Genomic DNA, 144,179 nt, shown 5'->3' on the forward strand with positions numbered 1-144,179 from the left:
ACATTCGAGAGTCTCAAATTTAGGGACCGTCTCTAAAGTTACATGTGATATTGTTATACACTTTTCTAACGTCAGTAGCATTTGAAGAGAATGACTTACAGTCATAAAAACAACTGTAATTGTTCATCTAGGTGACAGCTATAATGCACCATTAAATTGAATGTTTGATATTTATTAAAACAAACTGTAAGTCATATGTAAATTATGCTACTTTTTCACATGGGCTCAAAAGCAAATTTGAAGCTCAATAGCATTTGAGGAGAAAGACTTGCAGTCATAAACCAATTGTAATGTGTTCATTTAGGTGTCAGCTACGATGCACAACTTATACATTTTTTATATATATTAAAATACTGCCATATCCCTTAAAATTTGATTGCCAGAGGGTTACTGTAAATGCTTATGCCTTCTGGGCACAGTTTTCCCGATGCCACCGGGGTGGTGTTGCACTGATGGCTTGAGCCCGCCATCGCTGCTTGCAGCTATATTTCTTATTATTTTTTTTATTTTTTATTTAACCTTCCGGGGGTTTTTAGGGGCCTTAACATGCTCAAAAACTCTTGAAAATTGGCACACACATTGGAATCTGCGGCCATCAGGACGCCGCAGAGGCTGGGACCCGGGCGTGGCACAGGGACTCTACAGCGCCCCCTGGAACACCTTCAGAAATCTTGAACCATAGCTCACACAGACTTGCATGTATTTATATGAAACTCGGTACACTTATAGATCTCATTGAGCCGAACAACTTTCACACTTTATGTCATAGGCTCCGCCCAACAGGAAGTCAGCTATTCAGAGCTGTTTAAAAAAAGCATGCTCTGGAATTTGAAATACTCCTCTGAGGTTTTCAACCCGTTCGCCACGAAACTCGGTGAACATGATCTCAAGACATTGGGGACGAAAAATTGCGAGGGGATTTTTGATATCTTGAACGGTTTGCCCGTAGCGAGGCGTGGAAATTATGGCGAGAAATGAGAAACAGGAAATGTCTAATAACATCCACATACATTTCCTGAATTTGATCAAACTTCATTGGTTTGTTCGTTGTATGATACCGATCGTATATATGTGACTATTAAGAGTCAACGTTATAGCGCCACCAACTGGCAGCAGGAAGTGAGTCATTTTCAAAATGTTTTGAATTCAGCATCTTATTTTTACTCGATTTACTTAAAACTTCATCAGAATAATGACAAAACACGGCCGATGTAAATCTGTTGTGGGGATATTGATATCTGATATGGTGTTGCCATGGCAACGTGTCAAACTTGAATGTTCTGTTATGATGAGTTTGAGGCAGACACCAACCTCAGATTTACATGAAACTAAAAACACATATCAGTATTAGTGATAGCTAGACAATGGGAAAAGCTTTTAAAAGGGCGTGAAGGAGGCATGCTATAGCGCCACCTTTTGTCAAAAGTGGGGGGTTTAGTTTTAGCTACAGACACCAAACTTGGTACATAAATTGTTCCTATCAAGACGGACAACTTTCTAATTCACAGTCATCAGCTACGACCAACAGGAAGTCGGCTATTTTTATTTGAATATTTAAATTGAGCTCTGATTTAATGCATTCTCCTCAGAGGAAATGTTCACTATACTCACCAAACTTTGTCTACATGTTGAAAAAACATTGAGGAACTTAAATTGCGAACGGATTTTGGTTAGCTTGAACCGTTTTGTCGTGGTGATTTTTTGAAATGACAGTAAAAAGGGAATCATTAATTGTCTTGTATTTTTAAATTGCAGCTTCCAAACACTTTAAAAAAAAATCATACAGAGATCAAATCATTCTGAGGACATATGCATAGTTTCATGACCTTACAACACTGTATGATTAAAAGAAAATTAAAAAAAAAACTGTCAGACATCTCAACTCACTCTGTCCCTCTGTTTGAGCAATGTATGTGTGCTGACTGAGTGTGTGTGTGTGTGTGTCTGTGAGTGGGGGATGGGCATGAGCTGAGTGGCAGACACAATGAGAGAGAGAGAGAGAGAGAGAGAGAGAGAGACTTAATCATCTCTTTAATCACCAGAAAAAAAAATGTATTTTAAATTGTTATTTTTTGTTGCTGTTGCTAACATTGCTGTTTTCATTACAGCTTAAGAAATCTCTTAGGCCTTATCCTTTTCTGACAGTTTCAGGAATTAAAAACAAAATTCTAAAAATACTTATTTGTGCTGCAAATAATAATTTCAACTCATTTGATACTGACCTATTCCATCCTGTGACATGACATTTATCTTAATTTACATAATCTCATGGATGTAACAGTAAAACTGTTCAGTTCACAGATGAAGACTAAGCTTCTTTCACAAATGCTTATAAGTCATTAAAGGATTTAATAACACTGTAAAATAATGTCTAATTTGTTAACATTAGTAAATGCATTGGTAACACTTTATAATAACTGCACTCATTAGTAAATAGTCAGTTTATGCTTTATAAAGCCTTGTCCCAATATTAATAGTCAGTAGTAAGCAGTTTATAAATACAGCTATAAATAGCTTGTTCTTGGTTTATAAGCACATTTATTAAAAAGGAGAGTAATCTTTTCAGTTATCTTCCTATGAAAAATAAAAAAAATAAAAATAAACAAACAACAACACAGATTGATACAGAACTCAGAAATTTTATTGTGGATTTATGATAAAATCAGCATGTAAAAATGAATTCATACTCCTCCGAGAAGACATAAGTAGTTCACACCAAACTTTTTCAACATGATGCTAATATACTGAAGATGTTAAATTGCGAATGGGTTTAGGATACCTTAAATGGTGTGGCCATAGCGATTTATTAAAGTAACATAAAAAAATACAATAGTTATTTTACGATATCTTTAAAATTTTTCATTTCAACTCTTCATAATTTTTTATATATGTAGAAGTCATCATTTGAAGGAAGCAAAGTAAGTTTCATAGCTTTAACATTTTCAAGAGCCAGCATAAAATTAAAACTATCATAACTTATAAATCAAGCTTGCAATTCTTAGTACCAATAATGGCCACCAGATGGAGCTATAGGATTACTTTTAAATAATTATTGTAGAAACGAGTATGATTTAAATCATTTATAGAAATCTTTCAAAGAAAAATAATATGAATTTTATGTATTTACTGATAAAATGACCCTCACTTAATTAGAATAACAAGCTGAAGTATTGTGAACTGTATATTAAGAAATAATTCTTTATAGGCTTTATGGACAGATAAGTTTTGAGTGACTCTTGAAGGTTCAGCCCCACATCCTCTTTTACCACTGTTTAAAGAATTTATCTTACAGAACAGGTGCGAATGAATTTTGGATAGCTTGAATGGTTTTGTCGTGGTGATTTATTGAAATAACAGTAAAAAAGTAACCAGTAAATGTCTTTTTATTTTTTTAAAGTGCAGCTTCTAAACACTTCAAAAAAAATGTACACATAGAAGACAAGTCATTCTGAGGAAATATGCATAGTTTCATGACTATACAACACTATATGGATGATAGAAAATTAAAAGACTATCAAACATCTGATGTAACTCTGTCCCTCTGTCACTGTGGGTAATGTGTGTGTGTGTGTGTGTAAGTGAATTAGGTGTGAAACTATCAGGGAGCATTTAGTCTCCAGCGCCAACATTTTACAGAACTGCCACTTTCCTGGAGTCTCCAGAATTACTCTGTGTCAGGTTCTGAGAGATCTAAGATTCCAAAAAATTATTTAATTAGAATACCATGAAGTATTGTGAAATACTATATATTAAGACTTTATATATAGGCTTTATGAACAGATTAGAGTGACTCGTGAAGGACCAGCACCACCTTCTCTTGTCCAATGGTTTGAGGAATATATCTTCCAGAATCCGGGATTAAGATTTAGGAGCTCTTTTTTATTCCACCCCCTTTCCTGAAAGTCTGTCTTGCAGAATTGACTAAAAATTAATCTTCACATTAATTCCTAATTATTTTGCAATTCTTTTTGTCAGTTCTTCTTGACCTGTTTTTTTCTTCTTCTTTTCTGACCTCATGACCCAGTCAGCATTTTTTGTACAATGGCCAAGTCTTAACTTATCAATTTCTGTATTGCATTTGTGTTTGATATTTCTCACAGGCTTTACAGAGTTAAAACTCTTTTTTTAGCGCATTTCATCTGTAAAAGAAAACATGCCCAATAATTCTGCACACATGAATATAAGGAGTTTTTCTCTTCAAGCTTTCCTGGACTATTGTATAGCACTCATAAATGATTAAATAAAAAATAATGGTAGTTATTAAGATTGATATGGTTTGGAATTGGTAAAATGTGCTTGGAAAAAAATCACAATAAAACAATGTTTTAATGTTTAAGTTTGGAATATTAACTGACATGAATGAATGCTATATAAATATTGTTTGTGTTAACATAATGTTTAGAAATGAAATATTATTGTAAAGTGTCACTAAAGTTATATATATTGTTCTGTGAATGTGATTTTAAAGTCTTGATGATTCGGATTAACCCTTTAACTGCCATATCCTTTAAAACCTCACTGCCAGAGGGATATTGTGAATGCATGTGCCCGCTGGGCACAGTTTACCTGATGCCACCGGGGTGGCGATGGCATTGGTGGCTTGAGCCCGCCATCGCTGCTTGCAGCTATATTTCTTATTATTTTTTTTATTTTTTATTTAACCTTCCGGGGGTTTTTAGGGGCCTTAACATGCTCAAAAACTCTTGAAAATTGGCACACACATTGGTATCTGCGGCCATCAGGACGCCGCAGAGGCTGGGACCCGGGCGTGGCACAGGGACTCTACAGCGCCCCCTGGAACACCTTCAGAAATCTTGAACCATAGCTCACACAGACTTGCATGTATTTATATGAAACTCGGTACACTTATAGATCTCATTGAGCCGAACAACTTTCACACTTTATGTCATAGGCTCCGCCCAACAGGAAGTCAGCTATTCAGAGCCGTTTAAAAAAAGCATGCTCTGGAATTTGAAATACTCCTCTGAGGTTTTCAACCCGTTTGCCACGAAACTCGGTGAACATGATCTCAAGACATTGGGGACGAAAAATTGCGAGGGGATTTTTGATATCTTGAACGGTTTGCCCGTAGCGAGGCGTGGAAATTATGGCGAGAAATGAGAAACAGGAAATGTCTAATAACATCCACATACATTTCCTGAATTTGATCAAACTTCATTGGTTTGTTCGTTGTATGATACTGATCGTATATATGTGACTATTAAGAGTCAACATTATAGCGCCACCAACTGGCAGCAGGAAGTGAGTCATTTTCAAAATGTTTTGAATTCAGCATCTTATTTTTACTCGATTTACTTAAAACTTCATCAGAATAATGACAAAACACGGCCGATGTAAATCTGTTGTGGGGATATTGCTATCTGATATGGCGTTGCCATGGCAACGTGTCAAACTTGAATGTTCTGTTATGATGAGTTTGAGGCAGACACCAACCTCAGATTTACATGAAACTAAAAACACATATCAGTATTAGTGATAGCTAGACAATGGGAAAAGCTTTTAAAAGGGCGTGAAGGAGGCATGCTATAGCGCCACCTTTTGTCAAAAGTGGGGGGTTTAGTTTTAGCTACAGACACCAAACTTGGTACATAAATTGTTCTTATCAAGACGGACAACTTTCTAATTCACAGTTATCAGCTACGACCAACAGGAAGTCGGCTATTTTTATTTGAATATTTAAATTGAGCTCTGATTTAATGCATTCTCCTCAGAGGAAATGTTCACTATACTCACCAAACTTTGTCTACATGTTGAAAAAACATTGAGGAACTTAAATTGCGAACGGATTTTGGTTAGCTTGAACCGTTTTGTCGTGGTGATTTTTTGAAATGACAGTAAAAAGGGAATCATTAATTGTCTTGTATTTTTAAATTGCAGCTTCCAAACACTTTAAAAAAAAATCATACAGAGATCAAATCATTCTGAGGACATATGCATAGTTTCATGACCTTACAACACTGTATGATTAAAAGAAAATTAAAAAAAACTGTCAGACATCTCAACTCACTCTGTCCCTCTGTTTGAGCAATGTATGTGTGCTGACTGAGTGCATGTGTGTGTGTGAGTGTGTGTGTGAGCGGGGGATGGGCATGAGCTGAGTGGCAGACACAATGAGAGAGAGAGAGAGAGAGACTTAATCATCTCTTTAATCACCAGAAAAAAAAATGTATTTTAAATTGTTATTTTTTGTTGCTGTTGCTAACATTGCTGTTTTCATTACAGCTTAAGAAATCTCTTAGGCCTTATCCTTTTCTGACAGTTTCAGGAATTAAAAACAAAATTCTAAAAATACTTATTTGTGCTGCAAATAATAATTTCAACTCATTTGATACTGACCTATTCCATCCTGTGACATGACATTTATCTTAATTTACATAATCTCATGGATGTAACAGTAAAACTGTTCAGTTCACAGATCAAGACTAAGCTTCTTTCACAAATGCTTATAAGTCATTAAAGGATTTAATAACACTGTAAAATAATGTCTAATTTGTTAACATTAGTAAATGCATTGGTAACACTTTATAATAACTGCACTCATTAGTAAATAGTCAGTTTATGCTTTATAAAGCCTTGTCCCAATATTAATAGTCAGTAGTAAGCAGTTTATAAATACAGCTATAAATAGCTTGTTCTTGGTTTATAAGCACATTTATTAAAAAGGAGAGTAATCTTTTCAGTTATCTTCCTATGAAAAAAAATAAAAATAAAAATAAACAAACAACAACACAGATGGATACAGAACTCAGAAATTTTATTGTGGATTTATGATAAAATCAGCATGTAAAAATGAATTCATACTCCTCCGAGAAGACATAAGTAGTTCACACCAAACTTTTTCAACATGATGCTAATATACTGAAGATGTTAAATTGCGAATGGGTTTAGGATACCTTAAATGGTGTGGCCATAGCGATTTATTAAAGTAACATAAAAAAATACAATAGTTATTTTACGATATCTTTAAAATTTTTCATTTCAACTCTTCATAATTTTTTATATATGTAGAAGTCATCATTTGAAGGAAGCAAAGTAAGTTTCATAGCTTTAACATTTTCAAGAGCCAGCATAAAATTAAAACTATCATAACTTATAAATCTAGCTTGCAATTCTTAGTACCAATAATGGCCACCAGATGGAGCTATAGGATTACTTTTAAATAATTATTGTAGAAACGAGTATGATTTAAATCATTTATAGAAATCTTTCAAAGAAAAATAATATGAATTTTATGTATTTACTGATAAAATGACCCTCACTTAATTAGAATAACAAGCTGAAGTATTGTGAACTGTATATTAAGAAATAATTCTTTATAGGCTTTATGGACAGATAAGTTTTGAGTGACTCTTGAAGGTTCAGCCCCACATCCTCTTTTACCACTGTTTAAAGAATTTATCTTACAGAACAGGTGCGAATGAATTTTGGATAGCTTGAATGGTTTTGTCGTGGTGATTTATTGAAATAACAGTAAAAAGTAACCAGTAAATGTCTTTTTATTTTTTTAAGTGCAGCTTCTAAACACTTCAAAAAAATGTACACATAGAAGACAAGTCATTCTGAGGAAATATGCATAGTTTCATGACTATACAACACTATATGGATGATAGAAAATTAAAAAACTATCAAACATCTGATGTAACTCTGTCCCTCTGTCACTGTGGGTAATGTGTGTGTGTGTGTGTGTAAGTGAATTAGGTGTGAAACTATCAGGGAGCATTTAGTCTCCAGCGCCAACATTTTACAGAACTGACACTTTCCTGGAGTCTCCAGAATTACTCTGTGTCAGGTTCTGAGAGATCTAAGATTCCAAAAAATGATTTAATTAGAATACCATGAAGTATTGTGAAATACTATATATTAAGACTTTATATATAGGCTTTATGAACAGATTAGAGTGACTCGTGAAGGACCAGCACCACCTTCTCTTGTCCAATGGTTTGAGGAATATATCTTCCAGAATCCGGGATTAAGATTTAGGAGCTCTTTTTTATTCCACCCCCTTTCCTGAAAGTCTGTCTTGCAGAATTGACTAAAAATTAATCTTCACATTAATTCCTAATTATTTAGCAATTCTTTTTGTCAGTTCTTCTTGACCTGTTTTTTTCTTCTTCTTTTCTGACCTCATGACCCAGTCAGCATTTTTTGTACAATGGCCAAGTCTTAACTTATCAATTTCTGTATTGCATTTGTGTTTGATATTTCTCACAGGCTTTACAGAGTTAAAACTCTTTTTTTAGCGCATTTCATCTGTAAAAGAAAACATGCCCAATAATTCTGCACACATGAATATAAGGAGTTTTTCTCTTCCAGCTTTCCTGGACTATTGTATAGCACTCATAAATGATTAAATAAAAAATAATGGTAGTTATTAAGATTGATATGGTTTGGAATTGGTAAAATGTGCTTGGAAAAAAATCACAATAAAACAATGTTTTAATGTTTAAGTTTGGAATATTAACTGACATGAATGAATGCTATATAAATATTGTTTGTGTTAACATAATGTTTAGAAATGAAATATTATTGTAAAGTGTCACTAAAGTTATATATATTGTTCTGTGAATGTGATTTTAAAGTCTTGATGATTCGGATTAACCCTTTAACTGCCATATCCTTTAAAACCTCACTGCCAGAGGGATATTGTGAATGCATGTGCCCGCTGGGCACAGTTTACCTGATGCCACCGGGGTGGCGATGGCATTGGTGGCTTGAGCCCGCCATCGCTGCTTGCAGCTATATTTCTTCTTATTATTATTTTTTTTATTTTTTATTAAACCTTCCGGGGGTTTTTAGGGGCCTTAACATGCTCAAAAACTCTTAAAAATTGGCACACACATTGGAATCTGCGGCCATCAGGATGCTGCAGAGGCTGGGACCCGGGCGTGGCACAGGGACTCTACAGCGCCCCCTGGAACACCTTCAGAAATCTTGAACCATAGCTCACACACACTTGCATGTATTTATATGAAACTCGGTACACTTATAGATCTCATTAAGCCGAACAACTTTCACACTTTATGTCTTAGGCTCCGCCCAACAGGAAGTCAACTATTCAGGGCTGTTTAAAAAAAGCATGCTCTGGAATTTGAAATACTCCTCTGAGGTTTTCAACCCGTTCGTCACGAAACTCGGTGAACATGATCTCAAGACATTGGGGATGAAAAATTGCGAGGGGATTTTTGATATCTCGAACGGTTTGCCCGTGGTGAGGCGTTGAAATTATGGCGAGAAATGAGAAACAGGAAATGTCTAATAACGTCCACATACATTTCCTGAATTTGATCAAACTTCATTGGTTTGTTCGTTGTATGATACCGATCGTATATATGTGACTATTAAGAGTCAACGTTATAGCGCCACCAACTGGCAGCAGGAAGTGAGTCATTTTCAAAATGTTTTGAATTTAGCATCTTATTTTTACTCGATTTCCTTAAAACTTCATCAGAATAATGACAAAACACGGCCGGTGTAAATCTGTTGTGGGGATATTGATATCTAATATGGCGTTGCCATGGCAACGTGTCAAACTTGAATGTTCTGTTATGGTGAGTTTGAGGCAGACAACAAGCTCAGACTTACATGAAACTCAAAATACATATCGGTATTATTGATAGCTAGACAATGGCAAAAGCTTTTAAAAGGGCGTGAAGGAGGCACGCTATAGCGCCACCTTTTGTCAAAAGTGGGGGGGTTAGTTTTAGCTACAGACACAAAACTTGGTACATAAATTGTTCTAATCAAGACGGACAACTTTCTAATTCACAGTCATAAGCTACGATCAACAGGAAGTCGGCTATTTTGATTTGAATGTGTATTTTTGAGATTTTACAGTTGTGAATTAATGCATACTCCTCACAGGGGAAGTACACTATACACACCAAACTTTGTCTACATTAAGAAAAACCATTGAGGAACTTAAATTGCGAACGGATTTTGGTTAGCTTGAACGGTTTTGTCGTGGTGAATTTTTGAAATGACAGTAAAAAGGGAAACATTAATTGTCTTGTATGTTTAAATTGCAGCTTCCAAACACTTCAAAGCATTTTTTTATACAAAGATCAAATCATTCTGAGGAAATATGCATAGTTTCACGACTTTACAACACTGTATGGATAAAAGAAAATTAAAAAACTGTCAGACTTCTCAACTGACATGATCTCACTCTGGCCACCCTGTCTGTGTGAGGGAAGGGAGGGGGAGAGGGAGGGGGAGTGTGAGGGGGTTGGTGACTGTGACAGTGTGTGTGGACTGTAGGGAGGGGCTGTCTGGCAGAGAGAGAGAGAGAGAGACCTAATCATCCCTTTAATAATCAGGGAAAAAAAATTGTATTTTAAATTGTTATTGTTTTTGTTGTTGCTAATGGTGGTGTTTTTTCCTTACATTACAGGTTAAGAAATCTCTTAGGCCTTATCCTTTTCTGACAGTTTTAGGGATTTAAAAACATCCTAAGAACCCTAATTTGTGCTGCAAATAATAATTTCAAACTCATTTGATACTGACCTATGACAACCTGTGACGTGACATGACATTTATTAATCTCATGGATGTAACAGTAAAACTCTTCAACTGACAGATAAAGCTGCAATGCAAGCAAAACTATTTCACAAATGCTTATAGGTCATTAAAATCATTACAAAACACTAATACATTATTTAAGGATTTGGTAACACTGTAAAATAATGTCTAATTTGTTAACATTATGCAGTATAACATAGTATGCAGTCTTCGTAGGGCACCAACTCCCAGAGGGGGCACCATCCCAGTTGCTCAAAAAAAAACAAAAAAAAAAAAAACATGCGCCATTCTCCCATCCGCGCTCGCGACCGCTCACACCTCATGTTTGCGGCTGAATGTTCGTAATTGATGGATGGACATCTATGCCTGGGTATAGGACATCAGCAATCCGGCACAGAGAAAAGAAAACTAAAGAAAATAAAACAGGCATAAAGTTGTCTTGACATTGGACTTTCTAGAGTCTCAAATTTAGGGCCGGTCTCTAAAGTTACATGTGATATTGTTGTACACTTTTCTAACGTCAGTAGCATTTGAAGAGAATGACTTACAGTCATAAAAACAACTGTAATTGTTCATCTAGGTGACAGCTATAATGCACAATTAAATTGAATGTTTGATATTTATTACAACAAACTGTAAGTCATATGTAAATTATGCTACTTTTTCACATGGGCTCAAATGCAAATTTGAAGCTCAATAGCATTTGAGAAGAAAGACTTGCAGTCACAAAGCGATTGTAATGTGTTCATATAGGTGTCAGCTACAATGCACACCTTATACATTTTTTATAAATATTAAAATAAAGTGTTACTAAAGTTATATATATTGTTCTGTGTATGTGATTTCAAAGTCTAGATTGGTCGGATTAACCCTTTAACTGCCGCATCCCTTAAAACTGATTGTCAGAGGGTTACTGTAAATGCTTATGCCCGCTGGGCACAGTTATCCTGATGCCACCGGGGTGGGGTTGCACTGATGGCTTGAGCCCGACATCGCTGCTTGCAGCTATATTTTATATTGATCTCATAATAATAATAATATTAATAAATGTAAATTATTTTGCTGAATTAGAAAAATAGCATATAGTGGGTTCCATGCCATTTACACAAATGTTATAATAATAATTATACCCATTATAATTCATTTGGTTGCTGAAAAAAGTTGCAAAAAATGTATTGAACTCTCATTTCAGTATGCTGGTAAGTAGTATTTTATTGCTTCAGACAAAGTACAACCAATAATAAATCCCATCGGAAAACAGTGTGTTAAAGGGTGTTAAATCATAAAACCGTTGTGACAATTTTATTATTATAAAGATTTAAAACCATAATAGTGACATGAAGTTTAAAAGTAAATCATTTTAAAAGTTACATCATTCAGTGCCAAGACCTTCATTATCAGTACATAAACATGACTATATTGTAAATTGTAATGAACTGTACATCTTTAAACATTCAACTGATGATTATGGAGAAGTACTACAAGATATTATAACAACACTATTATCACCCCTTCTTTCAGTAACACATTGTGTGATGGCTTGTGTTGTGGTAGCTGGTGGTGTTGTTGTTGTCTTGCCAGCAGTCAATGGACTTGTTGTGCTAGCTGGAGGGAATGTGCTTGACACAACGCTGATAACTTCCTCCGAAGATTCAGAATCACTTGATTTACACCCGTTTGATTCAGAATTCTCATCAGACTGTGAATCATTTCCCTCTGAACTGAATCTAGATCGCACAGAGTCCGATGAATCAAATCTTCTGCGCAAACCAAACTGAGGATTTAAACAGTTATAATTACAATTATTAATAGATAATTTCATTAATAATAGTACTGCATGCTATATGTGATCAACAGTAACAGTATTTAAAAAAAAAAAAAACGTACTGGTTTTGAAAAGACTGATGCAACAAACAGCATCAGTAGCATTGCACGTAATGTCTTCATCCTGAAAAAAAAGAACCTAATGTAAAATTATTATTCTCTGGTTAACTGAAATTATGTTTACCATAGATTAAAACTGTATTTAGAAGCTTGCTTTTATTAATTGATTATTAAGTTACCTCTAATAAAGATACAGATACAAAGAGATACAAAGTCATAAAAATAACATAACATAATATAAAACGGAGATGAATGGTTTACCTTGAATAGATGTCTTGTCCAGTTATTACAATGTCACAGTCTGTATTTACTAAGGCATCTGTGGTACCGTCTCTTAAATACTGGATGGATGTGAGTAAACCGGCTTGGTCCAGTAAATTCCCATGATGACGATGTGACAAGTAAACATTTATGCAACTTCCTGAATCTACCAAACCTTGCACAATGCCTAGCAAATTCCCTACTACAATCAGTGCATAGTAATCCAAACAAGAGTTTAAATCACGCAATACAACTGTCTCACTGTATTATTTAGACAAACCACACTGCTATTTGTTTAGTTTGGTAACAGTGAAAGGCTCAGAACTTAAACATAATCTATGCATACTTATTTACAGGATTTACTATATTGTACTTGACAGATCTGTGACTGTATTTATTTATAAAAAAATTTTTGGACACGCTCCAGTGCTCTAAAAACAGCTTTAGGGAACTTGATGGACCACTGTTTTTTAAGCTGGTTAGGGTTAGGGGAAGGGGACAGAAAATACTGTTCGTACATTGTAAAAACTATTACGTTTATGGAATGTCCCCAGAAAATCTGGAAACCCAACCTGAGTATCTGTGTTTTCAAAGTAAAAAAAATAAATAAAAATAATACAGATACTATGAATTGCATTATCCATTGCATTTTTTAGAAGTTGTACCTTTATAACATTTTGTAACAGTATACAACCTGAATCTTGTCTTGTCATAAAATGCATAAACACTTATAAGATTCACAAAGGCCTATGAAATCATTTACCAAAGTTAAAGACATGCTCATGGATTTTAGACATATACTTCTTTCCCCCTTGATTTTGTCTTGCAACAAAATCAGTATAAATCACATGACCATCGGTGTGTATCACATACTTAAATGGAAACAAATGTGAACAGAATTTCATTGTTCTTTATTGTTGATTGCAAATCTGATGATGAATACGCACATTTTTCTGTGAGATTTCCTGTTTTTGATGTCGGGTAACAGCTCATATGCCCAGAGCAAACAAGATTAGCTGCTCAGACAGACATTTCACCAACCCCAAAGACGTCAGTGATGACTGAGGATGTGAAACAGTCAGAATTGTAATTTTCCAAATGGATGATATAATCTGACATCATCCTATATACTGTCCTCTACATGAATGGCAGAAGTTATTAATGCATAACAATTAACTATAAGCTCCGTTTATAATGTAAAGTTTTATAGATACAAAATTCATGCTTATTTAAGAATAAAAAAGGCCACTCATAATAATACATTTCACATCCAACATACAGGCAAATAAAACACATAGTAGTACATATATGCTATGTATTACAGATGCTAATTATGGCAGATTAAATGCGCATTCATTAGTTGTTGAGCTAATGATAGCTTCTCTGTTCTTTACTGTACATTAGTAGCACAATGACTATTATGATTATAGTATTCATTTGATGAATTGTATACGATTTAGATGACTGTTCACAAAAAAACTATTTTCCCCCAGTTTGTAAACTTTTCTCCTGAATGCACATTTGAGGAAAAATTAATTCAAATTTACAGCTCTAGGACCATTGACTGTACTGTCAGCTCAATTCGTCTAACCAAATAAGGTTTGACTTTGTATGTTATCTCTCCCCTCTTGCCATGAGAGATTTAAGCCAAAACGTATGACAAATATGTGGCAGTTTTTGTCTGCTTGCCAGGTTTGGCATGAACTTTGAATAGTTACTAGCCCTAGGAATGATCTCAGCTGGCTTACGTTCTTTGGAAATGGTGCATCCACAATAGTGTTTACCTTTGATGGTGCTTTGTGGAGACCAGCACTTTCAATTACATGTCCAAGATATTCAGTAGTGGGTTGGAAGAATTCACATTTGTCTTTCTTTACCCGAAAGCCAAACTCTTTTAGCCACTGCATTGTTGCATTAAGATTCCTGAGATGATCCTCATCATCTTTTCCTGTGATTAACAGGTCATTGAGATAACACTGTGCTCCATTCAAGCCACTCAGGATCTTGTCCACTGCATGCTGGAACAATGCTGGAGCCTAAATTATTTCGAAAGGTAGCCACTGATATCTACAGTATATACTGGAGGCCCTTGTGTGTCATGATGTTCAACAGCTCTTGGGCAACAGGATCAGCTAGTATTTAGAGGTAAGTTTGATGTAAATCTATTTTGTTGAATTTCCGTCCTCTGGTTAATCCAACAAAAAGATTTAAATAACAGAAAGAGGTACTATTCCACAGTTAAAATGGCATTGACTATAACATTTAAACTGCAGAATGTTGGTACTAACAGTTTATTTTTTGCTTCATTATTTTTGACAAAATAATTAAGACACTCATTATACAAGCACCAATGCTGAACGGTTGATTTGACCTGCTATTTTGGTCTGTTTCTACTCTTTTACTGTTTATACTAGTTGTCTCTTTCCTCCCACAGTGTTTTGTTTCATCTTCTGTCAGGAATCATATGACAGAATCCAGTAGCGAGTAGTAATTAGGTTTAATGAAACAGTCAGTAGACCAAATAGAATTGCTGGCAGACAACTGGCACCAAGCAGGTCCTAGGAAATACGACAACTGCAGTGTAGACTCCAAGCAGGGCAGACGAGAAATGTGATGTGTTGCGACGATCCTCAAACATAGGCAGACCACAGTTCAAGCAGACATACAAGCTGGATCTCTGTGTAAACCAAGAGCAGGACCAGAACTGCACAGAGATCAGAACAGAGACAGCAAACCAAACGATCTGACACTGAACCTGACTGACACAGCCCTACATACAGTATAGGGCTAATAAATGAGACACACCTGCGACTGATCTAATTGCTCGTTAGCGCAGCTGGCGCTGATAGGCAATCAGATCAGTGCAGTACACACAAAATGAGCAAGCAAACCTGCGAACCATGACATTACCCAACCCTCTAGGAGCGTCACCTGACGCTCTCAGAGGGTCCTACCTGGCGATTGTAAGCATCGATAAGGGAATGATCCAATATGTCCCGGGCAGGAACCCAACTCCTCTCCTCCGGACCGTAACCCTCCCAGTCCACCAAGTACTGGAATCCACGTCCCCTCCACCTTGAGTCCAGGATATGATTAACCGAATAGGCTGGTTCCCCATCTATGATTCGCGGCGGTGGGGGAATTGGGACAGGCGGATTAATAGTCAAACGAAAAACTTGCTTGATTTTAGATACATGTAAGGCGGGGTGAATCCTCCGGAAAGCCGGAGAGAGTTTAAGGCGGACCGTCACCGGACTAAGCATCTTGGTGATGGCAAACAGGCCAATTAATTTAGGAGCTAATTTTCTACAAAAGGAGCGGAGAGGAATATCAGCAGATGAAAGCCACACTTTTTGACCAGCAATGTAGACGGGAGGTTTCGACCGGTGGCGATCGGCCTGGACCTTAGTGCGCAAACCCACCTGGAGAAAGGTCTCCCTGGCCATTCTCCAGATGTCTTTGCACCCCTGGTCAAATTCGTGAGCAGAGGGAACCGTGACTTCAGATGCCAGACTAGGAAAAATTGGTGGCTGGTACCCTAAACTACACTCAAACAGAGAAAGGCCCGTGGACAACACTGGTAATGAGTTATGCGCATACTCAACCCATGAGATATGCTGACTCCAAGAGGATGGATTCTGTGATGCTAAACATCGCAACCCTTGTTCCAAATCTTGGTTGGCCCGCTCTGTCTGACCGTTGCTCTGGGGATGAAACCCAGAAGAAAGACTGACATTCTCCCCCAGCAATCGACAAAACTCTCTCCAAAATTTGGATATAATTTGGGTCCCTGTCAGAGACCACGTCTGTCGGGAGGCCATGGATACGAAACACATGGTCTATGACAGCAACTGCTGTCTCTCTGGCTGATGATAATTTGGGCAGAGAGATAAAACTGTGCAGTCTTTGAGAACCTGTCCACCACAGTTAAAACCACTGTGTTACCCTGTGAGGCAGGGAGGCCCTGTAATGAAATCTAGCACAATATGTGACCATGGTCTCGAGGGAACTGACAACGGTTGAAGGAGCCCAGCAGGAAAGCAAGTGGAAGACTTACAACTAGCACAGACCGATCAGGCCAATACAAAACAACGAGTGTCGCGAGCCATAGTTTGCCATCAGAACAGTTGCTTAATAAGAAAAATGGTACGATTGACTCCTGGATGACACGCCACCTTGGAACAATGACCCCACCGAATGACATTGGACCTCAATTTCTCTGGCACAAATAAACGACCCGGTGGACATCCGGGCAGAGGCACTAACCCATCTAAGGCCATGCAGACCTTCAACTCGATCTCCCAGGTCAACATTGAAACCACACAATTATGTGGAACGATGGACTCGGGAGAAACCGGGCATTCAGATTGGTAAAAAATGCGGGGCAATGCATCAGGTTTGAAGTTCTTGGAACCTGGACGAAAGGAAATGAAAAAAAAAAAATCGAACCAACCGAAAAAAAGTGCCCACCCAGCCTGCCTAGAGTTAAGTCGTTTTGCGGATCTGATGTATTCAAGGTTCTTGTGGTCAGTACAAACAATGAAAGGTACCCCCGAACCCTCCAACCAATGACGCCATTCCTCCAAGGCTTACTTGACTGCCAACAACTCTCTATTACCAATGTCGTAATTATGTTCAGTGGAAGACAAACGATGAGAATAATAAGCGCACGGATGAACCTTGCCATCCACAGAGGAGCGCTGGGAGAGAACCGCACCTACCCCCACCTCTGAAGCGTTGACCTCCACCACAAACTGACGAGAGGAATCAGGAGCAACAAGAATGGGGGGTGAAACAAAGCAGTTCTTAAGTTTAGAGAGTGCAACATCAGCTGCACTAGACCACCTGAAAGTAGTCATGGTGGAGGTCAAGGCTGTCAGAGGCGTGGCTAGTTGGCTATAGTTGCCAATAAAACGCTGGTAAAAATTGGCAAAGGCCAGAAACCTCTGCAGTGCCTTGCGGGAATCTGGAGTTGGCCAATTATCCAGAAGGACCGAAAGGCAAAACCAAGTATTCAATGTGCCCCCTCTGGGAATTAAAAGTATTCTTTACCGTGATCCTGTTCAACCCTCGGTAATCAATACAAGGATGCAGGGAACCGTCCTTCTTGCCCACAAAGAAGAATCCCACCCCTGCAGGAGAAGAGGAAGGACGGATGAGTTTGGCTGCAAGAGAATCAGAAATATATTTCTCCATGGCCTCCCTCTCCGAAGTGGAAAGAGAATATAATCTGCCCTTAGGCAGAGACGTACCTGGCAATAAGTCTATAGCACAGTCATAAGGACGGTGCGGAGGAAGAGAAGCAGCCCGGGACTTACTGAACACTTCCTTCAGGTCGAGGTACTCGCCGGGCACGTTAGACGGATCCACCTGCTCCTCCTGCAACACAGAACAAGACACAGAAGAATACGCAGACACCAAACAAAATGCATGACAGTTCTCACTCCAAGACATGACAGAGTTCTGACGCCAGTTTATGTGAGGGTTGTGCAGTGTGAGCTAGGGGTGTCCTAACACCACAGGAGTCAATGCAGAGTCAATGAGGAGAAAGTGAATCTCCTCAACGTGGTTACCAGATGTGATCAGACTCACCGGTCTGGTGAAATGTGGGTGACCGATGACAGGAGTTGTCCACCCAGTGCGTTAACTGAGATGGGGTGAGTGACGGGTATTATAAGTACTCCCAGATGAAGTGCCAGGTCACGGTCCATAAAACTCCCCTCAGCACTGGAGTCCACCAGAGCCTCACATCGATGATAAGAGGAGGCCCACTGCAGTATTACTGGAAGGAGTGTCGCTTCACGAGAGGGTTCATCCCAGGATATGCGACCCGTCAGTAACCTTCGTTCTATTGATGGGTGCTGGCTTTTACCAGGCACTTAGACGCAAAGTGACCCCGGCTCCACAGTATAGGCACAGTCCTTGCTCTCTTTTGCGCTCCTTCTCCTCCTGGGAGAGATGAGCTCTGCCCACCTGCATGGGTTCTGGATTGAATGAGTCACCAACCGCATCACCTGAAGGAAAGACCGGATGGACCTCCATGTCTGGAACTCGACCTCGCTGCACCAGAAGACTACGACGTTGTAACCTTGTGTCTACTCTGATAGCTAGATCAATCAACTTATCCAAAGTTGCAGGTAACTTAAAGGGTGTATATCTCATTTTAGATGCGGTCGGCCAACCCATGCAAAAACATGTCCCACTGTACCTCGCTGTTCCACTTACACTCTGCAGCTAGTGTCCGGAATTCAATGGAATAGTCAGTAACCGATCTGTGGTTCTGACGTAAATCTGCCACCACTCGGGCTGCTTCCCTGCCTGCAACTGCCCGATCAAAAACTTTCTTGAGCTCAGTGCTGAAAGTCTGGAAAGACTCTAAACGATCAAATCGCGCATTATTATTGCGAAGGGCTTCTCTCAGTTTGTTTACACATGCACATGCGTTTTGCCTATTTGCCTCTGATGAACTTTCTAGGAAGATATGAGAATGCTTATCCTTGTTGCCAGTTTTGTTATATCTTCATGAGATGACTGTGTTCTGTTTTAAACACTGACATTACAATTTTCTTCTTAATCACTTGTATACACTTAAAATAAGCTTATTGCGCATGTGCCATAATACAGAAAAATAATACAGAGTGTCGTAAGGACAAAATGTGCAACTCTTGGAATGCAATACACAACACTTAAATTGACTTGATGTTACTGCCTCAATTCGGCGTGGCATAGAGGTGATCAGTTTGTGGCAGTTTGTGGCAGTTCGTTGGCAGTGGCCTTCAGCTCATCTGCATTTTTTGGTCTCTTGTTTCTCAATTTCCTTTTGACAATACCCCGTAGATTCTGTATGGGGTTCAGGTCTGGTTAGTTTGCTGGCCAGTCAAGTACATCAACACTATGGTCTTTTAACCAACTTTTGGTGCTTTTGGCAGTGTGGGCAGGAGCCAAATCCTGCTGGAAAATGAAATCATCATCTTCAAAAAGCTGGTCAGCAGAAGGTGCTCCAGAATTTCTTGGTAAATGTGTGCAGTGACTTTGGTTTTCAAAAACACAAAGGACAAACACCAGCAGATGACATTGCACCCCAAATCATCACAGACTGTGGAAACCTAACACTGGACTTCAAGCAACTTAGCTATGAGCTTCTCCTCCCTTCCTCCAGACTCTAGGACTTTGGTTTCCAAATTAAATACAAAACTTGCTCTCATATGAAAAGAGGAATTTGGACGACTGGACAACAGTCCAGTTCTTCTTCTCTTTAGCCCAGGTAAGATGCCTCTGACATTGTCTGTGGTTCGGCAAATTCCTTGAAACATCTGTGTGTGGTGGCACTTAATGCCTTGACCCCAGCCTCAGTCCATTCCTTGTGAAGTTCACTCAAAATCTTAAATCGATTTTGCTTGACAATCCTCATAAGGCTGTGGTTCTCTCAGTTGGTTGTCCATCTTTTTCTTCCACACTTTTTCCTTCCACTCAACTTTCAGTTAACATGTTTGGATACAACACTCTGTGAACAGCCAGCTTTTTGGCAATTAATGTTTGTGGCTTACCCTTCTTGTGAAGGGTGTCAGTGATTGTCTTCTGGACAACTGTCAGATCAGCAGTCTTCGTCATGATCGTGTAGCCTAGTGAACCAAACTGAGAGACCTTTTTGAAGGCACAGGAAACCTTGTGTTTTGAGTTGATTAGCTGATTGGCATGTCACCATATTCTAATTTGTTGAGATAGGGAATTTGTCTGATAGGGTTTTTGCTAAATGGTAGCCAAAATCATCACAATTAAAATAACAAAATACTTAAACTACTTCAGTCTGTGTGCATTGAATTTATTTAATACACAAGTTTCACAATTTGAGTTGAATAACTGAAATAAACTAACTTTTCCCAACATCATAATTGATTGAGATGCACCTGTACACCTGAATTTTTTTTTTACAATTATTATGAATTTTTATTTAAGAAATACATTGTATTTTGAGAAGTTGTATCACATGATATTTTAGAACTTGAACCTCATTTATCCAGCCTCATTAACCAACAGCCACAAGTGTCTATGACAACATTTAACAAAATTAAAGACATTTCCTTTGTATAACTAGTTTTGCAGTGAAACAAACTTAATCCTATATGTCAATCGGCTTGTATCATTCACTTAAATGGAAAACAACTGTGAACAGAATTTCATTGTTGTAAGATCATTCTGGCTGCAAACATGATGATGGATATGCAGATTTTTCTGTGAGATTTCCTGTTTTTGGTATCATGCAAACAGCTCAAACAAGTTTAGCTGCTCAAGATGGATACTTCACCAACCACAAAAACATCAGTGATGTATGAGGATGTCAAAGTCATAATTGTAATTGTCCAAAGGGGATGATATATATATATTAGGATCCTAATACACAGATGACAGGGACACTATACTGTCAACAAGCACCGTCTTTCGGATGAGATGTTAAACTTAGGTCCTGACACTCTGTGGTCATTAAAAAAAATTCCATGGCACTTCATGTAAAAGAGTAGGGTTGTAACCACAGTGTCCTGGCTAAATTGCCCTCCTGGCCTTAATCAGACATGGCCTCCTAATAATCCCTACCACTTGACTGGCTCTATGACTCTCTCTGCTTTCTTGTAGCTGGTGTGTGGTGAGCACACTGGCACTGTTGTCCTGTGGCTGCCATCGCACCATCCAAGTGGATGCTGCACACTGCTGGTGGTTGAGGAGAGACCCCCTACATGATTGTTAGTCTCTTTGGGTGTACAACAATACACAATAAAGCGCTAAATAAATGCATAATTTATTCATTCATTCATCATAAATATATCATCCCATAATAAAACTACATCTTTTGCAAGAATTCACATGTTCAACATATTTAGCTAGCTTGATATGGATGGATCACTCAAATCAGAAAGAATGTGAAGGTTATGATGATGGCAATGGATAAATTATAGCTCTCAAGGAATTTGTTTGTTTGTTCAAGATACTGAATATTCTCAAGTGAAAGCATCATTTAAACAGCTACAACACTTATTCACACACAGTCACTCTCTTAATAATGCATTAAAACAAATGCAATCTCAAAGTGCTACTTCTTCTGTAATACTTGTCCGATTTTGAATGAGCAGAAATCAGCGCTCCCTAGATGAAATAGCTGACAAAAACATAGTTATTTTCATCCTTCAAACTAAATTTCCTCAGAGAGCGAAGGTGGAGTGTTGCTTCTGATATCAGTGAGCGAGGAGTGGAGCAGGAGTGGGAAATGTTGAACCCGGAGCGGAGCTGGAGTGGAGTGATTATTGAATGCTTGAAGCACAAAGGGGAAACTGTTGCCACTCCGCTCAGATACTCTGGAGTGCTTGAGTGATGTAAGGGTGGTCCAGGATTCATCAGATGGAAATGAACTGGACTGGAGTAAGAGTTGGTTGAAACTCTGGTTGAACCCTGACAGGCCATGGGGATCTCATCTACAATACAATGGGAGATCCTTTGTTTGGAGACAGCATTCCACTTCTGCTGACCTCCAAAGCAGACAAAGAGCTGTTCAGTCATTCTGAAAGTCTGTGTGTGTTTAAATAGATGTGTAGGGCTCACCCTGGGCACAGCAGAGACAGGTTAGGGTCCCCCTTCTGTAAAAGGATAGCTTGCAAGGTTACCACCTTATTTCTGCAGGGCACATTTCCAGGCCGGGGTCTCAGAACAATGTGAGAGTTTGCCTGTGCGAATTCAAGGTATCATTCGCTAATGGAGAGGGTTTGGAGCTCACCAACCTCTTGATAGAAGTGAGCAAAGTGAGGAAGGCCTTCTTCATAAAGAGGGCACTTAGTTCAACTGACTGAATGGGCTCAACTGAATCTCTCTGCAAGGCCTAAAAGACCACAAAGAAATCCAAGATGGGATGAGGTGCAGCCTTAGAGGATGCATCCTTTGGGTGCCTATAAGCCATCAACCAACTACTGGTCTGTCACCATATCAGCTACATAGACCTAAGGTATGGAGGCAGACAGATGCCTGTCCAGACACTCTTGGAGGAAAGATAGCACAGATCCGATTCCACATCTCTGAGGATTTTTACCCTGGGAAGAACACCAATTCATGAAAATGCACGAGCTGCAAGAACAAAGTCTGTAGCCTTATTGACTAGTGTTAGTATCTCTGTTCTTACTTTAAGTACAGATACCATAATGATGATGGTTGGATGCTGCACTGTCATCACTTACACAGATTTGTGAGTTTTACTGAGTGGCTTAAACTATAATGAAGCCACTTGGTGATCTCTACACTAGATTTTCTCTGTCACCAAGTCTTCTCAACTTATGTAAGACTTACCATAGTTTATGCTCATTTTGTCTTTGTTGTCCTTTTTCTCTTCTGCCTTGAGAGCTTTTCTGTTTCTTTGGTCACACATGTACTGATTCTCATACTGCCTCTGCTGGTAATGAACAATAATAAATCTGTTTCATTGTAATAATTTTCGCTTAACACTTTTAACAAGCAATACTATGCTTCTAGCTTATTTTCAGATGTGGCAGCCAACAGGACCGGGAACATGACGGGTCATGTTTTTTTTTTTTTTTTTTTTCACTGTGGTAAATACATTGACATGAGTGATCCGCAAAATGCACCATTAAGGAAAATATAAATTAATATTGAATGTGAAGTTCCTTTTCCGGAACTCCATGGGAGGATGCTTTGGGAATGCCCTTCAGCGAAACCAGCTCTGAACCGCATGTGTAATCAGTCCAATGGATGGGCGAGACATCATTGGCGGGCTTATGTAGCGACCAGGAAGCTTAAAAGCATGTGTGTGTGTGTCAATCACTATCTGTTTGTAGAGTTGGGTCCGAGTCCACCTTTGTCGAGTACGAGTCAAGACCAAGTCCACAAACATCGAGTCCAAGTCCGAGTCCGAGTCCAAAAGGGGCCGAGTTGGACTCAAGTCCAAGTTCTTAAAGGCCGAGTCCGAGTCGAGTCCGCCCGAGTCCAGAAAGTAATTAAATTAAAAAAGATTATAAATTGGTATTGTACATTTTTACATTCTATTAATATTTTAACCTTTCAACACATTAAACCAATGGCAATATAAAAATGTAATAAAAAAAATACCACTGTTACATCTAGTCATTGCCATTGAACATTTTTATTTTGTCAACAGAACTAGTTTCCTATCAAAAAAGGTTTCAAAGGTTTTATTGTATTACAAGTGCATGAAAATACAAATGAACCTATTTTATTATTGTATCACACTATATTGTCCTCCAGTTAAAGATGACTGTGCTGGACTTTAAACTTTGGTTTCAACAAGGACTTTTATTTTGATACTTATTTTGGGGTTTTCCAATGGTTTCCTGTTTTAAAGAGGAAGTAGGCCATATTCCTTCAGTGGTTTAGTTGTGCAAGGTACTCCATGTGGTTGCAGACATCCATCTTCATCTCGTTTACCAAAGCCTTTTGAAATGCAATATCTGTAAGTGACTGTTTGATTTTGTTAAGTGAGCATTGAGTTTTTCTTGTGCTATGCAATGTAGCATTTAATTCAGCATGTTTGTTATCTTTTTCTACTCAAGCTTGCAAAGTATTAATCTATCCTGTTGATTCAACTGTATTGTTGTTGGTTCTTTGCCTTGTGTGTTTGTGAATGCTCATTTATTTAATGATTTATCTATTTTTGTGAAATTCATGTTTGTGTATTTTTCTTTTTGTAGTTTCACACTTTTCATGATTAAACTTCATAAATTGCACCTTCGTGGAGTTTATTGTGGAAGTGTTTAGCGGCTGGATAACTGGATCCATTAAAACAGTGAGGCCAGTGACAGTGAAAAGATAAGCAGCAAATTGGAAAGATGGAGGGGATGCCTGTCTAACAACTGCATCTATTAGAGAGATAAAGGAATATCTCTGTGTGTTAGTCTACACAAAGATCATGTCTTCAAGAGAATCTAAATCATCACTGCGCCATCGCATGCACAAAGAAAGTGATGATGCTTGCTCAAGTTCTCAAGCTTCCACCTCATCAAGAAGCTCTACAGCCAGTTTAGCGGTTACGAAAGCTCGTGCGAGGGCAGAGGCAGCCAAGGCAAGAGCGGCTCATGCAAAGAAAGAAATTGAGATTAAAGTGGAACAAGCCCGACTTCAAGCAACACTAGAGGCACTGCAAGAAGAGAAAGAAAAAGATGCGGCCATAGCAGAAGCAGAAATTCTAGCAGCAGCCTTCACAGAAGTTGACCATGTATCAGCATCAGAGTTTTCCAAAGAGATCAGCCTCCAACGCACTGCAGACTATGCAAGAGACCAAGCTTCTAGCCGTAGCTTACAGTGTAGTCCTGAGCACATGTCAGACACTTACAGCCTGGCCAAATTCATTGCACGCAGTCAGTTGGTAACTTCTGGACTGAATTATTTTGATGATAAACCTGTAAATTATTGGGCTTGGCGATCATCTTTCAAAAGTACTATTGCAGACCTTGACCTTAAGCCAGAGGAAGAGATGGATCTGCTCATCAAATATCTCGGTAGAGAATCATCTGAACAGGTACGAAGACTAAAATCAGTTAATATTAGGCACCCTTTTGAAGGTCTACAAATGGCTTGGGAGAGGCTAGAGGAAATGTATGGTTCGTCAGAGGCAATTGAAAGAGCTCTCTTCTCTAAATTGGAAAGCTTCCCTAAGATATCTAGTAAAGATCTGTATAGGCTGCGTGATCTTGGAGACCTGCTTGCAGAACTGGAGGCAGCCAAGCTGGATGGCTATCTTCCTGGGTTGTCTTATCTTGACACCGCTCATGGAGTGAGCCCGATTGTAGGAAAACTCCCTTATAATATCCAAGAAAAATGGATATCATATGGATCGAAGTATAAGAGAGAACATTTTGTGGCCTTCACACCATTTTCTGTGTTTGCTGACTTTATTCGTTCAGAAGCTAAAACAAGAACGGATCCCAGCTTTGCCATTTTTCCTTCAGAACCACAACAAGAAAATCGAGATAGATCAGATAAATTCAGGCAAGCTTCTATAGCTGTTCATAAAACCCAAGTCAACATGTCTGAAACAAGAAATGCTACGGACAGGATACGGACTGTTGATCCTCAACTATATTGTATCATCCATGACAAGCCACATCCATTAAAAAGATGCAGAGGCTTTAGAGCAAAAAGTCTTGAAGATCGTAAACAGTTTCTTAAGGAACATTCAGTATGCTTCAGGTGCTGCTCTTCAATAGAGCATATGGCAAAAAAACTGCAAAGCTGAAATCCACTGCACTGAATGTGATCGTGATCGTCATGTGTCCGCTTTACATCCTGGTCCAGCACCCTGGAGGAAAACCGTCTCTCCTGTCTTAGAAGATGGCGGGGAGGAAAGTGAATTAACCAATCAAGAGGTAACATCAAAATGTACTGAAGTGTGTGGAGTTGGAAAGAGTGCTAGAGCATGTTCCAAGATTTGTCTGGTTAATATCTATCCTGTGGGTAACAAATCAGAATCCAGAAGAATGTATGCAATTCTGGATGATCAGAGCAACCGCTCATTGGCAAGAACAGAATTTTTTGAAGAGTTTCAAATTGAAGGATCTTCTTTTCCATATTCACTCAAGACATGTGCTGGATTAACAGAGACAACAGGAAGGAGAGCTAGTGGCTACATTGTGGAATCATTGGATAAGAGTGTAAGCCTTCATCTTCCTACACTGCTAGAGTGCAATCAGATTCCTAACATTCGTTCTGAAATTCCTACCCCAGATGCAGCGCGTCATTTCAGTCACCTCAGGGATATTGCTGATGAAATACCAGCCCTAGATCCAGATGCTAACATCCTCCTCCTCCTTGGTAGGGACCTCATTAGGGTCCACAAGGTCCGTCAACAGATTAATGGTCCACACAACGCTCCATTTGCTCAAAAGTTAGATCTGGGATGGGTAGTTATTGGAGATGTGTGTCTTGGAGGTGCTCATCGACCTGTTCATGTAGATGTTTTTAAGACCTCCATACTTGAAAGTGGCCGCCCCAGCTTCTTCTGGCCCTGTGAAAGTCAGTTCCACATAAAAGAGCAGTATGGCACCAAGCTTCAGTTTCAAAAGCATCTTACATCAAAAGGTGTAGGTGCTTTAGCAACATGTGCAAGCGAGGAGCTAGGCCAATCAATCTTTGTCCGTACATCCAGAGATCACAAGCTTGCACTGTCAGTGGACGATGACAGGTTTCTACGCTTAATGGACAAAGAGTTCTATCAGGATGAATCCAATGGCTGGGTGGCTCCTTTGCCATTTCAAGTTCCCAGAAGGCGGCTTCCAAATAACAGAAACCGCCTATCCTCACTTCGTCATACTTTGGACAAACGTCCTCAGATGAAAGCCCATTTTCTTAGTTTCACACTTTTCATGATTAAACTTCATAAATTGCACCTTCGTGGAGTTTATTGTGGAAGTGTTTAGCAGCTGGATAACTGGATCCATTAAAACAGTGAGGCCAGTGACAATGACATTTCAGTTATTTAATGCCTCTCCCCCACATTTGACAGAGGTAAAGTGCAGCCACTGAGGAGATCCTTAATGATGACATTATGAATTTCTTGTTGTCTAGGAGAATTTGCATCATAAAGTTGCATTGCTTGTTTGGTCAGTTCTGGTCTTGCAAATCCTGCAATGCTGAGCTGTGCAGCATCTGTTGGTTGCTGCTGCTGTCTTTGGTAGTCGGTTGCATCGGTTTTCGGATCACCAGTACACTGAACCGAAAAACCGTTTCTTTCGGAGGCGTCCGATTTGAGAACCAATGAACTGATGATACTGCGCATGCGTGTAATTTTTCAAGTATTGTGTTAAACATCGGAAAGTGTGATAAAACTATATATATATATATATATATATATATATATATATGTATATATATATATATATATATGTATATGTGTGTGTGTGTGTGTGTGTGTGTGTGTGTGTATATATACGTTTTTTTTTTTTTTTTAAGATAGGGGCTACATGTTTCTAATCTGTATATTGTAGATTATGTATTGGCCAAAGGGGTTTTCAGGGAAGTTGGACAATAATTAAGACTCTAAAGACTCCATGTTTAATATGAGATGATTTATGAAATATCTGTACTGTATTTATAGTTAATGATGACAGATTCACAAACTGAGTTTGTAGTAAACAGAACATGAACACGAGTAGAGCAGCTGATGATACTGAACTGCAGCACGTGCCGGTGTCCTGACATTTTATCCTACCCTGTCAGATTTTCCTACCCGGGTTTTGAGCGATTCTCGTTCTCGAGTCAAGAACCGGTTGTATCAGTTTTCAGATCATCAGTAAACTGAACCGAAAACCGTTTCTTTCGGACGTGTCCGATTCGAGAACCGAGGAGCTGATGATACTGCGCATTCGTGATTCAGCATGAAGCCGACTGACTCACAGCGCGTCTGAACCGAACTGATTCTTTTGGTGATTGATTCTGAACTGATTTTGTGCTAATGTAATGAGTGCGGGTAAACCGAGGGCTTGAATGAAGGGCAATCTGACGAAACGTAAGTTCATTTAATAACAAATACATCGCAATGGATTATGTATCCGGTGAACTGTTTTTTTTTCAACCGGTTTATTGAATCAAACCGTCCGAAAGAACCGGTTCGCGGAAAAGAATCGAACTTCCCATCACTAATCCACATTGATATCCAGTGAGTTGTGCGTGTGTTTCGTCTGCTAGCATGAGACTTCTGCCTGCCGGTGTGATACTGCGGTGCAGTAAAATGACAGAAGGGGAGACATTCATTAACTTATCATTTCAATTTTATGCTGGTTTTATTGTTACACATGACGTGGACTCGACTGTACTCAGAATATTTTCCGAGTCCAAAATGTTCAAGTCCGTGTCAAGTCCGAGTACAAATTCACCCGAGTGCGTGACAAGTCCGAGTTCATTCAAAATTGGACTCGAGTCCGAGTCCAAGTTCGAGTACCCCAACTCTATCTGTTTGTGAGTCTTATTTAGTTTTGTGTGTCCACTGATAAGCTCCATTATGTCAAAGCTTCAGTCAAGAGAAGTTTTGGGTGAGAACAGGCAGCGTTAAGGCTGTGTGTTTTTCCCTGCCCGGGAAAGAAAAAGATATTGGGATAGGGACACACATAGTTTGTGTGTTGTCTGCTTGAGAGTGAAGCACGCAGAATCAACACTCGAGGGAGTTGACGGCCAGCGATGCAAGCATTTGGTACTGCTTTGCTTCACTTTCAGAAGGCTCTCTTTGAGGAGGGAGTCTTCACTGGTGGAGTGGTGGCTGTGTTCGCAGATTTAGCTTCCAGGTCCTGTGGAAGGAATGTAGATGAGCGAGTCGATCCTTACTGCAGTCACGAGAGTCAGAGAAGGCCAGTCACTCTCTGTAAAGCAGTTCCAGAGCACGTTGCTATGCCTGTCTTTCACTGAGGATATGGAGGGTGCTGATGAGCTCACAAGTTGCACAAGCATATTATGCTATATATTATAATGAGCAGCATTAATGGAGAGTGGAGCTCACACAGTCGACTCTCGGGGGGCTGATTGTGCTTTTTCCGCTGTTAAGTGCTCTGCTCTCGTTGGGCACGCTCCGAGGTAGTGTCTGTGCATGTGATCTTGTGATTGCGGTCCCGCTGATGCTGAGGCACGGCGGCGACCAAGATGGATGGGATCACACATGATCTGGTGGACAGGTTGGAGATGGCTCTTCCTATCTCCAACTTTGCCCATGCTGCAGTTTCTTCCCTCTCTGAGTGAGGGCTTGCTGCAGCGGCCATCTTTCTCTGAGGAGACTGATGTTGTTTGTGTGACTGAGCGTTCGTGTGCTGCAGAGGCATGTGTAAATTACATCATTTTGGTTTTTAAATAAAAATAAATAAATTTATGCATTTAGCAGACGCTTTTATCCAAAGCGACTTACATTGCTGTAATAATAAAACCTTCATATTCATCCGGAAGAATGAGGCGGGAACCGCCAGACAATCAAAACAAGACTTTAATAATCAAAATAAATACAAAACAGCGCATCAGCCCCTCACAGACAACTGATGCGCACAAATAAAAACCAAACACAACTAAAAGCCCAGGCCTTGTCCTCTATCATCCTTCACTGTCGTTGCTCCAGTTTTATATCCTTCCATCTCCTCCGTGGGACTCGAGACCGGTGGGTTGAGCAGGTATCGCTCATCTCCAATCACTCCACCGGCCTCGCCCGTTCCCACGGCCCTCGGCCCCGCCACACTCGTCACAATTGCATTGCATTCAGGCTAACAATTTTTCCTAACATGTGTTCCCTGGGATTAGGTATACATGGGCTCTTGGGATAAAAATTCTCAAGTGAGAGCATTTGTTTACCTGTCTTCCTGGTCAGCAAGGCCTGCTGGGCGGGAGCAGTTCCAAACCTACCGTGTTCCAGCCCCATTCTGGGGGTGTCTCTTCTCATACTCTGTAGAGTCTAGAGTCAGAGGCAAAAAGGCTTCTAGTGGAAGTCGGTTCTGCGGACCGTAATTCTCGCTGGATAGCTCCCTCTGGGGAGCGCGGTGTACATCACATTACACGGTGCCCATCTCTTCTCAGTGCCCTCTGGAGATTGATCTGTGGTACTAAGAGGCTAGCTACCTCTACGGAGACCTCTAGAATATTTGGCAGCATGAAAACTACTGCAAAACGTGTCTCAGTGGGTCCTGCACACTGTAGTGAGAGGCCACAGAATCCAGTTCGGTTCTCTTCCGCCTCAATTCAGTGGGGCCTTTCACACACTGGTTGCCCCTGAGCAGGCTCTGGTAATGAAAAAGAATTAGACACTCTCTGAGGATGGAGGAAAATGTACGCTTTGAGCTTTGAGGTGGAAACTTTTCACCTCCTGGTGCGGAGACAGCCAGCTCGACCCAGTAAACAGCCTGGTATGTACAGTTCTGGAGTTCCTGCAAGCTGTTCTCTCCACAGGGTTGACCAACTCCACCCTGAAGCTCTACATGGGGGCCATTGCGGCCTACTGTGCCCCTCTCGGTAGCCAGTCAGTGGGCAGACACCCTCTGGTTACATGTTTCCTGTGCAATGCGCTAAGGTTGAGGGTGAGGCCTCCGGCTGGAAAAAGCTTATGCTAAGCGGTGGATCAGGATGTTATCCTAAAGCATTGAGTCCTGTGATCTCCCCTCTCTTGGGGGTCAAGACTCACTCCTTCTGAAGTTTGGCCATGGGGCGGGATGTCCCCAATTACTTGTCAGTCTCCTGGCTCTTTCTCTAACTTTAGCTGTGCTCTTCCACACCAGGCAGAGATTTTAAAGTCTGGCGTCGAGGGCATAGTCATTCCCAAAGCATCCTCTGACACAGCTTGAGTTCCTGAAAGGAACATCTCAGGTTACGTGTGTAACCATGATTCCTCGAGGGAATGAGACACTGTGTCTCGGGGCCATACTTTCAGAATCCCTGCTGGTGCTTTCTTCATTCCTATAGAGTAATGCCAGTTTCACTGCACATGCTTGTAAGCTTCCTGGTCGCTAAGTTATCCCAACCGTGACGTCTTGCCCATTCATTGGACATATTACTTACGTGGTTCAGAGCTGGTCATGCTGAAGGGCATTCCCAAAGCATCATCTGATGCAGCGGTCTCATTCCCTCGAGGGACCATAGTTACAAGCATAACCTGAGACGTTTTCCTACTGTGAATAGAAAGCAGCAACTCTCTGGTTACCAGCTCTGAGCTTTCTGACATCATGTCAAACCATAAAGGCTTAATCAGTCTGAGTCACACAAGAAGCCAAGGATTCAAGTCAAGAATAATCACTTCAAGAGGACAAAAACACTCCAACCCAGATACACGTGTTGACTGTGCTTACAAAAGCACAATTAATCAATAACTAATGTGATAAGAATGGACTATTTCATACCTGTGTTTGTCACATAAACAACATGGAGTTTAAGGAGAGTTTCTTGAAACTGCTCACACAGTCTCATTATTGTCTTAAAGAAAAAGTTAACCCAAAATGATAATATTAAAACACTCTATTTGACTTTCAGCTTCGATGCAACAATATTTATTAATTTTTTTCTTCAGAAATTGTACTGCTCTCTCTATTCTAGGGATTGATAAAAGTTTCACTTTATTTTAAGGACCAATATTCACTTTTAACTAACTAACAAAACCAGTCTAGGAGACCAGTGGAAATGATCATCAGTAAATAAGAATTTCAGTCTTTACAAAGTGCTACTGAATGCCCTGAAAAGACCTTCCATGCAGTGTGTAACATGGCTCTAACTGAATGAAAACATGCAAAGTTTTGAATCTGAATGTGCACCGTGTATAAAGACATTGTCTCTCAAAAGAAAGTCAACATTGAACCACTGAAACAAGTTGTTTTTAAAAAGCCGTTTCATGTTGAAATCAATTAAAAATATTAGCATATTGCCTTCGCACTTTGTTGGCCTTATCACATTAGGCTGAATGAAAATGCAAATTAATTCTTTGCCACTAGGTGCTGCTTTTGGAGTGGTAAAAAATAGCTGTCATTTTCTAGGTAACGCTGTACACAAAGCAGCACAGCTGCTCACAGACAGTGCTTTATCATGCATTACAGACATGATCCAATCAGACCAATCACTGCAGATTAGCATCACACAAAGGAGCAGTTTGGAAAAATGTATCGTTGAGCGAATCGATTGGGAGTCGTTGAGCAAGTAAAGTAGAAATAAATGCATATGATAAGAAAATGAAAGTGTTTTTGACCTTGCATGCATACCAACCTGTTGTTGGGGACTCCCAAAACCAAAATATGAACCTTTCATAATCCATAAAAGGGGCACTTCAAAATAAACTCAACCAGTCATTTTTTGATGTGCTGTTCCTTTAAAGAGTTCATACATTTTCTCAGCTGTTTCAAAAACTGAACATCTTTACAAACAGTAAATGAAACATTTTAAAGAAAAGTGAAAAGTTTCTGTCATCTAACATTCGGCTGGTACATTTCCTCATTGGTGTGAACTTGATTTTACACTATAAGTTTTATTAACTTTAAAGTGAAGATCAAAATTCACCAGGTACCATTTCATTATTTTATTTTCAAAAATATTTGGAAACTAAAGACACACCTAAAACTGTAAATGTCTTTGTCTTACATAACCACCAAGTGTCATTTGTTTTAAAGTCAGATGTTTTAAAGCAAAGTATTTCACCATGTTTGAAGTCATGAAACAATAGAAATACTGTTGAAAATTAAGACAAAGGGTAATGTGACATTTTCTGGATGTCAAACGTCTAGTGGAAAACTACACCTGTGGTTGCTGCCTGAAAACTTGAAACTTTATACATCCACTAAAACAAAATCATCTAGAGACCAGCGGGTTAAACGTAACTGCTTGGCTGAGAAAAGTCAATCTCTTGCAGCAAGCTTAGATAATGTACTATTTTGTTACCTAATATTAAAATCTTAAGTAACCACAACATTTTTTTTCTCAAACAATATCTGGCAAAGACATGCACACTTTATATAAGTAAGTGGTTAAATGGATCAAAGACTGAAAAAAATTAACTTGATATCCTCACTGTTAGCACTTACACTGTACACTGTAAAGTCATGAGATAAAGGTTTACCTCAATGTTGTTGCACATTACCAGCTCAGATCAGCAGAAACAAATGCACTGTATAAGCACACATATATCAACATCATAAATGGGCTTTTAATTACTACATTGTGTACATATTCGCCCCACTTTATATTAGGTGGCCTTAACTACTATGTAGTTACATGAAAAAATAAATACAATGTACTTATTGTGTTCATATTGTATTGTAAAACACTTTTGCTGCTATTGAGGTGGGATAGGGGTAAGGTTAGGGAGAGGGTTGGAGGTATGGGTAAGTTTAAGGGTGGGTTAAGGTGTAAAGTATAGGTCAACAGTGTAATTATAAATTTAATTACAGAAATTAAATAGAGATGTAATTACATGTAGTTTTTTAAAAAATATAAGTACAATGTAAAAACATGTATGTACACAATAAGTACATTGTACTAAATTATTAATTAAAATGTAAGTACATAGTAGTGAAGGCCACTTAATATAAAGTGGGTCAAATTATTCTATATTAAATTTGAAGGCCTAGCTGTGAACATCACTTGTTCTGTTTGTTTGTGTAAAGATTCCAGGTCCTAAATAAAAAAAGGCTGAAATGCCTGTGGTTTCAGATCACCACAAACCACATTGAAAAAGAAACACTGTATTTAAAAAAAAGGCATGTAAGTGTTCAGCACCATTTATTTTAAATGATCTTGAGAGATCATGAGTGAATTTTGTAGCATGTTACACAACTATTTTCTGTACAAGAATACCTATTTTTACATGAGATTTCATTACAGGTGCAGATTATATGTTAGAATCTCAAATTATTGATTGAGGAATGTCTATATTCAAGTTTCAAGGCAAAGTTTAATCCACATACTAGAAAAATCCATTAATTAACCACTACTTGTAGAAAACACCTGGTTAGTTACAGCACCACCACCCATTATTACAGTACCTGCAGCACCAGTGAAAGTATGCAGTGACTAGAATGAACAGTAGGAGGCAGTAAAGAGTCTTAGAGAAGTGTGATAGTGTGTACTGGTCATGGTGTCGATGGACCGTTGAGCCAAAGGATGCCAGATGAATCTGAAACTCTGTCATGTACAGAATTTTTTTTTCTTTGTGCTATGCAGTGCTGTCTTTTCCTTTTCCTTTCACAATGAGATGGTCTGTCAACAAATTACAGTACAAACAGTAAAAGCGTAAATGTGAATCTTGTGCAGTCTCTTGCAAACAAACTCCCACATACACTAACTTGTAACCTACAATTTACAATAATTGTCATCAAAACTGTTGAGGTTTCTGCATACAATAAGTCTTTTCAGCCTAAACTCTTTCTTGTTTTAGTTTAATTTGAGTCCTGAATGTATGAATGAATGATCGAACGAATGAATGAAAGGATGAAAAAATATATAGAGAGATGGATAGATAAATGGTGTTAAATTAGAAAACTCCCAAAGAGAGAGATGCTGACCTCTATTGGTACAAAAAAAAAAAAAAAAAAAAAAAAAAACACACACACACAGGACGGTCTCTCTCTCTCTCTCTCTCTCTCTCTCTCTCTCTCTCTCTCTCTCTCTCTCTCTCTCTATATATATATATATATATGTGTATGCCCCACGACGAGGGACAAACTATATTACAAGTATAAAATTATGTTTATCTGAAAATGTCTGCAAACAGAGGTAGGTTTAGGGTTGGGTTAGAGGATAGAAAATATAATTTGTTCTGTATAAAAGTAATTCAAGTCTACGGAAAGTCCCCACAATGTACAGAAACAAACGTGTGTGTTTGTGTGTGTGTTATTGTAGGTATAAACTGAAGTATAGACAAAAATGTATATCTTCATCAAGTGAATTAAACATGTTACATAAGAGCTTTGGAATGCAAAGATCCTGTATTACAGGGCAGCAGTGTTTTCCATAATTACTGAGGAAAGTCTTGACAAATACACCTGCAGTTTTATAGAGACATTAACAAGACAGTAATGATGTCTAGACTTGACAATTTAAAACTTTCTTATTTCTTATTCATCTTAAGATGTAAATTCAATAAACAAAATGATATGAACCATGTCAGTTTTCATTATACAACATTCAAGACCTACAGTAATAAACTGGTGTTGAAATTTAATCAGTCCTGAGATTGCTTCATTGTTGTCTCATGTATTGTGTAATCTGATTGGACAGATTTTTGATGTACTACTGCATTTAAATGTACCTACTGCAACATTTGTTCTGAACACGGTTTTTGACACAGTTTTTTACTCATTTATAATTGACAGATAGAGGCAATGCATCAGAATAATTGGAGTGGCAACATTTTCTGTCAAACCAAAAATTTGTGGTAGTTATAAATCCCAAAACCATTCAAGCTGGCGGTTATCAAGCCTCTTATTAAGAAACCAAAACTAGATCCTAGTGTACTGGCAAATTATAGGCCTATTTCAAATCTTCCATTTATGTCTAAAATTTTAGAGAAAGTTGTGTCTGCTCAATTGAGCACCTTCCTGCATAAAAATGATCTGTATGAAGAATTTCAGTCAGGTTTCAGGCCCCACCATAGCACAGAAACTGCACTTGTTAAAATTACAAATGACCTGCTCCTTGCGTCAGACCAAGGCTGCATCTCATTTCTAGTCTTACTTGATCTTAGTGCTGCGTTCGACACCATAGATCATGACATACTCATAGATCGATTACAAAACTATACAGGTATTCAAGGGCAGGCTCTAAGATGGTTTAGATCCTACCTGTCCGATCGCTACCATTTTGTTTACTTAAATGGGGAGTCATCTCATTTATCATCAGTAAAATATGGAGTGCCACAAGGATCCGTCCTAGGTCCCCTTCTATTTTCAATATATATGTTGCCCCTTGGTAATATTATTAGAAAATACGGAATTAGCTTCCACTGTTATGCTGATGATACTCAGATATATATCTCAACGAGACCAGATGAAACTTCCCAATTATCTAAGCTAACAGAGTTTGTTAAAAATGTAAAAGATTGGATGACACACAATTTTCTCCAATTAAATTCGGATAAGACAGAGATACTAATTATTGGACCAAAAAACACTACACAGAATCTTGTAGATTACAATCTGCAACTAGACGGATGTACTGTTACTTCCTCTACAGTCAGAAATCTGGGTGTTATATTAGACAGCAATTTGTCTTTTGAAAATCATATTTCCAATGTTACAAAAACTGCATTCTTCCATCTTAGAAACATTGCCAAGCTACGAAACATGTTATCTGTTTCTGATGCAGAAAAGCTAGTTCATGCATTCATGACCTCTAGACTGGACTATTGTAATGCACTTCTAGGTGGTTGTCCTGCTTCGTCAATAAACAAGCTACAGGTCGTCCAAAATGCAGCAGCTAGAGTCCTTACCAGGTCAAGAAAATATGATCATATTACCCCAATTCTACAGTCTCTGCACTGGCTACCTACTAAGTTCCGTATCAGTTACAAATTATCATTACTTACCTATAAGGCCCTAAATGGTTTAGCTCCAGCGTACCTAACTAGCCTTCTACCACGTTACAACCCATCACGCACCCTAAGGTCACAAAACGCTGGACTTTTGGTCGTTCCTAGGATAGCAAAATCCACTAAAGGAGGTAGAGCTTTCTCACATTTGGCTCCCAAACTCTGGAATAGCCTTCCTGATAATGTTTGGGGTTCAGACACACTCTCTCTGTTTAAATCTAGATTAAAAACACATCTCTTTCGCCAAGCATTCGAATAATGTATCTTTTTAACTGTGAGTGTAGTTGCATCTGTTCAAAGGTGCATTTTTATTCATTAACTTGGGTTAAACTAATTTTACTTTGTTGGATCAGCAGCTATGCTAATGATGTCTGTATTTTGTTTCTATGTTTCGCCACGGGATTTACATCCCGTGGTAACTAAGATTTACACAAGCTCCAGTCTGGATCCAGAACACCTGAGATGAGATGATGCTGACCCTCAGAGGACCCCAGATGATGCTACCTTGAATCAACAAACAGAACTAACAATTATTGCTAAATGTGTCACTGAATCATATAATAACTTAATTAATAATATTGATAGTTCATCGTCTAGCTGACTACGTCTTATATTATTATTATTTTTATTTTTTCTAAAATCCTGTCAAATGTGCACAAACTACTAGCTACTACTAAATATTGTAGAAACATAATTTTCTGTAAAGTTGCTTTGTAACGATTTATTTTGTAAAAAGCGCTATACAAATAAACTTATAAATGATCAAGTGTCTTCATTAATCATTTGGTGTTCCCCAGAGCTTAGAATTGGGGCCACTACTGTTTTTACAAATATAAATTTCAGCAGGTAAACACAAATAAAACAGATATTGTTTAAATTGTTAACATCATCAACATATATGCAGGTATCTTTAGACAGCCTTAGGCCATGTGATTAATATATGTTTATTTATTTGTTTATTTATTTGGATCCCCATTAGCTATGTCCTAAAGCATTGCTGGTCTTCCTGGGATCCACACAACACTTAACATTCATACATTATTACATACATTACAAATAAGGAAAAAAGAAGAAAATAAACTTTTCCACATTACAAAGCATCTCTATAAACATTTCTTCCACACTTTTTAATATCTAGAGCACCGGCTATAAAAAAAACGTATTGCTCATTCATTTAATTCCTATACCTCAAACTCCTGTAAGTACAGAATTCCAATGTGTGCCTTTACTTGCCTTTTAAAATCATTTTTGTGTGTTTGTGTTTGTAATCCTAATTAATGACAATGGTAAAAGATTCCACGATTTCATTGCCCTAAATGTTACTGTACATTTAAGAAAATATGCTTTATTGTTAGGGGGTATAAATCTAGCCTCTGTTGCTCATCTAGCATATTCATGTGACTGAACGTTAGATTGTAATTGATTATACTCATCCATTGTTTTTATGTTGAAAACAATACTGAAGCAATCATCTTATCTTCCACTCTTAGCCATATAAGATAAAGTGCATACTTTTAATGTTTGTATCACACGGACATTGGAGGATTTATCTTGTTGCCTTATTTTGTACCAACTGGAGTTTCCGCAAATCCTTTTTTGTAGCATTAGCCCATATACAGTCCAGCTGTGAGAAGAAGAAATTTCTGGATAAGTGTTTTATTTATATATAATTTCAGTTCCAGTTTGGACCGTAGAGAATAATTAGACCCAAATACCATGCTCTTTGTTTTAGATGTATTTAGTATCAACTTGTTTTCTAAAACCCACTTTTCTATACTCTCCAGCTCCTCATTCAAAACAGCCATCAATTCAACCGACATTTGTGCAGATGCATAAACTGCTGTATTGTCTGCATGCATGGTTAATTTGGCACTTTTTAATACCAGATATAAATCATTTTAAAAATGGAATACAAAAGTGGTCCTAAACAGCACTCTTGTTGAACTCCACATTCAGTTCGCCTTCTATACCAATAACTTCCTTTAAAAAAAAAAACTCTATGGGTCTATTATCCAAATAGCTTTCCATCCAAGCAATTACTGATAGTCTAAATCTATAATTCTCCAATTTACAAAAGGAAGCTTATGATCAATAAGGTCAAATACAGCTGTAAAATCTAATAAGACATTATCTTTTTTTTTTTTTATCCAACCCTCGATCCAATCATCTATCATTTGTGCCAAATCTGTACATGTGGAGTGGAGCTTTTTCTAAAAGCATGCTGATAATTTGATGTCAGATTATTCTGTGATACATAATCATGTATTTGATCAAATACTGCCTTCTCAAGGACCTTACTGAACAATATCCTTACCAGTATCCCTGAATAAAAGCTTCCTGGGTAAATCATCTATATGACATTTTATACAAAATTCTTTGCTTTGCTTTGGATATTTCCCCAAAAAACACAAGGTAGCCCCATAGGCGCCACCGTCCTTTACTTCACTCCGCTGCGCTTCAAAGTGATACAAATTAAATGTCTATACCTTGATGTAAAATGTCTGTAACTTTTAAGTTAATATAACTGATGACACCATATCCCCATATCAGACAGCTTTGAGTTAGGAATATAGTCGTTTGAAGTAAAGAACATAGGCCTTTGACCAATTTCTTTCTTTATTTTATGCTTTGTTAATTACTTTGCAAGGATATTATTATTATTTTTTTTATTATTTAAAATGTGCTTTATGATAATAGCAAGTGCTCTGTGCATTTTAGGGTAGATTTGAAGACAGCCATTGTAGTGTTATCCTTGGTCTTTGTCTCAGTTCTCCAGTAAAAAAAAAAAAAAAGAAAAAAGAAAAAATGGAATATATTAAACTTTCATGAAACATAATAATTCTGAACAAAGTTCTCTTCCTCCATTCAGTTCTAAGTGAACTTTTAAAATTCAGCAAAACCAGAGGATTACTTTACAGCAGCAACAAATGCACATACTCAGCTATCGATGAAAGGTGACCACAACTTTTTTTTTTTTGTATCTCACAATTCTGACTTTTCTTCTCAGAATTGCAAGTTTATATCCAGCTATCTCTCCACTGTAATTTCGAGATTGGCATATTTACAACAGTGAAATACACTCACCTAACTGCAGGGGGCTCCAAAATAAAAATACAGAAAATGACATACAGTTGATACAGTACAGAAATAAACGCCTGTGATTGTGAAAATAAATGTTTAAAAGTTGAAAAAGTCAAACAGGCAAAAACATTTTAAAATATTTCAACCTTGTTTTTAAATGAAAATGACATTATGAGGCATTGTTAAAGCTCAAATAAACTCAGGGTTAGGAGGTGTTGAAGTGGAGTGAATGCTGGGGCTTTGCTAGCACAGTTTGATGCTCGATCATGACAGCAATTAGCTCTCAGCTGTGTGTTAATGACAGGCCCACTCATTATCAGCCTATTACAAGAGCACACTGAAAAACACTCCATGCTCGTCACACCACCATCTGAGTAAGAACAGCATGAGAACAACCTGTCTGCTCAGCCCTGCTGTTTTACACCAACAGACAATCAGATAATGAAATAATGAAACTGCTGAAATGGAGGAGAAATTAGGTATAAATGTGATTTAGCTTATAATGTTAAAAATGCTAGACAATTGATCTGAAAATGGGAAGCATTCAATTTCACTTCAATTATTAGCTGGAATCACTGTTTTATGCATTATATATAAGAAGCAGTCAAGAACACACAGGTCTGTCAGATTTTAGCTTCATTTCTTGAGATTTAGATTTAGTTACTGTATGTGAACGTTGAATGTTTAATATGTGATTTAAAATTTAGTAGAAAATTATGGTTTGTCCTGTATTAAAATGAGGTCAGGTTTCTGATAATCAAGGTCACAGCTATATTTGGGAGGGCACAAACTACACAGTCTTTGCATAAAATGTTCAAATTGAAATTTTCAGAACAAAATAGGGAATCGTTAAAGGTATAGTCCACAAAAAATGTATTTAAAAAAATCCTCATAAAGATGTTAACTGATTGACTGGAGTGGTCCTTGTGGATTATTGTGATGTGTTTTTCAGCTCTTTGGGCTCTCATTCTGACGGCACCCATTCACTGCAGAGGATCCACTGCTGAGCAAGTGATTGAATGCTACATCTCTCCAAATATGTTCAGATGAAGAAACAAACTCATCTACATCTTAAGTGGCCTGAGAGTGAGTACATTTTGAGCAGATTTTCATTTTTGGGTGACAAAATGGAAATCAAATGGCCTGAGAGATCAAGTGCATCAAAAAATGACAACTGTCGACCTCAGAAGGTCAAATTCAGTTTTATATGAGCCGTTTTATTCTCCACTCATTTATTCATATGAGTTTTGCCATTTTTGCAACTAAAATTTGGGACACCATCTAAATATAGTTTTCTAAAACATCTTCATGGAAAGTGGCATGAAACATTAATCACACAGGAAAAAGTACAACACACAGGAACTCCTCTGATTTTAAACAAATGTTCTGTCCAATAAAGTACTCGTGAAATAAGAAGAAAAAAAATCTATTATATGATATATTAGTGATTTTTAATACTTGCACATAGACATTGACCTTTTTTACAATCAGTTGCTGCAGCTTTAGACCAGAGATTTAGGCAGTGCTCCTGTGGTTTATACCATTCTTGAAACTAGAGCATTTGCAAAAACAGGAAACAGTGGTTTCTGTTAAACAGGTAGCAAAAAACTAGGAGAGGAAACTACAGAAAAGGGTTTAAACATTCAAAAACGCATATCTGGACGTGGCAAACTGCTGTAGCACGACTAACTAAACCCCATCTCAAACAGCCAAGAACCCCAGATGTTTCGGTAATGTGCCTCAATTTGCTTGATGGCTTATTTTTATGTCTCTAATAACAGTCTTGACGGTTTAAATGCTTAATTGCATGCTGCTTGTGAGTCCCTGCCATTATAATGACAAGGGGAAAAATCTGTTATTGTTGAGGTTACAGAAATGTTAAACGGTCTTCACTTTTAAAACAGAGACTGTCTTTGGATGAATAGTGGGAGGCCACAGCTGAGGCCAGAGCTGTAATTATGGTATATGATAAGGTCACTCTTTGAGACGAATAATGATTGCATTTTGGCCTGTTTGAGAGATGAGGCTTCGATAAAAAATAAAATAAAAATCATCATCATGAGACAAACAGAGCAAGCAATATGAGGAAGTTAAACAATATACCCAAGATGATACATTACACAAACATTAAATTTCTAGGACATCACTTAACATTTTCTTTTAACTGGACCAAAATGCCCCGTAACCTGCCTTCATACTAATACTCACAGGAAGTGTTGCCTACACTCTGAAACGTCCTGATGATTCTGGTCAGTGCATCTTATTTTAGATCCAAAATACTGAATCTGATGTTACCATAAATTGCAAGAGACGTGTAGGATGTTTCCTTTAGAAAAAAAAATGTTTCTTCATGAACACTTCCCCATTTAGCCATCAAACACTGGGTTAAGAAAATTCCCCAAAGAGCTGTGTTCACTATCATCCAAGAGACGTCCGTAAGTAGAGCGTCTGCAACAAACAAACAAATCATAAGTTACTGACAATAATCAGCAAAATGAACACTCTCTCTGTTATACCTCAGTATTTAATTTAACGTTAAGGAGGCACAAACTCAGTGCTGTCAAATAATTTATCATGATTAATCGCATCCATATATATATATATTTTTTTTTTTTTGTGTGTGTATATAACAAATATACACACATATATTATGTAAACAATAGGGTCACCATACTTGGCTGTATGTCATGTCACTCTTTTAAAGTCATACATTTTTATAATAATAATAATAATAATAATAACAATAATAATAAAATGCAATAGTCCTAGATCAGACTATATTTGTAATTTATTTGATCAACATTGTGAAATTCACCATAAGATACTTTGGAAGTAAAAAAGGGAAGGAAACTGCTTGACTCACCGCATTTTGAAGTAGTATGCACCACCAAGTAAAATTAGTACAATGGCAATAAAGCAAATTACAATGGCAGCAACACTTCCTAGAAAAGAATAAGGAAAATATGTAATTTGATGTGTCATACACGACATATACAGAAGTCAGTCATGAAAGCCATTTCAGATATATGACTAGTAAAATTACATGCTTGTATGCAAAATATCAATTATTCAGTTTAATGAATATATTTATCAAACTGCAGCTGAGCGAAAAAGCTGTTCTTTTCACATACAGCGGCCAAAAATTGTACAAGACATGCTTAAAGATGTCAATGCCACCGCATTAACAAAATATAAGACAAGGTGTAATTAATTTTGAGAAAAGATAACAGAAACCTTTCAAGTTCACAAAAAAATTCACGAAAAGAAATCTGTCAGATTTGAAATGAAAAACAAAATATATTTTTATATAAGCTAGTGTTCAAATTGAAGACAAACACCAGTTTTAACTAAACTTCACTGAGCAAAAATGAGTTCTTCTGAGAAAAGCTCTAACATATTGTTTGCAGATGACACTTGTTATTCAGTGCTAAGACATTCAGACAGTCTTAAGAAGTGTCCAGCCACTGCTTTTCCAGTAAGTTCTCATTCAAACTCCAAAACATCTCAGTGACACTTAGCTGTCACCAAACATAAGTCATCAACGCAGCACAAAGTGCAAACATCATAGATGCCAATGAAAAGGGCGAGGAACAGTTTAACCTAGTGAACTGTTAATGATTCAGTCACTCAGTTACTGTATTAAATATTAACACTCCTAAAGTGTTTGGGAATCAGTGCTTTGGATGTGTACAGAATAACAAATCCAGTTGTTGAAAACACTAACCTGTTGTGACCAATCTCTGACATTGATTGATACCCAAGAACTTTGCATTTGACAATATCGTTTTATTACAGGCTTTAGGGTTGTCATTTTATAATTTTCTAATGAATTTCATGCTAGATATTTCATCCTAAACCTATTTTAGGGACGCATGGTTACACATTTCAGCTTAAAGCAGTTACGCTTTGGAAAATACTGAAGTGCCTTAAATAAAAAAGGTTGTATAAAGTGGCCAAATTTCCCAGAATTGACCCCGTTTATATAACCATATACGCAACAATATATAAAGCCTAAATAACATACATACTCCTTGACCTGCTTAAGATCTGGAGCAGAAGGTCAAATAACCATCAAAAGGTTATGCTTATTTAACCTATATGTAAACAGGCCAAAACTTGCATGAAACACACTCTATTAAAATATGAATATTCTTTGAAATAAATGAAATATTTACACGCATTTCCAAAAAAATGCATACCTGAGCTCAGGGCCTCTGGATGCTTCTTGTCTTGGTCAGAAGCAGCTGGGGTTTTGGTTGTGACCGGTTTTGAGGTTGTTGCTGCTGTTTGTGTTTGTGTTTTATTTTTTGTTGTTGCTGCTGTTGTTTTTGTTGGTGGTGTTAACACAGAAGTAGTGGGCACCGTTTTAGTCGTAAAAATGATTGTTGAAGAGTTAGTTGTGTTTGTGGCAGTAGTAATCGCCGGTTTTGTGCTTCCCAGAGTTGTCTTCTCTGAGGTATGGTTCTCTGAGGAGGGTGTTGTCAGCGTTTTAGTCGCCAAACCCGAAGTGACTGTGGGCGACGCGTTGGTCGACGCGTTGGTCGCGTTGCTGGTCGCGTTGCTGAGCTCAGTCGCTGGAGAGGTAGCGTTATAGTAAGAGGTTGTGTTTGATGTTTTCTGGACAGGTGTGGAGCTGTTCGTAGTGCTCATGCTCACATTATGTGGGGACTCAGTGCTTGTCTGACTTGTATTGTGGACGGTGGACACGGATCCATTCGTTGACTGAGTCTGAGAGGAATCTGCCGGTGCTGTGTGCGTTAGTGAAGGAGATGTCGCTACATCTGAGGTAAATGTAGTCGCAACTGTAGTTCGTGTTGTTACAGTGCTCTCTGTGCAGCCTCCAAACATCACCCAACCTGCCACACACACACACACACACACACACACAAGCCACGAGAAGCCTGTATTAACTCACGCACAACATACTGACAGGCTAGTGAATGCATTTCTGAACCAGTGTCGACAAAACACACCTGCAGAATAAAACTGAAACTGTTCTGTAATACAGGAAACGCTTTTGTAAATGTTTAGTAGTTAGTTACACGTTAGTTCATTCATTTATAGCTTTTACCTTTATTACGCTTTACAAAAACTAAAGTAACACGCAGTTACACATACTTTACAGTTTCGTCAAATGATTTTAGTCGCACAAGTGTTTTGAATTAATTAGTGTAGGCTACTTTTTAACATTACACATTATTACACGTCACATATAAATATAACTACAACAGCAGAAGCAGTGTAATTTAAATTTAAAGGCCTGTTAAATAACTTGGATGGATATGAGCAGGCTATTCGTTGCCTATAAATAATAAACAGCTATAATAGAAAATACATAGGCTATACTATAAAAATGAACACTTGAATTTGTGTCTAAAATCCATTTTAAACATACCTGCTAATATGACCAGCGTCGAAAAGTGCATCATTTTCCTTCCTCTTTCTGCGTGCACCGCTGCGACTGTTGAACAGTTTCTCTATCGCACTCGTATGAGTGACGAGGACATCCTCACGCGCAGGTGCACTGTGACCATCTATAATGGGTCAATATAAGATGAGCAAATAAAGAGACGGCAAGTGTGCTTTCTAGGCAGACAGTGTTATTAATATACACAAATGTTGGGAGGGAACCAAATATAAACATTAAGGAAGTATATGCAAACATATGAGACTAGGTGCAAAGTGTGTTATGACTAAAACTAACCACTAGGTGGAAGCAAATCTAAGCGAATTCACCGAAGAGACAATTCAGAGAAACATTCTGATAAATACAATGACATTTATTAATTTCGAAGATCTGAAATGACTGGTGGATAACAAGATCATAGATAAATACAACAGAGAGTCACAAAAAAGTACAGCCTATTTGTGTAGCAGCCCAATTTCAGAGAAAATTATCATAGGTCTTAAATGGAAATGTTGTTTTTTTTCTTTCTCAATGAATCCTAACATTAGACCAGACTATATCATCGAAATTATCATAAGAATTAATATCAGTCACTGGGTATAGCCTAATTATACCATCGTGATTAATGTTCATTGTCAGGATTAGGCACAGTTGCTAGACATATCAAGACTTACAGGCTAAAACGACATGCTGTCTTTTCGTCGTATCATTATTACATTTGCTGAGACTACTTAGTCAGGTTTATCATCATTCCAAACCACAATCTGTGATGATCTGTCAAAACATGTCACAACATGTGTCGAGAGTCATATAGGTGGAGCACAATAGGAACAAAGGCCCTGCTGACTTTGTTTTGCAACTCACAAATGCATTATGGCAGAACAAGTTGGTCAGAAAGTAAGAAAGTAGCCTTCTGAAAAGACCAGCATGAGATGGTTTCTGGCCTAAGCTGTAAAATATGTTTCCTCTGCTATTGCCTTTCAGTTTAATCAGTTAAACGCCGGTTGGCTAGGCTGGGTAACCAGATAAACTATCTTAAACAAGCCAGGAACAACAAACCAACGTAGACTGGTTTAAGCCAGTATTTTGGGCAGGGAAAGAAATGCATTTAGGCTATTCTGTCAGCAGATAAGCTGTTAACTGTGATGAAACAGGAAGGAATAAACATAAAGCACTGTACATTTATTCATGATTTAGACGCGTGTTCAGGGAACGCCTGTAGTTTCAGAGTGACTGTTACTGAATGCCAGGATGTTATTTCAAACATGCTTTCATGGTTTCGAGTGTGCATCCGCATTTCTTTCTCCAAAATGATGCAACAACCTGTACAGAAAATGACAACGTGCCAGCACATTCAGAATGCAGCACGTAAAGCATTCTAGAGCACCTTTATTTTAGTATCATTACTCTAATATTTTCTGATTAGATTTGAAACTAGTTTTATCTTGTTGTGTGTATTTTTAACCCACTAAATATGTTCTGATAGTTTTTATATACTTAATTATTATTAGCGCTGTCAAATGGTTAATCGCGATTAATCGCATCTAAAATAAAGTTTTTGTTTACATATTATATGTATGCGTATTGGGTATATTTCCTATGTATATGTAAATATACACATGCATGTATATATTGTATATTATGTATTTACATGCATATACTGTATGCATATTCATAATTAATATTATTTATAAATATATTTAAAATATAAAATAACATATTTTTCTTAAATATATGCATGCATGTAAATTTACATATACATAATAAATATAAACAGTACACACACATATTCTGTAAACAAAAAAGTTTATTTTGAATGCGATTAATTGTTTGACAGCACTAATTATTAATTAACACGTTGAATTAAATGCGATAAATAAAGACTGTTAGTATTTTCTTGTCAAAATTACTGCAATATTTTCTAAATAATAGTTTTATTTAATAGTTTTACTTTGATTATTATGCTAGATCAGGTTTAACTAAATGATAAAGAGACAATAATTTAAATAAACGATAATGATAAATGTTGTCTTTGCAACTAGCTGAAATAAAATATGTTTATTTATTCTATATATTTTTATTCCATTTTAAAGTTTATTTCATTTTAATGTTTGGATTGGTTTTAATGCATCATAAATTGTGAAAACAATGCACTCGAAAAATGTTGATTACAGAGCAAAGCAGACAAGCTTGACAAGCACTGGCTGACAATGACAGTCATATCACTAAACCTTTTAGATAACAGAAACTCAGAAAAGAGATTTAAAAAAAGATAAAAGAGATTAAAAATAACCCAAAGAACCCAGCCTAACATAGTAATGTTAAAGTCGTTTAAACTGAACTAATATAATATAATTCTTTCCATTTCCATTTTCTTTTCTTTTATTTACTTTTATTCTCAAAAATGTACAAAATGTTCAAAACAATAACATATTCTAATAATTAAAACTATAGTTTTCCTCAAAAAACAAAAAAAAATAGATTATGTGTTAAAATAAATGACATAAATTAAACAAACAAAAACAAAAAAATATGGGGGGCAAAATTACTCAAAATTAAATCATTAAATCAGTGTTGAAATATGTAAATAAATTGTTAAATACATAATTAAATAATTAAATACATATTTAAGTAAATAAAAAAAAATCCATTCATTCATTTCCTTCACATTTCATTTTCAGGATTAAGGTTGTCGGCACATAACTCTGTAAATTAAATAAAAATTAATTATTTAAAATAAATAAATGGTTTATACAATGAATGAATTAATATTGATTTATTTATGCATTTATGTATTTAATTATTTAATTATGTACTTAACGATTTATTTATATATTTCAGCATTTCTTTAATGATTTAATTTTGAGTAATTTGGCCCTCCATACAACAATATATATATAATATGAAATTGAAAGCATATTAAAGCATTTTCCAATTACTAGTACTTAATGAACAAATGATCATCATCAGCACCAGTCTCTCCTGAATCTTTCGTGTCGCGCGTGATGTAACACTCAGTGGGCGGGGCTCCACAGGTGAGTCTAGGACAGGTTGTCGAAACCTGGAGCGATTATGATGTTGACAAGCGTAGACAGTCACGTGACGTTCAACAATAGTCAGATTATACGGGATCCTCCCGCGAGAAGTTTCTGCCGCCCAGCTACTTTTTAAACAACCGGAAACAAATCCATCTATTGCCAGCAAGTCTATTTTAGTGACCTGAAGCCATCACCATGCGAACTCCCGGGATTTTTATTTTCGGGATGGTGCTGGCGCCCTGCGGCTGGGTCCTGGAGCTGACCAGCACCGTGGCACCAGCCTGGCGCACGATCAACAACATCCCGGGAGAACCCAGCGACTTGGTCCTCCAGCAAGGATTATGGGACATCTGCAGGACTTCCACATCGTCCCGGGACATTCAGTGCAACCAGCAGGACACGCAGTACTTCAGCGCGCAGATCATCCAGATCGCGCGAGCTCTGATGCTGTCCTCGCTCATTCTCAATCTCATTGGCATCGGCGTGGCGTCAGCTGGAGTGCGGTGCTGGACTGACAAACCGCACTGGACGGTCGCTGGGGTCGGAGGTCTCCTCATCTTCATCTCAGGGGTCCTCACCATCATCCCAGTGTCGTGGTACACTCACATCATGAACTCCATCTTCTCCACATCCACGGATGTCCGTGTGGGATACTGCCTGGTGCTGGGCTTCATCGGCGGGATCATGGAGGTCCTCGGTGGGCTGGTGATGTCCCTCGGTTTGTGCCGGCGCTGCGGCGGTCAGAAGCGCGTTCCCTCTCCAGCGCGCGTGGACGCGGTGCCCAGCGTCAGCAGCGTCAGCAGCGTCCCCTATTACTCCAAACAAAGCGAGATGGACTTCACACGGGCCAAGAGACAACAGGACAGCAGACCGGCGACTAGCACTTCTACAGCACGACCTTGCGACACAGATTTGTGAAAGAGTTAACTTTTATTCTCGTGAACAAACTGCGAACTTCACTATGATAACCATCGCATCGCTTCCCGCGTAAAACTCGAGATTGTCTATCAGATGAAATCAGTTAGTTTATCTTTTTAATAGCAGTTCTGTTTAGTGGTTATCCCGTCAATATAGGCTATATTAGATGTATTAAGACATTTAACCTCTCAACTGTCGCCTGTTCCCTCAGAGGAAGCCTAAGTTTACTTTATTAAAGGATTTTACAAATAAATCCTCCTAATCATGACAAACTAGCCTCTATATTGTTGGAAAAGTGTACTTAATAGATATTTTGCCATTGTTTATGGTTACAAATGATGTAGGAACATAGATTAATTTTTTGCTCCTCAAAAATCTAAACCATGACTTGAGTTTTGAACTTTGTCACAATTATTATTATTATCATCATCATAAAGTATATATCAATTGAAAGACTAATACCTCCAAATTCTTCATGCGAGAACCATTTTAAAATCTGACACTGCTTTACCAAGAAAAGTCATATTAAAATGTATTTGTTCATGAATTAGTTTGGATAGTGCACTTTCACATCTGTATTCAAAAAACAAGTGTGAGAGTTAAGAGGTTCATGTAAAATATTTTGGGAAAATATATATTTTGTACACTCTAAATCTTAATTTTTTAACCTAGAAAGACTTGTTGCTTCAGAAAATAAGTTTACTATGTATGTAAAAGTTTTCGAGCAACTCGATTTTTCGGAGACAATAAGGAAGATTTATTTATTTATTTATTCAGGTTGACTAGCGTTAACATTGAAATTTATAATGTAAGTGCCTTATATTTGAGTAAATCTTAACAGTCCCTATAAAATTTTCAGTGAAAATTGTAAAAGGAAGTGGCCTAGATTTTTCATAGTTGTTTACACATATTTTTTATTACGAGTCATGTGATTACATTACATTTTAGGATGTTTAGTTCATGTTAAACATTATTTTAGTGTGTGTGTGTGTTTATTAGCTGTGGTTCACTGAAAGGCTATTTTGATGAACTGTAATTCATCATGTGACCTCTTGTTTTACCTCCTGTGTTATCATGGATGTTATCAAGTCATGTCAGCTAGTATTTTAGCAGAAACGATGGATACCATCATAAATACTGAACGTGGTAAGGTTTTGAAGTTCTATTGAAGAGCACTAACACCATTAGTTTGGTTTTGCACATTGTACTTTATATTGTGAGGCCCTCATCACTGCAGTGGCATCAGGCCTTCCCTCCATGTCTTTTTGTAGAAGCCTACTAATGTGTAAATACATAACTTATCAGGAAGCTCTAGAGTTTGTACAGTTATTCCAAGTACAAAAAGCAAATCAATTCTTCTGAAGGAAGCTAATCTTAGCACAAGCACTGCTCACATAGGCTTTGAATGTTTGCAGAAATGTGTGTCACTGGTGTTTACGACGGACAAAATGATATGCAGAATGTCTCTGGAAGTTTTTGTGAACGGTAATTGTTGTAATTGACGTCCACCCATCAAATTTTGGGCAAATGATTGAAGGCTGTGTATTTTTCTGTATGTATTATGATTGTGATAGATGAACAATATACTTATATATATTAAGCTGCATTAATATAATAAAAATAAGTTTACGAACTGTTCATTTTGAATACAATAATAATATGCGTAGCAATAATGAATGTTATCATCTTTTTGCTGTATTTAAATGTGATTTTACATATTTTAAAATTGCTTTCTATATTTATGGAGCTATATTTGAATGTACAATAACTTGTCAGCATTATAAAATGTATTATTATTATGAAATCTATAATTTCTGATCACGTGTTAGCTTTCAGCATAATGTTAACTGTAAAGCAGTTGAGAAACATTATTGTAACATTATTTGGCCCAATTATCAACCAAATGAATAAACTGAAATTAAAAGGCATGTGTTTGTGTGAGACATTTTATTTTAAGGCAATTTTAGATTTGGGGATTGAAACTAACAAAGACAACTTGCTATTAAACAAAACTTAATGCAGATAAACTTTTGACATGAAATCTCATAGTCTCTCCAGTATAAACAACTTTTCTTTGAGACAACTTTCCCCAGTCTCTTCTATCGATCCCCTAGCCCTGCATCCTGGTGTTCAAGGTTCGGCTGAAACACGGCATGCATCCAAAACCAGTTTTGTCTGTATTTGAACCAGGCATTCAACACCACGCCCTTCAGATGCTTATCATACAGATCTACCTCCTCCAAGTTTCAGTATGTTTCTTCTTAAGCAGCTGACACACTCATCTCTCTTCAGAAGCGGACAGTAGCTCGACCCTCAACCATGCGGACTCCGGGGATCCTGATATTCGGCATGGTCCTGGCCCCCTGCGGGTGGATCCTGGACCTTACCAGCACGGTCGCACCCAACTGGCGCACCATCAACAACCTCGCAAACCAGTCTCCGGATCTGGTGGTGGAACAGGGAATCTGGGACATCTGCACGGTCTCCACAACGTCTCGGGCCCAGCAGTGCAACCTGCAAGGCAACGACCAAATTTATTTTAGCAACCAGATCATTCCGATCGCTAAAGGGATGATGGTCGCGTCACTGATTGTGACACTGCTGGGCCTTGCATTGGCAACACCTGGAGTCAGATGCTGGAAGGAAAGACCCAGGTGGATACTGGCGTCTTTGGGTGGCCTCCTTATCTTCTGCTCCGGAGTCCTGACCATTATTCCCATCGCGTGGTACACTTATCTCCTCAACAGCCTCAATTCCACCTCTGTCAAAAGAGATCCGACCAGAGCAGATGACATTCGCGTTGGCTACTGCATCATTTTGGGCTTCATCGGAGGCATCATGGAGGTCCTCGGGGGTTTCGTGATGTTCCTCGGGATTTTCTCCTGCTGCGGTGGATGCATCCGCGGAGAAAAGTCTCGAACCTACACAACACAGCGGCCAAAAACGGACAGGCCAACTCCTCTGCCGAGAATGAACATACCAAGAAGCACCAGCAGGAGCACCGATAGCAGCGTGCCGTACTCGCAGAAGTCACTAGACGATGAACTGGACTTCCCAAGAGCCAAAACCCGAGACAGAGGATCCGTCAACACATCCGGAAGACCGTACGATGCTGACCTGTGAAATTGCTAACCTAGTCAGTACATACTGTGAATGTTTTGTAAGATGTAACACCTGTTAAAGACCTGAGAGATGTTTGAACCACTGCACTAAATTGAGGTTCTTTGTTGTCACTTATGGTTCCATTTAGAACCTTTAACATCCTTTGACTGCACAAAAGTTCTTTATTCTTAGGGTAATTTAGAAGAAATGTTTTGCTTTCACTGAAAGGCTCCCAAAAAGGACTAAACCAAAAAAAGAAACGCTTTATTTTTAAGAGTGTAGATGACCATACACCTTTTCTTGCTTTTACAAGTATTTTACATGTTTACAACAGTTACTGATTGTGCTTGCCAGTTGCACTCTTATTCTAAGCAACGTGAAGGTTGTAAATAGACCAAATGTAAAATTCCTGCCGAAAGATGATGTTTGTAATGCAGGTTGAAATCAACTCATGCATCTTAGTGGAAGACGTAAGCTAATGATATATCACTATATATACTGCAAGATTGTATAAAAACAAGCTCATTTGAACAATGAATTGTGCAATATTTTCCTTTGCTGTGGAAAAACAGCCTAAGGTTTTACCCCAAAGAGGTCTGTGATGCAGTGTAACTAGTAATACTGGTTGTGTCAGTTTTATCTCTATTGGGTCATGTTTGAATTGTCGGCTGATCCGTGAGTCATGTGAACAATGAAGTGATTGACATGAAGTACATTGCTCCACAACGTCAAGTTTGTTGTTTTAAATACGTAGTTTTTGTGTTGTTAACCGTTTTTACATTTAAACCTGTGGCTGTACATTAATATCACATATATACTTTCTGCCATTGCATAATAAATGATCAGCTGCTTCTTGTATGACAGCATGACAGTAAGCAGACAGTGTATATCTTCAGTCCGGAAGTACAAAACAAACTTGCCTGTTACACAACAAAAGAGAAATGTATTATTAATAAAGTTAATCATTAACTATAAAACAAATACATATAAGTGCAGCAGTGCAAATGAGGTAGAATGGTCTTACGCCATGCATCCAGATAAAGAAAGATGGGGGTAAATCAGATTATAATGACTTTATTTGACTGTAATTTCCCATTGGGGTCAAGGTTTGTGTATTAAAGTACTATTTATTAAAAGCAAACACTGTTGTACATGTGCATTGATTATAATAAAAACCAGGGGCATTAAAATAAAAGTATATAGCAAACTAATGTGACATTAATTAATTTACATGGATAAAGATATTTAGGAAATAAATCAGCCTTCCATTGATGTATGGTTTGTTAGGATCAGACAATATTTGGCTGAGATACAACTATTTGAAAATCTGGAAACTGAGGGTGCAAAAAAAAACTAAATATTGAGAAAATCGCCTTTAAAGTTGTCCAAAGAAGTTCTTAGAAATGCATATTACTAATAAAAAATGAAGTGTTGTTATATTAATGCTAAGAAATGTACATAATATCTTCATGGAACATGATCTTTACTCAAAGTCATAATGATTTTTGGCATAAAAGAAAGATTGATAATTTTGAGCCATACAATGGTTTTTTTTTTGGCCACTGCTACAAATATACTCCAGAAACATCAGACTGTTTTTTTGGCTCCAGAATCACATATAGCAAATATTGTTGAAGTGCACTGAATCAGATATTCAGACTGAGAAATAGAAGCAGACAAAAACAAACAAAAACAAAGATCTTTATTCAAAAAAGAACAAGAAAGAAACCTGTACAGACAGTCATGTTAACAGTTGAATGAGGCCTCAACTAAACTAAATTAAAAAGGCTGAATGCAGAGTTGTTGTGAAACTCCAAAAGTAAAAGTAAACACAACCAAAACCCATACAAAAATGGCGTGACTGTTCTCCATGAAAGATACTTGTCTGTGGGTTATCAGTTCATGAAACTAGTCTGCTTTCAGGACTGAGCTAAATATAACAGCAGAAAAACAGCACTGAAATACCGGGCATGTTTCAGGAACCAGTCAATGCATGTTTAACATTATTCACATTCATCTGCCTTGCAGGTATACACCAACCCAAGTCATGTTCTACAATCATTCAAATGTGCTGCGGACTTCACGTTTTCCATATACAAGAATTTTCAGTTAATGCTGAGTGCATTCAGTGCTACGTCAAGACATATGTACACCAGTATAACATGAGATTAATATATGTATTATGTGTGAATATATATATATGAAATTGTATTTAAAAGATACAGTTTAAAAAGACACACAAAGAGAGAGAGAAAAGAGTTACCATCATAATAGAGTTCATTTGAGACATTGTGTTGTAGAACCACGAACCTATTTTTTGGCATTAAAACATGTTAAAGATGTGCTCCGTTTCTTAACAGGGCTTCTTCAGCTGCCTTTTCTCTGTTGACAAAATGACAAATTTGGTTTACAGACTATTCCATCACTGCAAATCATGTAACACTGAAATCATGCTATTAATTTCCTTAAAAGGGTTAGTTCACCCAAATATTAAAATTATGTCATTAATAACTCACCCTCATGTTGATCCAAACCTGTGAGACCTCCGTTCATCTTGGGAACACAGTTTAAGATATTTTAGATTTAGTCCGAGAGCTCTCAGTCCCTCCATTGAAGCTGTGTGTACGGTCTACTGTCCATGTCCAGAAAGGTAAGAAAAACATCATCAAAGTAGTCCATGTGACATCAGAGGGTCAGTTAGAATTTTTTGAAGCATTGGAAATACATTTTGGTCCAAAAATATCAAAAACTACGACTTTATTCAGCATTGTCTTCTCTTCAGATCTGTTGTGAGCACGTTCACAGCACTGCAGTTTAGTGATATCCGGTTTGCGAACGAATCATTCGACTTAACCGAATCTTGAACCAGTTCAACAAATCGAACTGAATCGTTTGAAACAGTTTGCATCTCCAATACGCATTAATCCACAAATGACTTAAACTGTTAACTTGTTTAATGTGGCTGACACTCCCTCTGAGTTCAAACAAACCAATATCCCGGAGTAATTCATTGACTCAAACAGTACACTGACTGAACTGCTGTGAAGAGAGAACTGAAGATGAACACCGAGCTGAGCCAGATAACGAACAACAGACTGATTCGTTCTCGAGTCAAGATCCGGTTGCATCAGTTTTCGGATCACCAGTTGTGATGGGAAGTTTGGTTCTTTTCCGTGAACAGGTTCTTTCGGACAGTTCGATTCAATAAACCGGTTGAAGAAAACGGTTCAACGGTTCTTTTGCGCTCAACGTAATGAAGTCATTGGCGATGATTGCCCTTGATTCAAGCCTTCGGTTTACCCGCGTTCATAACATTAGCAGAGAATCAGTTCAGAATCAATCACCAAAAGAATCAGTTCAGTTCAGAAGCTCTGTGTGTCGGTCTGTTTCACGCTGAATCACACATGCGCAGTATCATCAGCTCTTCGGTTCACGAATCGGACGCGTCTGACAGAAACGGTTCTTGACTTGAGAAAGAGTCAGTCTTTTGTTCATTATCTGGCTCAGCTCGGTGTTCATCTTCAGTTCTCTCTTCACAGCAGTTCAGTCAGTCACTGTTTGAGTAAATGAATTACTCCAGGATATTGGCTTGTTTTACTAAGAGGGAGTGTCAGCCACATTAAAAAAAGTTAACAACTTAAGTAATTTGTGGATTAATGCATATTGGAGACGAGAACCGTTTAAAACGATTCAGTTTGTTTTGGTGAACTGTTTCAAAAAGATCCGGTTACATCCAATGATTCGTTCGCGAACCGGATATAACAAACTGCTTTGTTTTGAACTCTCTCTCACAAGAGACACGGAAGAGAAGACAATGTTGAATAAAGTCGTAGTTTTTGCTATTTTTGGACCAAAATGTATTTTCGATGCTTCAACAAATTCTAAATGATCCTCTGATGTTACATGGACTACTTTGATGATGTTTTTCTTACCTTTCTGGACGTGGACAGTATACCGTACACACAGCTTCAATGGAGGGATTGAGAGCTCTCGGACTAAATCTAAAATATCTTAAACTGTGCAGAAGATGAACAGAGGTCATACGGGTTTGGAACGACATGAGGGTGAGTTATTACTGACATAATTTTCATTTTTGGTTGAACGATCACTCAACAAACTAAAAACATCAGGTGTATTCATTCCACAGTATGCATGTACAGCATTTTTAATGCAATCCTGAATTAAATGAAAAAAAAAAAAAAGATCTCAGTCTCACCTCTTCTTCGCCTTTTGCCTTTGCCGGAAAAAAGCCATCCCAAAGAACATGATGATAAAGCCAATGATGGAAGCCAGGAAACCGAGGGTGAGCGGCACAGACAGAGAGTTATTAATTGTTTCATTACAGGTGTCTCCGATGTAGCCCAGCATACACTCACAGGTGGGCTTCCCATCCATCAGCACACATCTACCATATTTGCATATAATATCAGCACAGGCCATTAGATGGCGAGACACAGCACCATCATCACTGGCAGGAGCAGACATGCTGAAGCTCTGGAGTACAAGAAAACACACGCAAACTACATAAACAAGCGCTGTTGGAAGAACAGAGAACCTGAGCAAATCAGGCAACAAGGTTGTGGAGAGTGGGGTAAGATGTGCCACTCTTACCAAATCTGGGTCAAAATAAAATTAGAAGAAAGCAGAAATATTGTAAGTCTGTAGAAATAATACTTTTGGTGCAGTGGTGCAGTGGCAACATTCCTCAGTTTAGAGGTAATGCATAAACTGAATTAATAGACATCAATGATTTACAATCACTTATAGGGTTTTTCATGTTTCCAAAAGACTTCTGATAAAACAGAATAAAAACAGAAATATTGTGAATTAATCTAGTATTTCTGTGATATAATGTGTTATTTTAGAAAAATCTTTCGTTTGAAAAATCTTTGTGACCATAAAAGAATGCACTGTATGCATAAAGTATATTGTTTACACAATTTTAGATGTAAATAAATTCTAAAAATCTTATTTCATTCACCAGTTTTTAGCATAAAAATGTGCCACTTTCACATTCAAACAGTTTGACTGATGGACCACAAATATAGCCTGATTTCAATGGACAGTTTACCAAATGACACGTGTTTCAAGGGAAAAAAATCTCTCATAAAATGAAATGCAACAAATTCTTTAAACAAACAACAAACAATGAAATGCAAACCAATTCATTATAAATACTAAAAGAACAAACTTAATCACTTAACACAGGCAAATGTATATTTGTGTAAGCATGTTCTTCAAGCAAATGAATGTACGGTAAAACTAACACATGAAGACATCTGAAATAAACATGCCCCAACAAAACAGTTAGCCTAACTGGCACTGAAAGCGTTCATACACCATGTGAGTTTGATGCCAGCTTACAGCCTCAAGGTGCACCCTTAAAATACCAAGACAAATACCTCCCCAAGGCAAAAAGACAACTGAAATAGCGCAGTACACGTTTATATCTAGGCTACTCACCGTTTTCCACGTGAAAACTGGCAAACATACATTCAGAACTATGACTGGAATGCAAAGCTGTAGGGTTTACCTGTGTTCAAATGAGGAAAAGATGGCGACAGAGACGGCTTAAGACAGATGAATGCATTGAGAAAGAAAGAATAAAGCAGTTCCCAAGCAGAAAAGAGACACACCCACTGAGCACAACACACGGTGAAACTAACTCCTGTCAGGTAACACATGGCGAAGGAGGAGTGTACTCTCAGTTTACAGGAAGAATAAGGCCAGATGAGCGCCAGAGTAACAGTTTTACGACATTTAAATCAGTGTAAGATGTGCCAAAGTGTGCCGTGACGCCCGATAAACAACCAATTCCGCGAGCTTCCCGAAACACGTTCTCCACCCTCGATAAACCGATGAGTAGGATGCGGTTACTTTATGTAATCCTTAAAACATATTTATTTTAATGGCGGTATGTTTTATAGTTAAACTAAATGAAGTCTACCTTTGAGAAAGAGACAGCCTTATACTCTCTTAATCGTTCGACTGCGACTGGATCACCGACTCGTTCCCTCACGAATCATTCAAGCAATGTTTGTTACCGAGATCTAGATTGAAAAGAAAGAGCTAGTTAACTCGATTTTTATGCCGAGTTTTTAACACTATACTGCAATAATATGGCACAAACTTCTCAAAACGTGTTTAAAATGTATTTGTTTTTACGGAGTAGCCTAAAATGTACAGACATGGGTTAATTGATTTTAACAACCATAAAAGTTATGGAGGGCCAAGAGTGTCACTTAAAAAATAAAACGAAGAATCAATTTATTGATTTGATAATTCAAACATAAAAATGTATATTAAGAAATTACTTTTTAAATTGACAATTTACTACACATTTAAAGATGTTTATTTAATTATTTAAAAAAAAGTTGTTTAATAAAACAATATTTTAATGTATAAATAAATAGACAAATGTAAAAATGTTTAATTCATGTTTTAAATTTAAAACGTGGATTAATAAAACAATAAAAAAGTACATTGATAAATCTTTTTACATGCACATTTTAAATCGCTTTTTAAAAATGCATTTGCCAATTGCATTTCTTTATCCATTCGAGTTAGTGTTGCCAGACGTACGATAATTTATCGTATTTTTTTACAATAATTTTGACCTCTGTACGATCAATAATGAAAAAAATCCTACTATATACGATAGTTTCAGAATTTTATGGCACTTCTAATGATTTCCATCTTATTGATCTAGCCGTGCATCATTCCTACTGTCTGTGAGGAGAACGTGGTGTTTACGCACATTTTCTATCATGTCTCGCGTTACGTCTTCTCAGCCAATCAACGTGGAGAATGACTCTTTCTCTCTCACGTGCACAAGTTAACGTTCCTGTCGTGGCCGCGCTTAGGTCAGTCAGTTGTTTCCAATTGGAGGTCGATAGTTTAAGCAATAAAGTAAAAAAGAATAGTGCTGAAAAGGAAGGTGAAGACAGGGGAGAGGCGAAGAGGAAGGCTGAGTTTATGGAGCAGCCTAAAGTAAGCACCGTAAGCAAACATACAGAACTGAGTGGGAAAAGGACCCCAGTTTTGCAGGATGGCTAAGACCTGTTTCAGGCAATGACACCAAAGCCTTCTACCGGTGTTGTAATGTGCACATGGTGGCTTAGATCACGGTTTTAAAAAATCACGAAAAGTCAAAGAAACATCAGGACAAAAAGAAAAATCTAGCCACAGTTCAAAGGTCCATAACCCAGTTGTTGCAGAAACCATCGGAGAGTGAGTTAGATACAGCTGTGACAAATGCAGAGATAAAACTAACAGGGTTCATGGCAGAACACAACATAGCATTAAGAACCTCAGACCATTTGGTTGAGGTCTTGAAAGATATATTTAAAGATTCGAAAACAGCTCAGCACATGTGCCTTGGTCGCACAAAGACAACGGCTATAACCAAGCATGTTATTGGCGACTGTTACTTTGAGAGTCTAACCGAATCCTGAAAAGGAAAAAATTCAGTGTGTTGATTGACGAGTCAACAGACATCGGGAATGTGAAAACGATTTGTGTCGTTGTTCGTTTTTTTCGATGAAGGCATAAATAGGATTCAGACCCGTTTCTGGAAACTGGTACAGATCTATTCAAACCAAGACACACAGTTTGCCGCTGAGGGGACCACTAGAGAAAGACTTGACAACGAGATGATGAAGTCATTCACCGATGCAGATGTACCGATTGAAAACATAGTGGGGTTTGGGTCGAATGGCTGCAATACAATGATGGGAAAAAATAATTCTCCAGTCTCCAGCTGCCATAGAAATGATTTGCCAGGCATCACAGTGCAGTGGTGCGTGTGCCACTCGTTGCACCTCTGTGCAAGTGAAGCATGTACGCAGCTCCCTCGCAGGTGCAAGGATTTAAGAAGATACATTTAAAAAAACAGTGCCAAACGTGTTGCACAGCTCCAAGAATTTCAAGACTTTTGCCATATTGAGCCCCACAAACTACTGAAGCCCTCCCAGGCCAGATGGCTGTCATTGAGCGAAGTTGTGAATCGTGTCCGCCCAGTGGAATGCCCTCCGTCTTTTTTTCACTGATCAGTGGCTCGAGGCTAGATTGACCGCTGCAGAGAATATTTTTCACTCTCTTAATGATGAGTATCCATCTCTGCTTCCCCTAATGCAACAAGTGCCACGGTTGATTGACAAGACCGACACAGACCGTCTTCAAGCCGTTGATGACCAGTGGAGGCGATTGCCACTAGTGACATTAAGCGAAGATACAAAGGCAATGGATGTGGATGAATTGTTGTACCATATTTCCACTTTACAGGATTTCGAGGGAGAGACCGTGTTCGGCGAATTGGGAAAGTTTGCCCTTGATGTTCTTGTGTTTCCCCATTCAAATGCGTCATGTGAACGTGTTTTTTCCAAAGTCAATCTCATCAAAACAAAGCCATGAAATCGGCTCATTACAGATACTTTGAATGGGCTCGTGCACACCTCAGAGTGTGTTAAAATTTCGGGAGGGTGTACTGCTTTCCAGCCAACCAGCACTATGTTGCGGTCCATGGCTGCATCCAATTTGTACCGCAAAAGGAGTCCCTCAACATCTGGCAACACGCAGGCATCTGATTGCAGCGACTCGGAGGTAGAGTTTGAACCTTCCCACTAAGGTACGCCAATTTTTTATCTATTGTTGTAATTTGAAAGTTGTGTCAAAACGTTGTTTGTCTAGATAATAGCTGTATACTCTCCGTTTGACTTGTGTACGATTCATTTCTTTCAAATACGATAATTTTGAGGTTCTGGTACGATTCTTGGACATTTCAGATCTGGCAACACTGATTCGAATTAAAAAATGCCATTTGACAGTATAAATGTGGGGGCAACCAATCAGCTTATGCCTTGATTTGAAGAGCCAACCCCTCTCTCGCTTGTAAATGTGACGCACACAGTCATTGGACAGTGGGAAGAGCTATACATCATTACAGCGGGAGTATGAAGACTGATTCAAGCGACACAGGATGTCAGGGGATTCTGAACCTGTTCGGAGTGGTTTTGGGGATGATCAGAGACAATTTATAAGAGACATGCCACTTCCTCAATCCTCAATATAACTATATAAGGAAAACCCGTAACGACAAAGATGGCGGTTGCATGCACATGTCCCGCCCCTCCCGCTGGAAAGCTAATCATCTGCATTTAACAGTCAAGGCGGAAAACATTTGAGCCTATCGTCTGGTTCCACTGACGTATGTGCACAGTTGAAGAACTCTTGCGCATAGTAAAAGTATAACCTATGGGGGAAAGGCTATTTTAAACCTTATTTTGGGGCAAAGTCATCAAACTTTTTCAGCGATTTTTATCATATTTTACTGCTGTTTCTATACATGCAGTTGTTATGTCCCGGTGACCAGTGAAAGTGCAGTTCTGACTCTCTGCCTATTCATTTAGATAGGAGCCTGGTCTTGTTAGTCTGAAATAGCTGCCCAGAGGCGTTGCCAAGATGGCGGCCGAGTGGCACGACTTGCCTAAAAGGACTTTGGGTTGATTTGTTAGCTTTAGCCGATTCCCTCTAAATAAACTCTCTTAGTCTATCTTAGATAAAACAATTCCATTTAAGAAAATCTCTATCACAAATAATGATAAACCTTGGATGACCATACAAATCAAAGTTTTACTAAAAGAAAGACAGCGTGCCTTTTGTTCTGGCAATAAAACATCCTACAGTAAACTAAAAACAACTATTGCCAAAAAAATTAAGAACGCAAAGAAACAATATTATATACATGAGGTCGAGAAACTGCAAAACATCAAGCCTAAGCAATGGTTTAAGTCTGTGAAGGCTTTAACGGGGGTGATAAGAGTGATGTGGTGTCTCAGGATCATAACATCATGCAATATGAGTGTGACAACTTGGCAAAGCACTTTGCTTCTGTGTGGGATTATGCAAGTCATATTTCTCCGTCTGAGGAAGAGGTTGCCTGCAAGTTATCCAGTTGTAGTATACCTCTTTTGAGTATTGGACAAGTTAAATTCAGACTCCGCAAAGTGAAGGCAGCAAAGGGTGCTGGTCCTGACGACATTCCTCCTTGGATATTAAAGACATTTCACGAGGAACTGGCACCGGTACTATGTGATATTTTTAACACGTGCATGCAAAATAACATTTCCCCAAAACAATGGAAAGAGGCTTTGGTCAAGGCTGTTCCCAAAAAAACAAAGCCCAGTTTTCCAGTAGACTATCGGCAGATTTCATTACTCAGCTGTGTTGGAAATTACTCAGTGTAAGGAGCTATCTGAGTAACAGAGAGCAAAAGGTAAAGTGGGGCTCCTGTGTGTCTAACTCCTATCCAATTGCAGCTGGTGTCCCTCAGGGGGGTCCTCTATCCCCTCTCCTTTTTGTCATCGCCATAAACAGCTTGGATTCCTTTCTGCCTCCCTCAGTAATTCCGGTCAAATATGCTGATGATTTAACAATTACTGAATTTTTAATGGGATCCCTACCAGGATTAACTCAGAAGGCCTTGGACTCAGTGGCGGATTGGGGACAGGAATTTTCATTGGCAATGAACAAAGGTAAGACTGTGGACATGATCATTAGCACCAGGAAAGATGAAAACATTCCCTGCCCTCCCTCTCCCATAATATCAGGATATGCAATTGGCAGAGTTTCCACCTTTAAACTGCTTGGAGTCCAAATTTCTTCTGATCTGTCATGGGATGCCCACGTTAAGTACATGATTTTGAAGGTGCGTCCTAGAATACACTATCTCTGTGTTGCTAAAAACGCTGGTCCTCCCTAGTGATGTTTTAATGAAAGTATATCTGACATTTATACGGCCAGCCCTTGAGTATGCTAGCCCGGTATGGGGTGGATTACCTAAAGGTCTCTTTGATGAGCTAGAGAGGGTCCAAAAACGTTGCTGCCGGATAATAGGTGTTCCAACTTCTACTGTCCCATTACTGAGTCGGAGGCGCGACGAGGCCACTATACGTACTTTTACAAAACTACTCAAGGACAGTTCATCACCTCTGCATTGTTTCCTGTCTGTGGCTCCAAAACCTACTTACCTATAACGGCAGCATAGGGAGTTTGTTGTGCCCAGGAGTGAATCAAAAAGACATGAACTTTCTTTTATTCCATGTGCTCTTAAACTGTTTTATAAATAATTTATAGTTTGTTTTGTTTTTTGTTGAAGCCTGTTTTGTTTAATTTATTAATTAATTGTATATAAGGTTGTTTCGAGTATGTGTTCTGTTTGATACATTTCAGGGTTTTGTTCTTCAATATCCTGCCTTGTCAAACTCTAAATAAAACTAACTAACTAACTCTCAGTTATCAGGGGCATTGGCATCTCGCAGCGACACTTCCGGCAGTATCTTCAGCAGTACGGACTTTCTTCGCTGGCCAATTACATCATTTGATATAATACTTTTTTTGCTATTTTATTTTAAAAACTACATTTCAACCACTGGACTGTCATTTGTCCTGACATTTGTCCATTATGTACAACAGGACTGTCATTTGTTTGCATTTATTATGAAGTTTGTTAATAAAGTCAGTTTATGTTTGATCGCAGGTGATCCCACTCACCTGTCACACAGCTTCTTCAGTCTCCTTTCACTAAGGAGGTTCAACCAACTCTGAGTGAGTTTAAACTTGAACTCTGAGTTGACTTACCCTGAGATGGGAAACTCTGAGTTTTCAGTTACACAACAGCAAAAATTAGTTGGTTTAATCAACCCTAAATTCACTTACTCTGAGTTTAGCGTGTGCACCACAACTATAAAAAGCCATTACCAATGGAGCGCCGATATTACGATTCACCATGCCAACAGCTTCCGCTAAAAAAGCCGTCTGCATTCTTCAGACTCAATACAAATGTAATTCTTCTCAGTGTTATGATATCACAGGTAAAAACTGGCTGAAAAGTTCGGTTAATTAACTAATAGCTAATAATTTTATGGTATCTCATAGGCAAAAAAAATATATATATATATACAATAATAATATTATTAATATTGTAAGTGCATTTTTCTTATTTTACAAATGATCTGCCAATAGAGAAAAAAATATGGCAGTGGCTATTTACACTAAGTGGAATCAACATACTTTCTAAGCGATAGATCCTCTTTACAGTAGGCTAAGTGCAAGTAGCTCTAGATGCTATTTACAGAAAAAATGTACAGTGAAAATTGTAATATATTCTATTTACCATCTAAAAGTAGCAGTTTTTTGCAACAGGCTAAGTGTAAATAATAATCAGATGCTATTTATACTTTATACTGGCAGATACATTTGCACCTCAGTATTGTTATACATTAAAAGGATCCAATAATAACAGATTGTAAATGATTATATTTATTACAATTATAAATACTTGTATCATTATTAAAAACTCATTATTTTTATTGAAAATAAATTCTAATGTGACATGTGATGGGAAAAGTGAGAAGAACGACCTTGGCAAAAGCCGGACTCTAACCCAATCAATCGCATTACAAGCTAGTTTTCCGTGCCCAAAACATTACTGCCTACACCACTGAAGCCACTATTCACATGTGTTGTATTTAACCTTATGTGTCGATGGAGGGCAACAGTAGATTTGCATTTAGTAATAGACACTCAGAATAATCTTGTTTTCCATTTACATTAAGATTATTTTTATTACCACACTGGCATATAATTTTACTTAAGTAAAATGCCCTTAATTTAGATCCCCCAAGGAAAAAAGTATCTTATAACATTTTCTTATATAGAAAATCAATCTTTTTTTATATTTTGTACTTTAAAAAAAAAAAAGAAAAAAAAAAACACTTAGTAAGGAGAGCATTTTTCCAGCGTGCATTAATGAAGTGTTTAAAAAGGGGAAGGAGACCGAAAGAAACTCTGGGTTTACCGAAGAAAACTTGCTCCTGACTAGGTTAGGTTCATAGAGTAAGTTACCATAACTGACTCTGAGTATAAGTTACCTCTCTTTCAGAAATGGGCTTGACTTACCCTGCTTTCTCGGGTTTGACAAACCTCCCATTCTGAAACAGAAAACCTAGAGTTTCTCTCATTTCAGGGTTAACATATTCAGAGTTTTCAATTAACCTCCTTTGTGAAACGGGCACCTTGGACAGCTTCATTCATCAACTCCCTCCTGACCTTGCCCACCCCCACTCCCCCCTTTTACCCATGCACCACTGAACTCTGACACTTAGACACTGGGACCTGCACCAGACACTTTGTGCAGCACTGGTCTGCTCACTACCTCATTCCACTACCTCTTCTCAGTTTAAATAAAGAACTGCTCTCTGAAATGTTTGACACCATAATCATATATGCACTGTTTGTTTACTTCACTGGTTTGCACTCTATCTGCCATGTGCCTTCTGCTGCTTTACTTATATTCTTTTTACATGACCTATTTGTATTTTATATTTTATCTGTATTTAATGTTCTACTGTTAATGTTATGTGTATGCACCCAGGGTCTGAGAGTAACGCAATTTTAGTTCTCTGTATGTATGTACTGTAGGCCTACATGTGGAAGAATCGACAATAAAGCAGACTTGATTCGCTGCATAATCGTCCAGGCTGATTTAGGAACCGTCTGCAAATTTTCACAGTACAAAACGAAGTTCAATAATTCACTCTAATTAATGTTTGCAATTCAGAGCTATAATAAAATCAGTAGATATACAAGCTTTATGGTTTGTCAATGTGTTAAACTTTAATTTTAAAAGTACAAAAATTTTATTTAAAACACATCGGACGGAATGTTATTTGGATAACCCATGTGGTGGAATTGTTATTTGGCCCCTTACCCATCGAGCGCTGTGATAGCGTTTTTTTTAAAACATTCTCCAGTTTAAATTTACTGCTACAATACATGAAGGCAGTTTTGAATATTTTTTTGTAATGTCGATATAAAGTGGTTGAATACTACGCTTGAATCCGTCTTCATACTCCCACTGTAATTATGCATAGCTCTTCTCACTGTCCAATGACAGTGCATGTTACATTTACTTGCGAGAGAGGGGTTGGCTCTTCAAATCGAGGCCGAAGTTGATTGGTTGCTCCCATGCGTGTACTTTCCAATGGCATTTTTTTCTCGATTGACAAATGGATAAAGAAAAGCATTTGGCAAATGCATTTTTAAAAAGCAATTTAAAATGTTGTTTTATTAATCCACGTTTTAAAACATGAATTAAATTAGTCTTTTTTTATACATTAAAAAATATTTATAAATGAATTGTTGTATTGTTTTATTCAACAACATATAAAACATGAATTAAATAAACATCTTTAAATATTAAATTCTCAATTTAAAAAGTGGTTTATTAATACACATTTTTATGTTTGAATTACTAAATCAATAAATTGATTCTTAATTTTATTTTTAACTGGCACTTTTGGCCCTACATACACCGTAGGCTATGTATCATCAGGTGAGTGGATGCTAAGAACTACAACTATCTCAAAAGTGTTAAGCTACTCCTTAAAAATACTATAATTTTAATGTAAAATGTGGTCTTGGATCTTACTCAGCAAGTGTCAAGTAATGTTCGACTCGTGAACGATTCATTCAATTCAATTTCAATTCAAGTTTATTTGTTTAATAGGTTTATTAGCACTTTTTACGATACAAATCATTCCAAAGCAACTTTACAGAAAATTACGTTTCTACAATATTTAGTAGTAGCTTATAAGTGTGACTGTCAGGATATGACAGGATTTTTCAGAAAAAATTAATACAAGACGTAGTCAGCCAGACGATGAACATTATTAACAGCAATTATTATTTGACGCAATCACACTTTTTGTTAGTTCTGTTTGTTGATTCAGGGTTAGCATCATCTGAGGTCCTCTGAGGGTCAGCATCATCTCTTCTCAGGTGTTCTGGATCCAGACTGGAGCTTGTGTAAATCCCGTGGCAAAACAGAGAAACAAATAAAGACATCATTAGCATAGCTGCTGTTCCAACAAAGTAATATTAATTTAACCCAAGTTAAAGAATAAGAATGCACATTTGATCAGATACAACTGCAGTCACAATTTAAGATATGCATTATTCGAATGCTTGGCGAAAGAGATGTGTTTTTAATCTAGATTTAAACAGAGAGAGTGTGTCTGATCCCCAAAGATAATTCTAATTCTATTCTTAAAAAAATCCAACTACCTTTCTAATCTTTTTGTATTCTATTTTTCTTTTCGTTTATTATGCAATTATATATATATATATATATATATATATATATATATATATATATATATATATATATATAATGTGTGTATATGTGTAAAGACCTCTAACTAGCTTGCTCTATTCTTTTTTTTTATTCTATCCGTTTTCTTTTTATTTTTTATATTATTTAAAATCCCATGCTACGTGCACTGTTAACCTAACTAAGACTTTTTATAGCACTTATATATCATTGCTCTTTTTGATTGCTGCCACTGTCTTCATCTGCAAGTCGCTTTGGATAAAAGCGTCTGCTAAATGAATAAATGTAAATAAATGTAAGGCTATTCCAGAGTTTGTGAGCCAAATGTGAGAAAGCTCTAGCTCCTGTAGTGGACTTTGCTATCCTAGTAACTACCAAAAGTCCAGCTTTTTGTGACCTTAGGGAGCGTGATGGATCGATCCATCACGCTCCCTAAGGTCACAAAAAGCTGGACTTTTTGTCCAAAAAAAATTATTTTTCCTTTTTGTTCACTGAACAATTCATGTTGAATTAATGCCATTTTGGCTATTTTTCATTTCAACATGATTGTGTCATGTTAAACTGACTTAAAACTGTCACTCGTTGGTTTAACAATGTTTTCATTTTGAAAGAACATGTTTCAATCAAGTACCTCAAAATAAGTTTTACACTTCCCATCATGCTTTGCACAGGACTGGATATGGGGAGAGAAAATGTTGAAATAGTGTTATTTTATGCAGTTTTTAGTAAAATGTGATGAGACTTTTTCATGTCTAATGCTCTATTATGTGGGCATTTTAAAAGACTTCATATTGGTGCATTTTGTGCGAGTTACCATTGTGGTGAAGTGTGGAGCTTGTGGTTAGGTTGAGGACCTGGTTAAAAGAAAGTCTAAAATAATTAATAATAAAAAAAGCAACTTTAATGAGAGTGCTAGTGCATGATGTACTTGCTAATGTTTTTATAACACTTTGGCTAAACTTGCATGGACAGTGGTTCTACATGATGTAAAATATTATCTCTACTCAGATATTTCATGAAGGATGAACTAAAGCAAACTGAGTAAACTCAACTTAAAGTAGACATGCCCTTATAACTTGATTTATTCATGTCCAAATAACATGGTACAAACATGTGGAACCACTGTCCATGAAAGAATCATATTCAGCCAAAGAGTCATTTTTTGAGTGTGGTAGAAGGCTAGTTAGGTACGCAGGAGCTAAACCATTTAGGGCCTTATAGGTAAGTAATGATAATTTGTAACTGATACAGAACTTAATAGGTAGCCAGTGCAGAGACTGTAGAATTGGGGTAATATGATCATATTTTCTTGACCTCGTAAAGACTCTAGCTGCTGCATTTTGGACTACCAGTAGCTTTTTTATAGAACAAGACGCAGGACAACCACCTAGAAGTGCATTACAATAGTCCAGTCTAGAGGTCATGAATGCATGAACTAGCTTTTCTGCATCAGAAACAGATAACATGTTTTGTAGCTTGGCAATGTTTCTAAGATGGAAGAATGCAGTTTTTGTAACATGGGAAATATGATTTTCAAAAGACAAGTTGTTGTCTAATATAACACCCAGATTGACTGTAGAGAAAGTAACAGTACATCCGTCTAGTTGCAGATTGTAGTCTGCTAGATTCTGTGTCCAATAATCAATATCTCAGTCTTATCTGAATTTAATAGGAGAAAATTATTGGTCATCCAATCTTTTACATTTTTAACACACTCTGTTAGCTTAGATAATTGGGAAGTTTCATCTGGTCTCGTTGAGATATATAGCTGAGTATCATCAGCATAACAGTGGAAGCTAATCCCGTGTTTTCTAATAATATTACCAAGAGGCAACATGTACACTGAAAATTTGATTAAGTTGCAAGATCCTTTTTGGCCTTAAGATTATTTGAATAGAAACACATGTTTTACTATATAAATTGGATTCTACTCTGCTTTATGCAGTTGTAAATGTTAACATTCCTATCTTATGTTTATTATTTTTAAAAGGGTCACGACTTGGATTTATTATTTTAATATGTTCCTAGAGGTTTAATTATTAATGTAATGAGTGTTTTTTTTTTTTTTTGCCTCCAAAAAATTATTTTCACCCCTCATACTTACCCTGTCTAAAGGGACCTGCTTTAAGGGGCGTGTCAGTAATCAGCCACTGTTATGATTGGCCAACATCATCGCATGGGACAGTTTCAACGCCCCCTCCATACTGCATCTGAGCGTTTTCAGTGTACACAGCGTGATATAAAACAAAGTTGTCTTTCCAGACGAAGCATTAATATGAAATCATTACCTTACGGTTTTGAGAAGGCTGCAGTCAGATCTAATACCGCTGCATCTTAAAACAAATGTTCCTTTGTGAACCTTCCTTGACAATGTGCCTCGTTTACAAAAACAAAATGCTCCGACCAAGCTTCTGACACGATCTGGGATGATTATAAATTAACGATCCACTTGTTCTTTAGGCTGGGATCCTTCTCATATCTGTAGACACAATAGAGCGATTTAAACCAAGTGAACTTAAGAGTTATAGGAAACACACAACTGAAAAACGAGAAAGACTGTAGAATTACATTTGTAAGTGTGTGATAGAACAACATGCCTTGCACAAGAATAGGACACAAGACCGCAGATCTGCTTCTTGCATGTGAAAGTACAAGTAGTTTCAGGCTATAATTTATTATAATTACTCGAAGACTTCCAATACAAACGAGACACTCTTTGGCTTCACAATCCCATTAGATCTCTGTTCTGGCATTAACCCTGCGGCTTCTTTAGGGAAATGCTGTGTAAATATTTCTTGAGAAAGTACCTGCCGTTTCGACATCTTTGGCAACTTTATATGCGACAAGCTCTTTTCTTGACATTGGACTTTGCATGTTAAAAAATAACATGAAATGGTAGATTCGTTTTACAATCATTTTTACTGAAATAAAAGTGAAGCACACCATATTTATTGCAAATAATATGTTTTATTAGACCAAATAAATAAATAAAAGTGCATTAGCTGATAACAGTTGTGGTAATGGCTGGAGTAATCGGAGCCTACAGGAAAGAGAAAGAGTCATAAGATTAAATTATGAATTAAATGTAAGAAAAAAATTCTTAATTCTTTACAAAATGATTTTATCATCATTCCCAAGATCTATGACCATATTTTCCATGTGGAACACAAAAGGAGAGGTTTAGCAGAATGTCCAGGCTGCTCCTTTCCATACAATGAAATTTGTAGGAAAATAAAAAGATAAATGTTCCACACTTTTTGATAAATGGATTAGGCTATTATAGAAGTAAAAAAAAAAAAAAAAAAAAAAAAATATATATATATATATATATATATAATAATTTTTTTTTTTTTGGGAAAAAGAGAGATCAAAAAATGTATATTTACAAATTTAACTCGCAAATCTTACCCTATTTTTTTGTGAATGTTTATTTCTTTTGTACATTTCTCATTTATTTGTGGAGCAAAATCTATTTATCAGGAATTAAACAAAAAGAAAACTATTCTAATCCCATACAATTTACTGTCATTGCACTTTATGCAAAACAGCGGTGTAAACATTCTCTTTCTGTTCTCCAAAAGATTGTCATACATATAAATATACACACACGTTACTAGTAAAAGATTATAGGAACCTCATCGTACCTCATCAGGATCGTACAACTCATTAGCAAAGTTTTGAGAGTAGGTTGTGCACTCTTCCACTTCAGTCACAAGTGTTTGTTTTTCTGTGGCCTCTTCCCTCGATGCTTGTGCCCTTCTGCAAATATAATGGGGGGGGGGGGGGGTGAAATGCAGTTAGCATCTACCCATAAGTGCAGAGTAAGTGAAGCTATGATTTACAGAATGAACAGTAGAGTTGCTGTATACAGTATTAAGCAGAGTATGTACAGAATTTAAATAGAAATACAATGTAGGATTACATATCCACTATGAACCGCAGCAACGTAAGACAGTGGTAATAAATACAGTTGGTTGAGTGTACAATAGTATTGTTAATGTATTCTATGCAAAACAACAGTAGTGCAATTATATTTTTATAAAAATAATGTACTGTGCTTTAGACAGTTTACAATGTAATAGCTTGAACAATGTGCAGTGAGTAGTGCATTACATGTTTATATATATATATATATATATATAGAATACAAGTATGTGCTTAATAAAAATCCAGATCTATTATAATTAAGAAATGATGCACCTCCTCTTGAGGATGACGGCGGCTATCAGAGCCCCTCCGAAGAGAAAGGTGAGTGTGATGGCGAGCGCGGTGCTGCTGGAGGAGGCGTTCTGACACAGATCCCCGCTGTATCCCTCCTCACACTCACACACCGCCTCACCCTCCACACTCACACACGTCCCGTGACCGCTGCAGCGCTCCGCCTCACACGACTCACTGCCAACAGCAGAGTCCAGAGCAGGCAGACGGGCCGCTCCAGGTTTGATTCTCACACTGCCACCTGTCAACAAGCAGCACGTTACGGAGGAGTTCAAACAGCCGAGAAAAACACCGCAATAATCCACACGTCACGTCTTGTGAAGTGAAAAGCTGCCTAAGAAACAAATCCATCATGAAGATGTTTTCGACTTCAAATCTCCATCCGATATACTTCCTCCGGTGAGAAATTCATCTGGTCTCAAACAGGTGAGGAATATGCACAGTTTACAAGCCAAAACATTCCTAAACCGCTCTAAACATATATGTGGAAGGACAACAGGGGATGGAGGTTTCCACTGAAGGAAGCAGTGTTGTATGTACGTTTACATTTTGTTTGAACATACATGTGTTAGCCGTGTACAAACCTGCTCCTTGCTTTTTTTTTTTTATCCCAATAAATCATAAGCAATGACGAGCCGATCACAGAATCTGTAAAAATGACATCACATTTTACTAGCCCCGCCCCCAACTGTTAACAGACACTGCTGTATTAGCAGAAAAAAAGGTTACAGCATATAAAAGCAGAATCCTAGGAAGAAATGTGTTAAATCTACAGAAGTTATTCAGTCCAGAGCAGTGAGGGATTCTGGGGGACCTGATATAACATCTTGGCATAATGATGGATTTGTTTTGTTTTTTTACAATCACTCAGCTTTTTGCTTCATAAGTCGTTGATGGACTGGAGTGCTTTGGATTGCATGTGGATTATGGTGATGTTTTTATCAGATGTTCAGATGCTCATTCTGACGGCACCCATTCACAGCAGAGGATCTATTGGTGAGCAAGACATGTAATGCCATGTACATTTCTCCAGATTTGATGAAGAAACAAACTCCTCTACATCTTGGATGACCTGAGAGGGAAGTACGTTTTCAGCATTTTCTTTATTTTTTTGGTGAACTGTTCCTTTAAGACACAAAAGGATCTGCTGGTCAGATAACATTAAAAAAAAAAATTCTCCTTTCTCCTAGCAATGCCCAAGAAACCATCTAGAACACCTTTGCAACCAATAAGAACGCTCAAGCATCGCTTACTGGCTATGTACTAACAACTGCCTAGCAATTACTCAGGACACATTAACACTGTTGCAGTGAGTCTTTAAACTAATCTATAATATTGCAAAATAGAAATCTGAGAACGACAGTTGTGCAGAAGAATGAAGAATCACTCACACTCCTCATCCGAGCCGTCCTGGCAGTCCGGGATCTGGTCACAGAACTTGGCCAGAGCGATGCACTTGAGGCCGTCTCTGCATGCTTTACTGCCCATGGGACACTTGAGGTTGGAAACACATTTGGTTTTGTTGACAGAGAGGTAGTCCTGTGCGCAGCGACACGAGCGTCCACCTGGATACGCCAGACACAGGTGACTGCAGCCCCCGTTGTTTTCAGAACAGACATTGGTCCCTGGTCAGGAAGAGGAAACCACTGTTATTCTCCCTTGTTCAGTTCACTCAGTCTAAAGACCGGTTGCATCTCTGTGACAAACACACTGTGAAACATGGGGATTTTTTTTTCTTTTTTTAAAATTTTATATCATACTGAATGAATATATATGAAATATATAAACAAATAATATTTGCTTGTTATTTTATTAATTTTTTTTATCTTATTCATAAATATAAAATAAGTTAAATAGAAATAATAAAAAAACATGCATACAAAAATAAGTAATAGAATATGATAAAAATAAACACATGCATAGTTAAATTAGATCAAATTACAAGTAAAAGAAAATAGTTACAAACAAATGACTAAAAGGTTCAAATAAAAGGTTGAGAGAAAAACAAAAAACAAATACTGTATATTAAATAAAAATGTATATATTTTATAAAAAAATTAACCAAATACAAAAGATTAAAATAAGATCAAATGAATGATATAGATAAACAAAACCTACAAAAAAAGGAATAAACTATAAAAATACAATACATAAAAGCGAGAGAGATAATAAACAAAAATTGTATATAGAAAATTTACATAGAATTATTTTTATTTTTATTTAAAGATAAAAGAAACAAGTAAAAAAATTATAATAATCAGATTAACATTTAAATATTTTAATTCAATTATGTACCTATACCTTTTGTCAGACCAATGAATTTGTTAATAATAGTAATAATAATAATTCTGCAATCACTTTGGTTTATTCATCAGACTGGAAAGGTAAGGCCAAATCAAACACACAGTGGGAAACAGTACTAGGTGCAGTGTACTTTGTGTAGGGTGCATTTTGGTAAATGTATTCGGTGATCTGGGCATTTCAAATATACAGGACATTCATGCACCAAAAACAACACTCATACTACCGTATTTCCGGACTATAAGTCACACTTTTCTTTTTTTCATAGTTTGGCTGGTCCTGCGACTTATAGTCAGGTGCGACTAATTTATCAATATTAATTTGACATGAACCGAGAGAAATGAACCAAGAGAAAACATTACCGTCTCCAGCCATGAGAGGGCGCTCTATGCTGCTCAGTGCTCCTGTAGTCTACACTGAACACAGAGCGCCCTCTGGCGGCTGGAGACGGTAATGTTTTCTCTTGGTTCTTGGTTCTAAATAAATGCGACTTATAGTCCAGTGCAACTTATGTTATTTTCCTCATGACGTATTTTTGGACTGATGCGACTTATACTCGGGTGCGACTGATAGTCAGAAAAATACGGTACATACTGTACAAAACACAGCAGTAAGAGTCAAGCTGAGGAGCGGCGAGTGAGTCTGTGCTGCACGGCTTCCCTCCACACACACACAAACACACACACACACACACACACACACACACCTTTCTGACTGGACCTGCTGTAGGCCTTCAGCTCAATGACATTAGCCTTCACCTCAAACCACATGTGTTTGGGCTGGAAACCATCCGTGTACCACACTTGAGCAGTACCTAGCAAAGATGAAGATCAAGTTTTAACTGATATAATAATTTAAGGTTGAAAGACAGGAAGTCGATGGCTTCATGCCATCTAGCGGTTCTACACAAAACATCATTCAGTGGAAACTAGCTTTCTGGAGGTCTGAGATGGTTACCGTTGTCCAGAGTGATCCAGAAGAAGATGTTCTCAACACGAGCAAAAGACAGAATGAAGGGGGATCCGGTGCTGTACTCCTTATAATCAGAGCCGTCCATGTTAACAGAGCTAATCATTTCATTCCCTTGGATAAAAGAAAGAAAAAAAATAAATCAGTTAGAAATAGAATTATAGATTGGCTTGGAAGAGATCATTTTCACAACATTAGATAAGACATTAGATGTTCAACACACAAAAACTTTATCAAAAAAAAAGCAAAAACGATTAGTTTACAAGTAAGAGATAGCCTGATTTAACAAAGCTAGCTAAAGACCAAATATTAGTTTGTAGTCCTAGATCAACTTTCTCAGATGCCAATAAACCGTATTAGTGTTTTTAATATTAATGATAATATTCATAAATGTGTATTTTTCAAGAAACAAAAACAGTTTTCCTAATAATACATTTTTATTTTTCAAATTAAATGCATTTTTTACAATAAATAAAAATACTACTACAAGTGTATTTCCCCAAATAAATGAATAAATGTACAAAATATAACATAAAATGTATTAGTGCTTTTATAAGAATAATTATTATTTCAAATAAATTAAATTGTATTTTATAATAAGAATAATAATATAAATAAAAACAAATATAGAAGAGATAGATAGATATATATATATATATATATATATATATATATATATATATATATATATATATATATATATATATATATATATATATATATATATATATATACACACACATACATACATATATACACACACATATACACACACACACACACACATGTTTTAAATTTTTATATCATATATAATATAGATTATACTAGTACTAATAAGTGTTCTTGTTTTCTTAAAGTGTATAAAATTATATATTTTTATTTTAATATTGGGACATCAATCTGTACCCAAATGTGGAAAGTGTAATTAAATGTTTGTTTTTAACGCACCAACATCTGCCCAATACAGCGTTGTTCCCTTCTCAGAAAAGGCGAGTGAAGCAGGCATCTTTGCTTTGCTCCACAGCAGCGTGCGATTGTTCCCGTCCATGTGAGCGCAGTCCACCTGGGGCAGAGTTTGGGCTGCCCTCCGTCCCACTGCGGTGAAGCACAGGCGGCCCGTGGGAGGGTGCAGGGCGATGGAGACCGTTCCCTCCAGCTCAGCTTGCAGCACCAGGCTGGTGTATTTCCCTCCGGGGGACGTGACGTACAGCTGGGGGCTCTTGACGCTGCTCCAGTAGAGGTTTCGTGTGACCCAGTCCACAGCCAGAGCGGTCAGCAGGTCTCCTTTGAGCTGAAGCAAGTGACCGATGGGTGTGAACCCAGAGCTGCTGAGTTTGAGCTGAGCTACAGATCCTCGTCCGGCGTCAGCTACAGAGACGGTGCGGTCCTTGAGGAGCAGATCGAAGTCTGAAGCTTGATTCACGGCCGGCAGAGTCAGAGCACGGTGCTCCGGCCACGTCTTCAGCCCCAATCCTGCCTGGAGGCTCTTAGTGAAGATCTGAGCGGGGGACAACGGCTTATCATTGAGGGGTTAGGAAAACTGAAGCTTAATCGATGGAAAATATTTTTTTTATAAAATAAGCTTTTGAATAATTGTTCACACATTATACATTTTTACAGATTGGCCCAACTTCCATTCCAGGTGACTTAATGTAACCCATTTAATTTCTTATTTTTCTGAAATAAAAATAAAAATAAAAAATAAATAATAATTATATATATATATATATAAATTTACAAATAAATAAAAAACAATCCTGTATAAATTAGAACTCCACTTTGTAGTGAACATGACTTTTTGAAATCATTTTAAAATCTATTTAACCATTTTATTTTAGGAATTTATTCAAAGAAATTAATTTAATTTTTTTCTTCAATAATTTAATTTGATAATTTTATAACAATTATATTATAAATAATTTAGAAGTAGTTTATAATATATATATTATATATATATATATATATATATATATATATATTATATATATATATATATATATATATAATATATATATTATATATATATATATATATATATATATATATATATATATATATATATATATATATATATATATATATATTACACACACCCACACACACACACACACATATACATATATATACACACACACACACATATACATACATAATACAATTATAAATGACACAAAAGAAAATTAAATTCTATACTATTACAAATGATTACATTTGACTATGAATAAATGTAATTAGATATAAATTAATGCAATTAACTTTTTACATTATACATACCTTTATAAACAAAATGATTACATTTGCAATTAAAAATAATTCAAATTGCACATTACTGTAATTATAGTGTAATAAACTGAATTATAATTTAATTAGATCATAGTTCATTGTTAGTTACCAATTTATAAATAAACAATTTTGGCTTTTGGTTAACTAGGTAATGTCAGCCAGAAAGGATGGAATATAAAATGAATTAAATATTCCACATAATTGATCAATTATGCACAGCAAGACTAGGAATGTGCATACAAGTAAATAAGGTCAATTTAGATTTCATGTTGAATTTAAAACCATCAAATACTTAAGAATATAATGCAGTGTGATGCCAAAGGTTTTACTCTGTAATCAGGAAAAGCCATTAAATGTTAGTTCTGGAGTGGAGCACCTGTGTAATCATGGTCGGAGACAGCAGCATAAGGAAAGAGGAGGAGGAGTCCACAGGTGTGGTGCAGGTGAAGCCGTCCGAGGCTAAGAGAAGCCCCGCCGGACAGCGACAGACCGCCCTGGGCCCCGGAGCCAGCAGACACACGTGAGAGCACCGGAGCGCCTCACACGGGCCGGACACATTGGGCTGCAAGAGCGCGTGCACAACCTAGAACAGGACGGGACGGGGAAACGATCAGGAACAGCAGATGTAGAAGACGACTGCGACGACATTCAGTAACGTGTACAGCATGTGTCCTCACTTTGAGGTCGAAGGGCTGTCCGGGTCTCTTGAGAAGAACTTTGCGGTTCTTGCCCGTCAGTTTATTGGCCCCTTGAACAGATCGTCTGTGCGTGTCGGACCAGTAGACCATGTCATTAAACACCGCCACAGAGAACAGACTGGGCATCTCCGACAGCTGCAGCAACTGAAAACACAAATGATTCAAAAACATAAATCGATCCATTTATTGTTTGTGCCCTCTTGTCGCATTCTGTATTACCTTTATGTTTTCTCCATCCAGCGTCGCCGAGCCTATACACCGGAGCTTCTCGTCAGTCCAGTATAGTCTGTCAGTCAGTGTGTCCACCGTCACGCTGACCGGCCGCTCCAGACCGCGGCTGACCACCACCTTCCTGTCTGAGCCGTCCATGCCCGAGCGCTCGATCTGTGCCTGACCTCCGATCTCGGACCAGAACATTACCCTGCAGACAGCATCAGGAAACATTCATCTGCATCCGTACACTGAGACTCTAAACTCCTGTAAGAGGGGCTTCTTACCCCTTCTGAGGCAGCAGCACAAGCGAGCGAGGCTGATGCAAATCCTCTTCCACAACGATTACGTAGTTTTGCGCCTTTACAATACTGCTGGTCAATCTCACAGCTAGAATCTGCCCAGCAACACCGTCCACCCAGTAAAGGTTCCTTCCCATCCAGTCGACCGCAATGGAGTCTGACTTCACTCCTGAACGTGCAACATTTGGTTAGAGCAGGGATTTCCAAACATTTTTTTCTGGTAAGCCGAAGACTTTCTAAAATATATTTCCATAATTAGCATTTTTATTTTTAACCTATATTCCAAAACAACTTCCAAAATGCATTTAACATCAAGCAAATGTTACTTCTAATTGAGGCCATACTTCACTCCACAATAAACCACCTTTACACTAATAAAAAAAAAAAAAAAAAAAAAAAAAACCCCACACACACACACACACACACACACAGCGTAATATAAAATAATTGTATCTACGTTTATTTCTTTATGTATTTTTACCTTTGACGATCGTTCCAGTGTTGTCCTTTTCTCTGTGAAAGGCGTATTTGATGCTCTGGTCCTCCAGACTGACCCAGTACACCCTCTGCTCTCTCCGGTCGTAGTCCAGAGAGAAGATGGCCATCCGTCCCGGTGCGATGAGGGCTTGAATACTGGAGCTTCGCAGACCCACATTTAACAGCTCATACTGTTCAGAGATCAAAAGACTGGGTTCCTCTGCACACAGAAAACATGACTTAAATCATAAGAACAATAATATTAAGAGAGAAGAATAATAGTCAGAATATAAATACTATTGGATTGCAAGTAGATACGGTTTATGTACATTTTCAGCATCTCCTGTGTGCATCACCCATGTGTGCAGTTATTTTAATTCATTTTAAATATATTATTGTAACATTTCAGGTGAGACCATCCCTTAAAAAAGGCAAGCAAGTGTAATTGTGGTTGGTCACTTTCAAAAAAAGAAAAAAAAGTTACTGTACTTCCTGGTAATACTTGACTAGAAACAGCAGCAAAGTGAATGAGATGTTGCAGTGATAATCAAAAGTTTGGCTATGCTAGGCTAGCTAGCTGCTTTAGACTGATACCTGCAGTCTTGCAGCTGTGCCCGTCCGGCTCCAGTATAAACTCAGGGTGGCACTGGCACAGGTAGGAGCCCAGTGTGTTGAGGCACTTGTGACTGCAGGCAGCAGGCTGAATCTCTTTACATTCATCTATGTCATCGCAGGTTAAACCGTCAGACTGAAGCCTGAAACCAGTCTTACAGCCACATCTCTGGAAACACAAGAGGATGTTTTAACACACAGTTTTTTTGCGTTCCACTAAATCTTGCAAATTAAGGTTATAATAAAGCAATAAGTGAATGTTTAACTGCTCCGTGTGGAGTGTTGATGCAGTAGTGCTGGCATGATGGGCGGCTGGGACTGGAGCAGTTGTTCTTCAGACACCCCACACCCTCATCAGAGCCGTCTGCACAGTCAGACGCCCCGTTACACACCAGATCTGGCTCCACACACTCCCCACTTCCACACTGGAACAAGTGTGTCGGGCATTTCACTTGACCACCTACAAAACAAGCACATTAGTATTATTGAACAGATTCTAATACGGAGTTTAGAGCGGATTTCAGATGCCCACTCACATCCAGATTCATCACTCTCATCTTTACAGTCCTTTACGCCGTCACACCTCCATGTCATCGCAATGCATTGAGTTTTAGATGCACACGACCACTGGAACTCTCCACACTTCTGTGCAGTCACCTCGCAGTTCTACACAGGGAGAGAAGAGGGTGTATGGGGCAGACGGATACCTTGCAATCATGTGTAACCTTCGGAAAACATGTCTTCTTAGGACTACTTTGTTTGAAATACACTTGTTTTAGAGAAACTGCATTAAAAAAAAAAAAAACGCTACTAATTAACACAAACACCACCAAACAATACTCCACAGGCACCAAGCAAAACACCAATAACGAATCACAAACACCAAACAAAAATACCACAAACAAACCATTACACTGCAAAAACAATATACAAAAACACCACAAACACAACCCAAAAAAAGAAACACTAAAACACAAATCTCACATATGAAACAATGGCAAAAAAAAACAACAACAACAAAAGCAGTAGGTTCTCGTAGATGGATCAGTGTGGTTCCTCACCCTCTCATCAAACCCATCACTGCAGTCCTGGTCTCCGTCACAGAGCCATTCTTTCAGCAGACACTCGTGTGTATGGGGGCAGCGCTGCTCCATGGGACAGTGTGGGGGCTGAGGACAGCCCTTCTCATCCGAGTGATCACGACAGTCAGCGTGCCCATCACAGCGGAGAGCCAGCGCCACACACTGACCGTTACTGCACTGGAACCGCTCTCCAGAACAGGGCTCTACAACTGCAGGACGAACAAAGCCCATGTGTGAGTACAACAGTCCAAGCTGAACGAAGTATTAAAAAGATGACAATGTCCGATCTATTGATTCGAACCAGATGATTTCAATTTAAAAAGGTACACTTTAACCATCTCATCACCAGTGACAACAACAAGCCTTTTATCAGAGCAGACACCACTGACTGCAATGACTAACAACTGTAACATTTGAAAGGATACTATGACAAAGCTATTGCTTTCTTTATTCAAACTGATTTTTCTTTTTCATGAATATATGGTTCATCTGAAGAATGAAAGCAGTGTCATACAACTGGAAAATCATGAGATATATCATCGTTAATCGACACTAGGGTGTGACGATACACTTGGCTCACGAGAGGAGACAAAATACAGATACTTGGTTCACTAGAACATGACATAACTGTTTAAATGACAATATTTGTCTCTTAATTACAAAAAGTAAAACAATGCAGAAATATTTTAATCTAGGGCTGTACAATGATTATTTCGGTAATCCAGTAATCTACTGATTATTTTGACGACTGAGTAATCAGGTCTTTTTCTGTAACAAAAAAAAGTGAAACCAGGCTTCAGTATAACTATTTATATATAAACTAACAATGAAGGAATAATAACTGACTGAAAATATCAAAACCAAGAAATTACATGATTGCACTGAATACTGTTAAAATACATTATGTTATTTGCGCGCATATAAATATATAATAAATAAATAAAATATGAACAAATAACTTAAAGGGGGGGTACAATGGTGTTTCGTGTATTCAGAGTTGTTCACAGTGTTAAAGAGATGGATTGTCATGCTAAACAGTTATATGCTAAAAAAAATAATTTAGAAGAATGACAATTTCTGTACTGAGAATCTTACTTCAGGGTTGGTACAAGTTTCGGCAGTTTTTTTTTCGATCGTGGATCTAATGACGTAGACGAGAACAGTCCTTATATGAGCATTTCTCCCAGAAAAGCACGCCCGCGCACACGTTAACCAGAGGAGAGTGATACTGCGCACATCAACGTGCTTCAAAATCGTCAGCAGCGCTGCATGGGATTTGTTCGAGAATGCCTCCAAATAAGTGCATTTTTGGATGTGAGGGAAAGTTTAAGTGTTCAGCTTCCCAAAGAACCTGATACATGAACCACTGCTGCCCGGAAAAACAAACTGCATCCACTGAGCGCATCATGTGCGTTTGTGTGTTCTGGTCATTTGAGTGACAAATGTTTTATAAACAAGGCCAAAGTCAACGCTGGATTTGCACATCGTTTGCTATTAAAACATGGAGCCGTCCCCGTGTAAGTACAATTGCATCAGATTTTTGTCTTTTGTTGGAAATCAGCACATAAGTGAATATATGTTAATGGAAACAACACCAAACATCAGTGTTATAGCTCCGCCCACCGCATGCCTCCAGGAGCTCGGCTTCTTCCAGAAAGAATCGAAAAGCTGTATTTTTCTTTTACAAATATGATAAAACTAGACTTTTTGGATATATGAAGGATGCAGTACTACTCTATAGGTACTCAAGATTAACACAAGATTAGGTGAAACTATGTTATGTACCCTTTAAGTACATTATGCATTAAAACATCTGCAGAGGGCGCCAACGGCCTGGTGACGTTTCACCTTACAGCACGATTAAACAAAATATTTACATCCATCTAGTTTCAATATTTGGCCACATGCAGAAACTTATTTTGAAATTGTGATGTACAATTCATCGCATATTTAGACATGGGTTGATATATTATCTTGTGTTGGCAAAGGTTTATAAATGTTTTACATTACGAATCTAGTGAGTTAATGCACACCGTTTTTCCAGATAAACGTTAATTCAAATTCACAGCATATACAGAGGAAGAGTTTAGCCCCTTTCACACATACAGTCTTCACTGGTAAAGTTCATGTGTGAACAGGACCATTCATCGGGGCTGCAATTGGATACTATCATGCACGTCTCATGTTTATAAGAGCAAAACATTCTGAATGGCTAGTAAATGTTAGTCTGGTTGAGAGACTGAGTCAAATGTTTTTTCCGCAGCCCTGTGATCTAATACTCATCAACTCTGGGGTCTTTGAGACTGAACCCAGATCCGTATCCATTAACGTGCTACTATAAACACTTCCTGCCATTGACCTACCACAGTTGTCTTCATCAGTGCCATCCGCACAGTCTCTCTCTCCGTCACAGAGGAAGGTCTCAGGAACGCAGCGGGTTTTATTGTCACACGGGTGCCTGCACTCCTCGGAGAGCTTCATGCAGTTGATTTCATCTGATCGGTCCTGACACTGAGGTGTGCCGTCACACACAAGCTTCATGTCTATACACTTCTTGCCGTGAGCGCATTGGAACTGGCCTAGGTGGTTGAATAAATAATATATCTAAAAAAAGTCCAGTTTAATTCCTCATCGAATAAGGATAAATTGTATTTCTACTGTACCTTTTTTACATTTACGCTCACAGTTCCTCTCATCAGACCCATCTTTGCAATCTTTCTCTCCATCACACACATGGCTGTACAGGACACACTCTTTCCCATCACTACAAGGTTTGGATCCCAAGGGACATTTCAGTGGTAATGCAGCACTCGCAGCCACACGACTAGTGTCTGAAGAAAAAAAAGATTGGAAAGGTGCAATTAAACCTATATAGTTCACCAAAAATTGTTATCCTACAACTCATCTCATGTCACTCACTAAAAAAAGTTATAATAATACTACTACTAAAAGATATTTATGCATGCACAGGCACTTACAGCAGATGTTCTCATCTGAACCGTCTCTACAGTCTGGTTTTCGGTCACAGATCTGCTGACTCGTCAGGCAAACACTCTTCTGGTCACAAAGCAAAGCACAGGTGGGGCACTGTTTCTCATCTGAGCCGTCAGCACAGTGTGGATGACCGTCACACACCAGAGCGCTCTCGACACACTTCCGTCTGTCCTTGCACAGAAACTGGCCTGATTGGAGTACAGTGTCATCATTTCAACAATTCAGAATTTACTTAGAAATATAACATTTAAGAAAAGGACAGATTCCATCTGTTACCTAGATCTGGACATGAATATATACAAGACTGCTCATCGGCTCCACTGGGACAGTCCGTCTTTCCATCACACAGCTGGGACGGTGAGATGCATTTGGAGGTTTCATGACAAAATACAGAAGGGCTCAAGCAGACTGGCTGGTCTGTGACAGATGGGCCAGTGATGGGAGCTACAAAAATCATTGAGTGAGTACAGTTAACTTTTTTATTATATATATAACTTTTTTCTGAAATGCATACCAAAAGATAAATAACAGGACACAGATAAATAATTTTCATGTATTGTTTCATCAATATGTGGTTCTTTTTTTCTGAATTCCAAAAGTTTAACATTTACTTAGATCAATTTTACCTGAGCACATTATCAAACCATGCCATTTAACTACAGATAGTGTAAGAGTTTTAGGTGAACCAATGGTTAAATATAGCCACATATCTATGAAATTATGCATAGAGAAACTCGAAAGAATGAACTCAGAAACACAAACATGCGCCCTCTGCACTCTGGGCACTTTTGGGAGGTGTTCATTTGCTCTGCCACAGTACTTTAGGATCGATATTTTCACGTTCTGAAGGCTTCAAGTGCCAGTAAAACCAAGTAAAAATGCATAAGCTTTTCCAAACAGCTGTAATATTCGCTGCATTGCATGAAGGCGTTCTGCGCATGCACAGTGTGAAACACAGGACGCTAGAACAGGAAGAAGCTCCAGCGTATCAACTACCAAAGTCGTCTCTGTTTATCGAGCTTGGCATGAATGTATTTGAGAGTAACTGGGGTAAAACCTTAAGCTTCTTCTGTGTTTTCGTCGCGGCTGTTTTTTACTATCTTGAGAATTCAGAGATCGACAAGACTTTCCTGACCCGAATAATTTGTCACACTGTGCATGCGTGAAATGCGTAAAAAAATTTGACGTAATTAACGACAAACAACTAATTAACGTTAACGCGCTATTTTTGACAGCCCTTATATATATATATATATATATATTTTATAAAATAAACAAATATAAAAACAAATATATATATAATATTGTTATTTTATTTTTATTTTCTTAAACAGAAAAGTTTAAAACTTAAGCTTTGCATTTACTTTCCATAACCAAGAAGTTAAAACACTTACCACAGTTGTGTTCGTCAGTGGCGTCCACGCAGTCTTTCTCTCCGTCACAGAGGAAGCTCTCTGGGATGCAGCGAGTTTTATTATCACACTGATGTTTGCATTCGTGTGAGCGACTGAAACAGTCCAGTTCATCAGAGCGATCCTGACACTGAGGTGTGCCGTCACACACCTGCTTTCTGTCGATACACATCCTCCCATGAGCGCACTGGAACTGATCTACGAGGAAACATCGTCAGTGACACTCGCCTGAGTTACACCAGACAGTTATGTGTTCACTTCATGAGCTTTACCTGCTTTACAGCGATATTCACAGCCGTGTTCATCTGATCCATCTTTACAGTCCATCTCTCCATCACACACATGACTGTACAGCACACACTCACGGCCGTCCTCACAGGGTTTAGAGCCCACACGACACTTTAATGCTGTGGAGACGGTTTCAGGAGCAGTGGTGGGACATCCCGTCTCATCTGAGCCGTCAGTGCAGTGAGAGCGACCGTCACACACCAGATCCCTCGCCACACACTTCCTCCTGTCCGCACACAGGAAGTCACCTATAAGAAAAAAATAAATAGAATTGTGTCTACACATGCTTTAATATAGCCATATTTTGAACAATTAAGGAATTGAACTGAGTACCTGCATTTGGACAATGGTCAAAGCAAAAGGTTTCATCATATCCATCAGGACAGTCTCTCTTCCCATCACAGAGACTGGTGTGAGGGATGCACAGCGACCCGTCACGACACAACACCGCAGGACTCTCACACTTCACCACCTTTGTGGGGTACCCTGAAGACCAAACCAGTAAAATTGATTAATTTCATTAAATGTGTAAAATCAAAAATCACATGTAGCACAGAAGGAACGATTCCCACCGCAGTCAGATTCATCCGTGCCGTCCACACAGTCTTTCTCTCCGTCACACAGGAAGTTTTCTGGGATGCAGCGGGTTTTATTATCACAGCGATGGCTGCAGCTCTTGCTGCGAATGAAGCAGTCCCTCTCATCTGAAAAATCCTGACACTGCGGTTTGCCATCGCACACTAGTTTTGAGTCTATGCATTTCCTCCCATGGGCACACTGAAATTCCCCTGAGGAACAACAATACCACCAAGCCAGAGATTTGAAATCAGTAATAATCAGGACACAGTTTTTACCAAGTCTCTCTTCAAAAATATCATATGAAAGGTATAACTTCTCTGCCACTGTGATACAACTATTGTAAATTAATAAATAAATAAACATTAACATAGTTCGAAAACACATACATATATATATATATATATATATAAAACATACACACGATCTACACGTACATATATACACATACATACAGACAAATACATATGAAAATACAGAAGTACAAATAAAAAACTGCTCAAACAACTAACACTATTATTAACTAAAACATAAATTATCCTTTTGATTATAAAGGGTTTGTCTGTATAAAATGATCTCTGGCTAAACTACCTTCTTTACAATTAAAATCGCAGTCGCGTTCGTCTGATCCATCTTTACAGTCCATCTCTCCATCACACACATGACTGTACAGCACACACTCACGGCCGTCTTCACAGGGTTTAGAGCCCACACGACACTTTAACAGCACAGTGGTTGATGTTTTAGGTGCTGTAGTGGGACATCCCATCTCATCCGAACGGTCAAGGCAGTGAGAACGACCGTCACACACCAGATCCCTCGCCACACACTTCGTCCTGTCTTTACACATGAAATCACCTGGAAGAAAACGTAATTGCGAAGCTGTAAGACAGCAAGAACCTCATCCCAAGCAAAGAATGTTACCAGTAAAAAAAAAAACGGTGTTCATTACTGCGATATGGGCAGTTGCGAAGACACGGTCTCTCATCAGAGCCATCAGGACAGTCTTTTCTCCCATCGCAGAGATATCGCTGCAGGATGCACAGGGATGTCCCTTGACAAGCCACGTATGGGCTTTTACAAGGTGATGGTGGAGTGGGCATAGCTTAAAAAGAAAAAAAAATTAAACTTGAAATTAATCTTCTAATCATTTTTTTTGATCCCATATGTAAAAGCAAACGTGTAATTTCTGATGCTTCTACAGCAAACTCACCACAGTCTGCCTCATCTGAGCCATCCCAGCAGTCCCTCATCCCGTTACAGACGAACACCTCTGGGATACAGCGGCTGTTCCCATCGCAGCGGATGCTGCAGCTCTTGGTGGGCTTCCAGCATCCCGCTTCATCCGAATGATCAGGACACTGAGGAGTCCCATCACACACCTGCCGGAAGTCAATACACTTCTTCCCCTGAACACACTGAAACATCCCTGGAAACAGATAAGTGTAAGTCAAGACTCTTTAAACATCATATATGTATTATTTAGTGATATTCATAAAATATTGTAACATTCTGAAGGACATTCTAAAATTGTTGGTATTTGGATATTTTCCAACTGGATGAAATTATCCTTAAGTTTATTTAAAAAAAAAAAAACATTTAATTAAAAAGCAAAAGAATCTGTGACTATCATACACTGTGACTTTACATGAAATCTGGAGATTGGGTCTAAGGTTTGGAAGCTGGCGTCTATTTGGCCAGATTGTAAATAGGTGCAAAAATCTGGGCAAAAGTTAGTGTATTCAAGCTTTTAGTCAAAATTTTTGAAAATGGTTCAGAGTTGAGATTGGGAAATCATGATTGCACCTGGATTGCACTGAAGTTCACATTGTTCTTCATCAGATCCGTCCTTACAGTCCATCTCTCCATCACACACATGACTGTACAGCACACACTCACGGCCGTCCTCACAGGGTTTAGTCCCCACACGACACTTGAAGGGTGCAGTGGTGGTGGTTTTATCTGCTATGGTAGAACATCCCATCTCATCAGAACCATCAAGGCAGTGAGAACGACCGTCACAGACTAGAGATCCCTCAATACACTTCCTCCTGTCCTCACACAGAAAGTCACCTGTATGAATACAGCACAGTATATTAGGCACAAGTCATGACATATCTCTTTGGTATAATGACCTGCTGGAGGAGAACTAACAGGAGAGGGTAAAGAGGAGGAGAGAAAACAAGCAGGAGGAGGAACAAGTAGGAGAAGAACAATGGTTGAAGGAGAACTAGAGGAACGAGAAGGACAAAGAAGGTAAAGCAGGAGCAGGAGAAAGGGAAGAACAAACCTAAGGAGGAGGAAAGATCAAGGAGGAAGAAGAAGAGAAGAAAGAGTAGATAAACAACGAAGAAGAGAAAAATAAAGGTTGAAAAAAAAAAGCCCAAAATGAATAAGGTTAGGGTGAAGGGAAGAGGAAGAAAAGGAAAAGAAGAAAGGTGGTTTGCTGGTCTTTGCGCAAAATTAGTTTTGATAGTTTTAGAAAGGTTTTGAGCTATTTAGGGTGAGAGATGAACTAAACCAGACTAAACCAACCAAGGCTTAAACTACAAAAGCAGTTTACCAGGAGCAGCACATGCGTCTATACAAGAAGCTTCATCAGATCCATCGAGACAGTCTCTTGTGCCGTCACACATCTGAGCCGGAGACACACACACTGACGTCCCAGGACACAGGACCGAGGGACTCTCACAGCTGGTCTGAGCTGGTCTGGAAACAGCTGTCAACAAAACATGGAGCAGGTGGAACCGTACAAGGTTATTTACAGCTTTGGGTAATATTTCATTCTTCCACCAGACTATGTATTTGGAAAGTGGAGTATAACACTTATATTGAGCAAATGCTGCAATGTAACATGCAACTAGTGATTGACTAATAAAGTCACACTTTTTGAAGTTTGGTCCAATCCAACTGTAGTCAATTCTGGTTTAGACCAAAGATCCAAAGGTGGCTAAATCAAGGATCCAAGGGAAGACGGGATAGAGGTGGGCTGTGAAACAGGAGGCAGGTGAAATTGGGCCGAGGAGTCCACAGGGGTGTTGAAAGTAACAGGAGAAAGCATGAACTGGCCCACACATCCAAAGACTACCATCTTTCTTTATCTAGACTTCTGCAGGGAACAGGTAGTTGTTGGTGGATCTCAAACAGCAGCTGATGATCCCTCAAGATGTTGCAGCCACTACCCTGGAATTTAACATTGCTTCTGTGTCCGAATCTACGAAGCAGGTTGTGTTGATGAAGCTGACAGTCCTGTGGGAAGATTGTTTAGAGAGGAAGTTCTCCAAACAAACAGGACAGGCCAGCGATTGTTAACAGGCTGGATGGAGGACTAAGGGTCTCCTAGTGGAGCTGGGACAAAGGATTTGCAACCCATTTGTTAGTCAGAGCCTTCAGAATTTGGGTATTGCAAGAGAGACATCTGCAGTACTAATGAAGTGGCATTGAGGGCATTATGTTTCTCTCCATCTAGACACAAACTGGGGTCACCTTGAACAAGGTTCATGATGTTTAAAAGACCTGAAACGGCCAGAGATTTCAGGAACGTCACTTGACATGTGACGAGAAGACTCAGTAGGTGTACCCATACAATGTTGGTCAAAATATGAAAGAAAGACCACAAGCGACCTCCGTTTCTTTATATTGCCAACTTTGACCCTCTCTGTCAGTTTTTGTGCAGTGTTTTTCTACCATTTACACCCAGTCATGACATATTCATAGAAGAACTAAGCATTCTCCATGATCAGGAGAGCTGTTGGCTTACCACAGTTTGCTTCATCAGTGCCATCGAGACAGTCCCTGATCCCATTGCAGATGAGGACTTCAGGAATACAGTGAGTGTCCCGGTCACAGCGCATGCTGCAGCTCCTTGAGGGTTTCCAGCATCCGGCTTCATCTGACTTATCCAGACACTGAGGAGTGCCATCACACACCTGATTCATTTCAATACACCTCCCACTAGAAGTGCACTGGAACTGCCCTGCAATGGAGGAACAAGGACACAGTGAGGTCAATGACTTGGATATAATGGCCAGAATGTTGATATGAAGGTTAGAGTACTGGGATTTGTCTAACCAGGTTGGCACTGACGACCACAGTCGCGTTCATCTGATCCATCTTTACAGTCCATCTCTCCATCACACACATGACTGAGCAGCACACACTCACGGCCGTCCTCACAGGGTTTAGAGCCCACACGACACTTTAATGGTGCCGGTTTTGAACTTCTAGCCACCAAGTAACATGCTACTTCATCAGAGCCGTCAAGGCAGTGAGAGCGGCCGTCACACACCAGATTCCCATCAACACACTTCCTTCGGTCCTTACACAGGAAGTCACCTGGCACAACATTACAGATGTCAGGGCTTTGCTTTTTCTTTGGAATAAAATATAATTAACACTGAAGATAAAGCAGAGATTTACCAGGTTTTGAACAAGTGTCTACACACGAAACTTCATCAGAACCATCCGGACAATCGATCTTTCCATCACACAATCGAGTGTGGGAAATGCACAGTGATGTTCCCGGACACATCATGGATGGACTTCTACAGACTGGAGGAGGAGGTTGCAAACTTTGTTCCTTTTTGCCTTTCAGTGTCACCAAATTTATATCCCCTCTTTTTATCTCAGCTGTGAACACAAATAGATCAGGCATGATTAAATAAAGGTTAAACAGAACCACAAAAAAAAAAAAAAAAAAACGTTCTACTCATTCCAGATGTAAAGATCATGCAATTGGTAACCTAATCATAACAGATCCTAAAGGTATAGCAGCAAAACAGAAGTTGCAATTGACCTATCAGTAAACTCATGCCCTTAAACGCAGATTAGCCAATGGCAAGGGGCTGTTTTAGGAGCCTTTATACAGTCTATGGTAAAGGCAAAGATGTTGAAACAAATATTCACACAATCAGCTTTTCCACATGCCCCGATAATCAAACTTCTGTTTAGCATCTGCTCCATTTCTGCAGATCAGTTTTTGTAACTGTATTACTTAATCTATGGTTGCTTTGTTCTTAATCAGCAGCCACTTACACCGCCTGCTGGTGAGCGACTGACAGCAGATGGAGATCATGCCTCTGTACTCTACTGCTATTCCTGGAGCTCCCGGATGTGAAAGGGCGAATTATCTGCCGAATTTTAACCACTGAATTTGTGGAAGCTAATTTGGAAAGTGAAATAAAATGGACCGAAATTTGCCTGTCGAATATTATACATCATATTTTTAAACCGATTGGATATTTTGGAAGTGAATTCTGGAACATGAATATGAATTTATTTTTTAATTATGAAAAGGTGAGAGATATTTTTAATTGAAATATTCACAGCTTAAACAAACAAATGTTAAATTTCAGGACCTAAAAATGCAAGCCCTGTAAATACAAGGCATTAAAATGCAAGTACTGTTAATGTAAAGCATTATTTTTCAGTTAGTGCTTTTTTGTTTCAAAAGACATGTCATTATTTAACTTGGATAGTTAATATTTTCATCTGCTACAACTGAATGTTAATGTCATCTTGTGCTTCAACAAGGTGTATCTGGCTAACATTAAAGTTAGGGAGTCCATGCTAACATACAAACCTATAGCTAACTGTTCTCTCGTCAAGTACAGTGGACGTCAAAAACACAAATGAAGGTCTACATTTCAGTGCCTCCATATTAAATTGGTTCAATGTAAATTAATTTAATCTCACTCTACTGTACATCTTCCTACCAAGATGCAACAAGTAGTGCTAGAGGAAGCTGAAGAGGGGTAAGCGCGGAGGTATCCGGGCTAGGCTAACGGCTAACCCACACAAGCCATCTATCCCCACCATCATACTGGCTAACGTACGCTCGTTGGACAATAAACTGGACTACATTCGTTTACTTGCGCTCAACTCAGAGGACTGTAAGAGACTGTTGTGTTTGTGTTCACGGAAACATGGCTCAGCAACAGCGTTCCAGACGGCGCGATTCCGCTCGACCAGCTGACGTGCTATCGTCGCGGGAGGAAAAACCCTCGCCAGAGGGCTTCATGTTTACATCAATGACACGTGGTGCCGCGATACTGTTGTGATCAGAAAACACTGCTCACCCCTGGTGGAGTTTATGATTATTAAGTGCCTGTTCTATCTGCCGAGGAAATATACTGCCCATTTTGGTGTACATTCCCCCGTTCAACATCATCAGCAACAGGAACGACGCACTAAATGAACTGTACCAGCACATCAGTGAGCAGCAGACAGCACACCCCGATGCTTTTCTCATTATAGCTGGGGATTTCCACCATGCTGTCTTAGAGTGTGTTTCCAAAAATACACCAACACATTAACTTTCCAACATGAGGTAATAACATTTTGGACTTTGTTTACACCACACACACAGACAAGCTTACAAAGCCCTCCCCCACCTCGGAGCCTCAGACCACATCACTGTCATGCGAATGCCTGCATACAGACACGGAACGCTGCCTTCAGAGCTGGAGATGAGGTGGCCCTGAGGACAGCCAGGCCCAACCTGTCCCACGGCATCAGAGAGGCTAAGAGACAGCACTCCAGGAGGATTGCTCACCAATTCAGTGACAGCAGAGACACTAGGAACCTGTGGCAGGGGATACAGACCATTACGGACTACAAGCCCCCAACACGGACCTGTGACAACAACATAACTCTGCTAAATGAGCTGAACACCTTCTTCGCTCGCTTTGAGCAACGAAAAAACAGCACCACTGCACAGAAGACTCCACCTTCTCCCAGCGACCAGGTGATGATGCTGACCCCAGACAGCGTGAGGAGATCCTTCAGCAGGATCAATGCACGCAAAGCTCCGGGTCCTGACAACATCCCTGGTCGTGTACTGAGAGACTGAACTCACTGATGTCTTCAAACATTTTCAACATCTCACTGAGTCGGGCTGTTGTTCCCACATGTTTTAAAACTACCACCATCATCTCAGTCCCGAAGAAGCCATCTCCATCCTGCTTCAATGACTACCGTCCTGTTGCACTTACCCCAATCCTCATGAAGTGCTTTGAACGGCTAGTCATGCACCACATCAAGTCTGCCCTCCCCCTCCCTGGACCCCTTCCAGTTTGCATATCGGTCCAACCGCTCGACCAATGATGATCTCCACTACCCTCCACTCAGCACTCACACATCTGGACAAAAGGAATCAAACGTCAGAATGCCGTTCATTGACTTTAGTTCAGGATTTTATTTACAAACTGATCCAACTGGGGCTCAACACTTCGCTGTGTAACTGGCTGTTGGACTTTCTGACTGGAAGACCTCAGGCAGAATGGGTCGGCAGCAACACATCCAGCACCATCACACTGAACACTGGGGACCCCCAAGGATGTGTGCTGAGCCCCCTCCTCTTCACTCTGCTGACCCATGACTGCATACCTTCACACAACTCCAACCTTTTTATTAAGTTTGCAGATGACATGACTGTGGTGGGTCTCATTAGCAACAAAGAGGAGACAAACTACAGGAGCGAGGTGAGCCACCTGACCGGGTGGTGCAGTGACATCACTCTCTCTCTGAACGTGGAGCAGATGAAGGAGATTGTTATAGACTTCAGGAGAGCACACACTCTGCACTTTCCTCTGACCATCAACGGTGCAACTGTGGAGAGAGTGAGCAGCACCAAGTTCCTGGGTGTGCACATCACAGAGGACCTCTCCTGGACTAAAAACACAGCAGCACTGGCCAAGAAATCAAATCAGCATCTCTACTTCCTCCGCAAACTGAGGAGCGCCAGAGCCCCACGCCCTATCATGTACACCTTCTACAGAGGCACCATCGAGAGCATCCTTTTGAGCTGCATCATTGTGTGGTATGGCGCCTGTGACGCGTCCTGCCGAAAGACTCTGCAACGCATAGTGAGAGCAGTTGAGAAGATCATTGGTGTCTCTCTCCCATCGGCATATTCCCACATATTCATAGTCCCACTTGAATGCTTTTTGATGAGAGGTGGTCGCATGAACTATATTTATCAAAAACATCCTGGGACAAGGTTTTCAGAGTGACAGCTGTCATTGTAAGACAGTTGGCAACTCTTTATCCGAGTCAGCAACAGTAATTAAGGGGGCAGGGCTTAACGATAGGTCAATTATTTTACTAGAAACAAATAAAACTATTAATCAGGGCTCCAAACTGCAACTAAAATGGTCTCATTTGCAAACAAATTACATTGTGAGTGAAGTTTTTGCTGAGGTTGTCACTTACAACTAGGCCTATGTATTTGCGCATACAACTTAAACATTTGCATCTAATGCCCTTTTTCCTTATTGTTTTGTGATCGCATCATTTGCTATGTTCACATATTAAACAGATGATGCACATTAAAGTTTTAATAGGAGACAAAAAAAAAAAAGTCACTGCTGTGCAGCAGCACTGACACACACATGATAAACAGCTCAGCTGTGCAGCATGAGAGAGAGAGAGCGATCGAGCGAGGGAGAGAGAGAGAGAGAGAGAGAGAGAGAGAGAGAGAGAGAGGGCGGGCGAGGGAGAGAGGATCGAAGTGAGAATTATTTTACCCATCCCAGCTTTATATCGAAACAGTAAAGCATTTGTAGGTAAATTGTTCACATGAGTGAACGGATTGAAAATTGAAGAAAAAAAAAGAAAAGAAAATGACCTAACCAGAGATGTGAGTTTGGGTTGGAGTTGTTTGTCAAACTAATGAAATGTGGAATTCTTGGGGAAACTTATTGGGAGACCTGTTTGTAATTCTGCTGGTGATGTTGGCGATTATTTCTCCTTTAAATACTCACTGACTGGGATAAATATGAAAATGCACTTAACATGATAAAACCTGATTTTTTTTTTTTGTTAACTCACAGCAGTTGTGTTCATCAGTGGCATCCACGCAGTCTTTCTCTCCGTCACAGAGGAAGCTCTCTGGGATGCAGCGAGTTTTATTATCACACTGATGTCTGCATTCGTGTGAGCGACTGAAACAGTCCAGTTCATCAGAGCGATCCTGACACTGAGGTGTGCCGTCACACACCTGCTTTCTGTCGATACACATCCTCCCATGAGCGCACTGGAACTGATCTACGAGGAAACATCGTCAGTGACACTCGCCTGAGTTACACCAGACAGTTATGTGTTCACTTCATGAGCTTTACCTGCTTTACACCGATATTCACAGCCGTGTTCATCTGATCCATCTTTACAGTCCATCTCTCCATCACACACATGACTGTACAGCACACACTCACGGCCGTCCTCACAGGGTTTAGAGCCCACACGACACTTTAATGGTGCCGGTTTTGAACTTCTAGCCACCAAGTAACATGCTAATTCATCGGAGCCGTCAAGGCAGTGAGAGCGGCCGTCACACACCAGATTCCCATCAACACACTTCCTTCGGTCCTTACACAGGAAGTCACCTGGCACAACATTACAGATGTCAGTGCTTTGCTTTTTCTTTGGACTAAAATATCATTAACACTGAAGATAAAGCAAAGATTTACCAGGTTTTGAACAAGTGTCTACACACGAAACTTCATCAGAACCATCCGGACAATCGATCTTTCCATCACACAATCGAGTGTGGGAAATGCACAGTGATGTTCCCGGACACATCATGGATGGACTTCTACAGACTGGAGGAGGAGGTTGCAAACTTTGTTCCTTTTTGCCTTTCAGTGTCACCAAATTTATATCCCCTCTTTTAATCTCAGCTGTGAACACAAATAGATCAGGCATGATTAAATAAAGGTTAAACACAGAACCATAAATAAGACTGTGCTACTCATTCCACATGTAAAGAGGTCAGTCATAACGGAGTATTTTTTTAAGACCGGCATTCAAATGACCTATTAAAAAAAAAAAAAAGGCTTTTTTTTTTTTAGCAGAATAAACCTCATTAAAACATTACAGGACTTCAGGTGAAAGGACATGGCCACTTTTAAAGGTACACCTGTAATTTTTTTGATGATACTTTCACCATGCGTTTGACAGATACTTGGGTTACTAGAACGTTACAGTATTTAATACTAGAAGAAATTAATGACAAAATATTTGTCTTAAATTACAAAAAGTAAAACAATGCGGTTGTATTTTGAAATTTTAAAGCTGCAGTCCGTAAGTTGCCGCTTTGTCGCCATCTATGTTTGAAAACCTGGAAATACAGTTCTTTGCAGAATTATATTACATGCATGATATACCAATAGTGATTTACTCTTATGATCGATTAGCTCCTATCACATCAAACCCTGCAAGTTATTATCATTGTTCTACTTTCTCAATTTATTAATGTTAACTACATCAGCATTGAGTGACCGAGTATAGTGTATATTAGCGTGTAGATTTACATTTCTGTACAGTCTAATCTCTAATTGTCCCATCATTTGAATTTCATTAAGAAATTTTAACCCAGAAAGCAAACTGGGAAAAAAATGCTCCCATCGAAATTGCGTAAACCCAGTCTATCTGTAATCAAAAGCATATTTAAAACTGGAATATAAATCTAATTTACCTGCGTTTCATGTAATCTTTCTCCATTACAATCCGCCATCAAATTTTTTTTTTTTACATTTAATTATCCCAGCTGCTGTGGGGATAGCCTATACTTAAACGATGCTCCACCTGCAGGATCCTCAAATGTGATAACCTTGTAGACGGGGCAACTTCATGTTTATAGACATGATGCAATGATGCAGTGCCATGCTCGAATTTCCCGCGAAATCCTCCCTGAACCACTCATATTAGAAAACATTATAATAATTTAACCATTGTGAATCGGCTAAAGATGATGGTTTTAAACACTGGCTGGTTATGTACTTGCTCAAATATCGATTTTGGATAATATTTAACCCAAAGGTCTTACTGACTGCAGCTTTAACTTATCTAGGGCAGTAACTAATGATTATTTTGGTAATCTAAAATATTTTCAGTAACAAAAATAGACCTAAGTGAAGGCTTTAGTATGACTATTAATATTTTAAACTAACGATGAGGCAAATAAATAATTGGCTCAAATAAAATAAGTTATTATATGATAAACTTAAAATACATAAATGTAACATTCCTATACATAATATAAACTTATGTTTAAGTACATTCTGCATAATAACCATCACATGCAGAGGGCGCCAACGGTCTGGCAATCTTATTCTTCTGGAGATGACGTGATTGCTCAGCTGTTTACAAATGCTCCACTTTTTAATTAGTTTTCCTATAAAAATATGCTTTAGAAAGACATCTGCAATTGGATACTCTTGTGTTTATAAGAGCAACAAATTCTGATTGGCTAGTGATATTAGTTTGGTTGAGAGTGAAAGCTGTGCTCCTCTCATATCATTGGTAGGTGAACTGATGGACTCGAAAGGGAAAAATACGTTTTTTGTTTTTAGATGTAGGATTTTATTTTTTTTTTGTGCCGAGACCTTTAAGCCCCGTTTCACATATTCCAGAAAAATACCGTAGGAAACAATGTAAGTTATTTCTAGGATGATTTTCACAGTAACACTTCTGCACAATAATAATAAAAAAACTCACAGCAGTTGTGTTCGTCAGTGGCGTCCACGCAGTCTTTCTCTCCGTCACAGAGGAAGCTCTCTGGGATGCAGCGAGTTTTATTATCACACTGATGTCTGCATTCGTGTGAGCGACTGAAACAGTCCAGTTCATCAGAGCGATCCTGACACTGAGGTGTGCCGTCACACACCTGCTTTCTGTCGATACACATCCTCCCATGAGCGCACTGGAACTGATCTACGAGGAAACATCGTCAGTGACACTCGCCTGAGTTACACCAGACAGTTATGTGTTCACTTCATGAGCTTTACCTGCTTTACACCGATATTCACAGCCGTGTTCATCTGATCCATCTTTACAGTCCATCTCTCCATCACACACATGACTGTACAGCACACACTCACGGCCGTCCTCACAGGGTTTAGAGCCCACACGACACTTTAATGCTGTGGAGACGGTTTCAGGAGCAGTGGTGGGACATCCCGTCTCATCTGAGCCGTCAGTGCAGTGAGAGCGACCGTCACACACCAGATCCCTCGCCACACACTTCCTCCTGTCCGCACACAGGAAGTCACCTAGTGAAGCACAGGTTTAGATGCTAAAGATGTCAGCTAGTTACCTCGTGTTTGCAAAGTAGTTTAGTAGTTAAAGTAGTTTACCAGGTTTTACACAAGTGTCAATGCATGAGCCTTCATCAGATCCATCAGGACAGTCTCTCCTCCCGTCACACAGCTGAGTCTGGGAAATGCACAACGACGCTCCTGGACACATGATAGATGGAGCTGTACAGACCGGAGGCAGAGACGCCACAAAACCTGAGCTTGCTTTGTTCACTGGAAACACATTTACGTCCCCTCTGTTAGTCTTCACTGTGCAGAGAAAAGACAAAGAGCATTGATCAGTAAATGTTAATGTAACAAGTAAATACAGTTGTTGGCATTAGACTGTGCAAAAATAGGCATAAATCACTAGAGCAACAAAACCATCAGTTTAAAGTCAACATAAAACAGCACTCACTTGGTAAGAAAAACCTGGAAATTGTTGTTTATAAAAACACATTTGTGCAGAAAATAATTTATAAGGTGTAAAATTAAAATAAAATTTATTAAATAAAATGCATCTTTTATTACATGAAAAATAATGAAATTGTGTTTACATGTGAAAGGAGTGAAATTATTTCTTTATGAAATTTACTTCTCAAGCCAAAACTCAGGAACTCACAGAAAACAGATACCATGCTGCCATGCAATAAAACTGATTTTTAAAAGATCTTTAAGGAGTGTAAACAACACACATCTCCTTGCTCATTTCTGACCCCCTCCCTCTCCTCTCCCCTCCCATCCCTGCCTCTGACTCTCACTCTTCTCCCCCAAAAGCAAGAATATCCATAAGCCATGTTATATCTTGTGAAAATGTTTTTTTCCACTTCATGTTTAGTATCATTTTAAAAGGTCTCTGTGCGATTGTTAAAATGGTCTCAATTTCACAGTAAGATTGAGAACTTTAGTAGGATTGTGTTCTGCTGAGAGGGGGGTGTGTCTTTGAGAAGGTTTAACTCCAGCCAGGTTTGACCCTGATGTGATCACGGGAACCTAAAGAAACCAAAAGGACTTATGGTTTTACAACTGCTTTGAAGATTTCTGTTTTCTGGTCTGAGTATTTAAGGGAAGTGACAACAGTACGGGGCGATTCTGTAGTCAGATCAGCCCATAGTGTGGAGTACATCTCATATGCTACATATTGTGTGTCTTTCTGAAGTCAGGTATATTAGTATTTATTTAAAAACGTAATTGCGTTGAACATTGTGCCCATAAGAGCACACTGTATAGTTGTTTGTGCTACTACCTGTGCACACCGACTAGTTAAGTTTATTCTCTAAAACACCCGAGTGCTTTGCTATACGTTTTAGACCATGTGTCTTAAATCAGAATAACTGTTACATGTGTGACTTATGTTAGATTTGTTTGTCTCCTGCGTGGATCACCTGGTCGTTCCCGTATGGTTACAGTGTCTGTGCAGGAGCAAGGTTACCACGCGGTTACAAAGGGATTCACAATTGCACTATCCTTTCTAAATCGGCTTCTAATCGTTTCGTTATGTAATTGATGCGATACAATTTTACCTCACTAATAATAAATTATCTGTCTGAAATCATTATGACTAGTAAACTGTGAGGAGGCTTTTGTTACCACAGATTTATGGCTAGGATAGATCAAACTGAAGGCTGGAGAATGATAGGAGCAGAAGGCACGTCATCGGAGACCTTCTGATTTCTGTCTGTCGCTGATGTTAGCAAGCTGTATGGGAAAAGACTAAATAAACTACACTTTTGTCATAAGCAAGCAGTAGGCGGCAGGCAAAACGTATTAGTCTACCAACATCCTCTGACTAGCATCAGACTGGAGAGTTTGATCATAAGAGACTGGCAGGTGGATCCTTACACCTGCATGTCGTGTAACACGTAACAATCTGTACCTTAGTGCAATCAGGACTGACAAATCCCACAGAAAGAGGAAAACTCACTCATCAAAAGGTGTTTGGAAAAATTATAGATTCAAATAGAATCTATAATCATAGATTAGGCAAAAACCTCAAAACTCATAAAAATAAAAACTCCATCTTCAAAAACTCACAGCAGTCGTGTTCATCAGTGGCGTCCACGCAGTCTTTCTCTCCATCACAGAGGAAGCTCTCTGGGATGCAGCGAGTTTTATTATCACACTGATGTCTGCATTCGTGTGAGCGACTGAAACAGTCCAGTTCATCAGAGCGATCCTGACACTGAGGTGTGCCGTCACACACCTGCTTTCTGTCGATACACATCCTCCCATGAGCGCACTGGAACTGATCTACGAGGAAACATCGTCAGTGACACTCGCCTGAGTTACACCAGACAGTTATGTGTTCACTTCATGAGCTTTACCTGCTTTACACCGATATTCACAGCCGTGTTCATCTGATCCATCTTTACAGTCCATCTCTCCATCACACACATGACTGTACAGCACACACTCACGGCCGTCCTCACAGGGTTTAGAGCCCACACGACACTTTAATGCTGTGGAGACGGTTTCAGGAGCAGTGGTGGGACATCCCGTCTCATCTGAGCCGTCAGTGCAGTGAGAGCGACCGTCACACACCAGATCCCTCGCCACACACTTCCTCCTGTCCGCACACAGGAAGTCACCTGAAGGAACACGTCTCAAGCATTTAGAAAACTTGAAAGGAAAGTCATCGAGGATTCAAGCAACATTAAGTTTAACAAATGACTTTTACTAAAGGATTTGAGTGAACCATGCATGCATGCATGTCAAAGTATACCTGGCTTTGCACACATGTGCACACACGAGGCCTCATCAGATCCATCCGGACAGTCTCTGTTCCCATCACACTGCTGAGATCGGCTGATACAAACAGCTGAACCTTGACAAATGACTAGGGGACTTTTGCAAGTCACCTCGGTAGGACGCACATCTTCCGCTGTTGTATCTAAAAAGCATACAAAACTAAAAATAAATAAAGTGTAAAGACACAAAATAAATCCCAGTTGAACATTACAAACCTTGTTGGACTTCCCTAAGGGCTACAGATAAGCTAACAACTCCATTCTCTACCGCCACTCCAGAGACGCGAGCTCGATCTTTGCGATTCCACACGGTCAGGATGTTATTGAACAAGGTCACCGTGTAGGGTTCATAAGCAGCCATGATGGAGCCAGGAACGACCCAGTCTTTACCAGCAGAGTACCTTCTCATCTTCAGTAGACTCATAACCTGCAAGTCTGAAGCAAACAGCATCAATGAAAACCTGTGCAGACTAGCAGTTAACTCAGAAGGAAAAGCCACTAACAAGACTCCATGCTCCAAAGGAAGCCATTCGCTTTATGATCAAACACAACGCGGTCGACTCCATCCTCCTCGAAGCTGAAGGCAGTTTCGACATTTCCACCAATCAGACCCAGTTTCATCCTCATGACCTGCTTTCCCTCCAGCCAGTACAGCTTTCCTCTCTGCCAGTCCACAAAGAGGTCTAGGATTGCGGTTCTGGTTTGATACAGCTGTCTGGAGATACTCTGGTCGAGGGGGCCAATGGTAGAAACCCCAATGGAAAGTTCATCACAGGCCAGCCAATACAGATTCCCAGTCCTCTGGTCAACTCTGACGATGCAGGCTAGAGGAAGGGACACAAGCCAAGAAAGGTTTATAGTCTCAGTCTAGGCCATCTCCATTAAGTATTCAAAACAAATCCATCCACAATGCACTGAAGCAAAGTGTAAACTCAAATCAAACTCAAAGACAGAAACAGATTTTTTTCCACAAGTACCCAAACACCAAAGATTAGCTGATCTCTCACAAGCCCACGCTCTCATAGTACATGACAACAATAAAAGACAAATAAAATACAAATGTAGTGTAACGATCAGGCGAAAGTAATAAATTTTTCCTTACATCTAAACTTGCGAGTACACAAATCAGTTTTCACACATTTAATATACTTTTAAGGTAAATAAATGCTTTTATAAATATCATAAATTACATTTTACAGTCTGGTGCTAACCTTGCAATGTCAAAGAAAATTTATATATATATAAGAAATTAAAATAAAAGTGCTTGAGCATGAAATCTGTTACACTTTTTCTTCTCTTAGAAAACAGTAACAATTGCGACAAACTACTTTGAGAATTTAATTCTTTTAATAAGGCCTTTTCCCCATTACTAAAATATGCACTTTTACAAAAAATAAAAAGCATATTTTAAGCTTAATTAAAACAAAGACTACAGAACAAGAATAGGCTACATGTAAAAGTATGGTTTACATGAAAACACAATCAGAATTTCATGATTAATTCATTAGCTGATTCTTTGTAATTCATTTACCAGCAATTTCAGGTTTTACTGTTTTCCAAAAAAAAAAAAAAAGATTGTTCTTGTATGGAGTATGTTTCAAGGTTTTAGTTGAAATGGTAACAACATACCAGGTTTTAAAGTCAGGATGTACTCCGACAAGTCCTGGGACTGTATGTTAGTCTTCACGTGGCCCGTCCCATTAGACCACACCACACATCCTCTCCTCCAGTACATGTCAAACGACTGGATGTCTTCATCTGAAGTAAAGAGTTCAGTTTTCACAGGAGTCTCTCCTGCAAACTCCAAACTGTATACAGCTGTGGCTGTTGCATAGGCGACCTTAAAATCTGACAATGAGAAGAGATGAACACATCATCTAGAGGCAGCTCATTTTGAACTACAATGCTAAATATTGGATGCTAAACAAACAACACACTTTCACAAGCTCCCCAAGACATGGGCAGCGCTCCCTCAGGACACAGACAGGTGAATCCAGCAGGAGTTTTCTTGGACGGCAAACACAGCTGGCAGCCCGAGTCTTTACACGGAGCAAAACCTACATCACAAAACACAAAGCTTGGAGCCAGTGATGTGGGTGTAACCACTACGACCAAGTTCACAAAAAATAACTCACCTCTGGGCTGCTGAAGCACATGGTAGATGTTCAAGACAGGAAGCGAGGCTTTTAAGATGAAGCCATTTAGTGTGTCAGAAGATCTATTTTGAGTAGCCTGCCAGAGTTTTTTCTCATCAGCCAAGTAAAACCAGCCGTTAAACACAGCCAGGGTCTGAGCAGGACGTCCTTGAAAGAAATCCCAGAAGGTGTGCCGTCCAGTGCCGTCTGTCCTGATGCTCTCAATTGACTGGAATACCAATAACAATGATAAAAACGAAATAAACACACAATCAATAAACTCAGGTTTTTGACGAAACACACCGCTTTGTAAACACTGATCCAATACAGCCGGCGCGCCGCCACATCCATCGTAAGACTCCTCGGGAGCTGTGCAGTGATGAAAACCAGTGTAGTCCGGTTCAGACCGTCCATCTCCGCCCTCTCGATGGTCAGCTCGTCATTCGCTCCTTTATTAATCCAAAATATGAAACTACAGGGGGAAAAACAATCAGACATATAACTGTGCTCCTCAAATCTGTGCTTATACAGTAAAAATCAGTTTGTACCTCTCCGTTGGGCTGAGGACCATCTCTCTCGGGTCCATTTCTTTGGACATGACCGTCCCTACAGCACTGCCATCAGCTGCACCGGTGAGGATGGCTTTCTGGGTAACACTCGTCCAGTACAGCTGTCCAGTAAACCAGTCGACGGCTAGACTGTGCAAACCAGACTGCCCTAGTAAGGGGAGAAATAAAAATACATATGGTTTAGGTGTAGGCCAACATTTTTAGACAGTTATGCATGCATGTAGCGCACAACTGACCTTTATAAAGAATCGTGCTCTTCCGGTTCAAAGCCTGGTAGATATTCCCATCTTTATCAGCCCAGTAGATGAAGTTTCTCTGGATATCGTAGGTCATGGCTATAGGTTCGCTCTCAATTGCAAAGAGCGGTTCATAGACTCTGGTCTTCACATTCACTAACCCAATCAACCCCTTCCTGGAGGTCAAGATCTTCGTCATGGCTCCTAGTAAAAACAGTTTGATGTTACTGGACGTGTGTATACTTGATATTAATAGTCAAATCTCAAAAAACATGCCATAAGTTACCTTGAGGTTCACAAGAGCCGTTCCCAAGAGTTTTGAAACCATTCTGGCACAGACACCGAAAAGAGCCGGGTGTGTTTGTGCACAAGTGCATGCAAGGTCCGAAAGACTGGGCACACTCATTGACATCTAGAATAATAAAATGAGCAAAAACACTTAAGTCAAACTGAAAACACTGCACTATATTTGGACTACCATTCATATCAACTGGGAAAATAACATTAACAATAAGAGTATATTTGGAACTAAAAGTATATAGACTTAATTCATATCTTGTATCCTAGCTTAACATTACAATTATACACTTTTAAAAGTAATTAAGTAGCAATACACCAAATGCAATGATGCACAATCATATGTAGAACAGAATATGGGGTTTTTACATTTTCAAAACAAAACATTAAAATGCGTTAGAATCATTTCCCAAATAAAACTTAAATTCATTTTTTTTTTAAATATTCTATGGAAATTTTGTACATTTGAGGTGTGCAGATTTGGGCTACCTTAGAAACAAATATGGCCGTTTCGTTTTTTTGATCGAGTTATATGCTCTGCCTCAATCAAAAATCAAGAAAGATCCAGAACACATTGTAAGCAGTATTACCCAGTATTGTGCACATCTAGAGAATATTATATGCTGCATATTGCACAAATGATAAGACTGCACGGTTCAGAAAATATTCTGCAAAAAGTGCAGCTACTGTACCTTCACAATCAAGTCCATTTGCAGAAAGGGTCATCCCAGTGGGACAAGTGCACAAAGCTCCCCAAACCTGGTCAATGCAAGCATGACTACAGCCACCGTTCCCATTAAGACAACTTTTACCTAGGACACATAAGGATGAAACAATACTAAATAAAATCAAGCTAACCTTGGGCCGGTTTTATAAAACAACCTTTACCAAATAAGCCAGGTTTATTTGAGTTAGTCTGACAAGTATTCTCAGTCAATTTGGTTTAAAAGAAGTTAGACTACCTGAAATTAGACTGGCTTATTGGGTAAACTTGTTTTATGAAACAGGCCCCTGTTGTCTACAGCAAATAAATTGTAATAATAAAAACGAGGGTGTTTATGTACCACATGTAAGAGGCTCATCTCTCTTATCTGAACACTGAGCAACTCCGTCACACCTCTGTCTCGGGGTTAGACACGTGCCATCAGGACAGCGGAGGTTCATCTTCCCACAGGAAGCTAGAAAACATGATCAGGCAAATACAACATGACTCTCAGACATCATCAATAAAAGGCTATGTGATATTCTACATATCAACAGAAATAGGTTAAATATAAATAATGTGTGTGTGTACAAGGTGCTGATGAACATTTTGTGTGAATCGAGTTTTGTTATGTAAGCTGTAATGGGAGTGTGACAAGGTTAGCCCAACTTTGTGTTTTATTTTTTAAACTTTGTTTAGGTTTAAAATGTTTTTTAATATCAACTAGGAGACTTCCTAGAGTTTGCTCTACATGGAACCAGGACAATAAAACTGTGCATTTACATGCACAATCATAATGCAATGTGTAAAAATGTGACATTTTTATACATTTATCTGAATCTTTCCTTTTTTGCATTTTTGCCCGCTTTCCCTTTTGGTAGAGCCCAGATAATTAGAGGTCATCCCTCTTGCATTTATTTTAAACAACTGCTCCTACAAAAAGTCACAGGTTTATGCCAGTGCCAGTCATACATTGTTTAATGAGGGCTAGAGCATCTCACCACAGGTTTCTTCATCAGAGTTGTCACCGCAGTCATTGACGTCATTGCAGAGAAGCTCTTGTGGGATGCAAATGTTGTTCTTGCACTTCCAGTCACCTGCCAGACACCCTAAACGCCTGCTGCAGTCCCACTCATCTGAAGCGTCGGGACACTGTGGACGCCCGTCACAAACACCCGACCCGATCACACACCCGGAGCCATCCGCACACTGCAAATCTCCAGGCTGACATACTAACGGCATAAAATATGATCGTTTATTTGTGTTCTACTTACATAGAAACAACCAGATGCAATCAGATCAATTCAACAAGTGAGCATAAAGACAGACAGGTTTTCAGGAGCAGGTGGTGTCGGATACATACCACAGTCCATCTCATCGGACCCATCCTGGCAGTCACTGACACCGTCACAGCGCCATCTGTGCGACACACACACTCCATCATCACACTGCCACTGATTTCTGCTGCAGCCTCCGTACACACCTGAAAGAGTCACAGTGTTCACTCACTGCACAGGCTTCTCACATGTGTATTATATGAGCACTCAGTGCTTTATACAATCTGGAGGAGCCAACTGAAAACGGGAAAAAATTGAAATGAACTAACACAATATAAAGATTTTAATTATTTGTGGCCCATTAAATAGTTTTCTTCCTGCAATTATGATATTTAACGATTCATCGCTGACTTCTGAATTGAGGGAAAACTGGAGTCATTTCCAAGGCTGTGAAAGGCATGGTCTCGAAGGAGGTATAAAGATTTAACACATGCTGTCTTTGAACAATAATGATTTAACCAGTAAACAATTATGAAACAGCTTTATCCAATAAATATTGTAGTTAATAAAAGTTAAAACAGAAAACATGCAGTCTTCAGAGCCACGTGATCTTCAGAAATCATTATAATATACTGATTTGATGCTCAAGAAACATTTCTGATTATTATTGTTAATGTTGAAAACAGTTGTGCTGGTTTCATATACTTGTGGAAAGGTTGATATTGAAAATCAAACTCTGGAGCGTCATTGTTTCTTCTGAACGATAGACTACATGGTTGTATGATGTGAAGTTTACCTTATATTAATATGCTATAAGGAAAATGTCATATTAGAATTTCAGCTTAAAGGGAATAATTCATAAAGTATTCTAGTTTTCGTAAGACATACGAAACCAATCAACAGAACCACACACACACGATTTTGAAACTGGACCTTTCGCTCAAAACTGAGATGTAGCTTTGTGACAACTAGCCCCATGTTCTCCTTTATTTATTAGTAGCCTACTATTACGGTTATTTTATTTATTTATTTTAAGAATCGGACGGACCTTTTAAGGCGCATAAATATCACCGTCCGCCAGCTTCAATAAAAGCTTATAAAAGAAAATTACCTGACAGTAAGACAAACAACGCCGCGCAGCAGATTAAACGCCGCAGGTCCATTACACACCTGTTTGAGCCACGCGCGTCTGCGGACCAATCACAATCCTTTATAAGATCCCGCTGCGCGAGACCTGCTCAGTCATGACGTCATGAACGCGTTTGTAAACATGTAAGTAAATATACATCGATATAACTTTATTTGGAAGAATAAACTACATTATTTAAATAGAGACATTCTAGGTAATTTATTTAATCAAGGTGGTTTAAATGCTATTGACTTTGGAGTATCTAATGTTGTCTTTAAAATTAAATGGATTCAAAATTGTATTAAATTTAATAATCAATTATGGTATTACATCCCAAATTTAGTTTTTGACAAAATTGGCGGTATTAATTTTCTCCTCAATTGTAACTTTGATATTAATAAAATTCCCCTTAAGCTGTCTAACTTTCATAGACAAGCTCTATTATCTTGGTTGTTGGTGTACAAACACAATTTCTCTCCCCACAGGTGTTTGATTTGGAACAATAAAGATATTAAATATAAGAATAAGACACTTTTTTTCGATTATTGGTTCAGAAATAATATTATATTGGTGACACAGTTGTTTCGTCCTGATGGTGTTTTACATTTCCTTAGGTAGAATTTTTAGATAAGTTTAAACTTCCAATTTATACCTTCTGGTCTTCTTCAGTTGATGCGAGCTGCTGAAGCTTTTGATTTGAACATAACTAATGACTTAAATGTAAAGTTAGATGGTATAAGTATTCTTGATAAAAAAATGCAATAATAATTTTCTTAGACAGATTTGTCGGCCATTTAGAATACCCCCAGCTAAAAGTTTTTGGAATTCTCGCTTTAAGGACATTAATTGGGAGGAGGCTTTTATAATCTCCAGGAGATACTGTGTCATCAATAAGATTCGCGAGGTTTCATTTAAAATTATTCATTGTATTTATCCAGTAAATGAGGTTATTAAAAGATTTAAGAAGGATATTGATTTGAAATGTGTCTTTTGTAATTTGAATGATGAAAGTATATGTCATCTTTTTTTTATTGTATTTGTACTAAATTATTCTGGTATGATTTTAGGATCTTCTTTGAAGAGATTTCAGGAATTGACATTACTTTAGAAGAAAATAATGTTTTATTTTATTATGATAAGCCTTTAGAGAATACATTCTATTTTGTTATTAATTTGTTTATTATATTAGCGAAATATCACATTCATAAATGTCGATGGTCAAAGAGTACACCTAATTTTTTACAATTTAAATTTGAGTTACGTCAGTATCTTAAAGTGATGGAATGTGTAAGGAACTCCAAAGCAAAAAAGACTATAGATTGTTGTAAAGCCTTGAAACGTTATCCTTTTTAAGGACTTTTGTATACTTATTTTGTAGTTGGAGATATGGATTTGTTTTTAATACCCCTCTGTATATAGTTCTTATTTTTGTTTTTTGTTTGTTGATTTATTTAGTATTTACTTTTTCTTTTTTTTTTCACAATTATTGTCAGGTTGAATATACAGTATTTATATTTTTGCTTTTATTGTTCATTTGTATGTGAATTGTCACTAAATAAAGCATAAAAAAAAAAAAAATAAATAAATAAAAAAAGTAAATATACATCGATCAAACGTTTGTAATAATAATAATAATAATAATAATAATTTATATATATATATATATATATATATATATATATATATATATATATAATTTTTTTTTAACACGCTTATTTGCTCAAAATAGGCTACAGTAAAAAAAGAGTAGGCCTAATATTGTGAAATTAACTTCTTTCTATTTAAAATGTACTTCATTCATGTGATTGTAAAGATGAATTTTCAGCTTCAGAAATCATTCTAATATGCTAATTTGATGTTCCATTATCATCAATTATTATTGCTGCTCATTTGACCTATTAATAATGGTCTTATTATTATTATTGATGAAAACAGCTTTTGCTGCTTAATGTTTTTTTTAGGAAATTGTGATAAATATGTATTTTAATGATTCTTTGATGAACAAAAAAAGTTAAAAAGAAAAGCATTTATTTGTGTTTTGTAACATTATGTTTTACTGACAGTTTTAAATAATGTAACGCTTCATTGCTGAATAAAAGCCTCCATTTCAATATTAACATACCATTTGACAAAATTATTTTCTTGGGACAGTAAGTAAATAAATACCGAATCTGTGCATATCCTCTATCATTACATCATCACTGCAATATAAAAAGGAAATGATCCGCTTAAAATGAGTCATTCATGGACAACATCACAAACTGCTGTCATTGTTTTACAAATAGTTTCGTTTAATAACTTTTACATAAAAAACCTTTCCTAAAATAAAATTGCTGACAATGTCATACAATTTTCACACAATATTTTCGTTTAATTAACTAAATAATATTTATCGTGTTTAAATTGTGAACAATATGACCAGAGTTTGGCCTATTTCTCCAATGTCTTTTTTATGTAGCCTATATATGTCATAATAACATGAAAGTGCATAACACCTTTTGTATGTCTTTTTTAATAAATAGCAAAACAGAAAAGCTCTTACTCTTTTTGCCTGTTGAAGGCATAAACACACTAAATTGTAAAACATTTCTGTGTGCAAGCTTAATATTTTTTATAGCTGCTGTATTACTGCACATAAGCACAGGTGTTTATGCGGTAGTCTTATTTTTACGTGCTGAATGGCGGATGAACACACACAAACTCCACAATCTGATAGTAATGCTATGTAGAGGCAGTAACTCGCTCGCTGAGTCCCTCCCCGCTCGATTCCAGTCTATTATGTCAATAGATTGACAGCAGTATTGACAAACCACTGCCTCCTACCAGAACCTAAACATCACTGATTAGAAGACACCGTCTGATTAGCCAATAAAAATCAATTGTAGTTTGCATATTCAATTTTGATCGAGATCGGTTGTTTTATAAGCCAATCGACGGGAAGATTATTCATGACTGGCTTCTCATTTGACCAATAGAAAGCTAGAAGGCGGGGCTTATGCAGTGCCCGTATCGCGTTACGTGCATTAATGTTAGGTTGCGCGCGCGCTGGAGGCCGTCGACTGCTGCTGTAATTCGGGTAGAGTGGGAAGGAAAATATTGTTTAAAATCGACTTTTAACTACTCGCGAAGAATCCGTTTCGCTCGGATTTTACGCTACTCCTTCCTTACAGAGAAAGCGGCTCGCTGAAAGGGTGAGTTGATGGGTAAACGAGAAGATAACGGCTCGTAAACACGTTTGAAAGCTGTTTATTTTTCTGTCAAAGAAAGTAGCGCAGGCTGCTAACGTAGCGGTTTACACAAAATCAATGCTCACACACACTCACACACCGCGCACAAGCGGCCACATCTCGGCTTTTCGTTCATGCACCGATGAAAGAGTTTGTAATGCAGCGACGAATCTGAATGTATTGATCTTAGGGTTTGTTGTATTGTAGGCAGAACGGGAAAGAGAGTCGGTTAGCGGCCCATGCAGCCATAACGAGCCCGCGATACACCATCAGACTGCTGGAGAAGGTAACAATGCGTTCATTAATCATTTGACAATCATTGTAAGCTTAAGTTACAGATCAGATGATGGTTAGGGTAAGCAAAGTTGATTTATATATATTATTAGAATGGTACCAGCGGTTAAATATGGTGATATTTGTTTTGCCCATTTAGTTTGCTAAATATAAAATTGTTTTGCTGAGAGAATATTGGGATATATCTCACACCTGCCTCATTGGCTTCTATGTGTTTCTCAATTCAGTCTCTGGCTGTGTGTCAAAACTTTGAGAGCTGCCTACCTAGACAGCATTCTCGGGCATCAGAGTCGCGTTCATAAATGCTGCCACAGTCGAACATTCCAATACGGCGATTATGGGCGAAAAATGGTTCATTTTAAACCTTTCAAAAACGCATGTGGTGTTTAAATTCTGTGAACGTTCCAAACGTTCCAAGATACCCGGAAACGCTTGGGGTGTTCCAGAATCCACATCTGGATTTGAACGTTCTGTAAGGGTTTATGATGCCACGGAACTTTAAACGTTCCAATAATACAGGCCTTTCACCCACCCGAAATGATTTGAAGTCAACCGTTCAAATAACCGTTCAGGACCGAAATGATTCCAGTGTTCCATTTACTCTAAAATGCTTTGATCATTTGTTTTGAATCTTCCAAATGCGATGCGCTTGAAATCTGCTAATATTAAATCTGAATGTTCCAAATGTGCTTCTAATATGCAATAAACAATGTAAATTGTTCAAACTGGCATGTGATGTCCAAATTGCTGTCAAGGTTGAGAGGTCACTTCCTCTGATAGGTCAACATATAAAACACTTTTTTTTCTCTTTCTTTTTTTTTCTCTCTGCTCTGGCTGGTAAGAAACTCTCACAGCTCAAAATTCAGGACGCTGAGCCCATTAAATCTTTCCTTATGTCATCCATCTGCAACGCATCTTTTGGTCTGTTTTAAGAGAAAATTGTCATGATCATGCTGTCAAACATCTTCATTTTATCCTCAACTTAAGTGAATTACTTGAAGTAGCATTTCTAAGTATTTACAACAATCTTTTCTCATGGCCCATCGATTTCTTTGTAAAAATGGCACTCCGAGTATGTTGTAAGCCTGACCAAAGTGATCAAGATGTTTTACTTCCACTTTTCTTATGCTCACAACATGGCAATATTCGACTGGTTTCTCTGAATGGGTTTTGTTGTTTTGTGAAACCTCTTTTTAAATGAAATTATAAATCCTTTTAAATGAAAGATGGCCTTCTGTGGTATTACCTTTTCCTTCTGTATAAAATGATCATTTCAGAGAAATCCCTCGTTTGGTGAATAGGTTTGAGTCACTACCAATATCTGAGTGACTGAGACCAATACCAGAGAAGCAGTTCTTGGTAAACAAGAAAAGTAATTTATACCTATCTTTACTATCCTTTATTTAAAGCTGAAATCTGATTTCTGCTCTACTATTGTTACCAGAACAAATTACAAAAATAAGGATGTTTTAAAACTTGTTTCCCAAAGACTTGCCCCTCTGTCATTGGTCAACAAACAGACATTCCTGACTCAAACTTACAGCATTGGTTAAACTCATTTTGCTATGTCAGGTCACTAGAAATGAAGTCTTTGAAAAAGTTTAGGGTCAGTATGATATTATTATTGAAAGAAATTAATACTTTTATTCAGAAAATGTGCTTTCAATTAATCAAATGCGACGGTAAAAAGGTTAGAGATGTTCCAAACTTTTTATTCAAGCTTTTGAAATTTTGCTGTTTTCACAAAAATATTAAGAAGCTCACTTTTTTTAAACAACTTTTTGTTCCTCAACATTACTAATAATCAGAAATGTTTCTTAAGCAGCACATCATCATATAAGAATGATTTTTGAAGATCATGTTGACACTGACGACTGGAGTAATGACGAGAATTCAGGAATAAATTACATTTTAAAATATTAGTCCATATTATACCAATCCCAAACTTTATATAAAAACACATCAAAACTAAAAAAAATATTAATAATCAAACAGTGGTTCAGAATTTTCAAGAAATTATTAGATAATAAAGCATCCAAATATGCAACCCCCAAAGCCCCCCCCCCCCAAAAAAAAACAACAACAACAACAATACTACTAATAAATAATAAAGAAAAAAGTTGCCAGCCCAGTTGTACAATAGATTTAAAAAAATACTACAAAGATGAATGAAAGAGTCAACAATAAACAGGATGTAGTTTGTATTTGACCAAGTCTGTCATTGGCTCGTCTTGATTTCTGCTTCTCTCCAATCAGGTAACTCCTCGCCCCCCCCATTCCTCTTCTGTTTGCTAAGCTCCTCTGTCCCCTGCCCCTCATAATCTGCCCAGAGACCCTCTTCCTAAAGACCAGTTAGGAACGTTGGGTCTGTTCCTCCCCATTTTCCCAGCCTCCATCTGTCTCTCTAACTCCACCTGCCCAGTAGGGGGCTGACCGCTTATTGGACTCCCCAAAAACATGTCCTCCATCTTGCCTTTTACTCCGCCCGTGGTGAAGCGTCTGCTGGGCTGGAAGAAGTCGGCCAGTGGTTCGAGCGGAGAGCAGAACGGCCAGGAGGAGAAATGGTGCGAGAAGGCGGTTAAAAGCCTGGTGAAGAAGCTGAAGAAGACGGGCCAGCTGGACGAGCTGGAGAAAGCCATCACCACACAGAACTGCAACACCAAGTGTGTCACCATTCCCAGGTACGCCAACACCAAAAGATCACTGCTGTCCTGCTTTCAGATCAGCGTCCTCTTACATTTGTCAGTCTAACACATTGAAATCAAAAACTTTGGGGAAAGAATGAAAATTGTTGTTTACTCATCCTTGTGTTGTTCAAGAAATAAGCTCTAAGAGAGAATCCGGTTTATTGTTAGAGTTTGCGTAACAATTAGTGGTCGACCGATGTGTCGCCAAGGCTGCAAATTTGACATTTGTGACCCTGGACCACAAAACTAGTTTTGAGTGTACATTTTAAACAAGCTGAATAAATAAGCTTTCCATTGATCTATGATACACCTATTTGAATATCTTGAAACTGAGGGTGCAAAAAAAAATCGAAATATTGAGAAAATCGGCGATAAAATTGTCCAAATTAGTTCTTGGCTAATTATTTTACCAAAAATGAAATGTTTATATATTTAGGGTAGGAAATGTACAAAATATCTTCATGGAACATGATCTTTATTTAATATTCTAATGATTTTTGGCATAAAAGAAAAATTGATAATTGTGACCCAAACAGTGTAATATTGACTATTGTTACAAATATTCCCCAGCGACTTTTGTGCTCCAGGTTCACATTTAATTATCTGCATCGTCCAATATTTATTTTCTGTTTGGAGGATATGTCTCTTATTTTGACATTGCTGTGAATGGTGCTCTTGTTCTCCGTCTTAATTCGTTTACGGTCTCTGTTTAACAGTTCTGACTAATAAATTATACTTGCACAGAGCAAAGTAAACTGAATACTTTGCTGCTATGACGTGTTAATGTCATATTTGCTGAAATTAACATATTTTTAAAAATATATATATATATTTCAAGTAACAGTTACATTGTGAAATATACTATAATAGAATTGCAGAATCAACTAAATCTAAATAAATCACTTTATTTTACAAAAAGTGTATGATTTACACTATGAAAATTTGTCTTTTTTTATGATTAAATTATAGAATTTAGTTGCAGTGTTGGGGTAATGCATTCTGATATTGCGTTACTCCATTAAAAAGTAACTTTTTATGGAAAGTATTGCATTGCGTTACTTTAGCATTACCTTTTGTTTCATGGGATGCCCTGCTTATTTGTTTTAACTAACAAAAAAAACCAAATGTTACATTTTTGGCAACTTTCTAACCAAAGTGAAATTAATAAGCTTCAGACCAAACAAAGGAAGTGCCTCTGTATTAGTGAATAAATTGGAAAACAAAGTAACTTATTTGAAAAAGTAACTTGGAAATGTAAAAGGAATGTTACTTTACTAGTTACTTAAAATGTAATATTATGTAACTCGCAATTAATTGTAATGTTACCGCTAACACTGGTTAGTAGATGTCATGTAAATACATTTAATTTCTACAATTATACATGTGCTTTTGCTTTATTATATATATATATATATATATTTTTTTTTTTTTTAATAACGTGTTTTTACTTTAGAAAAAACACGAGGATGAGTAAGTATTGACTTCCTTTAAGATGTGTAGAATTGTAAGCTAATGGACTTTTTGTTCATTTAAGTCTTAATCTAATTATAAAGCAAGTCCTCTATAGAATCCGAAAGGCTTTTATTTGATTTTCGAAGTGACCTTAGCCGTATCATTGCGTGTGTTGCTCCGTGAGTGAAGGTGAAGGCATGACGCTGAGTTGCGTCTACCGTTGCCAAATATCAGCATTACTTCCCTTTGTTTCTTTAAGTGATTTCTGCTCCATCTGTCTTGACTTGAGTTAAGGTCATTCTGTGCAGCTTCACATCACCTCCATTCAGAGCTCACAGAGGCTTCTCATGCTGTATGAATGTCTGCGATATCAACCATCAGGCTGCTTTTATTCCATTTCTCATGACAAATGGTGGAGTATCAGCGCTGCTATTTTAGGGAGATGCTAAGAGGAGAGGATGATGGATGATGGCTCGTGTGCCCGAGCCACAACATATCAATAGATTGAAACCAGTATGGTACAGATACACAAGGGCTGGCTGATATGTCTAATACATTCAATCTGTTTGTCAGCCGTTTGGTGATATTTGAGAGAAATACATTTATTTGCAATGGAATTGCTTTAAAGCATTTACAAAAGTATTGATGTACAGATGTACAGTAGGAGCTTAAAAAATACCTTTTTTTATTGTAATAATGATTGAGCTTGATTATATATTGAGCCTGAATTTCAAAATAGATTTTTAGTAACCCTTATAATAAAGTCCCATTTATTAACATTAGTTGACTACATTTGTTAACGTGCTAACAATGAAAAATCATGTTTCATTTGTTAATTTAGATTTTAACAAAATCTATAAAAAGCTGCATCTTTTAATGTGATGTACATACACAACAATGAATGACTGTATTTTTTTTTTTAAATAATAAATATACTAACAAATAAATTGCTCATTGTTAAATTCATTAAACGTATTAACTTTAACTTTTTTTTTTTTCGTAAAGTCCTTAGAGCATCCATATTTTGGCCTGTACAGACATTAAATGCACTTACAATTTGAAATGTCAATGCAGAAAAATAATAGTCAATAAATGCAAGCATTTTAATCCGTTTCAAGAATTCTAGTCACTTATTTATATATAAATCAGATTTAATAATGCTAGCGTAATAACACATCAATATTTGTAAACATTCTATAAACCGTCCATTCCTAAGATACACCACAGCTATTTTTAATGTTTAGGTCATCTAGTAGTATTGTAGAAGTCTAGTACGTTCTCATCTAATATGCAGCTTTATTTTGATGCGAGTTTCTAAACGGTCTTGAAAAGGGCATAAGCACATTTCCTGGGTTAATTTAGTGGGAAGGTGATGTTGAAATGGATAATGCTATGCAAGCTTGTTGTATTGGAAAACAGGCTTTATCCCTTTTCCTACAGAGATTTATTTCCACTGAGTTCTTGTTGGATCAATTTTACCATCTGAGATCCACAGAATCATTAGAAGTTTGTAATTTAACAAACCCTGGCCCGAATGTGCATCTCCCTCCACTGTTAGAAAAATTGTGCAATGGTTATTGTGAAAATTGTGCAATTGAATGCTTGATCAGGTTCACTTAGCAAAACCTCTTGGACCGTATGGCCTACCATAAATACAGGTTAAAATGACCTCCCTCCAGTTGAAATTTAATATTAAAATGATGACTTTTCTTTGCCAACTGGGACTTCGATGCAGAGCTCCGGTCAGAAATGTTTCATCCAGAGTGCTTTGTCTTCCCTTGAGAGTGGATTCAAAGGGTGGGAAACTTTGCTCCCAACATGTGTTTTCTGCTGCTAATCTATTCTCTAACCTTGGAGGCTTGTGGGAACGGCTGGATCCGTCATTGTGTTCGTCGCTTGTCATGTTTGGTAATGGCTCCCTGGCTGTCTTCTCCAGCCTCCCTCACATACCTGAGAACTAAACGGCTCAGCTAGACTATTTTGGGGTGTTTTCAATTTGACTGGTCGTTGTTTATGAAAGGTCATAACTTGTAAATGAAACGAAGATTGGTTTCAGATTTGTTCCGTTTTGCTGTAAATCGTGTTTAGTCAGACATCAGAATGAAACATTTTCTCCAGTGTTTTTTCAGTCTTGAGTGCATCGCACAGCATAATTTGGCCAGGGAAGACGTGTAGATCTTATTTAACGCCAGTGTAGTAGTAAGTGAGCTCCAGTGTTGTTTGGTTGCCAATATTTGTCAAAACATCTTAATGATTGAAATTAATTTTTATATTAGGTTGGAGTATTTTTTTACATTAACGCGTTTAAATACATTCTACAGATTGGCCAATTTTCAATTCAAGTTAGTAGGGATGCACGGAAATTTTGGCCACCGAAAATTTATTACATTTTCGTTTTTGTCCCAAAGAGAAAAACGGCCGAAAATATATGCTAGTGTTATTTAATGTGCTATTTTATTGACCGGTTCAGTATCATGTAAAATTGAGGTAAAAAATGTAATAAAGAATCAGTTACTTGTTTTAATAATTATTGTTATTATATGTTTTTTTTTTTTTGCTGTGTCCAGAATTGTTGGTTTCGGCCCAGAATTTTCGGTGTATCCCTATGATTTCTGTGAATGTACAAAGTTTGTTTGTAATTGGCTAGTACACCGTTTTTCATTTTGTTGTACTAGAGCTAAACGGATTCCTGTCTTTGTCGGGAAGTGAATCAGAGCTAAATATGAAATTGCCCTTAACCTCAGGACAAAAGTTGAAATTTTTTTTATTTATTTTTTACGTTAAGCTGTATTATAACTGTAGTGACTAGACTTTTTAAGGTGATTATTGCACAAGCAGCATTGAATGATTTATCATGTGCTTTTAAAATGCCATGTAGAGGCCAGTTTTTGTGCCAGAGTCATGATTAAACCACCCTGTTGCCCTCCCTAAGGGATATTTATCCAGTAATAGTACATCGCTGGCTCAATCAGTTGTGTGTAATCTCGAATGGAAATCAGGAGGTGCATTGTTCACTTGTTCTGTTTGGGAAATCAGTCTTGAAATCTTCCATACCGATCCAGCTGTATGCCGTGTGTCTAATTTGCTCAAAACGAACGCAATCAGAAGATTCCCGCATACGAACATCCAGAACTAAACCACACGAGCAAGCGTTAAATTTGAGCTGATGTCTAGTCCTTTTCATTACTTCTGGCATTTGTCTTGTTTAAAGGGAAAACAAACCCGTATCTGTGTCGACCTGACTTCCTGTTGGAGATCTCAGCAGGCCGTGGTATCAGCGCAGGTCTTTTGTGTAGAAGTGCTGATAGTGTGTCTGCAAGATGCCTTCAGTGAGTGTAAGAATGTGAAGAGGGTTTCTGGTGAGGACCGAGTCGACTGGCGCTGCGGCTTTTTTCAAGTCTATTGATTGTAACCTGAAGACTGTCTGGCTTTCCATGCTATAATTAAGACCCAGCTTTCATTGGGATTCATAAATGATGTTAGAGTTGAGGTTAATGTCCTTCTACCAATGTTTTCTTGATGAAAGCTCAGACCAGAATTTATTTGAAATGCTTGTTTTGTCCGTTAAGTGCTATGAATTAGTCTCCGTATTATGGGAAATAACAAAAATGCAAATCAATACTACTGAAATCAAGAGGAAGAGACTATCAGGTTAGCCATATAAATAAAAGGATACCAGTGTTATGAGTAGGCAAATCGTTTTACGTTGTGAATTAATGAAGCATTTCAGAATATCAAAATAAATTGCTTGTTCAGACGTCTTTCATTTGAATTAAGATGCTGGTCATTTGGCTCAGCCTGAAATGGGACACTCATTGACTTGGTCATTTGCAGGAATCATCCTGAGATTTGACAGAGACATATGGCTTCCTTTGTGAGGCTTTTTTTTTTTTTTTTAATCTGGCCTGGGGTCCATTTTGAAACTCGGCCCATACGCCTGCTAAACCTTTTCACTTTATTTTAAGACTAACTCATTGTCTTCATTAGCTAGTCACCTGGCGCACATAGAAGCCGGTGCTGTAAAAGAAAAGCCTTTTTGCTTTTATCTCGAGCCAAGTGTAGCTGGAGTGAGGGTAGATGGTGGCCAGCAGATGGACTCTCAGTGGTTTAGTGGGGATGGGGTCTTCACACACCAGGATACAAGGGTTAATACCCTCCAAAAGTGTGTCATCCGTCTGGGATGTGGATGCCCAGTCATGCTGGTGTGAGATCCGGGTCTGTCAGCTAGATTTTGGGTATTTTATATTGCTAATATGAGCATCCGTCTTGTGCATATGATCAACTAATGGAAGTTGGTAATAATAATGAATAAACCAGTGCATTTTTGGGTGCAATTTTGTTAAATTCTTCAAAATGTTGACTAAAATCGTCTAATATTGATGCTAATGGTTCATAATAGGTTTGTGAATTATCATTATCATGCTTGATTGCACAACTGATTGGCCATCTGCTCTATTGTTAATTTGAGGGTTAAAACTGAATCGGGTTTCTTGTGTGTGTGTGTGTGTGTGTGTGTGTTTTAAGACTATTCGGAATTTACTGGTGTTGAAACTGAAGTCCCCATCCCCCTAAAAGGGGTCATGTGAGTTTATCTAAACTCACTGTGGTTTCACTTCTTTTAATGGTTTTCATATACATTCACTTTGTTCTTTTTCTTTTTTTTTTCCCCCTCTTAATGCTGCCTGACATTTCACTTTTAGTATTGGAGCTTTTTTTTTTTTTTTGATGAATTTTTATTGTAGGTTTAATTGTGTATACTAACACTTGAAGTTAATCATTGAAACACGACATTTTAGGTTTTAGTGTAGAAACAAAATATAGAATTTATATAGCCATCATTTAATGGTTATCAGCCATACTATAATCTTCAGAAGAACTGGTCAGAATATATATTGGGTCATTGCTAGCAATTATACTGTTTAAGTAGATGTTAAATTATGTGTAAATACTCAAGTGAATTCTTTCTCTAGTGTCACCATGTGGAATTTTATAAGAAATAAATGGCTGCTTTTTTATGCTTTTAATGTTCTACAAATTGAACTCCTCACCTTTTAAAATGTCATTGGCATTTGTCGCTGACTGAAAGTGTCTATTGATCAAGTTCTCTGGGCGTCATGAAAACTTAATTTCCTGAAGGAATAAGTACATGCTGTACTCTGAGCAAGCTTCGCACAATATCTCGGGTGACCTCGTTACATCAGGGTCGGTCTCATTAACTTTTGACATCAGGTAGCAGTGAGTGTACAGGTCGAGGCTTCGCCATACATGCAGTGCTCATATAACCTGCTATAATGTTAATGTGCTCCTCAAGGGTTGTCTTTCTCACTCTTTCTCCTAAGTTTTTTTAATGTTGGTTAGTTTGATGTATAAATGCTCATTCTTATTGTTGGGATGGCTGCTTTGAGTTTCAAGACACAAACACAACAAACTGTTCTTCAATTGTTAATTAGTTATGAAAATCATCATTTACTCGACCTCTTGTCATTCTAAGCCAGTAAGACTCTGTTCATCTTCTAAAAACAAATGAAGACACTTAAGAAAAGCTGAGAGCTTTCTCTCCCTCTTTTGAATGTCCACACAACCAAAACTCTTATACTTCAAAAAGTTGAGTAAATTTTATAAGAGTACCGGTAAGCCATATGAATTGAATAGTTTAAGGGGTCATTCACACATCGCATCTTTTGCGTGCGCAAGTTCGTTATTTCCAATGTAGGCACGCGGCATGCACGCTCATAATGGAAGTGACACGGTCGCACCGCATTGAGTTGAAAACATCTCAACTTTTCAGAATGCTGCAAGCGCACCGCGGGTCATGTGACAAGAACTAACCAATCAAATCGATAGATATAATAGAACTTATCAGCTTCATTCTTTCCCGTAACAACGTTGAAAACTCAGCCAAGATGAAGGAACAGCTGTTCATAGCTGTATATTGATTGACATTTTGAAATAAAATTAGTAGTAAAGCTACTGCGAGCGATTTTTAGTGCTGCAAATCGCCTCAGGAGCGCTTCTGCCCGAGCGCTTTGGAAAGAAGGAGAAAGCGGCACGCCTAGCGTTTTCCACGCGTTTTTATGCTATGTGAACGGCCCCTAAGCAAGTTCTTGCGCATCAAGCAGGTTTGAGACTCTGTGTTTGCCATATTTGCTGTGCTCTTTATATGCGTTTTGATCAAGGTTGTAGTGGAATGGATTTTAAATGTAATTACATTTGTTTTATTAATGTCTTCATTTGTGTTTAAAGATCATATGGGTTTGGAATATGACGTTTGGGTGATATGACGTTCAGTAAATGATATCTGGTCTAAATGACATCAGATAACTGCCTTAAAAGATTTTAAAGAGCAAACATACTGCATTAACACATTTTTAATAAACTAATAAAACTGTGTCAAACGGTAGTGAACAGCAGTTTAACAAAATATTTATTTTGCTTTAAAACAAGGTTCTGGTAACCTTGAGTAATCACTATTGTTTTAAAAAAATTTAATTAAAACAAAGTCCTTTTAAGACAAGTCGTATTACTCTGCGGCCATCTTTTGAAACACTTCTCAGCATTCACATGCAACTCGTATTTCTTGAATTGGGAAACATCAAATTCTCCCAAACTATTCACTAAGCTTACGATTAAATTTCATATTTGAAATCACCAAAGAAATCTGACAACAATGGTGTCAAAAATATTTATTTTGCACAAATAGCATTATAAAAAGCTTACTTTTCAGGCTAGATCAAGTTTATTAAGTAATTAAGAAGGTTATCAGCTTTAAAATTCTCTCAAATTCATAACGTAATTCAAACTAATACGGTTTTGGTGCTTCTTAATTTAGCGTGATCGACGTTGCTTTAGCGCCTCAGTTTAAGCGGCACATGAACTTATGGTTGCACCATAAATCGAAATGAAATTACGATTCGACAGAAGCTGAAATTGTCATGCGTATCTTTCAGTGAACCAGGGTTCTGTTATCAACAGTAAATCTCCATCCGAAGGCCAGAGGGCGCTCTCGCTCCGAAACTCCAAATACACCCCGCAGAAGAAACCCAAGAATAAACCGAAAATTCAACTGCTTTCATTTATTAATTCAACATGACTAATAAATACACAACTACGATAATATATGGCTTATCTGAGTTTGTCTTATTATACTTTTTTTTTTTTATAAAAATGTTTGATAATGCAATGCTAATCGACATGGCCTTCATCTCGCTTAGAATACTATGAAATATGTTGCATGCCTTATTCTACGTAAGGAGCCACATCTCAATGAAGGATTTATTTCATAACACTCGACTAATGCTATGAAGTGAGTTTGGAGTAAAACATGTTATTAAAGGGATAGTTCACCCAAAAATTATGTCATTAATAACTCACCCTCATGTCATTCCAAACCCCTAAGACATGATATAATAACAAGTTCATCTCAAGATATTTTAGATTTAGTCCGAGAGCTTTCTGTCCCTCCATTGAAAGTGTATGCACGGTATACTGTCCATGTTCAGAAAGTTAAGAAAGTTGGGTCAGTTAGAATTTTTTTGAAGCATCAAATACTTTTTGGTCCAAAAATTGCAAAAACTTTGACTTTCATCAGCATTGTCTTCTCTTCCGGGTCTGTTGTGAGATTTCAAAACACTGCAGTTTAGTGTTATCCGGTTTGCTAACGAATCATTGATGTAACCGGATCTTCTTGAACCATTTCACCAAATCAAACATGAATCATTTAAAACTGTTCGTGTCTCCAATATGCATTTATCCACAAAAGACTTAAGCTGTTAACTTTTTTAATGTGGCTGACACTCCCTCTTAGTAAAACAAACCAATATTCCGGAGTAATTCATCTACTCAAACAGTACACTGACTGAACTGCTGTGAAGAGAGAACTGAAGATGAACACGGAAAACGGTTCACCGGCTGTGTGTCAGTCTGCTTCACTCTGAATCACACACGCGCAGTATCATCAGCTCCTTGGATCTCGAATCGGATGCGTTTCTGAATGACAGAACCTAATGATGCCATGTAGACAGAGAAGAGAAGTGGTCCAAGAACTGAGCCCTGAGGCACCCCAGTAGTTAGATGTTGTGACTTGGACACCTCACCTCTCCAAAATACTTTAAAGGACCTCTCTGATAGGTAAGACTCAAACCATTGAAGTGTGGTTCCTGAGATGCCTTTTGCCAGTAGGGTTGATGGGAGGATCTGGTGGTTAACTGTGTCAAAAGCAGCGGACAGATCAAGCAGAATAAGTACTGAAGATTTGGATTCTGCTCTTGCCGGTTTTAGATCTTTCAACAACTGAGAGCAAGTCAGTCTCAGTTGAATGTCCACTTCTGTAGCCAGATTGGTTGCCGTCAAGGAGGTTGTTGTGTGTGAGAAATGTAGAGACTTGGTTGAACACGGCTCGTTCAAGTGTTTGCTAGTGATATGAGCTTGACTGATTGTGGTGTGGAAAATTGTGCACTGAGGTTTAATTTTATTAATGAAAAACATGGCAAAGTCGTCAGCTATTTAGAGATGAAGCAGGAGGGGGAGGAGGAGGACAAAATGTTTTAAAAAGCACGCGAGAGTTAGACTAATTGTTAATTTTATGGTAGTATGTAATTTTAGCAGTGGAGACATTAGCAGAGAAAGAAGTTAGGAGTGACTGATAAACGTTAAGGTCAGTAGTATTTTTGGATTTTTGCCACACCCTTTCAGCAGCTCTAAGCTTAGAACGGTGTTTGTGTGGAACATCAGATATCCAAGGGGCAGAAGGGGTGTTACGGGCTGGCCTGGAAGACAAGGGGCAAACAGTGTCTAAACAAGATGTAAGCGTGGAGCAGAAAGTATCGGTAGCACTGTTAGCATCCAAAGATGCAAACAGTTTAGGGGAAGGAAGTGAAGATGGAAACCATTGCAGATAGACGGGAGGGTGAAAGTGTGCATAGGTTTTGTTGAAAGATGACGTGTAGGGTGTAAGTGATGTGTCAGGGAGCATTTTGAGGTTAAGAGTGAGGAGGAAGTGATCCATGTGTGCAGTGGAGTAACCAGAACATGATCAGTAGAGCAGTGTCGTGTATAAATAAGGTCCAGTTGGTTGCCTGATTTGTGAGTAGCAGTTGTTGATACGCAGTTGAGAATAAAAGAGGCAACCAGAGAGTGGAAATCAGCCAACAGAGGTTTATCTAGGTGGATGTTGAAATCTCCAAGCATAACTAGGCGAGTACCATCCTATGGGAAAGGTTGAGAGCAACACATCTAATTCATACAAAAAGTTACCCAGTGGTCTTGGGGGTTGATAGACAACTAAAACATGTATTTTAAGAGGGTAGGTAACAGTAACTGAATGAGATTCAAAGGAGCTGTTGATACCCAAAGATGGTAAAGGATTAAATTTCCAATCATTAGAGATGAGCAGACCAGTACCTCCACCTCTTCCAGTCAAACGGGGGGAGTGGGAAAATGATAAATTATTGGAGAGTGCTGCAGGTGTAGCAGTGTCCTCTGGTTTGATCCAGGTCTCTGTTAGGGTCATGAGATTAATCTTTGAATGACTAATAATAGAAGTAATGAAATCGGCTTTGTTTACAGCAGACTGGCAATTCCAGAGACCAATAGAAAAAGAAAGTAGTGTATTATCAGATATAGGCAAAGTGTGCAGGTTGTTAAGATTGCGCTGCCTACATTGTGTGATGTGTTTTGCGAGTGATAGTGATAGTAGGGATCTGGAAACACATAGTAAGATTTGGTTATAAAAAAAAACAACTGAAACAGAAATGAAACCGAGAGAAGGAAAAAGATTAATCAAAACAATACTTATATTCCCTTTGGAACAACATGAGGGTGAGTTATTAATGACACTATTTTCATTTTTCGGTGAACTATCCCTTTTAAATGTGGTATTTTTCAAGTGCTTTCAGATGGAGCAGCATTTGCTACACAGAACTGTAGCTCACTAACAAGCTACACAAACAGCTTTCATTATCGCAGAATTTATCATATATTTCTCATTGCTACTATAGTATGATAAAACATGAATGAACATCAAAGGGTGTTTAAAATAAGAGCCTACACTACTTGATGAAATGTCTCATGTAACTGCTCATTCAGTGTTTCAAACTTGTAAACAACGCCACATAACATTTCCCTCTGAATAACCATCCTGCATAAATAAGTTCCTCAGTCAGCCAGAAAAAATAACTATAAAGTGGAGCTTTTTGCTAGGTTTGTGCTATATTCATATTTTTACTTAACCTGTTGTCCACATGATAAGTGAATGCAAGGAGCTAAAGCTATAATTCAACACCGCCTATATAATAGCATGTTACTAAAGAAGAAAACGGACTGGCTGTGTGAAAGACACAACATAATGTTTATTGAAGAGCCCAAACGACACCCAGATGATGCAGACATTATGGTCCATGACATTGGCAGAGATTCTCTGTTGTTTTTTATATCTGTGTATATAGCTCTCCAGTTGAAAAAGACATTTATCTCTTAAGTGAACCTTATTTCCCAGGGCATCTACAAGAAGAATTAAAATGCAGATAAGACATAAAACAGATGAGACACAAACACATGACCGTATGATTGAAAAAAAAAAAAAAAACCACTTATTTTTGACACCTAAAAAAATTATTTGATGCCTAATTTTGTTTCTTATAGGAGCCAAAGCCTTAGTTGTTTTTTTTTTTCTTGTTACATGTAGGAACTTTCTTGCTTTTTTTTTTTTTTATATCAATGCATTTAGTTTTTTTGCTTTGAGGCAATATTCTTAGACTTGAATTGGATTCCTGAGGCTGACTTTCTTTCTCCAGTAAGTGTACAGTACAGCAAAGCTGCATTTATATTCATTTGGTTATTGCCTGTGTATACAGGAAAAATACTTCTGTTGCCCATAGGCCCGCTGCTGCAGGAAAAATGTAAATGAGCAATTTAATAAGTGAAATCATCCAATCTCAGTATTTGGAAAGATATTTTCGAGTGCACTTGTGGTAAGAACAGGCCGCTGGTGGAGTCTGGCATGTGTTTCTGAGTTCCCTTTTCAGAGACGGTTAAACCACAGGGGGCCAAAGCTTCATTCATCACATATCAAGTCTGTGCGAGTCGTGTTCCTGTCACGTCACCGTGTCTGTTTCTCATCCCATGTTTCTTTTTCAGAACTACTGAAGGTCTGTGTGCTTGTCTGATCGACTGATAGCCTTCTTTATCTTGAGTGTGATGTAGTCAAACGACAGTAGGTCATAGGCTCCTGTCCTGTGCTGCATGTTTAATGTTGATATCTGATGTGAAATCCAACCCCTGAATGAAACGTCTTTTTATAATGTTAATTGCCCTGTTCATCTCATAACACACCGCATGATGACCGGGGAAGAGATAATGCACTGTAACTAGAGCTGGGCGATGTAGCAGGAAATATTAGCAGATATTAGATATCGACGTAGCATAGAAATGTTAAAAATGACAGGAAAGATAAATATTAATCAACTTTATAGTGTAATAACTTAATAATTTAGTGTTCCTGTAGCTCAGGTGGTAGAGCATTGCGTTATCAAGCGCAAAGTTGGGGGTTCGAATCCCCGGGAACACATGATGGGTAATAATTGATAGTCTGAATGCACTGGCTTTGGATAAAAACGTCTGCTAAATGCATACATTTAAATTTAATGTAACTAAATTAGTGCTTTTAAAATAAACAAGGCATTGCTTTTTCACTAAATGAACGAGAAAACAATTTTGTACAATTGTCAGAGTAATAAATGACAATTTATCTAAATTTATTACAATGTTTCAGTAAATATGGAAACATTTGAGTACGAATCCGTTAATTTACATGAATTATCTGAGATGACTCATGGAAATGAATGTCTATTTTCCATTGCGAATATATTGTGAATGTTCAATATACATCGCCCAGCCCTATCTGTAACTTTAAATACAATTGTCAGTTTCTCTTCGGTTTTCTCATCTCACTGTTATATGTGAATTTTCCATTAAAGTGGCGTCTTTTATTCGAGGTGGGCCGCGTTGTTCGCCTACTTCAGGTGACCTGCGTGAAACATCTCAAATAAAAGAAACGATGCCCTTCGATTGTCCCGCCATGGTACTTCATCTTGGTATTTTTGAATGAATCATGCCCCATGTTTATCATTTTTTTTGTTTCCTTGTGTTTTTTTCTTTCTTTTTGTTTTTGTTTTTTTTACTTTCTGTGCACAGCAATTGCTCTGAAATTTGGGGACTGAGTACACCAAATACGATAGAACAGTGGGATACCTCAGGCCTTTACAGCTACCCTGACCAAACCAGGTGAATATCCTCTCCTGACACTGTGCCACACTCACCCCACGAGACACAGGTGGGGCTGAACGAGCACAGCGGGCTCCGGGGGCCTCCAAATAAACACTTTAACGTGCTTATAGTTGATGTAGAGTTAATGTCCTGAAGATGGAAGCACTTGTTTTGTTGTAGAGTTTTAATTCTAAATGTTACAATAGATTTAAAGCAGATGGATACGTTTTCATAATTCCATACATTCCCTTCATTTAAAGCAAGTTTAAAACAGTGGTTCTCAACTGAATTATTTGATTTTTATTTTTTTTTTTTTGACCCAAACAAAAATTTGCAAAATTTTATGCAGAGGTGAACCGTTTATATTTGCATTCATATATACTAATGTTATATATAAGCACTGAGCCAAAGTTTGGGGTCAGTAAGGTGTTTTATTTTTATTTCAGCAAGAATAGACATTTTATAATGTTAAAAAGGATGTCCGTTTCTTATAAATGTTGTTCTTATGAACTTATTAATCAAAATATATTGAAAAAAAAAAATCACTACAGAAAAAAATTCAAATATTGAGCAATATTTAAAGAATAAAATATATTTAAAAAAAATAGAAAACTGGTATTTAAAGTGTTAATTTTAAAGATTTGTTTTTAATTTAATCTTAATGTATGTATATTTATATATCGTAGATGTATATGAAGGATTATTTACTTTATGTATTTATTTTTTTTGTTTTTTGATGATCAAATAAATGAGGAATTGGTGAGCATAAGAAACTTATATAAACATTAAAAAAAAAAACCTGCTGACTCCAAACTTTTGACTGATGTCCGTCCTATATGTAACTTAAAATAATAGATTTTGATTGTATGTGCATTAAAATAAACATGAAACACTTTCCACATTGTTAAATGGATTGTTTTTCTTTGTCCCATGTTGCATAGCACTCATTTTTGGGGTCACCAACCATTAGTTGAGAACCAGTGATTTTAAAACATTAGTATTCTGTTATTGTAGCTCTCATATGTTTTAATGATAATAGATGAATTGTGCATCTGTTGTTACGATGTGCTGTCTAATCTCACCATCTCCCCTCTTCCCTCCATCCATGCATGTCTTTCTCTGCTCATTTGGCACGCTCCCTCTCTTCCATTTCTCTCGCCCTCTCTCTGTGGACGCTCGGGTCAGATCTCTGGACGGCCGTCTGCAGGTGTCTCACCGCAAAGGTCTGCCTCATGTCATCTACTGCCGCCTGTGGCGATGGCCCGACCTGCACAGCCACCACGAGCTGCGCGCCATCGAGACCTGCGAGTACGCCTTCAACCTCAAGAAGGATGAAGTCTGCATCAACCCCTACCACTACCAGCGGGTGGAGACGCCAGGTATGGAAATCGGCAGCTGAATTGCCAAAAACAAATTTTGTCAATATGTATTATTTGAATGGAAATAGCTTTGCTTTTTCCTGTTGAGCGTTCATTCAATCATCTGAACACTGGCTCCTGTAGTTCTTCCTCCTGTCCTCGTGCCAAGACACACGGAGATCCTGACTGAGCTGCCTCCTCTGGACGACTACACCAACTCCATACCTGAAAACACCAACTTCCCAACAGGGATCGAGCCTCCTAACAATTATATACCAGGTAGGAACACACACCAAAGACTGTATGTGTTATTGTGTAGTTCAAGAGTATTAACAAGTTGTTTGTGATTTTCTGTGTGTTCAGAAACTCCTCCACCGGGATACATCAGTGAGGATGGGGAGGCCAGCGACCAGCAGATGAATCAAAGTATGGACACAGGTACATTCCCACTGTGACACCACTACATGGGAATGATAGCCACATGTGTTTGTACTTTAAATCCTGCTTTTACTACAGTAGTTTGCTTTCTGTGCTCCAGTCAGATTTCCCCTAAATTATCTTCTGATTGAATACTACTTTATAAAGTGTTAGTTCACCCAAAAATGGAAATTCTGTAATGTCTCACAATCATGTCGCCTGCATCAGCAACACCAAGCATCGTGGTACTCTTGTGAACGGGCATCGAAGACTGGCACGGAAGAGATAATATTACGGTTGAACCACTAGTGTCACATGGTCTATTTTAACAATGTTCTTACTACCTTTCTGGGCCTTGAAAGTATCAGTTGCGTTGTTGTGTATGGAGGGTCAGAAAGCTCTTGGATTTCATCAAAAAATATCTTGATTTTGGTCTGAAGATGAGCAAATGTGGGTGAGTAATTAATGGCAGAATTTTCATTTTTGGGTCAACTAACCCTTTAAAATAATGAACTTCTCTAATCTCCCGAGTCCCTGGAAAGAACAAGTGTTTTTTAGTACACCACACAACTTCACAAAATGTGAACAGTGTTTAGAAACTAGGCATCATACACTTGCCATCTTTGTTAATGTATAGAGGGGAAAGATTAACGACTGAGGACTTTCATGATGTTCCGATCACAACAACTCTTGCAAAAACATGCGCTTCATTGTTAGATGCATGACAAATGAAAACGTGTTCTGAAATCAGCTTATAATATCAAATATGTTTGATCTCCTCTGACTGGTTTGATTTATAAAAAAATAAAATAAAATAAAAAAAATTAGGCTTTAGGCTATGATTGTGAGGTTATATAATGACAGTAATGCAACCTGAAGGAAGAAAAAGTTTAACTTGGGACCTTACAAGTGACAGATTTCTCTCTGATGATGCCATAATTACAAGTTTGTATTCGGATCTGCCTTGTCCAATCATAAACTAATGAAGAGAACCGACACCATGCCCTGCGTTGCTGTTTTAGTTTTTTGTCTCATTACAGAAGAGAAGATCTGTCACTCTTTATTACACTGCAAAATTTTGTTTTCCAGGCTGTTGTGTCCAGAATTTCATTTCTACCAAGAATTTCCATTTTAATGCTTTTTGCTGCCATTCTTACTTAATTTAGTGTTCTGTTTGGAACCTTCAGGAATCATTTCTCAAATCACATGCATATTTTGAGTGAAAGAGGATAAAAAAAATGTGTATATAAATGTAATTTTTTATTTATTTAATTTTTTCAGGTTCTCCTGCGGAACTGTCGCCAAGCATACTCTCGCCCGTCAATCATGGCATGGGTAAGACCTTACCAACTGCTTTAACTCACTCTTAATACATCTTCAGAGACCTTACAATCTTAATAAATTAGTTTTACTACCATAGTCTGAGCTTGTCAGGTTGTTCTTACGTTTGTTCTTTTTCATCTTTCTTTCAGACCTTCAGCCAGTGACTTACTCGGAGCCTGCGTTTTGGTGCTCTATAGCTTACTATGAACTCAACCAGCGGGTCGGCGAAACATTCCACGCCTCTCAGCCGTCCCTCACCGTGGATGGCTTCACAGACCCCTCCAACTCCGAGCGCTTCTGCCTTGGCCTGCTGTCCAACGTCAACCGCAATGCCACTGTGGAGATGACCCGGAGACACATAGGTACCAAGACCTCTTCAGCTGCTCTGTTATCAAGTGTTTCAGTCAAAGTCATTCCAAACCTGTGTATTACTTACTTGCTTCAATGGAAGATATCCAAAACAATTTTTGTGCTGATGTTTTTTTAATAGGACGAGGGGTCAGGCTGTATTATATTGGTGGTGAAGTGTTTGCCGAATGTCTTAGCGATAGCGCCATCTTTGTTCAAAGCCCTAACTGTAATCAGAGGTATGGCTGGCACCCTGCGACAGTCTGTAAAATCCCTCCAGGTGAGAGATTCACTCACTCTTTACTGTCCTCTCAATACAGTTTATTTTTTTTATTAACGTCCAACCATTATGACGTAATGATACTCTCTGTCTTAGGCTGTAACCTGAAGATCTTCAATAACCAGGAGTTTGCGGCACTGCTGGCTCAGTCGGTGAACCAGGGCTTTGAGGCAGTATATCAGCTGACGAGGATGTGCACCATTCGCATGAGTTTCGTCAAAGGCTGGGGAGCCGAGTACAGGTGTGCGCAATTAAATGGACTTGATCTGAGAGTTTTTAGTAAAAATAAATGGTAAAAACTTCTTATAATTTTGCTTTAAATTTTGAATGCATACGGTTTTTACCTTTTGTTTACATAACAGTAAAAATTTGTAAAAAGCTTGGTTTAAATTACACTTGTAGTGAAATGTCAATTTCTCAATGAATTCACTAAATGAATTACTTTCAAATGTAGTTGATATATGATACAGCCTGTGACCGTTGATTGTTGTGTAGACGGCAGACGGTGACGAGCACCCCCTGCTGGATCGAGCTTCACCTGAACGGCCCCCTGCAGTGGCTGGACAAGGTCCTGACCCAAATGGGCTCGCCCTCCGTACGCTGTTCCAGTATGTCCTAATCGCCATGACCAAGCTCTCTATCCTTTTCCCCCAAAACGACTGATTCTACAATCAAATCAACCGACAACACGAAGAACAACAGACTTACTCGAACCCCGCCCCCTCTTTCTCTTTCATAGTAATCGTGAGCCTTTCTCTATCTCTGTCGTCCTGACACTGATGTTCTCTCTGTTCGGACCTGAACGCAGCACTTGCTGTCTCATCAGCTTCATGCACCTTTAAATCTCTCTTGTTTTCTTTCATAAACCCTCAATATTACATGTATTAGTAGTAGAATTTGAAATGTATATTGGTTTTTATTTTATTTTCATGGTTTTCGAGAAGGAGGGAAGGTGCGTATGTTGTGTGGAAGTTCAAGAAGGCAGTAAATAACTTCACACACTTGTAGCGGCAAGGCTTTTCTCCCCCTGATGAAGTAAATACTCTGAAACTCTTTTAACGATTAATTTTCCTGGATGCCGATCCCAATCCCGTCGTTCAAGGAGGTTACTTTTTCTGGCAAAAAGTCGCATTCTTTGTTTTTATACACGTTATTATTGATGCAGATTGACACATTAACGTAATCATGGTTTTTGATTTTCTTCAGTAATGCCAAAAGATACTTGTATTTAGTTAATTTTATTTCATTTCTTTTTTTTTTCGATTTATTTCCCCAAACCACTATATAAAATATTGCCTTTGATTTGAGGTATGCTGCATAAGTCATGCTTCTTTTCTTCAGACTTATAGAATGTTTAACGAAAACAAAAACAAAAAAAAGGGCCCACGTTCAATTTGAACTTAACGCCGCCCCTCAGAATTAACTTTTTATTCACTGGGTAAAATATTCACTAGTTAGCTGTGGAGTGGTTTTGGAGTCTGGTTTCTTCAGAAAGTGGCTTCTTTTAGGGACTTTCGAAGGTTATTAAAGCGTCTCACGCAGTCCAGATCTTTAAAATAAAAACGACAAAAGAATAAAAAAAAACAAATCAAGTATTTAAGCTTTAAGTGTTTATAAACTAGGTTATCCTTCACAATTACGATATTTTTTTTCCCCACTTTATCTTTCTTTTAGCTACTTTTTGTATTTTCATGTATTTTTATATATAAATATATTTAAGATCTTTAAAGCTCTCTTCCTTTTTATTAGAATTGAATATTTTTTTAGATCATGCCCTCTTTTTAAAGGAACATGGCTTCATAATGAAATGTCCTATCATACGAAAACGTTATTTAGCATGACATTTTTATAAGCGCAAATATCTTTTCTCCTCTGTCTCCGCTTTCTAATTCAAGCTGTTGTCCCGGTTAACGTTTCGCCCTGATCTCGAACCCCATCTGATTTTATTTTTCTCTCAGTTGCTTTCGTCCCATGTTCACAACACAATACTGTATAACCCCGCCTCTCAAAATATGGTTACCTGAAACCATTGCGGTGTTCTATTCGTTTGCAATTGGGGAATAAAAAAAAAAGACTAAACGGGTTGCTTCTACAGGGAGAACTGTGCAACTTTAGTGTGCGTGCTCGTTGTACAACTTTTGCTAATGACTGTGATATAGCTGTCTGTTATTCTTTACTTGTTGTGGCAGTGACCAGGCGTTGCAAATATCCATTCCCCTCTTCCCACCTCTGTCTCCATATTTTCCTTCATTGATCTTTACTACTCTTGCGATTGTACTTTAAGTGCATCTAGTAAAAAGCTGACGAAGATGTGGTGGCCCGTTTTTAAAGCCGATGAGCAGCCATTTAGACACTGGGAACATTGTTTGCCATTTTTGACTGGGTGTGGAACGAAAACCAAATAGAACTGAAAGTGGACCAGACATATATGCATATAAATGTGTGTATATATAATTTTATTTGACTTTCTATTATTTTTTTCTCCTATTTTGCAAAGCATTTAACAGTTGGTGAGCTTGTTTTACCATTAGAGAGATGTATTGGTAGGACGTGAACTTCAAGCGATAAGCTTTTCAGGCGTGTTGCATATGCAGACTTCATAAATACACTAATAAAAAGTTTTAATTCTCATGTTAACACCTGTCTGGAGTATTTTCTTGTTGCACTACTGCCATCAAGATTGTTAGTTGATGCCACGTGAATGTTGACTTAAGCTCTTTGCCAACAGTACAGGGTAAATACGTACAGTGGGGAAAATATTTATTTGATCCCTGGCTGATTTTGTAAGTTTGTCCACTTGCGAAGAAATGAAGAGTCTGTAATGTTTTGGTAGGTTTATTTTAATGGATCGAGACAGAATTCCAACCAAAACGCAAGTCTACACAATCTGGATCTTCCATTCAAACCTCTCCCACCACCATGGGCAAGACCAGAGAGCTGTCAAAGGATGCCAGAGACATGATTGTATATCTGCACAAGGCTGGAATGGGCTACAAGACCATCAACAAGAAGCTAGGGGAGGAGGAGACAACTGTTGGTGAGATTATTCGGAAAAAGAAGAAATACAAGACAACCATGTCTTAGCCTCTTTCTGGAGCTCTGTGCAGGATCTCGCCTCGTGGAGTAAAGATGATCATGAGAAAGATGAGGGGATCCGCCCAGAACTACACAGGAGGAGCTCGTTTATGATCTTAATGCAGTTGGGACCACAGTCACCAATCAAAACATTTGTAACATTAAACTGAATTCCTGCAGCGGGTCCCACAAGGTCCCCCTGCTCAAGAAGGACTGTTAAGTTTTTTTTTTGCCAAAGAACATGATTCTGAATGATTCAGAGAAGGCTTGGGAGAAAGTGCTGTGGTCAGACGAGGCCAAAATTGATCTCTTTGGCATTAACTTGTCTCGCTGTGTTTGGAGGGAGAGAAATGCTGACTATGACCCCAAGAACTCCATCCCTACAGTCAAGCACGGAGGTGGAACCATTGTGCTTTGGGGCTGTTTTTCTGCTCACGTTAAAGGATGACTTCACCGCATTGAGGGGCAAATGGACAGAGCCATGTACTGTAAAATCTTGGAGGAGAACCTCCTTTCCTCAGCCAGAACACTGAAGTTTTCCAGCATGACAATGACCCGAAACATACCGCCAAGCCAACAAAGAGGAGGTTCAAGAAGCACCTGACCTCAATCCTGTAGAAAATCTGTGGAGGGAGCTGAAACTTTAAGTTGCCAAACAACAACTTAAAGAAACCTTAAGGATCTAGAGAGGATCTGTAAAGAGGAGTGGACCAAAGTCCACAAAGTCATGTATTGCTTGGGGATCAAATACTTATTTCAACGAATGAAATGAAATTTTTTTTTTTTTTGGTTGGTATTCCATCTCTATACCTTAAAATAAACCTACCATAAAAATTACAGACCCTTCCTTTCTTTGTAAGTAGGGACACTTACAAAATCAGCAGGGCGTCAAATATTTTCCCCACTGTACACTAACATTTGAGAGCTTTATTGGAGATGAACTTGGTGGCTGTGGTGTAAGTTAAGCAGCAAATGTGGGACAGTCATAATTTTGGTAAGACTAAATAATTTGTATATCTACATTTGAAAAGTAGCAAAGGACTTAATCTTTTAAAAAAGTAAAAGAGTGCTGTTTTGAATGCAAAATGGATTCTCGTGTCTACAATATTATGCCTTGGACACAAAATCTGACCTTAACTTATCCAATTTCATGCATTTCTGGAGGAATTTGCCACAAATAAGCCACAATAAGCAGAAGTGTCATTGAGTACCCTACAATAATTTGGTAACTCTCATTTGAGTTTCTTGTTTGCATTAAGACCAGGTACCATTCCAAACACCTCTTTCCTGACCTTGAGTCAGAAATCACCAAACACCAATGACTTGTACATTCACTATATAGACAAAGGTATTTGATCATCACCTTATTAAGAACAGAAAACGGCGCTTCCAAAACTGGCAACAATGAAACAATTCATGCATTTAAATTGTATTTCCATCTCCGTTTCAACAGTTTTTGAGGTGTCTAAAATGACTGTACCTACATGTACAAGTCATAGGTGATTGGTGATGAGGTTTTGGCTCAAAGTTTGCATTTAAAGTCACACTAGAGGTGTTAAGCTGGGATTAGGATTTAAATAAATTACACCTAACGTCTGAACTGATGTAAAATCTAAATTAGATTAAGATGCTTGTTCTGTAATTGAAATAATTGAAAATAATTGCAATTGAAAAACAGCACTAGAATACCATTAGATAAGAAAAGGCTTTTTGGTCAGTGGACTGGCATAGACAGAACTAGGTTGATAAACCTCAAGTAAATAGCTATGCTGCTGTGCTTCCTTTCTTTGACCACCAGGGGGAGCAAGAGCTTCAGTAACATACGATCGTTTCTGAGAACAGTTTAGCTGCCCATAAAATGCCTGTCTGATAGTATAGTTAATTTTGGTCTGACGATAAGTTTGAGATTAAATTGTCACTTTGTGAGGCTAAATTAATGTAAATATTGTTATAATCATCACGCTAAAATCTTGCCCGTTTCATTTTCATTATAACAAAGCCCTTGGGTCCTTTAACGTTTGGTGACTGTGCAGCAATGACGACTTATAAAAACGAATATATGTGCCATTCACTCGTTTGTTTATTAGTAGTTGATGTCACTATTATCAGAAGCAGAAGTGTTTAGGCCACATCACTCTGAATCAAGGTCTCACCGTTGGTTAGGTCCATAGGGGTCCTGATGTTAGGCAAGACCTCACAAATCGGTTGCTAAAAGCTTGGAGGCATGTATTGCAGCATTCGTTAATCATTCCTCTCTCGTTAAAACCCCTCTCTGTGGTCGGGATAGGCACTAAGTGGTTTCTCCAAGTTACACTGTAATAGTTTATAATTTATGTGGCATTTAGTCTCGAAGTTGCATCTGGTTTGGCAGCATTTCACAGTATAAACCCCAGTGGCTCGTTAATGTGCGCCAGAAAACATTTCCCAAAAATGTATATTTACTTATAAACTGACTTACTGGAAATGTATTGTGAATAGGCCTATTGGGTTTGCATCTCGAATGGGCATACAATCAGAGGACGCTCTTCTCGATACTACTGTGGTCCGTTGGTCCCGGTAAGTATCTGGGGTCAAACTGTTATGTCCGACTATCGATAATGTAAGTATGATACTGTTTTTTCATTCTGAGCTTGCTGTCTTGGGTCTCTTCATTCACATTTTTTTTATTTTTTTTATGTATAATACCCTTACCGACATTCACAATGCCTCCACCTTCTTGTGTTATTGTTCTCGGATCATTCAAGAGTAGCTCCATTGTGGAATTTTGGCCATAGGGAAAGAGCAATCATGTATAAGTTATGGCCAACTAATTAAAACCTCATCCTAACCTATACTTGACCCTGACTCCTTTACAATGGCCTCTACGGATTCTTTTGTGCACTGCCCTCTGACTTGTCCAGTGTGAAGTGTTGGATGTCTTCAGAAGTCTTTTTCCTGGTTCTTTGGCAAAGGTCTGCAGCGGTAACTGGAGCACAAGGGCTCTGCAAAAAATTAATTAGGCTCAAATGAGTTTTTCCAACCATGGTAAGCAGTGACAATGACCAAGGTTTATACAGTCATCAGAGGGGTCATGTAGTCTCCCAGCCCGTGACCCCCAAGAGACCTTCGAAGGCAGGAGTAGTTAATAGGATAGTTTTCCCAGAAATGCGAATTCTCTCATGACCAACTTTACTTAAAAGTATATAAGGTGCCATTTCATTGTCCGGCTGGCAATTCTTAACTCAATTATTTTCGAGAGGTCATATTTAGTGGCGGATGGTTGTTGGAACATGAAAATAAATCTAAAACTATACATACTTTTAGCATAATTTTAATTTGCTGGAAATCACCTACCCTTGTACCTCTTGTGCACTGAACACTGTTATGCACATTGTTACCAGCAGCAGGCAGCAGTTATAAAGTAAATCACTTGGTGGGCCGACAGCCAAAAAATGAGCTGTGAATTTGTGTTGCTCTTTATTGGCAGGGTAATTAAAGCAATTATACAGATTATTGCTGTTTTAACCGATTAATACTGCTTCAGTAATGAACACTTTTATTTGCCAGTGAGATGGCTTTAACTAACAGCTCTGTTTTGGTAATCACAGAAGTCATTTGAAGTGCCTGCTGCTTATTAACCAAGTGCTAGCTGTTTGGGTGTCTTTGAATGGAGAAAAGTAAACCCGTGTTAATGTTACAAAGAGATTGCAAATTACATGACCTTGTTTTGACCTGAACGAGGTGACACTCCACATAGAAGGGAGGTTACTTTAACTGACAGTGATGGTTTGACCTTAGGGGTCAAGCTGCATATGAGTAACTGGAGTCTTGGACGAGGATGATTTTGACATGAAAACCTTTTTCAATGGTTATATAGATAATTGCAATGACACTCTGTTCACTTTGCAAGCACTAATAAGAAGATAGTTTTGAAAAGGGCCTAATATATAGCCCTGGTGAACCCCGCAGTTATTTCTGTGCATGACAGGCTGAATTAAAAAGTATGTGTCATAGTTTCCTAACCTGCTATGTAAACATCGCATTAGAACACAGGAGACAAGAGCCATGAGTATCAGTGATACTTTGCTACGACGCACGGCACCGCATGTAAGAGATACTGAGAGGTCGTGAAGATCCGAACAAATGTCCTCTCATTTGCAGTTTTCGGAGGTAACACCCAAGCGATTTACCATACCCCACTCCCACCCAAAGAGAAGCAGGGGAGAGTTATAAAAACTGTTACGCTTAATAATTGATGTGCTGCATTTCAATCAATTTTACCATGGTGCTAGGCTAATTAAGGGTTGTCTCCGACTCCCAGGGGTAATTTAAAGAAAGAACGCAGAAAAGAGTTTATTCTCATTCTTTCTTCTCTCTCGCTCTCTCATCCTCTTTCTCACTCTCTTTCCCTTCATAGCAGCCCAGTTCATGGGAATTCGCTATTTCAGGAAGCAGAGATCCGTTCCTCTCCGTGCGTCTCCTGAGGTGGAAGCCTAAATGCAATTAATACAGCCGCTTTACTGCCTGCTAATTATTAAATGATAAAAAGAGATTATTTTACACCAGACTAATTTAAAGTTCATAGATGATTGTTTTAATTAATTAAATACGAAAAAGTACACTTTAAGCATGACTAACGGCATTTGCATATGAAGGTAATAATTAGCCACAGCGACGGTTCTCACCTAGATGGGCGATATGAAGGAGAGGCGTATTAATGAGAGCTGCTTAAAAGTGCTTTTCTTTGGGTATTTAACAGTAAAATTAATAACTAAGGAGCTCAGTTAAGGGAAGGGGGAGTTGCTAATCCTTAATATACAGAGGCACCTCCTCCCTCCAAAATTCATGCGTGACTCAGGCAAAAAGTCAGCTTGATTGAATCTTTAGGCTTGTTTTTGCTCCGGCATTGACTTCAAATTGATTTCCGTTGAATATTTCAAGGTCAGTTTTGTCAAAGTGCCATATAGTTAATGAACAACATGAACGTTGAGAAGTTTTCTCCAGTAATCACAGTCAGTGATTTGAAAATGTACATACGAATTGCCAGTTGTTTAATAGTGTTATTTATAGCATGTATTTTTATGTAGAACCTTCATGTAGAGCGTAGCTCAGGCACCTGACCTCGCTAGGGCTGGTGGAAATGATGGTGTAGTGGACAATCTAATTAAAAAGTGTGTCAGAACAAGAAAGAAAGTTCCCTTGTGAAGTGGCGACTGATACAAGGCCCCTGAGAGAGGAAGCGGGAGAGGACTTGCTCTCGAGTGTTGATCCTTCCTGAACAGCTATTGAGAAGATGAAAAGGGAGCCCTGTGCGACTCTATTAAGCATTGCTTCACTGAGCTTTGTGTTTGTTTGTTTAATTCTGTGTGCTCCTCTCTCTGTCGGTTTGTGGAGGAGATGTCTCCTCACCAAAATAGCGAAAAGGAGGCGAAGGGAGGGCTTTGTCAAAGATGAAAGAAAAGCGAGTGTGTTGAGAGGTTTGGTGGCAGGAATGGAGGCCTTGTAAATGCGCGATGGTCTCAGGTGTTGAAGGAGCCTCCCATTACACTCAGAGCAGTTAGAGGCAGGGGCTGCTGTCAGCCGGACGCCCGCTCTACAGCGTCTTCGGAAATGCCACTTTTTGTACGGATAGCTTATTATCCATTTTGAACAACAGCCGTGTGCTGCACGGCATAGCGCTGGCCCTCGTACTTTTGTCTTGAGTGCTTCCTTCTAATCAATTTCATTCTCGGTCTTTTATTCATAATAAAGAAGATACACTTGACAATATATGTACCGACTGTGGCGAAGTTCATTTTCTTAGAGAAGACAGCAGTAATGCATGCTAATAGAATCACTATCAAGGGCTTTTGTTCAAGTTTATTAAAGCCTAAAACACTTTCTTTTAAGACAACACGTTCTTGTTAATTGCAAACATTCTTGACACAGTATGTACACTCTATAGGTGTTATGTTTGCATGCTGTAAGCCTTGGATAAAATGGTGTTCTTTAGTGCACAAATAAACAATTGCATTGGCAAAATAAGTGAGCAGTCTCATTTTGTTACACTGAACATTAGTAATTTTGGGACACCGTAAACAAACAAACCAGAAACATATTTATTACCCCGGACTCTCTTGTAGAGGAAGATTTCAATGTCTACATATCACCATGTTACTGAAACTGCAGGAGATTCTGCAACTTCACATGCGAATACCTTTCTTTATCAAGTCTAATCTAGCTTATGATGTGGCCCGATCCCAGACTGTGCATCCTCTGAAGTCCGTCCTCTGAACTGAGGTAAGGACTTGTTTTTTTTCCACCAGGAGTTGGCAGCCTTTGGCATGCAACCAAAGGTCATTATGTTCAATTAGCAGTACAGCACTCAGCGAGCTCGTCAAGCCTGACATTGACACCCAGATCGTAATGAAGAACTATGAGATGAGGGGCGCATTAACGTTCCTTTGCATCTAGCTTCCATTCATATGGCTTTATTGGTGGTGTTTGCAAGCGAATCAACATCCTCCCTGCTCTGTCATCCTGACAAATTTTGCTGTTCATAGCTCAGCTGTTCTACCAACATGTCATTTGCACCATATCTGACATGCATCATATGGACATACTGAGTACAACAAATCTCATGATATATGATATATGAGTAATATGAACCAGTGGCTAGACCCCTGGGACGGTCCCATCCTCTGGCTGGTTAGAGGGTGGTGTTGACCCCAGGCGGGGTCGGGGTGATGACGGATGGCCGTGCTGTAATGTTGGGGGCACATAGTAGAGGCCTCGGGGGTTCACGGTGGCCCTACTCTCTACCCTCGACCGGCCGGGCGTGTGTGTTATTGATGCTTCTGCCCCAGGGGAGGAAAGGAGGAGGGTGGGAAGGGTTAGTGGAAGGGGCTTGTGGGAAATGGATGCACAGGGGCAGCTCACCGTTCTGTCATCAAACAATGGGCTTGTGAAGGATGGGCGGCACTCAGTATGATCAGTCATCTGTTGATCAAGTCTGACGTCGCCACTCTATCGTTTTTATGCATCAGTCCTTTCTTTTTCTTTTGTTTGTCTTTAGTTTGACTTCCTGTTTTTTGGATTGGGGCGGTAAGTTGAGACCAAATTCTGTGTGTGCGCGAGAGATCCACACACTCTACAATACCCACTTCATCTAATATCATATAACTGTGGCTACTGAAGACCTAATGCACACCAACAGGGAGTCTCACTGTGGTGAATAGATAATGCGTTAGATCAAGAGTGAAGTGCTCGGGCTGTTCTGTGGCCTGACCGCAGCGCCTCTGTTTAGTTCCCGCAAAATACATAATGCAGCAGTGCTGACCGCTGCCAAAGTATTTACGCTTCTCCATTCACATTACATTAAGAAGCTCTCCCTGACTTAAGTATCCTGAATAAACATGGGCTGAGGGATTGCAGTTAAACAACAGGACAGATGTAGTCTAACAGCTGAATGCATCCTGCAGGAATATTATCAGCACTTTTTAAGGAAACAGTTGATCACTCTTACAATACCTCTATCTGTCAGAGATGCCCTCCCAATGGCGTTGTGTACTGTGTCATTCTGTAAATTTGGAAGTGAGTTTTGGTATGCCCAGAGTGTTATGCCAGTGCAGGGGTAGGGGCCATGGAAGGAGTTGAGAAAACAATTTCATGCAACTATAAGTCATGATTTGACGAGAGTCTTGCCACAGAAAGAGTGCATGGCCACAGTAAGAGCAATGGCAAAACCACTATGCCACAACAAGAGTTTCACACCATGACAAGAGGCAAGTGCTCCATCATTAGAATTTTGCCATGGCAAAGAACATCATGCTACAGCAAGTGTTTCCCAGTAATAAGAATGTTTTGCAACTACAAGTATGACATCCACTGATACTTGCCACAGAAAAAAAAGGCCACTAGTAGGAATTTTTGAAAATGCAAAAACATCACATCCATGATACAAGCATCACAACATGGCAGGAACATCATGCCACTATAAAAGCAATTTTCTCGGCATGGAAAGAGCACACAAGGGGGCATGTCATGACAAAAAAGGTCAAACCACGTTGGGAGCGTCATGACGTGGCAAGAAAATTTCGCCATGGCAAAGAACATCAGGGTTTACTGCAAGTACATCATCCACCGACGGCCACATTAAGAGCACTATGGAAACACACTATGCCATGCCAAAAATTTCACACGAGTGGCATGCCATGGCAAGAAAGTCAAGGCATGGTGAGAGTGTCATGACATGGCAAGGATATTTTGACATGGCAGGAACATCACAGTATGACTGTTTACCTGTGCCAAGACTATCGTGCAGCTGCAAGAGTCTTGCCACAAAAAGAAAACACGGCCACAGAAAGAATTTTCACTCTATGACATGAGACGCACGTCAATCCATTGTGCAAGGTCAGTTCATTGGGAGACCGTAATGACACAGCAAGAAGATGGTATGTTATATTTTGAAATTACTTGCTTTGCCAGAGTAAGGATATTTCAGAAGGAACATGCCACAAAAATAGTGTGTTAGCTATAAGCATGCAATGACAAGTGCCCTGCTACGTTAAGAGCATGAGAAAGACTGCAAAAGAATGTCAAATCAAACCATAGCAAGAGACTTTTTCCACAACAAAAGCATTGTTTCGTGTAAAGATATTAGCAACCATATCAATTTTGACAGTGTATTGAATGAGAACAGAAAGAACTGAACTCATTTAACATCATTAAATCTACTGATAGCAATGCATTAGTGTCTAAGAGGGAAGAGGCAGTGATTAAACTGCCATTAATGAATGAGCTTTGTGAATATTATGAAAAACATAAACATAAAGCTCTAATTATGACTGCATAAGTATAATTATGAGTCATATCTAGGGACTAGACGCTCTTTTGACTCGGGCCAGTAAGGAATCACCAAGAACATTACAGTAGCAACACAATAAACACTCACTCAGAGATCTGGCAACCACCGACAACACTATGGAGGCGACTTGTCTTATCCAAATGTAAAAATATAGTTGTGCTTATGTTTGTTTCCTCAAATCTCAATTCTTCTTAAGGAATGCCCTTTTTCACTCAAATAAACTTGATAGTTCAACCAAAAATGAAAATTCTGTCATTAATTACTCACCCACATGTATAGACCCTGCCCAGACAGCAACACAACTAGCACGTTCAAGAACCCGAAATAAAGTAAGGGCATTGTTAAAATAGTCCATGTGACATCAGTGGTTCAACCGCAATGCAATGAAGCTGCAAGAATATGTTTTCGTGCACGGAGAAAACAAAAATAAAAACTTTATTTAATGTTTTCTTCTCTTTCGTGTCGACTTTGTTTGGCGTTGGTACGACAGTACCATGATGCATGCATACGCAATCCTCTGCTTGCCTTCATACATTTTTAAAAAGTCGTAATTTTCACACCTTCAAGTTGTTTTAAATCTGTAAAAGTTTCTTTCTTCTGTTGAACACAATCAAAGAGATTTTGAAGAATGCTGGTAACCAAACAATTGCTGGTAGCCATTGACTTCCATTGTATTTTTTCAGTTTTATGTTTTTCCTTATAATGAAAGTCAACAGAACACTGGACAAATTGGACAAAAAGAGTCTAAAGAATGAATCTTGAAAATATTTTCTTTAGAGTTCCAAAGAAGAGAGCGACATGAAGCTGATTAAATGATCACAGAAAAATATATATATATATATATATATATATATATATATATATAATATATATATATATATATATATATATATATATATATATATATATATATATTATTATTATTTTTATTTTTTTTATTTTTTTTTGAGTGAACTATCTCTTTAAATAAAGGACAAGAAACAACTGCATACAATGCTATAACTCACTGTGACACATGAAGTCTCTAAAGAGGTCTATTAGCCTGACGGCTCTCACTATACTTCTGGGGCAATGTGTGCCTTTTTGCCCTGTAACGTTATCCGTCTCTTTAAAGCTGGAAGCATACGCCTTTGGCTGACCCTACTGTCTGACCCTAGTGTAAACACCATGTCATGTTTAGCCCTCTTAAATAGCCAGAGCTCTCATCAATGTTTCATCCTGGGGTAAATATCATATGCTCTTGACTTATTTACATCCGCTCGAGGAGCTCTGAAACCCTTGTCCACATGAAATATTCATCATCATTTTAGCAAATGCATGTCTTTGTCAATACGGTTGGCTTTGGGTGCCCACCCTACCCCACTCTGCCCGGCCCTCCGCTCTATAGCCTGGATCAGGGCTTTATGACTTCATAGATGTGGGAGCCGTCCGGTTACGATGAATTACATCAGCACGAGGTATCCTCCGCGTCCCGTCGGCGCAAAACACGATCCTGCTTTTATAGGGCCACGTTTGCTGATAGTTCATTTTAGTTGGGAATCAATGTGAACCAGGGACGAAATGCCACATTAATTTGATTTCTGGTGATCTGTCTACAATGGAGAAATGAAT

General features: G+C 38.4%; 6 protein-coding genes and 2 long non-coding RNA genes across 11 annotated transcripts; 3 read left to right on the forward strand and 5 right to left on the reverse strand.

Moving 5' to 3' along the window:
* Positions 1 to 11,719: 11,719 nt before the first annotated feature.
* LOC113109618 (uncharacterized) lies at positions 11,720 to 12,824 on the reverse strand. Its single transcript, XR_003292992.1, has 3 exons — positions 12,685 to 12,824; positions 12,427 to 12,487; positions 11,720 to 12,313 (listed from the first exon to the last, which is right to left on the reverse strand). It is a non-coding gene; the product is annotated as an uncharacterized LOC113109618 (long non-coding RNA).
* A 28,171-nt stretch (positions 12,825 to 40,995) lies between these two features.
* LOC113109607 (prostate androgen-regulated mucin-like protein 1) lies at positions 40,996 to 45,450 on the reverse strand. Its single transcript, XM_026273293.1, has 4 exons — positions 45,195 to 45,450; positions 43,999 to 44,655; positions 42,663 to 42,741; positions 40,996 to 42,247 (listed from the first exon to the last, which is right to left on the reverse strand). Exons 1-4 carry the CDS (start codon positions 45,226 to 45,228, stop codon positions 42,166 to 42,168), a joined length of 852 nt encoding a protein of 283 aa, XP_026129078.1. The 5' UTR covers positions 45,229 to 45,450; the 3' UTR covers positions 40,996 to 42,165.
* A 2,605-nt stretch (positions 45,451 to 48,055) lies between these two features.
* On the forward strand, positions 48,056 to 51,106 carry LOC113109610 (claudin-23-like). Its single transcript, XM_026273297.1, has one exon. The coding sequence runs from the start codon at positions 48,440 to 48,442 to the stop codon at positions 49,160 to 49,162; it is 723 nt and encodes a 240-aa protein (XP_026129082.1). The 5' UTR covers positions 48,056 to 48,439; the 3' UTR covers positions 49,163 to 51,106.
* A 219-nt stretch (positions 51,107 to 51,325) lies between these two features.
* LOC113109609 (claudin-23-like) lies at positions 51,326 to 53,415 on the forward strand. Its single transcript, XM_026273296.1, has one exon. It carries the CDS (start codon positions 51,482 to 51,484, stop codon positions 52,283 to 52,285), a length of 804 nt encoding a protein of 267 aa, XP_026129081.1. The 5' UTR covers positions 51,326 to 51,481; the 3' UTR covers positions 52,286 to 53,415.
* Positions 53,416 to 53,947: 532 nt separating this feature from the next.
* Positions 53,948 to 58,038, reverse strand: LOC113109617 (uncharacterized). The gene is made up of 3 exons (XR_003292991.1): positions 57,798 to 58,038; positions 56,481 to 56,758; positions 53,948 to 54,646 (listed from the first exon to the last, which is right to left on the reverse strand). It is a non-coding gene; the product is annotated as an uncharacterized LOC113109617 (long non-coding RNA).
* Positions 58,039 to 70,380: 12,342 nt separating this feature from the next.
* LOC113109615 (low-density lipoprotein receptor-related protein 2-like) lies at positions 70,381 to 86,128 on the reverse strand. The gene is made up of 24 exons (XM_026273302.1): positions 85,852 to 86,128; positions 85,613 to 85,765; positions 85,264 to 85,527; positions 84,974 to 85,189; positions 83,856 to 84,023; positions 83,564 to 83,767; positions 83,249 to 83,416; positions 82,949 to 83,164; positions 80,565 to 80,794; positions 80,040 to 80,169; positions 79,770 to 79,963; positions 79,486 to 79,672; positions 78,896 to 79,111; positions 78,400 to 78,583; positions 78,122 to 78,323; positions 77,882 to 78,046; positions 77,581 to 77,787; positions 75,870 to 76,419; positions 74,910 to 75,035; positions 74,659 to 74,766; positions 73,043 to 73,276; positions 71,634 to 71,892; positions 71,078 to 71,192; positions 70,381 to 70,473 (listed from the first exon to the last, which is right to left on the reverse strand). The coding sequence occupies exons 3-24, from the start codon at positions 85,316 to 85,318 to the stop codon at positions 70,432 to 70,434; spliced, it is 4,176 nt and encodes a 1,391-aa protein (XP_026129087.1). The 5' UTR covers positions 85,319 to 85,527; positions 85,613 to 85,765; positions 85,852 to 86,128; the 3' UTR covers positions 70,381 to 70,431.
* LOC113109438 (low-density lipoprotein receptor-related protein 2-like) lies at positions 85,393 to 107,066 on the reverse strand. Its single transcript, XM_026273007.1, has 34 exons — positions 107,005 to 107,066; positions 105,980 to 106,099; positions 105,618 to 105,848; positions 104,978 to 105,091; positions 104,606 to 104,725; positions 103,903 to 104,028; positions 103,617 to 103,820; positions 103,360 to 103,528; positions 103,115 to 103,283; positions 102,812 to 103,040; positions 102,614 to 102,733; positions 102,306 to 102,524; positions 101,180 to 101,500; positions 100,893 to 101,111; positions 100,652 to 100,819; positions 100,254 to 100,517; positions 99,964 to 100,179; positions 97,990 to 98,199; positions 97,642 to 97,905; positions 97,352 to 97,567; positions 95,323 to 95,532; positions 94,975 to 95,238; positions 94,685 to 94,900; positions 90,275 to 90,484; positions 89,927 to 90,190; positions 89,616 to 89,831; positions 88,419 to 88,574; positions 87,662 to 87,928; positions 87,069 to 87,284; positions 86,808 to 86,960; positions 86,447 to 86,713; positions 85,852 to 86,067; positions 85,617 to 85,765; positions 85,393 to 85,527 (listed from the first exon to the last, which is right to left on the reverse strand). Exons 1-34 carry the CDS (start codon positions 107,054 to 107,056, stop codon positions 85,393 to 85,395), a joined length of 6,690 nt encoding a protein of 2,229 aa, XP_026128792.1. The 5' UTR covers positions 107,057 to 107,066.
* Positions 107,067 to 110,047: 2,981 nt separating this feature from the next.
* LOC113109601 (mothers against decapentaplegic homolog 2-like) lies at positions 110,048 to 133,306 on the forward strand. 4 transcript variants are annotated; one of them, XM_026273284.1, is made up of 12 exons: positions 110,048 to 110,213; positions 110,457 to 110,535; positions 112,800 to 113,224; positions 126,872 to 126,961; positions 128,129 to 128,322; positions 128,446 to 128,580; positions 128,665 to 128,727; positions 130,000 to 130,053; positions 130,191 to 130,403; positions 130,532 to 130,669; positions 130,766 to 130,910; positions 131,165 to 133,306. In XM_026273284.1, exons 3-12 carry the CDS (start codon positions 113,001 to 113,003, stop codon positions 131,286 to 131,288), a joined length of 1,380 nt encoding a protein of 459 aa, XP_026129069.1. In that variant the 5' UTR covers positions 110,048 to 110,213; positions 110,457 to 110,535; positions 112,800 to 113,000; the 3' UTR covers positions 131,289 to 133,306. The 4 variants fall into 4 exon arrangements, with proteins under 4 accessions (XP_026129069.1, XP_026129070.1, XP_026129066.1 ...); XM_026273281.1 differs by having other exon boundaries at positions 110,049 to 110,213; positions 128,665 to 128,739; XM_026273285.1 differs by lacking the exon at positions 126,872 to 126,961 and having other exon boundaries at positions 128,665 to 128,739.
* The last annotated feature ends 10,873 nt before the right edge of the window (positions 133,307 to 144,179 follow it).

The sequence above is a fragment of the Carassius auratus genome, chromosome 10 (assembly GCF_003368295.1).
Source record: "Carassius auratus strain Wakin chromosome 10, ASM336829v1, whole genome shotgun sequence".
In the NCBI taxonomy this organism is placed as follows: Eukaryota; Metazoa; Chordata; class Actinopteri; order Cypriniformes; family Cyprinidae; genus Carassius; species Carassius auratus.

Coding starts and splice junctions, on each gene's coding strand:
- LOC113109609 (XM_026273296.1), top strand. CDS start 51,482: ATGCGGACTCCGGGGATCCTGATATTCGGCATGGTCCTGGCCCCCTGC.
- LOC113109610 (XM_026273297.1), top strand. CDS start 48,440: ATGCGAACTCCCGGGATTTTTATTTTCGGGATGGTGCTGGCGCCCTGC.
- LOC113109438 (XM_026273007.1), bottom strand. CDS start 107,056: ATGGACCTGCGGCGTTTAATCTGCTGCGCGGCGTTGTTTGTCTTACTG. Junction 103,821..103,902: donor CGGCTCTTGTGAACCTCAAG/GTAACTTATGGC, acceptor TGTTTTTACTAG/GAGCCATGACGAAGATCTTG. Junction 103,529..103,616: donor GAGCACGATTCTTTATAAAG/GTCAGTTGTGCG, acceptor TCCCCTTACTAG/GGCAGTCTGGTTTGCACAGT.
- LOC113109601 (XM_026273281.1), top strand. CDS start 113,001: ATGTCCTCCATCTTGCCTTTTACTCCGCCCGTGGTGAAGCGTCTGCTG. Junction 126,962..128,128: donor AGCTACCCTGACCAAACCAG/GTGAATATCCTC, acceptor CGCTCGGGTCAG/ATCTCTGGACGGCCGTCTGC. Junction 130,670..130,765: donor AGTCTGTAAAATCCCTCCAG/GTGAGAGATTCA, acceptor TCTCTGTCTTAG/GCTGTAACCTGAAGATCTTC.
- LOC113109607 (XM_026273293.1), bottom strand. CDS start 45,228: ATGATGCACTTTTCGACGCTGGTCATATTAGCAG. Junction 44,656..45,194: donor GACGCTGGTCATATTAGCAG/GTATGTTTAAAA, acceptor TGTGTGTGGCAG/GTTGGGTGATGTTTGGAGGC. Junction 42,742..43,998: donor TCCAGAGGCCCTGAGCTCAG/GTATGCATTTTT, acceptor ATTCTTTTCTAG/GAAGTGTTGCTGCCATTGTA.
- LOC113109615 (XM_026273302.1), bottom strand. CDS start 85,318: ATGGACTGTAAAGATGGATCAGATGAACACGGCTGTGAATATCGCTGT. Junction 85,190..85,263: donor TGAATATCGCTGTAAAGCAG/GTAAAGCTCATG, acceptor GTTTCCTCGTAG/ATCAGTTCCAGTGCGCTCAT. Junction 74,767..74,909: donor CTGGATCACTCTGGACAACG/GTAACCATCTCA, acceptor CATCTTTGCTAG/GTACTGCTCAAGTGTGGTAC.